Source organism: Nelumbo lutea, chromosome 4 (genome assembly GCF_056320005.1).
Source record: "Nelumbo lutea isolate HS-2025 chromosome 4, American lotus-T2T, whole genome shotgun sequence".
Lineage (NCBI taxonomy): Eukaryota > Viridiplantae > Streptophyta > Magnoliopsida > Proteales > Nelumbonaceae > Nelumbo > Nelumbo lutea.
In genome coordinates, this window is record NC_142687.1 from 97,675,940 (window position 1) to 97,820,118 (window position 144,179).

Here is a 144,179-nt window from a genome sequence, read left to right on the forward strand (position 1 = left end):
TGACAAATTTACCCCTGACAGTGATGGGAAACTAAAAAGCTCATTATTCATCGGGGAGAAGTTACCAAAAAGATTAAGGGCATTTTGAAGAAGCAAAAGATTGTGAAAATTTTCTATTTCGGACAGAGAGTAACAAACCCAACATGTATTTTGCTACTATGCGTCGAAGTAAACGTAAGCCTTGGGTGCATTTTAACCGGTTCTAAAATATACGCCAGCGGCTTATCGCTAACTAACGGTGCATGCTTATACAGTGAGAGATCAGAGATGGTCTAAATCGTCGAGTGTTGATTATTCTTACGAATCTGAAGAATTTTGACTGTTTATCTGGTTTTTCTTTGGATGTTGGAATTCTAAGCGCATATTAGAAATAAGATCAGATTAGGCTATAAGCAGGTTGTTAGGTTAAGGAGGTGACCTAGGTTGTCTCCGGTGAAGAAATTTCTTGAGAAACTCCACTTCTGCATGTCGGTTCCGAGCTCCCAGCCTGCATTTTCTCCGACAGTGTGATCAGTTGCAGAGACGCAACGGAACAAGATCAACAGGAGAACTATCACGAAGATTGCCTTTACAGCCCAAGCATGGCGAGATCGATCCATGTTCACTTCAGGTTCCAGGTCAGATACCTGCATGTGCAACCGAAAACAGAATCAGAAGATCAAGAACAGATAAGTTTTCTTGAACTTCAAATGACGCACGGTTTCCATGGAGCTTCTTCGGAGAAACACAGATCAAAACTCAAAGATACTAAAGCATGAAAACACAATGACTAACTTAGAACGTTATTACAAAGTATTGAATCATCATAAAAGATCACAGATTTATTACGATCTTGATGTATACTTCCATTTCTAACACGAAATCTGATACAATAAGTAAAGAACATCGTAATCAATTGATGAATTCGAGAAATTGAAGCTTTGGCTAGTAATAGAAATATTGAAGATCCTTCAAACAATCTCTTGCAAGAAATACTTCTCCAACTCCAGTCTTTAACATTAAAATAGCACGGAGAGAGAAAACTAAAGAGTAGAAAAATACTTCAAGAAAGAGAGATGAGCGTCGATAAGCTTTCTTTTTTCTCTTGAACTTCAGGATCAGTCACGATGCCAACAAGATTACTGAAAATACTGGAGATAGAGAGAGAGAGAGAGAGACAGAGAGAGCTCTGAAACTGTGTAGTTCGTACTCGTACCAGTTGAGAGGCCGGAGAATGCGATGTGAGCTTCTCTCGTCTCCTTACCGCCTTTTATGTAGATGAAGTGATGAACTGGATCGTGACTATTCGCGTTGTTCGCACGTGGGAAAATACATAACTAAGTGCCACTTGGGCGGGCTTGGGTCAGGGGAATTGTTAATTTGGCCCGGCCCACAAGCCCATGCTGGATGCAGTGTAAATTCTTCAAATCGGCTACACAGTGCACCGTAGGAGAGTCCTGCCATGTCTCATGTGGCTGTCGACCGTAGACAGCCAGTTTGGCCAAAAGACTGAAAGAGTTTGACATATGGATATCTTTAGACCTGATTTCATTTACCTCTCTCCAGTTTTGTTCTGTTAAAGATTTATGCAATAATAAAGCTCATATTGGTGGTTTTAGTAGGGGTGAGCATTATTCAGTTAAAGTCGAAATAGCGAATCGGAAATTTTGATTTCGGTTTTTTAGTTTAGTTTTTTTTTTTGGGTAATTTGGTTCAGTTAATTCAGTTTTTAAGAATTTTGATTTTGAGAGCCAAAAATTTGGTTAATAAAAAAAACCGAATTAACCAAAATTCATTATATAATTTATAATATATATTATAATATGCTATATATTTATATATTAATATATTATAATGAAATTCGATTTCATAATATATATTATAGGTTATAAGATATAATATTTTATATATTAATTAAATTCAGTTTTTAACCGAAATAATTGAAAACCGAATAAAAAAAATTGGTTTTGATGATTTTAATTTTCTTGTAATTTGGTTTTCATTTTTTTATTTCACTTTTTAAAATTTTAATTTATTTGATTCGATTTTTAACCAAATAAATTGCATGCTCACCCCTTAATACCCCTAGGTTTTAGTGATACACTTGGCCCCTAATATCTAATGCAACAATAAAGATCATATCTTTGGACCCAATATCTAATGCATCTTGGCCCCTAATAAAAACTTGAACCAAGTTGAATCCATTCTAATCCATCCCATGTATGGTGGGATGGGCTTGGGCTTATCTTAGCCCAACTGCGCCCTTGGCTTGTAACTGTCCTAGTCACCGAATCACTGCAGGTATTTTACAAGGTCAAATTCCAATACAAAAATGATCTTGGGTGCTAATTACCTTCGTTTGAATCCAGAGCAATGCCAACCAGAATTGTTGGGAGAGTGTTTTAGTGATGCACGACAAGAGACCTGTGCTACTGTACTACTGCAATGCCAAAAGATTTGCAGTGAACTAGAAAGAGTGCAAAACATGCCAAATTTTAAGTCTCTATCGAGTCTACCCTTTTAATACGTCAGATAGAGGTGGACGTCTGGTAAGAATTTACACAGAATTGGGCCTAGGCCCTCATGTTGGCCCATTCAAATTTTGCCAAATGTTCAGCTTGAGGCCTTGGCCCACTCAAAATTTAACAAATGCTCAATCAAGCCCACCCAAGTTGCAGCCCTAACCCTAGGACAGCCAGGACCATCATTGACTAATGGCCCTAATGTTATTCAATAGGATTTTGTCAAATTTCAATACCTGATTAATTCCATATATTTGGTAGGTCTTGGTGTAGAAACCCCTCTTGTCATATCTGGGCCCAAACCTGGGAAGAATTGGAAAGGATGCTTACATTAGGGTTAGGGTCTGGATATATGGACCAGGCCCAAACCTGACCCATTGGCACCTCTTACTGCAAAAAACTTACTTGAAAATCAAGGCATTCCCTAGCATCAAGTCAACAACTAGCCAAATGTTGAACCATAGCTATATGCGTTTTGCTATGGGTCTGTAGTGCAAATTGCTATTGGTTTGTCACCTAAGATGTGTTTGTCTATGCGTATGGTTTTGTTTTCGTTAGAAACAAAAAAAAAAACAGTTGCCAAATCAGCAAAAACAATATAATTTTGCTGAGGTGGTAGTTTTTGTATCATGATATCAAAACAAACAAAACCATTCACATTGGCGAACACCCGTTTGGTGGATAAAATAATTATATTATGTCGTGAAATATTTAAAGGTACAGTAGTTCACCTAGCATGCCATTCATTAATGAAATAATGGAGCTTATTAGGAGATTTTCGATAATGGCTGAGTTGACTAAATTGTATAATTTACTGTTTCTTTAGTAGAAAAAAAAGCCATATAATACAGGGCACTCTGGATTAGACTTGTTAATAGGCTGGGCTTCTAAATGTTTTGGGCTCAGGCTTTCGTCCAGACCCATTCAAATTTTGGCAAAGCCTGAGCCTCGCCCATGAACAGTTCTTTTTTGGATCTACTGATCATCTATGAATGGGATCCAGCAATAGGAACCTACCTATAAACTGCTCCATGAATACAATATGCAGTATGTATTTACAGAGTTTAAATAAGTTCCCCACAACCTCCCATCACATATCCGCCATGTATTGGGAACATCTCCCGATGATGACATCATCATTTTTGATATATCATCGGGAGATATTCCCAATACACGGCAGAGATGTGCTGTGGAACGTTGTGGGGTTGATTTGATCTCATATTTACACTCCCTACGGTACATTTTTATTGGGGACACCGCAATGGATCCTACTAACGTTTAACCAGAAGATTCCAACGCTATTTAGGGGTATAACAATCTATTCAATTTTTCATTCAGCCATTAAAGAGCCCCCGACCTACTTCATGAATCATGATCGCTTATTCAAAGATAAAAGCAGTAAGTTTTTAGTTCAACCACACTTCAACTGTAATATCAAACAAGCTCTTTAAAGAGAAATATACAGTAGAATGATGAATTCCACCATCTTTTGGGGCTTATTACTTGCTGTAATGGTAACATTTCAGGCTGGCAAGCGTGGGAGTGCAGATTCGAGTGGAGTTCAAATTGGTGGCCCACAGAATACACCCTACACATACCCCACAGCACATCTCAACCGTGTATTGAAATCATCTTTCCATGACAGGTATGAGAGATGTTCTCAATGCATGCTGAGATGCCCATGGGCCATCAATCGAACTCCTTCGAGTCTGAGGATGACTACTTTGCGAAAAACAAAAGGTTAGGATATACCTAATCTACCCCTCCGAATACCCCATATAGCTGGGACCAACAATGGGTAATGGCATTTCTTTTTTTAATATAAATCCCTTGTTTCAAGGAATGCCCATAACAGAGAAGCATCCACCCCATTGTGAATAAGAAAATGCAGGCCATAATAGTATGGTACCCTTAGAGACCAAGCAAGCAAGCCCAGTTGTCTAAATTTATGGGAAAAAAGATGATGAGTGTGCTGGTGGCTCAGTTGCTTTTTTGGTAAGGATCTCCATAGAATGCATGTCCGAGATGTTTCTTTTGAAGCTATAAAGCAGTGGCCAGCTCATGGTGTGCAGTCATCTTGGTGCAATCTGATATTTGTATCAAAAGCGCAACCTCTGAAGTCTGAACTGTAATCTATCAGGACCCATTCATGAAGCATGTAAATGGGGGTTTCTTTTAGTTTTGCTTTTTGTAAGGGATTCTCTTTAGGACAGCTTCTAAAGAGTGCAAGAAAGCCCTCCATTTTGCCAAGGAAAGGGATGAAAGTAATCAAAGAAAGCCCAAAAAGTATATTCTCTTCCACCACATCTTAAAGGTGAATGCTAAACCACCCTAACTCCGTATAACACCTGTACAAATTCCTTTCTTCTCTTTTGTTTTTCTTTTTTCTTTTTTCTGTTTTTTTTTTTACTTTTTTTTCTTTATTCTGAGGGCCGACCACATTAATCAATCTCCCCATCACTTCTCATAAATTTCCTTAAATTTACCCCGACTTTTGATACCTCATAGATTTTTCTACTTTTTCCTTCCTTTCCTTACTTTTTCCTTCGAACTAAACATACCCTAGATATAGCATATACCCTTTTGACAGACATTTTTCATTAAAAGTCTTAACAGTTTTTAATTTTACCATAATACCCCTTTATTCATCTTGCCTTTTTATCCAAAATGTTCGGTCTGAGAAGCAAGGGAGAAGATTGAACTAGGGCTATTCACAAATAAATCCAAACCAACCAACCCGAATTGGCCGGTTTTTTCACTACCAGTCGGTTTCGGTTTGCATATGTGAAAACCGAAACCGAACTGAACCAAAGCGAGTTATGTGAAAAACTGAAAACATATCTGTTAAATATAGATATTTTAGTTTTAAATAATAAATATATTTCAGAAATATATCAGATATATATTTGTAGAAATTAGAAAATATATATTTCGATATATTTGTATATATGTTTTGATTTTAAATATATATTTCCAGAAAATATATTCTAAAATATTATATATAATATTAGCACTTTGACTTCATATGCATTGTGCAATCTTGGAATTGGTTGAAACCGAAACCAATTCAAATCAACCAGGTCAATTTACTTAATAGAGGGTCGGTATCAATTTGATCTATAGGTAACCTGATCATATCGGATTGATTGAAAAAACATTACTAAACCAATCCAACCCAACCTGTGAATAGCCCTAAATTGAACCATTGGTGGGTTGTGAAATGAGTGAAAAACATAAGGGGACAGAAATGAACTAGAGGTGTTTTTGTCATACAAAGTGGTCAATAGCAGTTATGGCTTAATCAGGGTTAATTTTATCATTAGATAAATATTAATGTGATGCAAGTTTCAGATAGAAACCCTAATTTGGTACTAATAATACATGGGACCCTTTCCAAACTTTCGGTGTCCATATATCACAATACAATAAGTCTTGGGTTCAAATCTAGGGCTTTGAAAAGGCAACCATCTTAAGGGTATTTTTAGAATAATCTCTTCTTTTCTTTAATTTTCCATATTCTTGATTCCTTTTGCATTCCATGATTGAAATGCTTACAGCTGGTATTCAGTGATCAAGGCGTTCTGCACACTATATGGGTCGGCTACATGAATCCTTGTTTTGCAAATCCACTCTATAAAGACCCTAGAATTGTAGAAAGGAAATCTATTATTCCTCCTTAAATAGGTATCCACACAAATTTCATGTATTTATCTTTATATTTTGTTTTAATGTAATACAAAAAAAATTGCATTTAAGAAATAAGAAATAAACATTTAAGAAAGTGTATCTTTTATTTTATAATAATAACAATAATGGTTATTCATATTTTATTGGAATAATTATCATCATCATCACCATTATTATTATTATTATTATTATTATTGATGATGCATGATCTAGTAGCTCCTTGCTGGAGGATAGTTCGGATGTTGAGTTAGTGAGTTCCCTACTAGAAGGTGGCTTCGATGCCGAGCTAGCTAGTTCGCTAGGTCAACCTGTAAAGAGACAATGTCAAAGTGCCCGAATTGCATTACCTAGGGTGACCACTCCGAGATCTTTGGGAAGACATGATTGGCTGGTCCAGAGTCCTCGGAGGTAGTGGCCAACGTAGACCGAGCTTTGTGCCTTATTCGATTTCCTTCAAAACATTTGGTGTGAGAGCTGACTTCCGGAAGATCCCAGAGTGACGGGATGCACACATGGAGGAGGTCAGCAAGCACGTCTCGCAGGTAGCTACTTGGACCTCAATCGAGTTGACAAGTCCATGAGGGAGGTCGCTCCTCGTGTTGAGGTCCCTTGGACCGATAATGACGAGGTACCACAAGTCAGTCCTAGACGTGGTGCCCAAGTTGTGTATGAGGTCGCCAGCTGGGTCTTCAGTAGGTTGGTAGCTGGATTTCTATCATTTTGTCTAAGACAAGTCATCACCCTCGTACTGTCGGGGTGTCATCCAAGTGTTCAAAAAATATAACTATTCATTCAGGCCATTGATCGCATCCAACTGTTCAGAAATGCAGCCTACTCTTCAGCGAGTCATTTTTCATGCCTCCATTTTGGTAGATGTCCCTTCTCTTTGTCAATTCCCTCTAGCGGCCTCAATTGAAAAATCTTATCCCCATTGTCTTTGCCTAGAAACAAAAAACCAAAACTAAACGGTAATTGAGCAAATTGTCATGAAACAACCAATAGCAATTGTTGTCGTTCACGGATGGCTCAAATCAATTTGATTCGACAGCTTCTATGAGGGCGGTCCCATGACCTTCGAGGTTGAAATCGGTTGAGTGCGTGTGACATCTACAAAATTTATAATCCGAGTGATATCCACGCATCCCCGATACGCGATCTAGCTCTAAGGTTGAGCCAGTCGGGTCGTTTTGGTTTGACCCATAGACTGGACTTTGACCAAGATGAAGACCGGGCCAAATCCATCTAAACTTGTCATGAACTCCCACACCGAGTCAAGTACCCCTGGCACGGGAGTGGGGGGCAATTGATGAGGGGTAATTTGGCCCGACCTATCAACACCTAGACACATGGAAGCCACCTGCTGATTGGATGACGACTCGACATTCCCTGCCACCTTAGCAAGCTAGGTTAGCCCGGGTACCTTGAGCACCTCGGCCAAGACTGAGGTCCAAGCAGCTTGCAATAGCCCGACCTGCCGAGGTGACATGTAGCCAACTTCTAGAAGGTAGCCAGTTGTCTCCGACCTCTTCGGGATCACGCCACACATCTACAAGCCTTATCCTTATCCCGCTTAGATCAGACGGACTCAATAAGTCTTATCGACTAACACAAAATCTACCTCCTGGTGCAAAACGAATTCCAAGTAGCACAGACCGGGGATCTCAAAGGTGTTTCGTAAAGCCTACGATAGCTCACATATATAAGGGCACAAACCCCAACGACGCAAGGTATGCACAATTATTTGCTCACTAGCCTTCTAGCATACAAGTTTTAAGCTCATACACAAACTTAAACATCGGAGCACCCAAACTGATAAGCCACCCCGGGTCCTCTGAGCCTTTATTTTCTGCAATTCAACCAGCCAATAAAGCAAATCGACATCCGAACTGACATACAACTAATAACATCCAAATCTTGCACCATCAATTATTATTAAATGAATTTAATAAACAGTTGTACACGTGTCCGAACCTAAGTGAGCTCCAATTTTTCTAGTTCTTGTCTTTTGGGTTGTAAAGGACAGCTTTGCACAGTGTAATGGGCTTCTTATGCTTCTAAGGAATTATTATAAATCATTACAGCAAAAGTCCATCTTCAATCTAGCAAAAAAGTTATTACAAAAGTAAAAAAAGTCTAGTGAAAAGGAAAAAAAAAGGTGAGCATTAGGGATGATACTTTTTAACCTATTTGGTGGTATATCCATCCCTATTTGTTTCGTTGGGACGGTTTCTTTTGCTTAAAGGATGGATTTAGGTTAAACCCAATATTTCTCGATTTGCATATTGTTGAAAAACATATGAAGTATTAAGTGTTGAATATAATAATATTTTAAATTTTATATGAAGGATGATTAAGAGTTTGTACATATCTTAATCAAATAGTAAGAAATTTTACTATTTATTCATCTTATCTTACTTCTTTATTATTTGTATATAATAAGAAATAATAGTAATTTGCCCTTAAATACAACGAAAATAGGATTAGAGAGGATTTTGCATTCTTATGTGCAAAGAGGATTTGGATTTTCCAAATCCAATCCGTTACATGTTTTGAAGCGAGTACTGATTGGAAAATTTAGAGAGTAGATAAAATCTAAAATTTACAAAACCCTTTCTAAACCCGGTCTGTTGCCATTCCTACAAAACATCTACACCAGGAAGGATATTATCCTTCAAAACTGGCTACATATCCTAACTCCCAGTATTTACTATTTAGCATATTGGTGGGATCAATACGTGATACTATGAGCCTTATTCGATATTAATTAATTAATATAATAACAATTTAAGTTTAACTGACGACATTTACAAAAGAATAATGAAGAATTGAAGATAGACTAAACTTAGGGCTCTGTTATGCAAGGGCATCAGCGTTTCTGTTCCGTGTGTCTCGTAAAAATGGGCAACATATCGTTTGAGTTTGGGTACCAATCCATGGATCCATACTAATCAGATCGGGTATATCGGGTCGGGGATCTGAGTGACACAATTGATGGCACCATGTCACCTAAAACAAAAATAAACCCTGATAAAAGTCCTAATTAAATTGATAATATTTTCTGTTGCTAACAACTATAATTTCAGGTGTTATTGTAATTAAATAAACGCAAAGAAGCCAACTGGGCCATACTGTGGTGATGTCCTCAGATTCTCACAAGTCACAGTGCAGACTTGGCTCAAATTTTAGTATTAAAACTTCAGGTCATCCTCTAGTTTTGTTCAACTTTGACTGCCGGCGGTCACCCTTCTAAATGTGTCATCTACAAGCTGATGTGCCTATGTCAGCTTCCACGCTTCTTTCACTGTATTCTCGGATGGTTTGACTTTGTCACGTAAGCTACTGATTTGACGAATCCGGTTGAGACTTGAAATTCAGCCGTTATCATGAGAGTGGGCAAATTAGTAATTGCCTTTGAGTAAAAATAAAAGCAAATTGGTGAACGTGCTGTGAATGTGTCTAACCCATAAATTCTCTCAACAGGAAAAGTTCTTGGTTTCCACCTGTTGGATTTTAATCTCATAAGATATTAAATCCAATGGGTTTGATTGGTCAATTACATGAGAAATTGCACATGTACACTTGTTTGAAAAAATCGGTTTTTCTCTTATAAAAACCCAATTTTGAACTTGTCTCACATTGGAAAATTATAAGTTTTGTTTTCAATATTTCAATAGGAGCTGATTTACACTCCTTAGAATTAGTAGAGGAGAGTATGGGGATTCGATACCGCGCAACACGTGCGCGCGTGTTTGTGGCGCAATGAGGTTCTTTAGAGACGCACTTTGCTCACACCCGCGTGGCTTGCGATGGGCGGCTATGGTTTTGGTACGTTGATGACCGTTGATCACCATTAATGAGATCAACGGTCACGATTCGATCGGGTGTGATCAAGAGGCACAATTCAAAGTTAACAGTCACCAACTGTTAACAACTTTTTAAACAGTCACAATGGTTGAAATTGTGACTGTTCAAGGTGCCTTCTCTAAACCAACACCTACCTTTTCCTCATACGTCTTCACAAGTTATTTAAGGAGCATGAATCAGACTCCAAAAACACAATTTCAAAATTCACTATCTCTCTCTCTCTCAATCCGGTCTGCTACAGTCTCACAGAAGGTTTCTTTGGAGACTTTTCAACTTTGCTGGTTGCAGATTCTCGCCCAAGGCTCTATTGTATCCTGGGAACGAATTTGCCTATAACCCAATAGCAAACTCAGTAAAACTGAGTGGGGGCAAATAACGTTCTAAAGACAGTGTCTTCAGACGCGCCTCAAAGCTTCTCCTCCAAAGTTACAGTGACCCCATCTTCCCCAACAATTTTAGAACGTTATTCTGCAATGGAGGCGGAAGCAAGCATGACTTCGATCAAAATGATGAACCAAGATCTTGTTTGACTAGACCAGTTTGACGGAGCAAATTTCAGCCGATGGCAAGACAAGATGATCTTCTTTCTAACCACACTGAAGCTATACTATCTGTTGGATCCGAATCTGCAATCACTTCCTGAACCCACTGACAAAGACTCTGAGAAACTAAAGAAGGAAATAGCAAAACGGGAAGATGACTCACTTCTGTGCCGAGAACACATACTGAATGCCTTATTAGACTGGCTCTACAACTTCTACAAGGAACTTGCATCTCCAAAAGAAATCTGGAAGGCCCTGGAATTCAAATACAATGTGCAAAAAGTAGGTACGAATAAGTATCTTATTGCATAATACTTTGACTTCACCATGAACGACCATAAACCTATACTGTACCAAGTTCATGAACTACAGGTGATAGTCAATAAAATTCGATCCCTTAACATCATCCTTCCTGAATCTTTTCAAGTGGGAGCAATCATTGCCAAACTTCCACCCTCTTGAAAGGATTACAGGAAGAAGCTTCTGCACAAGGCTGAAGAATTTACCTTGGAGCAAATACAGCAACACCTTCGTATTGAAGAAGAGTCCCGAATTAGAGACAGTAGGGATAAGACCTTGACCAGTATGCTGAACTCTAAGGTAAATTTTGTGGAAAACGGATCGAAAAAGACTAACCCTGCATTACAAGTAAAAAAGATGGATGGGAACTTCAAAAATAGCAACAATAAGAAAGGATCCTGCTATGTTTGTGGAAAGAAGGGGCATTATGCCCGAATCTACCGACATCGGAAAGGCGGAACCAAGTCTGCAAACATGGTAGAAGACAATCTCGTGGCCATGATTACTGAAGTCAACATGGTAGAATCGTCTTTTGGATGGTGGTTTGATTCAGGCGCCACAGTCCATGTTTATAAGGACAAGTCCTTATTCAAGACATATGAAGAAGTGACTGATGGCCAGGAGGTATAGATGAGAAACCAAACATGTGCCAAAGTTGCTGGAAGATGCAACGTAGAGTTGAACTTCACCTCCGGAAAGACACTGGCTCTCCTGAATGTTCTCCATGTTCCTAACATTAGAAAGAACTTGGTCTCAGTAAATCTTGTTTGTAAGAGGGGATTCAAAGTTGTCTTTGAATCCGACAAACTAATCATATCCAAGAATGGGATGTTTGTTGGAAAGGGATATGGTTGTAATGGTATGTTCAAATTAAGTATTAATGAAGGAAAAATTTCTACTTATATTGTTGATTCTTTCTCTTTATGGCATGATTGATTAGCACACTTGAATTTTAAATCCATAAAGAACATGAGCAAACTAGGTATAATTGCTTACAGTAATGAATCAACTGGAAAATGTGAAATATGTGTAAAATCTAAAATGGCTAAGAAACATTTCCCTAGTGTTGAGAGAAATTCTCAACTTCTAGAACTAATCCATTCTGACATCTGTGAACTCAATGGTGTATTAACTAGAGGAGGCAAGAGATACTTCATAACATTTATAGATGATTTTTCTAGGTACACCTATGTCTACCTTATGAGAACTAAGGATGAAGCATTTGACATGTTTAAACTATATAAGACTGAAGTTGAAAATCAACTAGAAAAAAAAATTAAAATCTTTAGAAGTGATAGGGGTGCTGAATACTTTAAAAATGAGTTTAATTCTTTCTGTCAAGAATTTGGAATAATACATCAGTGTTATGCTCCCTATACCCCTCAATAGAATGGCCTGACTGAAAGGAAAAATAGAACACTTACAGAAATGATAAACTGCATGTTATTAAAAGCTAAAGCACCCTTAAACCTATGGGGGGAAGCACTCCTAATACCAACACTTACAGAAATGATAAACTGCATGTTGTTAAAAGCTAATGCACCCTTAAACCTATGGGGGAAAGCACTCCTAATACCCTGTCATTTACATAACAGAATTGTTTCTAGAGTTAATAACAAATGCCCATATGAATTATGAACATGAAGAAAACCTAATTTAGCATATCAAAAAGTGTGGGGCTACTTAGCATATTATAGAGTTCCAGATGCTAAAAGAACCAAATTAGGACTCAGAGCTAAGAAAAGTATGTTTGTTGGATATGCAGAACATAGCAAGGCCTATAGGCTTCTAGACTTAGAGTCCAACATAATAATTGAAACTAGAGATGTTGAATTCTTTGAAAATAAACTGTATTCTAAACCTGTAGAAAATGAATCTACAGGAAATGATAGAGAAACTCAGATCTCAATACCTGTTGATAATAATGAGACTGAAAGAAGAAATGATACAACTATAACACCTACAATAGGACTTAGAAGATGTCAAAGACAAAGAACAGAGAAACACTTAGTTTAGATTTTATCTCTACTCAGTCAATTGTATTTTTTGTTGAGGCTGATAGAGAGAAGATTTTAAATAAAATACCCATTATCCCAAACATTGAAAATGATCCAAAAACCTATAGTGAGGCCATGACCTCTAAAGATGTTGCCTTTTGGAAGGAACCTATAAATGATGAAATCGATTCAATAATGTCAAATAACACATGGGTACTAGTAGATCTGCCTCTAGGATCAAAACCAATAAAATGTAAATGGGTGTTTAGAAGAAAATACAACACTGATGGAACTGTGCAAACTTTTAAGGCTAGATTGGTAGCCAAAGGATTTAGTCAAAAGAAGGGATTGATAACTTTGACACCTATGCACCAGTGGCTAGAACAACTTCTATTAGAACGCTTATAGCATTAGCATCCATTTATCACTTATCTGTTCACCAAATGGATGTTAAAACTGCTTTCTTAAATGGTGATTTAAATGAAGAGGTTTACATGGAACAACCAGAAGGATTTGTTCTTCCCGGAAATGAGAAGAAAGTCTATAAACTGGTTAAATCACTATATGGATTAAAACAAGCACCTAAACAGTGGCATGAGAAATTTGATTCCTGCATTCTAGTTTTTTGTTTTAAACATAATAGTGCTGATAGATGCATCTACTCAAAATTCACTGAAAATTATGGAGTAATTGTGTGTCTTTATGTGGATGATATGCTTATTGTGGGTACAAATATGGTTGGCATAAATGAAACTAAAAACTACTTATCCTCTATTTTCAAGATGAAAGATTTAGGAGAAGTAGATACCATATTGGGAATAAAAGTTAAAAAGCATAGTAAGGGCTATGCACTAAGCCAATCACATTATATTGAGAAAATACTTGAGAAATTTAAGCATTTAGGGTTTAAAGAATATAGCACACCATATGATTCTAGTATAAAACTAGTAGAAAATACTGGTAGAGCAATTGCACAACTTGAGTATGCTAGTGCAATAGGAAGCATGATGTATGATATGCTTTGTACCAGACCTGATATTGCATTTGCAGTAAGTAAACTCAGTCGGTTTACAAGTAATCCCGGTGCAGAGCACTGGAAGGCAATTGGGAGAGTTCTTGAGTATCTCAAGAGAACCTTGGAACTTGGCTTGTTTTATTGTGATTATCCAGCTGTACTAGAAGGGTACACTGATGCAAGTTGGATTGCCGGTAATGGAGATAACAAGTCCACATCTGGATGGATTTTTGTCCTTGGTGGGGGTGCGATCTCTTGGGCATCCAAGAGACAAACTTGCATATCTCACTCGACCATGGAATCCGAATTCATAGCCTTAGCGGCTACTGGAAAAGAGGCTGAATGGATTAGGAATTTATTATTGGATATAAAACTTTGGCCTAGTCCTATGCCTCCAATTTCCATTTACTGTGATAGTAATGCAACTCTGTCAAGGGCCTACAGTGGTACCTACAATGGTAAGTCCAGACATATAAGTCTGAGACATGAATTTGTTAGGCAACTGATTCAAGATGGAGTCATCACTATAACCTATGTGAGGTCAAGTAAAAACTTGGCTGATCCTCTTACCAAGGGTTTAGCCAGAGAATTGGTAAGAATGAAAACCAAAGAGATCGGATTAAAACCCTTTACTTAGTCACTTGTAATGGTAACCCAACATAAATTGAAAAGCCATCAGTGTTGGGTTTAATGGGTAACAACAAGTTACAGCAATGTGACTGTTAGCACTGACATTGAGAAATTTCCCATCACAACATAAACAGTGTTGTCCGTTATGATGAGAGGTTGAGATAAACTCTTAATGAAGTTCTGAAATGTGTCAAATAACGGAGCACATAGTGGAACTTCACCTATGTGAACATAGAAGTGGTGCCACTTCTCATGAGGGTTTGGGTTTGCTCTCGGGATTGTTCATGAAACCAGGACAGAAGCACATGGCCATAACAGTGCTGAGCAAAATTTGAAACTCTTGCAGAGACTGAACATTTTTATGTGTATAGGTGTCTCTGGTCTATCTTGAGAGTAGTTGGTTTAATGTCTTACCACCAATAACTTTGACAAGGCTTTGAGATAACTATACTAACAAGAGGTTTAAGTTGATAAACACCTTTTGTATGCATAACTGTGTCATAGTAGTTTGGATTGAGAGATAACTATGTAATTGACCAATCCATGTGGAGGATTGTTGGATTTTAATCTCATAAGAGATTAAATCCAATGGGTTTGATTGGTCAATTACATGAGAAATTGCACCTGTACACTTGTTTGAAAAAAACAGTTTTTCTCTTACAAAAACCCAGTTTTGAACTTGTCCTACATTGGAAAATTATAAGTTTTGTTTTCAATATTTCAATAGGAGCTTATTTAGTAGAGGAGAGTATGGAGATTCGACACTGCGCAACGCGCGCACGCATGTGCGCGCGGTGTGTGGCGCAATGAGCGCTTTAGAGGCGCACTTTGCTTGCACCCGCGTGGCTTGCGATGGGCGGCTCTGGTTTTGGTACGTTGATGACCGTTGATCACAATTGATAAGATCAACGGTCACGATTCGACCGGGTGTGATCAAGAGGCACAATTCAAAGTTAACAGTCACCAACTGTTAACAACTTTTTAAACAGTCACAATGGTTGAAATTGTGACTGTTCAAGGTGCCTTCTCTAAACCAGCACCTACCTTTTCCTCATACCTCTTCACAAGTTATTTAAGGAGCATGAATCAGACTCCAAAACCACAATTTCGAAATTCACTATCTCTCTCTCTCACAGTCCGGTCTGCTATAGTCTCATAGAAGGTTTCTTTGGAGACTCTTCAACTTTGCTGGTTGCATATTCTCGCCCAAGGTTCTGTTGTATCCTGGGAACGCATTTGCCTGTAACCCAATAGCAAACTCAGTAAAATTGAGTGGGGGCAAATAACGTTCTAAAGACAGTGTCTTCAGACGCGCCTCAGAGCTTCTCCTCCAAAGTTACAGTGACCCCATCTTCCCCAACACCACCAACCAAAGTTAAACTTAGTAGGTGTTTGGCATTGATGTTGTTTTTGAGAAAATGGTGGCACATAGGTGCTATATCAGAGAAAGTAGTACTTCAAACTATTATTTTTGAATTGTTGTTGACCCGGACGGTCAGACTGTTTGGCCTGGGAACCGCCCAGGCAATTGGTTACGTTTTACCCCAAACCCGGTCACTAGCCAAAAACCATTAAATCAGTCAATGACCCATTGACTTGAGCGGTCAACCCGTTCAACTGTTTTGACCATTTTTTATTTTTAAATTTTTGTCAAAATGGGTCATCCTTACGAACCTAACGGTCGACCCATTCAACAGCTTTGATCGTTTTTTTATTTTTAATTAATTTTTTAATTTATTTGTTGGAACGGGCCATCATTTCTAACTGGACAGTCGAACCGTTGACCTGGAAACCGGTGGCTAGAACAGTTTCGTTTTCATGTTGTTTTTTAAAACCATGCTTCAAACAATGCCCTCTTGTTTGGTACCATTTTTTCAAAAAAAAAAAACGTTTCTCCAAACCACACCTTGGAAATCAGGAAAGTGTGGTCTAGAGCAATGCCAAATCTAATGTTTTCTAAGAAAACGTGCATTGCTGCCAATGGTGGAATTATGCGACATGAATGTGGCATCATCTTGGACGTTGGATAATATAGATCAATGCATATTGAAAACATTGTTGCTAGCATCGGTACCAAATAGAACTAGTGTTGTTTTCCTCAGAAAATGCTTATGTGACAGCACCAATTCCAAACAAAAAATAAGCATCATTTTCTAAGAAAACGATGCTTACAACTCTATATGCCCAACACCGTTTTTATGAGTGCGATGTTCCCAACACCGATGCCAAATACCTACATAATCACTTTGGTAGCAAGGTTCAAAGTATCGATACCGTCAGATGTATCTTTTAGTCCTCATTACATCTTTTTACAAGTGTTTTTGAGAATCTATTTTTTTAAATAAGATATATAAAAATATGTTTAAAACCAAAATTTGAAAAGAAAAATTTTTAAAAATAAAAGGTGTATGGTTTAAAATACAGATACACCTTTGTCGATCTACAAAGGTGTATTGATACTTTGAACCATGTTTGGTAGTCGGTCCACGAGTACGCTAAGGCTGAGGCTATTGGTGGTTCTCCTACTATACAAGTAGGGGTGGATTCGAGCTGAATACTTGGTTATTCGAGCTTGGCTCATAGGAATAGTATTATGCTCGAGCTCGAGCTAGAGACTTGAGCTTGAACTTGGCTCAGATCATAGCTTGCAAGTTTGAGCTCGGCCCGTCTTGAACTCGACTATAAACCAATTTTTTTTAAATAAAAATAATTATTATGCATAAAATTATTTACTATTATACATAAAAAATAAAATATTATTATATATAATAAAATTATTTATTATATATTTAGTTAATACAAGGTTTGCGAGCCTCATGAGCCAAGTTTCACTGGGATCAAGTTCAACTCGATTAGCAAACGACTATATACTGGGTTTGAATTCGGCTCGAAACTCGGTTTAAACTAAGCCAAGCCAAACTTTTCTTGAGTCAAGCTCGAATAACTTGTAAACTTAACAAATATGTATAGAAAACGTTCCTAATATATGGTTAGATGTCATATTCACAAAGATTTTACTTGTGAAGTATATGGGCTCCGTTTCATTGGGGATCAGTTAGTTAGGAGACTGGATCTCCTGCCCACGAGAATTTTGCCCACACCTATCCACAATACACTACCCCCCATGAATTGAAAATATCTCCCCCTACATAATATTATGGAGAGGATGAAATATTTTCCATATATGGTTACGATAAACATGAACAGAATTCTCGTGGACAGGAGATCCGGACTCGTTATCAGGATCGTTTACTTTACTGGATCCCCAATGGATCGGTTGCAATTACATATAATCGGATATATTGGGTCAGAGCCGATTGTCCAATTTTGTTTCCGTTTCTCAATATTTCTTGTTCGGTCAGTTCCGATTCTATATCGACCTAATTTGTTGACCACCCTAGGTGTGAGGTTGGTGTGGAGCCCGCTCTATGAGGTACAAATCCAATTCTCCAATATGCAAGTTTCCTCGTAACAACGAATGAGATGATCCCACGTCAAATGATGGCCTACGTAAGATGAAAGAGATTTTTTTTTTTTTAAATTAAAAACAGAGTCTCTGCAGTAAATAAGATAAAGAAAAGAAAAATAAAAAACGGAATCTCCAAATTATAGCAGATAACATTGGTTTTGACATCACCGTCAAAAATATTCTTGAGAGTTGGGAGGTGATGAGAGGACGGTGGACTCCCATTAATTTTTGTCAGGTTTATACACTAGGGCCACCAAACGGAGTCTTGGCTCTTGCAAAGTTGCACAGTTGCTTGAAGATAACGTTATAATTTACTGATCTATTGTTTGTTATTAGATTCGTGCTTCCACCCAAAACAAAAACAAAATATTTGTGGAATGCCGGTGTTGAATCCAGAAAAAACGCGCATATAAGAGAGATCGAATTTTTAGGCCAAAAGTCTCAGCACCCAATACACGTTTAGTTGGTTACTGGTTTTTGAATTCTACGGGTTTCTCCCAAATCATGGCTTTAGATGTCTTGACATTTTTTTTTTCTAATGAATAAATAAAATAAAAAATTAACAAGTAAGAAAATGCATAGATGGCTGTCTTTGTCTAACATGTTCAATGAGCAGTATATAGTGTAAACGGATCGAATTTGAATTGAATGGAATCTGGCAATATTCGAATTGAATTCAATCTGAAATTTTGATATCTGATGGATATTGGAAATTAATGTTTGGATTCAAATTTGATTAAGTATTCGAATATTTGATTCAATTTGAATTCGACCAATTAATTATTTTAGGTAATTAATAAATATATAAAATAAATATTATATATATATAAATTATTTATATAATTTAATTATTATATGTATAAATTATATAAAATATTTAAATATTTCATATATTATATATAAGAATTAAATAATCAGTCGAATTCAGATATTTATTGAATCGAATCAAGTCATGTCCGTATTTTATTCGCTTATATTGAATTTTGAATTCGAAATCAGATTTTAGAATACCATTGACACCCCTAATGAGCACTTCTATTCTAGGCTGGGATTGGGAATTTGGTAAATTTTCATTACATGACAAAGTTGTCTTCGCCAAAATTAAAGAGACAGTGATTTGGAAATTTTTTTAATATGGTTTAGTTTGGAAAGCATGTAAATACAAATAAATATGGTTCAATTTGGAAGGAGTACAAATACAATTTTGTAGAGTACAAAACCTTATATTTTTTATTATTTTGTATGCATTTGCACTGTATATATTTCGTGCAAAATCTTGTATTTGCACTATCTATGTTTATGTATTTATATTATTCTTAAACTGAGCCTAAATTTTTTCTTAGAGATGGCAAAATTTTCTATTTTTTTTTTTATTCTTATGGAGTCATAGAGATCCACCCTGAACGGGGTGCAGATGGGGATGACTTTCCTCATGGGGATGGAGATGGAGAAATTTTCATCTCCCTGAACGGGGTGGGGAGAACACCACCCGACCCCACCGAGATCATTACTTAGTAATTGATGATTGTGTTTATTACTTAGGATTTATGTTGAGTAGTTGTGTCAATTAGTTAAAGGGTCAGTTTGGGAAGAATGTGTATAGCAAATATAAATATGTACAGTGACAATACAAGATTTCACATTTATATAGTTGTATTTATTCTCTTTGCAAATCAAGTCTAATGTAAAAATATGGTTGAATATGTTGATAGGATTGTAAATTGTAACTAGTTTATTTTTAAATGTTTTTAGAACAAATTAGAAATAAAAAATAGTGAATATGGCATTAAAAAAGGGTTGGGGGTGACTCCCCCATCCCCACCCGTCCCATTGCCATTTCTATTTCTCTTAACAACTTTTAGATATTCTTATTACCTCTATGGTTCTACCTCCAATTTTAATTGGAAATTTGTACTATTGAATATTAGATGTTTTTCGCCTCCAACTAGGGCATCTAATGTCTAGTAGCTTAGATGGTCACTCAGTGTCTCTCTATATAGGCATGGGATCTAATATATAATTATAGACTTGGAACTGGAACTGTTCTGACTATTGATTTTTGGGTCGATGGTTCAACCATTTGATTCGAACGAATGGCCCATTCTAATAAAAAATAAAAAAAAAATTAAAAAGCAATAACTATGATTGCAACATATGTACCCCATGACAATGGGTCTCACATGCACCCTGTTATATTCCCACCCTTGGCCCCTGATTTTTGTCTTGATTTCTAAGTCCAAATGACCATATGAATAGATTTGTTTAATATTTTATTATATTATTTCTCCTCTTTCTTTCTCTCTCTTCTATACAAATATACAATACATTGGGTTGTCAACTGATTGGGTCTAGACCGAAACAGGGTGGTCTCATTCCTGAATCCATTCTTAATTGGAACAAAATCACAGACTTACAATTGTCTAGATAAATAATCCGGATACTCAAGTCTCACCCAATATAGACCTATTATACTAAAAACTATATTTATTTATTTAAATAACTGAAAACTTAAAATTTGATAATAAAAGCGATAGTGAAATATTAAATTATTTATATGTTAATAAAGTAAACATTTTTAATTAATATTTTCTTATATAATATCCATCAAATTTATCATTTCAATCATAAAATATAATAAAAATTATAAAAATATTAGGAAAACTTTAAATATATATTTAATAAAACAATTCACGATGATTTGGTTAACCGACAATTTTTCTTTTAAATTAACCAAAAATCAAACCGATACCACCGGTTTTTGCAAAACATCAAATTAATCGATTCAATTCGGTTCGTTTTTTCAGTTTTTCATTCTCTCCCCCATTCAACTGGTTCAGGTAAAAACAGGAAGGCCAGTTTTTCTAGAGCTCTAGGCATATAGTCACTCTTTTTTTTTTTTTTCCCACTTTCTCCAACCCTAATCCAAAAATTGGAATAGGATCATCTGTGTACCCAAATACTTCGTAGCCTCAGATATATATTCCCTTCTAGATTATGATGAAACCTTGACGAAGAAAACGCGGAAAAATCAACCACCCTTTGACCTCTACTGTCTAGACCAACGGGGCAAACAACACTTTCAGACCACTAGACACCTCGCTTTCATATCAAAATGACATAAATGCCCCTTACGAAGTCCCAGGAACTTTCAAAAAAAAAAAAAACAACGCTCCGCCAGCAACATGGAATTCGTGTGGGCGAAGGAATCGAAACTCTCTCCTCTCTCTGTCTATATCTGTTTCTCTCTGTTATAAAATCACTCGTGTCAAGTGTCAACAATATGAACAAACCCAACTCCAGTTGTGGAGTTTAGAAGGCAAGAAAAAACTTCTCACGCTCTCTGCCTCGGGTCCCTTTTGATGGGGATAAAACGCTGGCCTTTCAAGAAACTAGGCAAGTATTCATGGCCATGGAGGTTTCGCAGCTCTGGGTTTCGATGGAAGCGCTTGGATTTCCATCTCTCCTTCTTTGACGATGTCCTCTTCAAGATCCTCTCTGTCTTCGAAGCAATTTTTCTCGTATCTACTCTCTGTTTCTTCTACCTCTGCTGCGGTTGTCATTTTTGATCTGTAATTAGAACCATATTCACGAATATATAATTTTTCGTTTTTTTTTTCTGAAAAATTTGCTGTCTTTCGTATTTCCCAAACCCATGACCCCCAGCACTGCCCATGAGGGCTTGATTTGATTGGCATTGGAGTCATGGGTGGCGCCATGGCTTCTCGTTGTATCGGCAGGTTATGCGCTGAGAGTCTACGCTCCAAACCCGGAGTATGCCCTTTTTACGATTGCTGTCCACCTGTTTGATGTTGGACCTGTAGTTCTCGGTGTTCTAATCGCCTATCGGCCTGAACGAGGGTGTATTGGGTAGTTGACGCGCCTGTGTCTGGTGGTTATATCGTTACCGGAAAAGGGAAATAGGCCATGTTCGCTAGTGGGATTACGGTGTCGTAAGGTGGTTGGTTGTCGCCATTGTTTGAGGTCATGGGATGGGCAATGTATGTTGGTGGAGCTGGATGTGGCCAGAGCTGCAAGATTGAGAACCAGATGATGGTGGGTGCTAATTTGGTTGCGTTGAGCGAAGGAGTAGTGTTTGTGGGGCGATCGAGCTGGAACCTGGAATTGATTTGAGGCAGTTCTTGGATTCGATAGGGGGCAGAGATGCACGCTCTAAGGCGTTGGATTTGTTTTGGGAAGAGGATGACTGGAAGGGAATGGGTCTTGATGGGCCAACGGGGTGGTGGTTTTTCCCAGAGCAGCCTTCTCGCAGCATTTGTTCTCGAGTATGGTGGCTAATGGAAGATGGGAAACTTAGCAAGTTAGAAATCATGGTCTCATTACTGCCATTGAGAAGATAAATGCAGAGTGGAGAAAGCTTTGTCCCATGAAAAACTGATTGGGGGCTTTGAAGGTATGAGGAGGTTGTTGAAGCCTGATCTGGTACTTGTAGTTGGGTGGATTTCAGCTGGGTCTTGGGGGTGTCTGTAATTTTCTTCATTTGAATAGACTTGTCAGAGTTTCTTGTTGATATAATCCTGTAAAGCTTTTCAGGTTTTTGTTAAATTTGTAAGTGTTTTCTTCATTGTAATCATTTCTTCTTTTCTCCTTTCTTCATGTACTCGTAAATTTCCTCAAAAACTTGAGAATTTAACCCATTTTGTCGATTCAAGTAGAGAGTGACTTTCTTTCCTCAGATTTTTAACTTGTAAGATGGAGGTCTTTCAGTTTGTGAAATGCATTTATATAGATCACAGAGTAGGAAAAGACTTGAACAAAATGATGTCTAAACCCAAATAGTTTAAAGAATTTCATTTGGACCCGAATTAATTGTTCGATTGTGTGTTAAGACTGCAGAGAGAGACTTGATCAAGAATCACTGGTAAATCTAGTTTGCCCGCCCCAAGCAATACCAATTGCCACCAACACAATGCGCCCCGCAGAGGTTTCATACATGTGTTTGGGGTGTGAACTGTAGGGAGCCAATCCGAACTTGGCTGTAGTGTCGTATGGGTAGGGCCTGTAGGGGTGCAAGTCGGGCGGGTTGGGCCGGGTTTATGATTAACCTAGGCCCGGCCTAAAATTTGGGCTTAAGGCCCAAGCTCGGACTAAGCCTGATTTTTCTAACCCGAGCCCAACCCATACTATAATTTGATGAACTCGGGTTGGGGTTAGGCCCGAGTCGGGTTTAAGTTGGTTAATGAACCCATTCTAAAATTATACATATATACATATATATAAATATGTGTATAGTTGGGCCGGGTTCGGGTCAGGTTTAGGCTACTTAAGGGCGAAGCTTGGCCCTGGCCCGAAAAGTAAGAAAGCCTGATTTCTTGGATCCGAGCCCAGCCCGAGGACTGAAAATCTAAGCCCAGCTCATGTAAATTTCAGGCTGAACCGGTTAGGGCTTGGGTTGGGCCTACCCAAGTTGCACCCCTACGTATGGGTAGTAGATTTGGACGCAAAGAACCTGCCTTTTGCTTGTTTTTTTCTAAATATGAGAACTACACTACAGCTAAAAGGAAAAGCGACGCATGGTTTAATGGAGTGTACATTCGTCCTGCATATCTTCCTATATATCAAATCAAAGGATTAACATATATTTTAAATGCCCTTCACTCCTCCTATACCGTTTTTAATATATTAAAATTTATACTAAATTTTAAAACAAATAAAAAAACATGGGTTAATGGTTTCTTCTTCCTCTTTGTCAAATAAAAAAAGGGTTTAGAGTCCATTATGTTTGTCATCCACGGTGAACCAACTAAGTTATTAGCACTTGAAGAGTGGCAGGCACTGCACTTCTGCACCTTCCCGTCAAATGGAACCCTCTCTGTATGGCCAATTAAAGCTCACATTTAGCCAATACAAATTTAATTCCATGACCTCCTTGGCGATACTCCCTCTGATCCTGTTATGAGATAAGTCCAAATATTCTAGGCTCTTGGGAAGCTTCACCCTGAAAAGATTAAAGTCGAACTCATTCCATGGCAAGTCCAATCGCAACAATGTTCCGTTTGTTTTGAATAATGCCAACACATCTCCTATAAACTTGTTCTTACTAATTAAGAACCAGAAAGCTGGTTCTGTGAAAGGTCAAAATGAAGGAGGCAATTTTGTGATATCCAAAGTGAGTTAGTTGGGAATGCTTGTCAATTTATTACCTCCTAGGCCCCAGAAGTTCTAGTTTGGGAAGATTTGCTATGGAAGCTAGAATTGGACAAGAGAAATTGTTGTATGATAGATTAAGGAACCGGTGGTTTTGCAGTTGGTCAAGGAATTCCAGAAGTCAAAAATCTTATTAGTTGTTTTTCTGCTTATTAATATTCAACTAATTAAAGAGAAAATTCTTTTTTATTTGACAAAGAGGAAGAAGAACCCTTAACCCCCTTTTTTTGTTAGTTTTAAAATTTAGTATAAATTTCATATATTAAAAATGGGATAGAAGGAGTGGAGTACATTTGAAATGTCTGTTAATTTCATTCTCACATGTGAAATTTAGGCATGAGAGGGTATTGACATGACACCCTCTGATTTGATGTACATAAAGATCTGTAAGGACGAATGTGCATGAAATCTGGACTCCCTATAATGACCCCAAGCGTCAAAACAAATAAACTTCAGCTTAGCACCAACTAGATTTGGACTTAAAGTATTTTGATCATTACCCAACCCTAATGGTTCCAGCCAGTTTGCAGCAAAATTAGCTTCTCTGAATGCATAGACGTACAAGATATTTAGCCCTCTACTCTCCGCAATTCTCTTGCTCTCCTCTATGAGGTTACTCACATCCCAAGGGGGTCTATCCTTCCATTCAATCTATCGATGATGATACACTTCAAACGAGGGAATCTGGAGGCTAGGGAATGGGTTTCCAATGCCACCCAGTCTTCAGCTTCATTGATGGTACAAACACCTATATCTTTACAATTGATCCATTTCGTCCTTCCAAATTCATCTCTCATAATCACCCCAACTATACTATTGTCATTAGTTACAAGCATCTACAATCCATTTGTTGAAGGACTCAGAGAAGTTATTGTAAAAGTCCTCACTCTGGGCTCTTGGTCCAAAAGTAGACTTGAACCACAGTGTCGGGGGCACCCTTCTCAACCAGGCATGTGCATCATTGTTCAATGCATTCAATCTCTCCATGTACTAATTAAAATCAACAAGTGTGTAGACTCTAGCTGCCCTCCACAAACAGTCCGATAGATCTTTGCCCTTGAAAAGAAATTTAAAGTTGGTATACATATACCTCACACAAAATCGGTGCTTAGTCCTAGGCAACAACCTCTCAAAGGTTTTCACAAGCCCCTACATCACAACACACAAAACCAGTAAGTATGTAAATATACATACATATAGCAAATAAATCATATAATGGTATTAGCATACTACCTTATGTTTGTCAGAAATAAAGGTCCAACCCCACTCCTTTGGACCTTTAATTACTTCAAACAATAATGTCAAGAACCAAGCCCAAGAGTCTCTGCACTTAAATTCAACCACAACAAATGCAATTGAAAATTTGCAATTATTCCCATCCATACTAACAAAACAACTGAGAGGATATGGCCAAAGTTAGGTGGCTTTTAGTGGCAACCAACAAGCCCTATGAAGGGGTAACAACCCTCCAAAAAGACACTTTCATCACATTGAAACACACAGACATCCTCTCAAACTGTCTAGGGACCCCTTCTTTGAAACATATCTTCATAATGCTATTTGGATTTGAGTTCAGTATGACATGGCAATAATAAGCCAGCCTGTTGTACTATTCATTCCTATCCCCTAGATTTGGACAATTGCCCTTTTCTTGGCTCTATAGGTCAATCTCTTGCCAATATCAACTTTGAAATCCCTAAGAGTTTCATTGCACATGGTAAGGGCTTTCCAAGTAGGATCATCCATAAACTTGCTCTTGTACTTCTTGACTAGCCATGTAGATGACATTTTGTCATTCCGCATCACTCTTGCACACTCACACCTATCATTGAAAGTTTTGATTTGAAATGCCTTTCGGTCTTGCAAATTGCCCTAACCTTCTCTTTGTTATTCTTCAAATAATCATATTCTAACCCATGTATTATGGCAAAGTGAATTAATGCTTCCTTGAGGGTGTGTATCATTATAAAGGACTCAAACTATGCTACTCTCTCATCATCAGAGGCATGTGGACTGTGCAAATCTTCTGATTGTTCATAATTATCTAGATTTAGCAAATCTAGACCAATTACATATGTTGCTTCATCAAGTTGAGGGTGTGTATCATTATTACCATGTTGAGCCCCCAGTCTCATCATTCTGTGCTTCATTTTGACCACCAAGTGCATCAATCAACAATTCCTCACTATTGTGTGCCTTAGGCCTTGATGTGTATTTCATTACCCACACCACCCACCTCATGTATAACATAAAGGTTTATGTGTGGGTTGTTATCATGTGTGCATGACCAGCCCATCTTCAAAGTCATATATTGGCTTTCTATACCAAACTTGACACTGGCCTTTGTAGCCCATGTCTTTCAACATGCCATCTACCTCGGTGTATGAAAGCATGTCACCATCAATATTGTTGAATACAGTAACATCACCACCATAGTTAATTATGTGATGGTAAATTAAAGAATGTGACAACATGGTGAAAAAAAAAGTAAACATCTGCAAAAAATAAATACAAACATTAAATGATACAAAACACTACATCTAATAAATAGTTTATAAAAGATAGCAACTTATGATACAACCCTTGGATTTAGTTTTTTTTTTGTATTTTTTGGATGTTTGAGGTAAACACTCGGGAACATTATTGGGCGTGGCATACAGGGTCCAACAAATGGATAATGGGTGGGCATCTCATTGCACTAACTATACATTTTTCTATCTATACAGACAAATGCATGTCTGCCAGACAATGTGGGGAACCGCCTAAATAATGACAGATCACAGATATCCAGACATCCATTGGTCATTGTTTATGGTGTATACAATACAAGGGAATAATAAACCTAAAAAAAATTTGCATCAACATCAACTAAAGTCGATAAAACAAACCCTATATTAAATTACATAGCAAAAGAATAGGAACAATATAGAAAAAAAAAAACTTGATTTTTTTCTCCGGCACCGGCAACAAAATAGGCGTTTTCTTCTCCGACGACGTTGGGATTAGAAGCACTTATAATGGTGGAAAAAGCTCTTTGTTCCAACAATTTTTTCCCAATAAAATGGTGTAACTCTCTGTACGATTTGGCGATATTTTCCCCTTGACTTGAGCTTTTCCGACGGCGTATTCTAATCACTAGCACCGACGAGGAGAGCTCTGCTCAGGCTGCTATTAGCGAAGGTTAGAGTAGAACAATGTTCCCACTTGAATAGAAGGTTACTGTAATGGGGGTTATTTTCATCATTTCTAAAATGACTTACATTTGATTCGAAAATGAGATGGGTATTTGTGTCTTTTTATGCCCTAACTAAGGTGAATAAACGCTAGATAGCAAATTGTTGCAAATTGAAAGTTTAGATACCGGACTGTCGCATTTTAAAATTCAATGACCAAATTGTCACTTGAGCCAAATTACAAGGTATTGACTGACAATTTACCGTGAGGGTCTTTATTAATTTTTTTATTTAAAATATTTTTATCAATTGTTACTATTGGTTGTAGGTATTGGCAAGGTGAATAGCGATTGACGTGTCAAAGTTATAGTGGACTCGAAGAGAAAATCCCTTTGAGTCCCCTAGATCTAGGGTTATCATGGCCTTAGGAATTACCAAAATTGTTTTTTTTTTTTTCGATGCAAATCAAAATTGCTTATTAGTGTTTTTTCTTTCAGGAAAATTCCCGATTAATACTGTATACTTGGCTGTAGTGTCACTTTTAAAATAAACTTTCAAAATGTTACAATCTAATACCTACCATTAACTAGTTGTTAATCAATTGTTAAGTGATATTTTAAAAGACATAAATGTCTTTCGAGTGTTATCTAATTTATTTATCAACTATTCAAACATTAACAAAAAAATTAATGTCTTAGATCTTTACCTATTTCATTCAATAAAGTTGGAATCATTAGAATATTCACTTAAATGTATCCCCAATTTTTTTGAATGGAAGAAGTAAAGATTTAAGACTATTAAATTTTTATGAATATTTAGATGATTGATAAAAATTAAATAACACTGAAAAAGTTAGAAACGAAAATGTCACTTAACAATTGATTGGGTATTGAATTATGACATTTTAAAGTTAGAAACGAAAATGACATTGGACAGAAAGTACAGGTATTAATAGGGAATTTTTCCTTTTTCTTTCTCCACGATCGAATTTTTTGTACCTGTATATGTCATCGATACTGATGGCTTCGCTTTCCATTTCCTGAACCAGAATCCAGAGATATCTTTTGAGGGAACTCTTGGTTTCCTTTCTGTGTATTGAGTTATGGAGACTCCATATCCCAAACCCATAACTCCCAACCACACTCGTGTGGGCTGGATCGGAATCGGAGTCATGGGTGGTGCCATGGCTTCTCGAGTTCTGTCAGCAGGGTATACTCTGACAGTCTATGCTCGGAACCCAGAGAAAGCTCTTTGGCTGCAAGAGCGAGGTGCCCATATTGCCAGTTCGCCCGCCGAAGTTGCCCGGGTCAGCGACGTCGTGTTCACGATAGTTGGAAACCCATCGGATGTTCGTTCCGTCGTGCTTGGCAACGCAGGTGTCTTATCAGGCCTAAACGAAGGTGGGGTTTCTGTTGACATGACTACCAGCCACCCGATGCTTGCCAGAGACATTGCCGCGGTGGCGCGTGCAAGAGGGTGTTGGGCTGTCGACGCTCCAGTCTCCGGTGGTGATGTTGGTGCCAGAGAGGGGAAGTTGGCCATATTCTCCGGTGGGGATAATGGAGTGGTGAGTTGGTTATCCCCATTGCTTGAAATTATGGGGAGGCCAACGCATGTGGGCGAGCCTGGATGTGGGCAGAGCTGTAAGCTTGCAAACCAGATAAAGGTTAGCTCGATGTTACTGGGATTGAGCGAAGCAATGGTGTTCGCTGAACGAGCAGGGCTCGATTTGAGGCGGTTCTTGGAGTCAATCAGGGGTGGAGCAGCAGGGTCTAAGGTGTTGGAAATATTTGGGGAGAGGATGGTTGAGAGGGATTTCAATCCAGGTGCTTTTGCAGAGTATATGTTAAAAGATTTGGGAATAGCAGTAGATGGGGTTACAGAAAATGGGATGATGGTGTTAACTGGAGCAGCCTTGACCAACGGGGATGGAAAGCTCAGCATTCATGGCCTGATTACTGCCATTGAGAGGTTGAATGGCAAGTGATGAAATGAAATCTCTGAAACTAATTTGGGTTTTGAAGGTTTGAGAGGTTTGCTGTGAATAGGTTGGGGATGGTGGGAGGACTGATTTTGTTCTTATCCCCACTGCTACTTTCAATCGGGATGGTGGATTGGAGAAAGTAATTTACCTTGTTTGTTTAACATACTTGTTGAAACTAAGTGGATCTAAGCATAAGTAATTTCTGTTACTGAATTTCTTGGTGCATTTTATTTGGTTGTTATTAGGTCTCAGCTTCATTATGTCCTTCCCTATTTGGTTACAGCTCTGATGATTTGGCATTCGAATTCAGTAAAAGGAACAGATGAACTGTGTTTGAGTGTCTTCCAAATCCCAATTAATTGGTGAATGTAGAATGCCTGAAGTAATTCCTCAAGAAAAACAGAAAATTTGAACTCGAAACTCTGGTCAAACTGAATTGGTGAGCAGACACTGAAGCTAGTCTTTCACCATTTGGTTACAACTCTGATGATTTGAGTTTTAGTAAAAGGAAAAACAGAAATCCTGAGCTAGAAACTTTTCGTCGAACAAAATTTGTGAGAGAGACTCTGAACACCATTGGCAGTGAAAACGATCATTAATGCCAACCTTCCCATCAAGGATGATTTGTACTACTCCCAACATTTTCTCCCAAAACAACTCAATATTCACAGGCATGTAGAAATCAAATGTTGTTTTAAACAGTCCATGACAGCTCATCCACCAATTCACATGAAAGCATTGCTTGCAGTTCTCCCTTCTCAACCTAATTGTTCCATATTGCAAACAGGCTTCAACAGGGCTGGGGAGATAATTAAACTTCAGTAAAACTAGCTTATTTGTCCAATAAAATAATCCTCTCTTCAAATGAATTGTAGTTCTTTTTCACAAAGTTCAATGACATTAAAAGGAAGGTTAACATTGAAGAAACTAGCACAAGGATTTCTCTCTCTCTCTCTCTGATTATATGGGAATATTCTTATATCGACAACGCCTTATGTTAATCAGTCATTAGCTAAAAATTTGAAGAAGCTGATAATTCTTTTGTTGTCTGAAATTTCAACCAGTAAATGATAAAAACAATAGGGTTTTGATTTGTATATTTCTTACTTGGAACGAGGAGAGTCAGCCCTATATTATACAAGTTCCTTCCAAGTACATGTCAATCGACAGAATAGATGCAACAAGAATTACATCATGGAACTTAAAAGTACTTCAAAATGTTCAGAGCTTTCCCATAAATTAAACAAAATTAGAGTTTATGCAATATGATTTGAGCACCATATTGAGGTTGAAGAGTTATAACAGTGGACGGGGCATGAGCATAGGATGGTGAAAGCTCAAAAGAGAAACGTTGTAGAATCATAGCCAGAGCTATCTTTGCTTCTATCATGGCAAAGTTCTGCCCAATGCATATCCGGGGACCCCAACCAAACGGGAAGAAGGAGACTTGGTTCTTTGTTGCATTTGAAATCCCTTCTGAAAATCTTTCTGGTCTAAACTCTTCTGCATCTTCACCCCAAAGTCCACGGTCATGGTGGATGAGGATTGTTGGCAATGCTAATTGTACTCCAGGTGGCAAAGTGAAGTGTCCTAGTTTAACCTTCTTGTAAATCGACCTAAGAAGCAAAAATGCTGGTGGGTACAACCTGAGAACCTCATAAAATATCATCGTAACCTGCAATTGAGTTTTCACCAACTTTAGAAATCAAATGTAGAATGTCTGACTAGATTCTTCAAAGCAAAGGAAATTAAGAAAATTCTTACAATTTTGAGGTGATTTAACCCATCATGGTTTGGTTTGTTGTTACCAAAGACTTGCAAGACCTCTTCCCTTGCACGCATTTGCCAGTCTACATGCTTACTCAGCACAATCATGGTCCACACAAGCAAACTTGATGTTGTTTCCTGCCCTGCAAAGTAGAATAGCTTGCACTCCTCTATCACTTCCTCAATACTCATTCCCGCATTACTTATGTTGCCATGCTCTTGGATTTCACTTTGATTTGATTCTATTAGCAAGCTCAGTAAGTCATCCTTACTTGCTTCTCCTAATTTCAGAGCCTCTTCTCTCTTATTAATGATATTCCTTAACAGAGTTTGCAATTCTCTTTCCATTTCTTTTATCCTATTGTTCCTTGTTGTGGGTAGGAATCTGTGCAAAGATAATTTGGAGAAAGTGAATAAACTGAATAGCAAATAAACCCTTTATTATTGTAACTTGGATTAATGGAATCCTAAAATTATGTTTGTATTATGGGTATTTATATTTGTATATGCACTTCAAATTTTCTTCTTCAGGATGAAGGCAAATAAAGATGCTGAAATTTGTATTAGGAATTGGACTTGAGGCCAATTATATGGGGGCCCTAGGTCCAGTGGTTTTGACTCAGGACTGAGTTTTTTTTTTTTTTTTCTTTTCTGTAACTCTGATATTGTTTTTTTTTTTCAGCAACATATTGTGCCCTGAAACTGTTTGCTATTCTTCCCTGCCTGTGGTCTTGAACATGCCAGGGGTTCTCTTTCTTTGGTTGTGGTTATTACAATGGAAAACTTAAGGCTAACAACATATCCGATGCAGTAGTTCTTGGATCCATACACTTGGAGCCAAGACCAATACAACATTTTCGGTCATAATTGCAACTGAATCAAAAGAAATGGTGTTTTAGCTGCACTTTGATATTTATCATGCAAACAAATGCATTTATAAGTAGATAATCAATATAATTGTAAATTGAAAATTTGAATGATTTAAACTGTTATCTAGAAAGTGCGGAAGTCAGTTGTAACTTCTAAGTAACTCAGTACCTAACACCTGGGATGTATATGGATTGCAGATGCTGTAAAATAAGCTTAGCCTGTTCATTTTGCAGTTGGAATATTCGCTTCCCTTCTTCATAATTGCTACCAAATGCCGTTCGAGAGATGACATCACCAGTTAAATTCTGGAATTCAGGCCACACATCCAGTTCACAAGACCCCTTTGGTGTAGCCAATTCCTCCCATCTGCTGACCAATTCATGACAACTTGTATGAAATGCGGGTAACATTCGCTGTAATCAATACCAGAGAAGAAACCATAGAATGTCAACATGCATGGATAGCTATGATACATTATACGAGGGGGAAAATGGGGCAAGTACGGTGAAAACTACATATTCTTATTTTGTTCATTATACAAGCGAGATTCTATGGTTGATTGACCATCAAATGTGCTATTGAATCTAAATGAACTGTAAGGAAAAACCAAAATAGAGACAACCTTCAATTTTTCTTGATGGAATGCAGGATTGATAATCCTTCTGTGTTTCGCCCATTGCTCACCCTCATAATTTGCAAGTCCAGTTGTAAACAACTTGACAAGTGGGTTAAATTTAGGCTTTTCAAAGTGGCCAAGTTTGTTAGATAGAATGTCCCTTATGAGATTGGGTTCCACGATGGTCACCCTTGGAGATGCTCCAACCCAAAAAAACGATATCTTACCTACAATTGTATATCAATAAGATTTTAGTATCTAGACTCCTGATGAAAATAGCTCAGTAATAAAGTTCATATTTTTCTTAAGAAGACAATTCATCATATGAGAAGTATTCCAGTATTCCTCAATCAACAGGAGCCACTTAAAAAAAAAAAAAAAAGATATAAGATGAGATTCCATAGTCAAATAGAACATCCTCTGTCTTACGTGAAAAGATACAAACCTCAGATAACCACCATCCTTCTTTTAGTTTTCAAGCAATGCTAGCAAAAGGACACTGTTTAGCACTGGAGCCCAGAGCACAAATGGTTAACATAAAGGAGGGGGAGCAGCACTGCGTTTTTTTTATCCCTTAACCCATGTTAATTAAAGTCAAAACAGACCCAGTTTATGTTTCATTGTTTTATTTGGTAAAAATCTTTTTGATAAAGACCAGTAGAAGATTGGTTAGATTGCAAAAAAGCACCAGATTGTCAGAAATCTGGACATTCATGTACAACAAAGAACAACATCAAGCTGCCTATACCTGATAAATAAAAGAAAAAGTTGAATTACATTTCACCCCAGTCCCTGGCATTCCTCAACACAGATAATACATGTGCTCATTCCTCCACTGTTGCTCAGTTACTGAGTTTTATTTTTGTTTTTACTTTTCTATTTTTCATCACTAAAATGTTGCCAACCTTTTTTCTTCTTCAAAACCTTGAGCTTCTCCTTGTATTTAGCATTTTGCTTGTCACTTTCACACTTAGTACCTTGAGTTCTGACTTTTACCCAATTTCAGCTTCAAAGTTGCACATTAACCAATATTATTAATACTCAATTTCAGATATTTCTCTTCTAATGATCTAAAAGATATAATTGAATAAATATTTCTTTTACCTTCTAAAATACTAGGATCTACTGTTTGTGAAAATGAGTATCTGAATAATTGGAGCTACCCCATGAATTAATGCCAATACAGAGATTTGGAGGCAAGGTACCTCATTGAATCGAAATCCAGCGTCATGTCACAACAACACACTTTTTAATCTAGTGCAGTAAATATTGAAAATAATATGGTCCCCTTCTTCCAAAGTCCAAAGATACTTGTTATAGAAATAAATGTAAAAAAAAACCAAGTTATGCGACCATGTGATCGTCATTTTGGCATAAATTTTTAATTTCTCTTTGTCATTGTTTATGAATTAATACCCATATTGCACTCTCTCTGCTACTAAATATTTTATTCCTTGTTTCTCAATCCATTCATACATATTTCTTGAATGTGATGAAAGCAAAGTAATTTATTTCAAATTGCATAAACAAATTAACAAATTCATAGACTCAAAAGAAAAAAGAAAGTAAAAAAAATCAGTAAACTCTAAATAGAAGAGTTACAGAAACATATATAGATTACCGTAAGCCTTGACGAGTTGATGATAGATGGGAGCAACCTGTGGCACGATGTCATGAGAAAGATTCATGGGCTTTGATCGTGCTTCCATAACCAACCTCTGATTCTCCTTGAGGCTTCCGTAGAGAAACCTGTATGGGAGACCCTTTATTCCTTGTTCCCTGAGATGCTTCTCCAGCTTCTTGGGTCTCCACCACACCCAGTTCACAACCCTGCATGCCCATGACAGAACCAAACCGAAAAGCAGAACTGAAGAAATCAACAAGAGTTCTTCCATGGTTCTTACAAACGCTTCTTATACAGCAGGTGGATGGAATACTGGGCGTGAAATGAATGAACAGAAATCAGACAATCCAAGATTCCAAGTGCCAGTATTCAGGTTTTTCTTTTGGGCGCTGCGTGTCCTTGTGCCCGGTGGTGAGATATGGATAGAGAGAGCATTTATGACGTGGCGCATTATTATTAATCATACAGCCGAAAACACAGCCATTTAGTGCAGCTTATCGGGTATGTTTGTTAACTTCTTGAGCAATGGACGTATCGTAATTATATGTTTGTAAGCATTTACCTTGTTGCCCTCGACCTATCCTTGTAACACAGAAGCAAGGATCACGATTCACGACGACCACCTGACTATTATACAGTGCGTTTTTTCCTCTGCCTTCTCATCTTTGTTTTATTTGTATGTATTTTGCCAACCTGTTCTATGTATTTATTTCTGATAATTTTTTTTTTCGATTCAAAACAGAGGAGAGGTTTCACCCACCACCGGCCATCTCCGGCAACCACTGGCAATAGTATACATTGTAACAGGTGTGCAATTTTTGCTCTCTTCTATCTACTCTATTTTTTTATATTTGCATTTTTTGTCGAATTTTTCTTCTTACTGATCATCATATAAAACATGAAAATGTTGTTGTTGGTCGCCGGAAATGGTCGGCGGTGGGTGAAACCTCCCCTTCTCTGTCTTATCGGTTGTTTTTAACTTTTTTGTTTTAATTCCTTCCTCTTTTCTTATTACAACACAAGACAAACTAAAGTATCAATGTTTTAGTTTCTTCCTCTTCATTATTGTTATTACAACAACAGAATACAAACTAAATTAAGTTGCTTCATTTTACCCACCTAGCAGGCAATAACCGAGTAGACTGGTCGATCTAAACATGTTTGAAGGATGCCAGGTTCCTGTAATTCATCCAAAGCCTTCTCCCACACAACGGCCTCGTAGTTGTTGGTGACACCCTTGTCCGTTGCATCCGGTATAAACCGATAATTGAATCCGGCGACCACTTAATTGGGTCTCACCCCGCACCACCTTTTGGAACTGGAGGTGGTCTTGGCATCCTTGTTGTACTAGGCGACGACGAACTGCCCGATCTCTTGCACATGTGGGTCATTCACATCTTGAATGGGTTGCTAGCCACCGAGTAGTAGGACGGACACTCTGTTATTGAAGAGAATGAAGGAAACTAAGAGGAGAATCAGGAAGAGAAGAAGAGACTGGATTTTCATTCTCTGCTTTATGGGTTGGGGAAATACATAGAACAGGTTAGGAAAATGCAAATAAAAAAACTGAGAATGAAGAGGAAAAATGCACCTGTATAATGGTCGGGTGGTCATCGGTGATCCTTAATTGACACGTGGTACTCTTGCGGTATTCTTAAGTTTTTTGACAATTGTCCAAGTCCTCTCCTAGTGTTACTCGACTTTCAGGTCCCTTTTGCATGTGAAATCACGTGATTGATAATTTTATTCATAATTCTCAAATTACCCTTTTATGATAAAAAATACCCTTTTGATTTTAGTTCGGTCTCACTGACTCTATCAGCACTAGACCGATTGGACCGTTACTTGTCACTAGCATTGGAACTGCGATGTATGGCTCATCAGCGTCCTATTGCTAGTCATCAGCACTTGACCATTGTTTGTCAGCATCAGTATCGTCGGTGCAATGAATGTTTTGTTAGAGTAGGGCTCGTCACCGACGCCCTCTTACAGAACAGCAATGGTGTCGTTTTAACTTGCAGCGTTGGTGTTTTGGAACTGCGGTGTGGGAGAGGATAATGGCGGTGACCAATGCACTACGATGTGGGGGAGAAGAGAGGAGATCGACGGTGGGATTTTGAATAGATGCAATCATTGAGTGTCATCTGTTCGATGAAATGCCCAACCCCCCGCATGCATAGGCCCCCATGTCGCATGCATAGTGCCCCCCCATGCCACATGCCTAGCCCCCCACCCCGGCACACCCTGGCCCCCCACTCCTTCCACCCAATATGCTTAGTCACCCGTATGTGACGTTTAATTTGTTTTTCTAATGATTGCAAGTACACCAATTGTGATTCGTCACCATGAATGTGGTGTATCCATGAAGTGGAGAGTGTGCTATTGTCGTGTCTAGGCATGAAAAGTCTAAGAACGTTGACCGATAGTTCTATGGGCGCCACTACTATGTAGGTTATCAGTTAGGTAATTTTGTTGTAGTTTGCCCAAAATGTTCTACGTAGGTTAACATATTTTATGTTAAATAACATGTATTTGTTGTAGTTTGCCCCCAATAAATGATGCAATTTTTTCTTATGGAAAGATGAAGAAATGATGTGTCTTTGTGGCATTAGGCTATGTCGAGTGTTCATATCGAAAAAAGCCTAGTAGTCAAGGAAAACAGTCCTGGGTGTGCGCAAAGCCTCAGGTAAGAAAATAATATGTTATTCCATAATTGTTTTGGTTCAATGACTTATGGAAATTCAATTATTTTTGTAAGATGCAGGTGGTTGTAAATCATTTTCATGGGTAACATCGGTGGATAATGTAACCATGAAAACAGGTGATGGTTCAGGACCTTCCGGAATAAATAAAAGGTCATCTAGGGATACATTGGACGAAGTAGTAGTAGTTGTACAATCAGAGAATGATAGTTTGGATAGGATGCCCGAATTTTCTGATAAATTATTGAAGTGTATCAATGATTTATGCATAAAATAAGCATGATGTGGCTTTGTAATTTTGCATTAGTATTTGAAGGTGTCTGTTTAATAAGTAGGGATGACTCTCATAACTCTCTCTTTCTCATATGTTTTATCGAACAGTTGTGAACCTTTTTTTCATATATTGTTAAGTCTAATATTACAGTATGTTTATTGTCCAATTATCATTCTGAAACAAATATCACTGCTATCTTGGCCATTAAATAAGCTAAGCCATCATGCTTCTATGGCATGAATCTTTATTTTCTAAAGTTAATTTCAGATTAGAAGACATTTTGTTTGACTCACACACATAACAAGCTGTAATATATTTGACTCACACCCATAACCTTAAGAAAACAAGTTGCAATATATTTGAACCTAATAATCATTTTCTATACAGTAGGTAACATGATTTGGACCTATAAGAAAATAAGTTGTCTCTTGAATCCATATTTATGAGATGGAATGGAAGTAATTTAGAAAGCCCCTTCATCCAATCAAGTTGCTTCTTGAACAGCGAACAGAATAATAACACAACCCCTTGTGGAGACATAATGGATCAAAGGCGGCCTCTTGAGTAGTGATATAAATTGTTTATATTTCCACTATGTACATGTAAATTTTGATCTGTTGGATGCCTTATGGAGACATAATGGACCAAAGACCAACAAAGTATAAATTTAAATTCTGATATGTTGAATAGAATAATAACACAACCATCACAACTAAGTATACATTTAAATTCTGATCTATTGAATAGAATAATAAAACAACCATCACAACTATGTATAAGTTTAAATTCTATTCTGTTGAATAGAATAATAACCATCACAACTAAGTATAAGTTTAAATTCTGAAGGTTATATGTCTGAAATATATCACAACATGGGTGTATCAAAATATATCAAAATTCAAAATATACAAAAATTCAAAAAATAAAACAACTGAAAGTTATGTCTAAAATAACCCATGTCATCATATGGGCTCTCTCATGGTTGGGAGTATTTCAAATCCTAACTACTCTATTTCTCTGCCTATACACACCAATTGGAATGAATGTCAATACAAACTTCAGCTGAAATATTAAACTGTTATGATAACTAAAATGTCCTCACCTATCTTCCTAATGAAACAATGTTGCAAGTTCCCCATGTTAGCTTTAGATCTTGATGAATAGACTTGTGTTTGAAAATTTGAAACACATTGAAGGGTAAAAATGTCATTTTATGGATTTTGTCAAATATAATGGCATTTTAGATGGACCTTACTCGTTTGTATAACTTTAACGTTATACAAAAATTTGGCCAAAATAAATCCACCCAATATTTGTAATGCATCACACATATCAATTGAATTTTTTTTTTTTCTCTGCAAAATCTTTTGGCTAGAAGAATTAATTTCTAGTACCTATTCTTAAGTTAAAATATGCTTCCAAAAGGAAGTGAAGAGGATGTTCAAGCTTGCTGCAAATGAATCACAATTGGAAGAAATGAAGTTGATTGATGCAGTGGAACGTCTAGGTTTGGGTTATCATTTTGAAGAAGAGATTGAAGAAACATTGCTAAGGATGTATGAATCTCCAATCAAACCCAACTATGATAATGATGTCAATTTCGGTTATTGAGACAACATGGGTTCAATGCATCGCCCGGTAACTCCACTTCCAACCATTTATTACCACATTCATCACCTTATATAAAGTGGAAAACAACAAAAAAGGTAAATTGCTGAAACCTTTTCTCAAGTTTTTGGTTGTTCTGAATGAAATTTCTCTTGAAGTTTGGTAATTGTAATCACTTTTTTTGCATTTTTTGATACAGTTTCAAGACCCCCTTTATTAGAATCCTCTAAAAAAGGGCATAGAAATTTTCAAAATATCCATGTAATTACTTTTAACCAAAATATTTATTTTCTAAAATTTCTCTTTATATTCCAAATTTGTAAATCACATCAATCACTCAAAGGTAAATTCTAATTGTTAAAAATTTGGCATGATCGAATAGATGTATTTAGCAAGTTGAAGGATGATACTAGTAACTTCCAAGCTACCTTAATAAGTGATTGGCAAGGAATGCTGAGTTTATACCAGGCTGCTCACCTTAGTGTAGAGGGAGAAAGTATATTGGATGAAGCTATCACTTTCACCAAATTGAACTTGAATTCCATGATGGCCAATCTTAGTGCTTCTGATGCAAGACAAGTACAACATGCTTTAGATCTGCCTCTCCACAAAGGAATCCCAAGACTAGAGGCAAGACACTACATCTCTGTTTACGAGGAAGATAGAACTTGAAATGAAACAATTCTGGAGCTCGCAAAATTGGATTTCAACATGTTACAGAAATTGCACCGACAAGAAATCAAAGAGCTTTCAAGGCTAGTTTCCCTCTTTGAACGTTTAAATTTCAGCAATTTTTCTTTTGTTATTTCCTTTCATTCTTTTACTTTAAAATTGTTACTTACTTAATTTCTAGAAATTTAGTTAATTTAGGAGGGAGAGAATATCACACAACAAGTGGAAACTCCTACCTTATAAACATTCCTCTATATTCTTGGATATTCCCATATATCATCTTAGATATTGGTACAATATAATTAAATAAACTGTGTGTACCATATCACTACAAGAAAAATGATTTTTAACAGCAGTTTTACTGACAGTCAGCAAATTTTCCTAAACCAATTGTTGCAAAAGGTTTTAGTAGCAGTTTTAGCGACTGATGGTAAAACGCAAATAACTACCGCTATAAATGATCGTTAGCGGCAGCCATGGTTTTTTCTACCAAAACAACCTAGAATTTGTTACAAATAACATGTAATTTAATTCTAATTGGCTACAAATCTCAATTATTAAATAACATGTACTGTGCAGTACACTATTTTCATCAAACTCTTTTCCTCCTCTTGTTTTCTCATGTACATGGTGGTAACTAATGGTGTATGGCTTTATGCTTTTCTTTATCTTTTAAGGTCTAACCCAATTCTCATTCATTCACCTTTGAGTGATTTTGTAGAGGAAGAATAATGGAAAAAATACGACTATAAATAAAACAAGAAAGAAATTAAAAAAACAGAAAAAAAAAACCCATAAAATTTAAAGTTGTACACATGTACCTCAAATGTAAAACCCTTTTCATTTTGGTGTTCCAACTTTTGAATCAATTTTAGTTTGCACACAATGACAAGCTAACAATAAAAATTACAAAAAAAACTAACAAAACCACTCTTGAGTTCCTCAATTAAACAGTTATATAAAGAAAACTTTAAAAAATTGAAGCGATTCAAGAATCAAGATAGCACTTGGGTAACTGGTCCACTGTTTTACCATTGACAATCCAAAAAATATATAAAATATATATATATTTGGCCCCTTGGGTGCCCCCTAGCTCGATCCACCCCCATTGTATAGCCCCAAGGAGCGAAAAAAAAATGAGGGTCTTTTTTTTTTTTTTTTCTTGGTTAGTCTTATTGACTAAGATTTTTATTCTACTCATGTTTGTTCTTGTAGGTGGTGGAAAGATATTGATGTCGCATCCAAGTTCCCTTTTGCTAGAGATAGATTGGTAGAAAGTTACTATTGGGCACTTGGGGTGTATTTTGAGCCAATGTACTCTTTCGGGAGGCTATTAATAGCTAAGTTAATAGCAATTTTAACAATCGTCGATGACATTTATGATATTTATGGTACATTAGAAGAGCTCCATCTCTTTACTGAAGCAATAGAAAGGTTAGTTTCATAGTTAATTAACATGTCCACTTGGAAGTACCATTTCATATAAGACAATCATATCTGAAAATGAATGTTGTTAATTGTGGGCATTAATTTTTAGATGGGATAATGGAGCCATAGATCGATTGCCTGAATACATGAAACTGTGCTTTCAAGAAGTCATGAATATTTTCTTTGAAACTGAGGATTGGATGACTAGAGAAGGAAATCCCAATCATCTTTGCTACTTAATAAGGGAGGTATGTATGCAAGTCTTTTAATTTCTTCATGATGATGTTTGTTATTAATATTACATTAAGCTTTTAACAATGTCCTAATGTAAAATTTGTTCTACTTCGGTGCATCATAGGTGAAAGCATTGATTAAAACCTACTTTGTGGAAACAGGATGGTTTAATGAAAAATATTTTCCAAGACTAGAATAATATTTGTATAATTCATGGAGTGGTGGTTCAGTCTATCCTTTGCTTACTGTTGCCTCATTCATAAGCATGGGGGATGTTGCAACAAAGGAGGCTTTTGACTGGGTTTCTATTGGGCCCAAGCTGCTTACATCATCAAGTTTAATTGTTCGACTCACTAATGAAATCAGGTAAAAAAAGGTATGACCAACTGAGATAAACTCACTACAAAGTTTAAGTTTTTACTTTTATACTAAGACACCACAAAAGAAGCAGTCCCAAATACTTAGCTTTGTGATCCAACTTTCTCTTTTTAATTTGTTTTCTCAACATTCATTGGCACTTGGGAAAAAATTTCTTACTAAAAGCAAAAACTGGATCTGTATAGATAAACTATTTGGTCAAAAACACTTTGGAATTGTTCAATCAAATTCAAAAGGTTAGCTACACCACCTCAAGAATCCATAACAAAAAACTCCCATCATCAACAAGAGATGAATGGGATATGGAGGGGGTAGTGTTAGAAGTTTTAAAACCTTGAATAATATTGTTCTATTCAGTACAAAAAATGAGATGAGAAAAAATAAACCTTCGATAGAAATGATGAAGAGATAAAGGTAGAGTGGATCACCTTGCATAAGACCAAATGAAGGATTAAAATAACCTTTAGGGGACCCATTAATAAGGATGCACAAGGTGGTAGTTGAAATACATTCATAAATCATATCACACCTTTCTTTTGGTAAAAAAAAGTTGGGGGTTTTGGAGAAAATTTAGGTATATATACAATGTGGAAAATATGTTCTCCCCCCATAATTGAAACTGTTGGATTTGAAAATACAAAATGTACTGTTCTAATTTAATGTCATTAATTAGAACATCCACCATGGTGCTCAAACAGTTGGGGCACAATATATGCTTGTCTTTTAAAATATTAGCAGTTGCTATGTTATATATGTTTGGATCAATTCATTAAACTATGCTACAACTTATCTGCCTATCAGGTTTTAACTAGAGACCAGAGATTCATACTGATACATGAAAAGGTTCACTCTGGATCTGCTACCCACGGAACTTACATCTCCCTGGAAATTCCCGTGTTATCCACGAAATTCACATCTCCCAATGAATGAAAAGGGTGATATTCCTGATACACAGCTATTATGTCCGGTGGGATCCGAACTCGAAAAGGCCCGTTTGGCATTAAATAGGACTAAAACTTCTCATTATAATTTTATATGCCATGTTATCATCCATATGATAGGAGGTCAAGAGAGGACTCGACGCTTCTGCTGTTCAATGCTACATGAAGGAGAACAAAGCTTCAAAGGTGGAGGCATGCGAATACCTTGAAATTTTGATTAGACTAGCATGGAAGGACATAAACAAAGATGTTTTGAAGCCAGCAGCTCTACCCTTACCTTTCTTTATGCGGACTCTTAATCTTGCACGATTGGCAGAAGTCATTTACCATCACGGAGATGAATTTACTCATTCAGCTGGTCGAACCAAGGAAAACATTGCTAAGTTGCTTGTCCACCCTATTCTGCTTTGATAGTGTGTTGGTTTGATATGTTTTGCAAGGTTTGTTGTATGTACTTGAAATATGACATTGTTGTTGTTGTTGTTGGTGTTGGACGATTGTTGCATTTATCTTTATGTTACGTTGTGTCGGTTTGATTTATATAATCTTGGTTTGATGTCATAAGATGCAATAGTTTGTGTAATGGACATCGTGAAAGTTACATGCAGAGAGAACCTTCCAAATTGCAGAATGAGAGAATTCAAAATTTTTCCAAAAACTATAAATTGTAGTTTCTTGCGTAGCTAGAGAGAAATTTCTCTTAACCAAATAGGCTTGGGGATTTTACTACTCTGAGGCTTCGTTTGGCATTCCTTATTTTTGGGACTTATCTCCTTTCTGCATTAAAATGCCCAGAGACAAGTTGTCTTTAAAATAAAGAATGTCAAATGCAGCCTAAATCAGACTCAAAAATGTCAGGAATAAAAATTACCTGAAGGAGAGAAATTAACAACCACAACACAGTGGGCCTTCACAAAGAAATATACTTGTCTTCAGCTGTGGCTGATAAATATGGTATAAGCATACTTTGAGGCGAGGCAACAACCATGGCTTGTACATTATTAACGAGTTTAATGGGAGTTCATTGGTGTTTGGTAGTGTTATTGTTTCAGATAAAACTAATGCCACATACATGATTCAACTCCAAAGTTCAAATTTCATGTTTGCTATATCAATAGTGTTCAAGCCTCAGTTGTTTGAGTCCAGAACTGCTCCCAATAAAATAGGTTCAAAGTTCCAACATGCTTTCAACATGATCTGACACCACACATCTCATATTGGATATGTTGGAATGTATTCTGTTGGGAGGAGATCCTTAGCCCACTTGTCCTATGTGACACCTATGTGCTTAAATACTTGACAAAATGTCATCCTCTTTTGTGCTAAACTCTCTCTCTCTCTCTCTCTCTCTCTCTTCCCATTTTAGCAAAATAACAACTATAATCAAGTTAACTATATATTTATGCTTCCTTGGACTCAATCCCAAGTCTTCACTTTGTTGTCTTCATCTTAGATGTTTTCTCAAAGACACATTTTAAAACAGAAATATATATATATATATATATATATATATAGCTTATTTTTCACATGGTGGAAGGGTATTATAAATTTGCCACATGGAGCTTGAGCTCTTTCCCCCTCAGTTGGTCAGCAGTTCAATCATGCATCTTGGTCAATGGGAGTTCCTAATTAATCAATGCATAAATAAGATAGACCGAAACCATCCAAACTAATATGCCAATTTTATTTTGTTCTGATTCTTTCCTAAGATGATTCAGAATGTGGTGAACTTACAGGTATCAACATTACAGTGAAAAATATCATAACTTATGTAAGATGATTTGGGCACCATATTGAGGCTGAATAGTTATGACAGTGTAAGGGGCATGAGCATATGAGGGAGAGAGCTCAAACGAAAAATGTTGTAAAATCAAGGTCAATGCCATCTTTGCTTCCATCATAGCAAAGTTCTGGCCTATGCAAATCCGAGGACCCCAACCAAATGGGAAGAATGAGACTTGGTTCTTTGTTGCCTTTGAAACTCCTCCTGAAAATCTCTCTGGTTTGAATTCCTGTGCATCTTCACCCCAAAGTTGTTTACTATGATGGACAAGAATCGTGGGCAACAAGAGTTGTACTCCAGGAGGCAAATAGACATCTCCTAGTTTCATCTTCTTATAAGTATATCTGGTTATGATAAATATTGGTGGATATAACCTAAGAACTTCATACAAGACCATGGTTACCTGCATTAACAGAAAATTTTAATTAAGAGTTCTACTTATATTGCATCATATGAAATGAGTGATTCACATACTGAAGCGTATTTGCATTAATACTTTTTTAAGGCGAATCTAGAGAAATTACTTACAATTTTTAAGTGGTTCAGACCATCAAAATCCGGCTTATTTTTTCCAAAGGCTTGCAATACTTCTTCCCTTGCACGGATTTGCCACTCTGGATGCATACTCAGCACAACCATGGTCCACACAAGCAAATTTGCTGTTGTCTCTTGTCCTGCAAAGTAAAATAGCTTGCATTCCTCTATCACTTCTTCAATGCTCAATCCAAGGTTCTTACCACTGCCATGTTCATGAATCTCCTTAAAATTGGATTCTAGAAGCAAGCCTAGTAAATCATCATCACTGGCCTCCCCTAACCTTATAGCTTTTTCTCTCTTATTGATGATTCCTCTTAGGAGGCTTCGCACTTCTCTGTCAATTTCCTTCATTCTTTTATTCCTTTTTGTTGGTAATAACCTGCATAACAACATTATATTATTGCAGATATTTACTAAAGGGATCAAACTTGTGTTAAAGTAGTAATAAATTATTTAAGCACCCATAATTTAATAATGGATATGGCACTGAACAGAACAGAATGGTGAAAGAAACAGATTACATGTAACCGACCCCCTATAGTTGGGACAAGACTTAGATAATGATGATGATGATCTATATCAAACCTTGGAGCTGTAACATCCCCATTGTTTCCCATGGGCAAATGCACATCTGGTGCAATTATTCATTGTTCTAAGCACCAAGAATAATGGTCACTTTAAATCAGAGACGAATCCCTCAAAATTTAGTATAGAAACAGTCTGGAAAGCTGCTAATACATCTACAGTGTAATCAAACAAAACTATAGGGGCAAAATTATCCAACTTCTTCTATGATTACAATGTACTTGGAGAAAGACTACAATCAGTAGAGGAAGGAAAGCAATAATAATTAGAGAGACATTAAACCATTAAACATAGAGATCAATTAAAAAAAAAAATGAGTTTAGACTCTGTTTATTTGCACTGTGAATTTCATTTGCACAGGTGTAAATAACATGAATGCAAATGAGCTGAGTGTGAATCCTGGTTTACTTTTGCTTCAAATTTAACCTTGTTTTGTTTGTCTATAAGAAGTAAAAGGTTGTGGTCCCAATTTATATGAATGAAAATGGGGGGGTTGGAAGAAGCCTATTTATTTGGGAGGTTTAAAATGGAAAGAAATTGATTTAGTCCCACTTCATATGAGAGAGAATTGAAGTAGGAGGAAATTAAATGGTATCAATTTCTCAGATGAAAATTTTGAACTGCCAATGAATAAGAACAGAGCAAATTTTGCATCAAATAAAAATGCAAATCATTGCCACAAACAAGCAGATATACAAAACTAAACCAAGTGCAAATTGTGCATAAATTCAGATTTGCATTGCAAACCAACGGAGTTGTTGGATCATTGAAAGAACAAGGTGAAGACAATAGGAACACTTTCTTCCTACCTGTAACCTGGTATATATATGGACAACATAGACTGGATTACAAGGGCAGCTTGTTCATTTTGAAGTTGAAATATTCGCCTGCCTTCATCGTAGCTACTGCCAAATGCTGTCCTAGAGATGACATCTCCCGTTAAATTTTGGAGCTCAGGCCATACATCCAATTCACAGCAACCTTCCAAAGCAACCAGTTTCTCCCATCTTGTGATCATCTCAGAACAGCTTGTATAAAATGCTGGAAGCATCCTCTATTACATACAACAATCCAGAAAAAAAAATGTTATAATAAAGGGTTAGACTATGATACCGGAAAGACATGATACCAGAAAATTTTATTGCCAATCAACCTTTATCATGAAAGGGGTGATCAATCAGTTGGTATTCATCAATACTCATGGAGTGCTTTGATTGGCCAATGCTCTTCCATTACCATCCTGTATCATAAATTTTCCCTTAGGTTATGTTTGGTTTGAAGGAAAAGGTAGGGAAAAGAAGGGAAAGACAGGGAATTATATAGGTTTCCATGTCTTTCCCTTCCTTTCCCTACGACCCTACCTTTTCCTTCAAACTAAACATAGCTTTAGGGTTCGACCATGATACTGAAAAACATGATACAAGAAAAATTTAGTGGAAATCAACCACCATTTTGTAGTGCATTTCGTCCTTTATGCTGTGTTTGGTCGCAATGCAAATAGATTTGCATTGATGCAAAACCATGACAGTGCAAATGATTTGAGTGTAAATCCTGACCTAATTCTATTTCAAACATTAATTTATTTGTTTGATTGCAACATAAATAAAATAAATTAAGACATGAAGCAGAATAAAGTAAAACCCAAAACAAAATTAAATAAGAATGTACATTTTTTTTTTCATTTGTACTCCCATGCATTTGTACTAACTACTGCAGATAAAATTGCACTGTAACGAAGCGCAGCCTTATGTGTTTAACATCTATATTTATAAACTGCTAATTAATACCTGAAAGTCTGAAACCCTTGAATTCTAGATGAATCTGATTAAATAGGTTTAAAGGAAATTGAAAAGAGAACTAAGAAGACACCTTTAACTTCTCCATATGGAATGCAGGGTTGATGATCCTTCGGTGTTTGGCCCATTTCTCTCCTTCTTGCCTTGCAAGCCCTCTTGCTAACAAACTGGTCAGTGGGTTGAAATTGGGTTTCTCAAAATGTCCAAACTTGTTAGAAAGAATATCTTTTACTAGTTCTGGGTCCATAATATTTAGCCTGGGGGTTCTCCCATTCCATATTACTGACATGTTACCTGCATTTTAAAATCAATAATAGTTCAGTATCTCATGTAACTAACCAATAGAACTTATCAACCAAAAAACTTTATCTTGTGTGATAAAGAAATAAATACTGGATAAGTTATTTATCTAAGGGTCCATTTGTTTCGCTGTTAGAATTGGAATTGAAATGGTCCATTGCCATGGTATGTTTGGTTTAGACAGGAATGGAAATGGAAATTGAAATCAACAAGAATATGATTTCATTCCCAAAATAGAGGTAGGAAATGACCATTCCCTCGAATGAGAGGAATGTCATTCCAACAAGAATGGAAATAGGATTTAATTCCACTCAACCAAACAATTAGAATCAGAATAACCCATTCCAATTCCAATTTCAGATACTTGTTCCCACAAACCAAATGGGACCTAAGTACATAACGAACCACACTCACTCATGTAGGTATCCCCTGTCAAGCAAGGAAAGTGTAAATGGGTGAGTCTTGGACAGGGTCAGGCCAGACCCATTTCCGACCCGGTAATTTGACAATAGATGACCTGCAAAATGATAATTTTGGACATCTTATATGTAATTATTACTTGTACTCCATGAGAAACATGTATAGAATGTTAGGGTTAGCTTTGTAGTGGAGACTTGGGATTAATTCTGCCTTCACACAGGTTTTAGAAATTAAGAACTCAACGATTCAATACTGAACTCAACCAACTTGATTAGGCTGAGTTCTGTTAAGCTACGAGCCTAGGACATTAGGAATTTGAACTTAATTACCGTGCATTGGCCAAATAAGTCATGTTGATTCTGATTTTTTCTTTTAAAAGCAAAAGCATACATTTTGTCAAATACTCCCCTTCGAGGGTGTTTGGGACCAATGCATTTTTGTACTGTTAAATAACTTGCCACATCAGCCTTTTATATTAGTGTTTTTTTGTGAATTATGGGCATTTATTGGAAAAGCACCACCACATCAGCACCACATAGGTGTTCGCATTTATTGTGTATGAAACCACTGTTTGATTTCAATATTTATCAAATAAATACTAAAAAAATACTTTGATTTATGTGCATGAGGCGTTGGGTGAAACTTCAAGTTCTTGTTTCCAATCAATAAATTGAAATCAAATGCTTATGTGGGGAACTTTAAGCTGAGGTGGAAAATAACTTTAGGCTACATTTGTTTGGGGTGAAAAATAGAATAGGGGTAAACTTTATATCCCAGTTCGATTTTAATGGTGCTTGGTAAACATGTAATTTTACACCGAAAATCGGTGTAAATTTTCATTTTGAATTTTATTTCTAACAATCACTAAATCGGTTCATTTTTTCCATGTTGTAAATTTTGAATTTGCACCTCAAACAAATGCAGCCTTATGGGGTATTATTTGAAAGGCACATAAAACGTCCAACCAAACAATAAAAACAATAAACATTTACATTTATTTATTTGATAAACACCCCGCCAATAAATGCCCACGAAACCAGTGACATAATAACATAACACATGGCAAGATTTCTTTGCAAGAGTTGTGTTCACTTGAAGTTTCTAACAATTGGGGTTAGGGCTACAAGATCGGTGCAGTGCTCGTTTATTGCAGAATAGATTAGCTGAACTTAATGACTATTTTATGGGCTATACATCTGTGCCCCACATTAGGAACATCTTCCATACTTATTATTGGGAGATATTTTTCCTCCAGCACCAATGATAAGCCCAGACGAGCCATAAAATGCATTTAACCTACAGCCACTCAGTATTTCCAAGTCACTTGGGGCTTTATCATTGGTGCCACAGCCCGTAAAACAGTCATCAAATTCAGCCAATCTTTTCTCCTTTATTCAAGAAGTGAAAATAAGTCCACTTTTGTGGAAAGTTGTGCATGGCACTGGAAGCCACATTCACAGCTTGGGCTCTCAGCAGAGTTCCCCCTGCATGACATGTTACTTCACAATGACTATAACCAGGTCAGCGCTGGATGAACATGTCAGCAAGGAGAGACTTATTGACAGCCGAAGCTGTTGAGCATGAACAGCCAAAGTTTTCTCTAGCAAATAGCACCTGCTCCTAGGGCTGATCATTTATTATATATAACATTTTCTATTATAAAAAGTCCATCATTTATTTTATACACATATTGTATATAATATAATATATCTTTTATTTGTCTAAATATTTTAATCCTTAAATTTAAATATTGAGTCAAGACATTTAAGGTACAGTGAAAAATCAAAATTTAAAGTATTATCTTTTTCTTTATTCTAGGAAAAGGTGGAGACTTACACTCTTACCCTTAATTGTCTTTATTTGGACATATGGCATTTATAGTATATTAAAAGAGTTATAGGCCGCTAATTGTGCATGACTCAGTTGGTAGGTTAGCTGGTTTGTTTCATTCATATGCGGATTCGATTTCTGCTATCACCTACTTTGGGAGTATTTTCTTATTTGTATATTTTTATTTATTGGGATTCGGGTGCACGATTAAATACCAAAAGAAAAAGTCATAGGCCCAGAACTAGCTTCAACCACGGCCTGGGCTTATATTTTAATACTAGGTTCAAGCCCGGGACCAGACCAAAGCCCTTCTTAATATAGGTGCTAAGCCTGATTTCAGCCTGACTAGTTGGGATTTCTTGCTAATAAAACACGTTCTAACATTTTATTAACGTAATCTGAGACTGGAATCCACCATGTATGAGATAGATATATAGTATTCGATCATATTGGCAGGGGTTGGAAAGCGTTTTATTGGCAAGGGATCTGGATTCCAGTTATATTGCTCCTAATTGTTTTGATAAAAATCTACATTGACACCCCACAAAGTGTGCCCACAGCACATCTCTATCCTTTGTTGGAAACACCTTACAATGACAATTATAGAAAAGTTTACTAATGTTTGCAGATGTGCACGTATGACAACTGTGGGGCGGAAAGGAGTCAAAGCAGGAGAGACCAAATCAGCCCCCCACAAGACCAAATCACATCCTCGCCCCGTGTATTGAGAAATGCTACCTTACACAGGCATAAAAAAAAATAAGAAAAAATAAGAGAGAAAACAAAAGTAGATCTTATTCTGTGATTTCTGTCCCAGATGCAGTCATGCAGAGTAACTCTGCACGTCTCGTGATTTTTCTCAGGCTGAATGAAACGCAATATCCCTATCTGATCCGACTAATGAAGATTGCCGCTAGGGGTGCTAATCGATTAATCGCCGATTTTTTATATTGATTAGTCAAACCGAATCGATACCTTCAGTTTTTTTTTTTCTAAATACGGAACCAATCGATTCAATTAACCAATCGGATCCCGGACTGACTGACAGTTCACCAAATCAATACCTTCGGTTTTTACTCACCCCTAATTGCCACATAAATTATGCAAATGAATCACCCATTTCCTAGATAATCGGATCGGGTCCCGGACTGACAGCTCTAGATTTGATGTAAAAAGAGAAATTAAAAGCTACCGGAAGAAGGGATGCCGTGACCACAGCTTATACGGTATGTAAAGAAAGAAAATCTAGATGATCCATGCATTTTGTTCATCGGATTGGAATCTTTTGTGAAAGAGCAAAATCTAGTTTAAGATGTTAGAAGCAAAAGATTTCCATCCAACAAAGGTAAGAGTAGACCAAGCAAACATCTTCTGAAATCGTAACACTTACCATAGATTTCAACGGTTTGATGAACGAAAGGAACAACACGTGGCGCGATATCGTGAGAGAGATTCATGGGCTTGGACCAAGCTTCCTTCCTCATCCTCACCTCGTCTTTCAGGTTTCCATGAAGCCATATGTGTGGAGGGCCTTTGATTCCCTGTTCCCTCAACCACTTCTCCAGCTTCATGGGCCTCCACCATATTGAATACAGCACCCTCCAGCTCCATGGCAGTATCAAAACACAGAGCACCGAGATCACAGCAACGAAAAGCTCCGCCATGTGAAGCTATGAATCCGAAATACACACTCACACAGAGGAGAGAGAGAAAAGGAGAGAAAGAGAGAAAGAGGAGTAATAGTAATAAAGCAGTATCGGAGGCTTTAAAGAGAACAAATAATAAAAAGTATGCCTATTTTTTTAATAATTTACCACAGTTGCCACTATTTATTTTGGCAAATAGTTTCATAAACAGTCCAAGTGTCCATAGCTATTATTCGCCTTCCCAATATATACCACAAGCCCTGATTTTGTCGATTTACATGAAATAAAAACAATTAGAATAATATTGCGTTTGATGATTCCCATTAATTTGACAGGTGCCTTTGTCACAAAAATAAATTTCTTAAGGTATTTTAAGGTGCCGTTTGTTGCTTATTTATCCAGGTAAATGCATTTATCTCTTGCCTGGCCATTTTAATCATTAAAAGCTATTGTTAAAAGGGACAATTTTGTTCCATCTAAGTGTTGACAAATTTTCTCTCATGGAAAAATTATTTATCCACTAAGAAAATTGGGTATCACTTACGGGGGGAAAGTAATTTTTTCATGGATCCCTCATAAATTTGAAAAAACAAGATTAGTGTCTCTAAAATCCCATTAACCAATTTCCCCCCTCTCAAAATTCACAATATGAATGGACCCTAGGTGGTGTTGTTCACAAGAAACTTTTGAATTCTGTGATCTTCTGAAAGTTCTACTTAATGTTCACAAGAAATCTTAGCTCCAGCCTAGGGGGTGGAATGAATCATGACTTTGGATTGATGCCAAACCCATGTGCAGGATGTGGTTATAGGGAGGCTACTAGTAGACTTGGAGGTAGGGGTGCAAGTCGGGGCGGTTTGGCCCGACCCTAACATTTGGGTTTAAGCCCAAATCCGGCCCGAGCCTAAGGTCAAGTCCGATTTAACCAACCTAAGCCTAGTCTGCCCTGTAATTTGATGCACTCAGGTTGGTTGGGCCCAGCCCGGGCTCAAATTGGTTAATGAATCCATTCTAAAATTACACATATAAATGTATTTATACAAATATCATATATTTATATATGTATGCAAAATATCTATACAAATATGTATATATATATATATGTATAAACGTATATAATTGAGCCGGGTTCAGGCTACCTAAGAGCTAGGCCCGAAAAATAAAAACACCCGACTTCTTGAACCTAAGCCTAGCCTGTGTAAAATTCCGGGTTCAACAGATTCGAGCTCGGGCTGGGCCCAACCTGTGTAAAACACCCGACTTCTTCTCTTTAAGAGAGGGAATTAACTGTTTTAGAGACTGTTTGGCAGTTATGCATAAGTTTAATATTTTATGAAGATGACAATACTAAAGAAAAGGGACTCATATGAGTGGATTAAGCTTTCAAGAAAATCAAAGTTAGGTGGGTATGAGCCTTTGAGGTTATAGTTCTAGTGGTGGGGTTTAGTCTTTTTTACATTTTTTTTTTTGAATTTTCTACAAATGTTTCGATCATGAACAACAATTACTTTCCACTTCATGGTCTCATGTTCTATATGCATATATTTGACTCTAGATGTCCACTCTAGAAGAACAGATTGGATTATCTATGACGAGTGAATATGGCAGTACAGATGGGTCAGGATCCAAGCTTCTACATGCTGGATTTTGTCATCTTCAGATATTTCCACGTTTATTCTAAATTAAATGAGGTTAGATGTCTTAAAGTGAGTAGTGCACCTACAAGCATTTTGTGATTCAGATCAAGATTCAAAATATCGATACTTCTGATACACCACTAAGGGTATATTGGGCAAATCGATACTTTTTTTTAATTTTTTTTATTGTTTTTAAAACTAGTTCAAGATGGCTGGTTTAGAGCTCTTCTACCCCCTGATTCAGTCAAACTCTCAATACACCCACTGTAGGGATAATGAGAAAGGTCCCGGAATGATATGTATCGATATCGATTAATACAGACTGATATGTATTAATATTTTGAACTTTGTCTCGGATTGATTGTTGTTAATATAGATAAAGGGGGAGAATGGAACTTATGTGACCCTGTCCAAATCCATATAAAATGGATACGGAATAGAGCTTCTTAGAGGTTGGGTTGGATTTAAGAGTGGGGTTCTAGAACCCAACATCATTGGATGGATGTTTTACAACTAGACATGTTCATGGGTCGGGCTTTTACTATTATTAATAAATTTTTCTAAGGCCCGAGCCCTAGCCCGACCTGACCATCGGGTCTATAACTTGGGCCTGAGCCCGGCCCTCATAAAAAGCCCGAAGCCCGGGCTTGGGCCCAAACCCGAAATTTAGCCCATATTGTTACTACTGCTGAAGTGGCTGAATAGAGAGAGAGAGAGAGAGAGAGAGAGAGAGAGAGAGAAATTATAAAGAAAATAATAAAAAATGTATATATTAAATTATAAAATATATATTTCAATAAATATTATATTATTTATATATTTTATATAATATATAAAATACATATTATATATTTTATAAAATATATAATGTTGAGTCAGGCCGGGCCAAGCTCGAGTTGGGTTTTTTGACAAATTTTGAGTTTGGCCCAAAACACAGTCAAACTTACTGTATTAGGCCCGAGGTCAAGCCCATGGGCTTACATAACCAAGCCCAACCGAGATATGGGCCAGGCCGGGCTACCCGGCCCATGACCAGGTCTATTTATAACTAGGGCAGGGGTGTGAGTTGGGTTTCAGAATTTTGAATTCTTGAAAGAGGAGAAGAGGACTCGATCGTCACGTTCATTCTCATAAAAATGGAAGTTCACATTGGCACCCCACATAGACATCTCATGATGCGAAATTTTTCCCATTCTTATCTTAGGTGTTTCTAATACAAGGTTGGGATACACCATGGGGCAAGTCTGTGGGATGCCCATACAAATTGTGAAAATAAAAGAGGGTTTGGAGATAGGACTTCTGGAATAGATCAGGTCGGTTCATAGGGAGTGGGCCAAAATAGAATCTACTCTTAACAGAGCATATCTTACAGTAACCTCCCAGCCACATCCTACCCTAAATTGGTAACATCTTCTCATCTCATGAATAATAAATACAAATACTAAAAACGTTCCGGATGCGCGATTAGACGGGACATGCTATAAGGTCGGTGTGAGGCTGCTCTGTGAGGAATAATCCGGACTCGAGTGGGCCAGTATGAGTGTCAGGCTCGGTTGTTATTATCATTAGTGGCAACTAGCAATTCGTTGGAAGTGGACAGGGAGTGGCGAGTGGGCCAGGATGTCTAGTTGGGTGATGGGCTAGGAGGTGTTTTGGTAAGAAAGGACAAATGAATGATGTCCAAAAAGTCCAAAACCCGTGCTCTGGTACTTTCTTCTACCGTTTGGATAAGAAAGGACAAATATATGACTTGGCCCAATCCTTATACTTAAATATATGCATTTTATATAAATATTATAATATAACATTTATATTATAATATTTTGTATAATATGATATATAAAAAATGTATTTGCATATTATATAGCATTTAATATAAAAGATTTAGGTTTGGTCCAGCCCATAATCACTTCTATAAATATCCATTAAATAGAAAAAAATTATTTAAATATCAAAATGCATAAAATTTAAACAATAAAATAGATTAGGGAAAATTGGTGGACTCATGGACTTTTAAAAGTGAAGCCATGACCTCTAGAGATGTTGTCTTTTGGAAAAAATCTATAAATGATGAAATGGATTCAATAATGTCAAATAACACATGGGTACTAGTAGATCTGCCTCTAAGATTAAAACCAATAAAATGTAAATGGCTGTTTAGAAGAAAATACAACACTGATGGAACTGTACAAACTTTTAATGTTAGATTAGTAGCCAAAGGATTTAGCCAAAAGGAAGGGATAGATTACTTTGACACCTATGCATCAGTGACTAAAACAACTTCTATTAGAATGCTTATAGCATTAGCATTCATTTATCACTTATCTGTTCACCAAATGGATATTAAAACTGCTTTCTTAAATGATGATTTAAATGAAGAGGTTTACATGGAACAACCAGAAGGATTTGTTCTTTTTGGAAACGAGAAGAAAGTCTATAAACTGGTTAAATCACTATATGGATTAAAACAAGCACCTAAACAGTGGCATGAGGAATTTGATTCTTGCATTCTAGCTTTTGGTTTTAGACATAATAGAACTGATAGATGCATCTACTCAAAATTCACTGAAAATTATGGAGTAATTGTGTGTCTTTATGTAGATGATATGCTTATTGTGGGTACAAATATGGTTGGCATAAATGAAACTAAAAACTACTTATCCTTTGTTTTCAAGATGAAAGATTTAGGAGAAGTAAATACCATCTTGGGAATAAAAGTTAAAAAGCATAGTAAGGGCTATGCATTAAGCCAATCACATTATATTGAGAAAGTACTTGAGAAATTTAAGCATTTAAGGTTTAAAAAATATAGCACGTCATATGATTCTAGTATAAAACTAGTAGAAAATACTGGTAGAGCAATTGCACAACTTGAGTATGCTAGTGCAGTAGGAAGCATGATGTATGCTATGCTTTGTACCAGACCTGATATTGCATTTGCAGTAAGTAAACTCAGTCGGTTTACAAGTAATCCCGATGCAGAGCACTGGAAGGCAATTGGGAGAGTCCTTGGGTATCTCAAGAGAACCTTGGAACTTGGCTTGTTTTATTGTGATTATCTAACTGTACTAGAAGGGTATACTGATGCAAGTTGGATTACCGGTAATGGAGATAACAAGTCCACATCTTGATGGATTTTTGTCCTTGGTGGGGGTGCGATCTCTTGGGCATCCAAGAGACAAACTTGTATATCTCACTCGACCATGGAATCCGAATTCATAGCCTTAGCGACTGCTGGAAAAGAGGCTGAATGGATTAGAAATTTATTATTGGATATAAAACTTTGGCCTAGTCCTATGCCTCTAATTTCCATTTACTGTGATAGTGAGGCAACTCTGTCAAGGGCCTACAATGGTACCTACAATGGTAAGTCCAGACATATAAGTCTGAGACATGAATTTGTTAGGCAACTGATTCAAGATGGAGTCATCACTATAACCTATGTGAGGTCAAGTAAAAACTTGGTTGATCTTCTTACCAAGGGTTTAGCCAGAGAATTGGTAAGAATGACAACCAAAGAGATCGGATTAAAACCCTTTACTTAGTCACCTGTAATGGTAACCCAACTTGAACTGAAAAGCCATCAGTATTGGGTTTAATGGGTAACAACAAGTTACAACAATGTGACTGTTAGCACTGACATTGAGAAATTTCCCATCACAACATAAACAGTGTTATCCGTTATGATGAGAGGTTGAGATAAACTCTTAATGAAGTTCTGAAATATGTCAAATAACGGAACACATAATGGAACTTCACCTAGGTGAACATAGAAGTGGTGCCGCTTCTCATGAGAGTTTGGGTTTGCTCTCGGGATTGTTCATGAAACCAGGAAAGAAGCACATGGCCATAACAGTGCTTAGCAAAATTTGAAACTCTTGCAGAGACTGAACATTTTTATGTGTATAGGTGTCTTCGGTCTGTCTTGAGAGTAGTTGGTTTAAGGTCTTAGCACCAATAACTTTGACAAGGTTTTGGGATAACTATACTAACAAGAGGTTTAAGTTGATAAACACCTTTTGTATGCATAATTGTGTCATAGTAGTTTGGATTGAGAGAGAACTATGTAATTGATCAATCAATGTGGGGGATTGTTGGATTTTAATCTCATAAGAGATTAAATCCAATGGGTTTGATTGGTCAATTACATGAGAAATTGCACCTGCACACTTGGTTGAAAAATCAGTTTTTCTCTTACAAAAAAAAAAAAAAAAAAAAAAACAGTTTTGAACTTGTCCCACATTGGATAATTACAAGGTTTGTTTTCAGTATTTCAATAGGAGCTGATTTACACTCCTTAGAATTAGTAGAGGAGAGTATGGGGATTCGATACCACGCAACGCGTGCGCACGCATGTGCGCGCGTGTGTGTGGCACAATGAGGTGCTTTAGAGGCACACTTTGCTCGCGATGGGTGGCTCTGGTTTTGGTGCGTTGATGACCGTTGATCATCGTTGATGAGATCAACGGTCATGATTCGATCGGGTGTGATCAAGAGGCACAATTCAAAGTTAACAGTCACCAACTGTTAACAACTTTTTAAACAGTCACAATGGTTGAAATTATGACTATTCAAGGTGCCTTCTCTAAACCAGCACCTACCTTTTCCTCATACCTCTTCACAAATTATTTAAGGAGCATGAATCAGACTCCAAAATACACAATTTCGAAATTCACTATCTCTGTCTCTCAGTCTTATTTGCTACAGTCTCACAGAAGGTTTCTTTGGAGACTCTTCAACTTTGCTGGTTGCAGATTCTCGCCCAAGGCTCTATTGTATACTGGGACTCAGTAAAATTGAGTGGAGGCAAATAACGTTCTAAAGATAGTGTCTTCAGACGCGCCTCAGAGCTTCTCCTCCAAAGCTACAGTGACCCCATCTTCCCAACAACGAAGAATGGTTTGAGTGTAAAATTAATTTGAACTTAAGGAAAAAGAAAGTTATTTCTTTTATAAATGAATATAGGCTTTCACTTAGGTTATGTTTGTTTTAAAGAAAAAAGTAAGGGAAATGTAAGAAAACCTTTACAAACTTTGTATAGGTTTCCCTATCTTTTCCTTCCTTTCCCTACTTTTTCCTTCAAACCAAACACAATAAGTAAAAAGTTAAAAAGAAATATGTAAAATCTTGATCTTTGACATTGAGACAAGTGAAATTGAAATCAGCAAATATTATGATAAAAAAAAAGTTGGCCAATATTTCATTGTTTTTTGTCTAACTTTTAATGTTTCTCAAGTAAGTATTTAGTCAAGATTAATGACTAAATTAAAAAGGATAAATTATAGATAGACAGATGTATTTTAACTTAAACATTTTAGAAAACTTTAAAAGATAAAAACAGAGAAAAATATGTAACTAAAATTTCAAAAAAAAATGAATAAAGTATTAAAGTTATGAGAAAATTCATTTTCTTCGGTAGTAAAAGAAAATTCATTTCATTCAATCTGGATGAAATGCTGGACTTTCTCACAGTTAAAAACCTAGATATATATGATACAAAAAAAAAAAAAACAAAAACAAAAACAAAAACCTTGATATATACATGAACACATGTAAATTAGAATTTTCTTTAAATGACCATCACTATTTCTGCCATATAAGGGAAAAATGCTGCCAACTCAGACCATCTATTGGATGGTGAACCCTCTAAATATGCCAAATGTACACCCTCTTTGACCACATCGATATTATACCCCACATTGCATTGGACAAGTTTCTGCAATGTTGTATAAATTACTCCCTTAATATTTAACTAAATATTCTCAAGTTACTTAATTATATATTTGCAAAAAATACATAAAATTTACTAGGCTTTAGAAAAAGAAAAAGAAAAAGAAAAAGAGTTAATCTCTCATGACATAAAAGTGAATTACATTTAGGCATAATTGAACTTATTTCTTTTTTTTTTTTGGTAACTATTGAACTTATTTCTTTGAAATATGACTTTTAACTTTTTGGTTGCCCTATAGTAAACAACGCATAAAATAAAATCCTTTTCAGTTGTCCAAACGTGAACCCTACTTTTCGGCCCGGCATGAGCCCCTCCCTCCCCATTCAATCACAAAAATAGAAAACAGGATAAAAATAAAATAAATGATGCCACCTAATAATAATATTAAAAGAATATAAGACAATTAATTAATATTTTATTAATGTATTAATATTAATAACATATATTTATACTATGGGCGTTCTTCTTTTAGATTTAGAGAGGGGGAAAGTCACTCAATGAGATTATGCCCATACTGTTTTTTAGGATTTATATGTGGGATTCACAGAAAATTCATTCTCCCTACATTTATCAGGTGGGTAAATAACTTTCCCATTTGGAGAGAAAGTTGTCAACACTTGCATTGATAGCTAAAATGACATTTCTCATTTAGCAAGAAAATAAAAGGATATGAGTAAATTTACTTGCCTGGGTATGTGTTTAGGGTTGTTAATGGATCGGGTTTGGACCAGGACCAATTAGAACTGAAATTGACCTAACATGAAATATCGAGGACCTGGAAGCCCTCTTTGACCAGAACACGGATATTCAACTATAAAATAGGCATTCCTCACTCGAGGTAAGGGACGTCTTGGAGTTCTTCACTCATTACCTCTTCGCACTATCTCTTTGGCTCGAAAACAACATTGTCTCAACCTGCTCATCCCGATCAACCCTTTTTACCCTACTAACTTGAGCGTCGGAGTGCCTACCTGAGGAATAACTCCTCGGGCCTCTGACCCTTCCTGTGGTTATAGATCTTGGTATGCGATTTTGTCCTTCCACCCCAACATCGTCTAGATGGCAGGACTATTTAAAGATGTGGCTAATCAGAGCTTGGTTCCAGGTCATTGATTGATGATTGATAAAATCCGCCACTTTCAGAGGAGGGTTTCTTTGGGGCCGGACAGAAAGATCCACAACATTAGGGAGCCAGGGATCGGATAAGGCATCAACACTCCACCCATTACCAATAATCCAACGGCACCCTTTGCAAAGATGAGATCTACAAGCAAGAATACCTCGCTATATGTAGGATATCCCCGGTTTTGGTTTTAATTCCTAGAAGTTGGAGGACCTAAAGTATTTACCATGGAGGACTTTAACCCACAAAGCCGAAGGGAACTTAAGTAATCTCCAACCCAATTTCATGATATGGGCTTTATTGGCTAACTCAAAATCACGAAAGCCCAGCCCGCCAGAGGCTTTTGGTACAAAACAGTGACCACTTTCTAAGATGAAGGCCAACATTCTCAGAGTCAGACCACCAGAAATTTCTGCAGATATTATTCAGCTCCGAACATGTTTGCTTTGGAAGGAGATAGGTCTGCATGATATATTGAGGAGCAGCTTGAAGAGTGGACTTAATAAGAACAAATCTGCCAGCATGAGAGAGAGTACGCTTCTTCGATCCCGCCAGTTTAGACTTTAGTTTTTCGACTAAGAACTTCCATTCCAACACTTTAGCTCTATTCATAAACAAGGGCCCACCGAGATATTTATCATTCACCTTAAAAAAAAGGTAACACCAAAGGCTGAAAGAATGATGGAGTTGGCCCGGAATAGAGGGGATTGTTGTTAAAATAGAACATGAGGAGAGGTTTTTATATTTTACCCTTTTTCTTACGTCGAATCCCATCTAGCGGTGGTTACCCAACATGCGACCCACTCAAATTTCCAAATTTTTTTTTTTTTTTTTTTTTGTCTTTAAGGGGTGAAGGGAGAAATTATGCAAAAATCAAGGGCATAATTTCAATTCCATCCACTTCGTAGAAACAAGAGTCAAGTGAAACTGCCAAGGGGAAATGCCTAATCGACTTCGGCACGTGAAAATAAAGAATAAAAGAAAAGAGAGAGAGGGGACGGAACAGCGGAGTTTTGTTTCGAAACGTGGGTTTTCTTCCATAAGATCATAACGTGATCAACGTGCCATTTTACTCTATTAAATTTCTCCCGCCGATTCACATGTCCGCTTGTGACGTTTGAGTAATATTTGCCTTTGCCTTTGTGGAATTTAATCAAACATCTTACTTTTATAAATCGGATCACACTCTCCTCTCTCTTACAAGTTACAACCCTTCATCCTCTCTCCTTCTTCTTCTCCGAGCGGAGTTCCAGCTCTCCGTATTCCATTGGAGATGGCAAAGTCTACTCTGCCATTGGCTTTGAGGAGGAACTGCAATCTAGACCTCTGTCTTTTCCCTCTGGGTTCTCGTCCTTCATCCGATTCCGACAACTCTTCCCTGTAAGTTCACTCTTCTTCTTCTTATTCTGTTCTCAGCTGTACATCAGTTCAAAGGTTTTATTAACATTTCTTTCTTTTCTTTTCTTAATCGAAGGTCGGAAGCATCCATTAGAACCCAACGACAACAAGAACAAGCACAACAGCAGAAGCAGCAGCAACTAACCATATTTTACAACGGGCGGGTTTGCGTCTGCGATGTAACCGATCTTCAGGTATGCTCTAGTTCTTTCTTCTACATCCACTAATCTGTAACTGTAAGTCTCTAACCACCCAATTAGATCGAGTTGAGCTACCTCTTTGCCACACCGAACTCCGGTGAGTTGGGTCGAATAGTAGAAGGGCGCCCAGTTTTGACTCGTTCAAATGAGAAAAAACTCAGGAAAAAACAAAAGGAAAACGTTTTGATTTCTTTATTGGGTGGGTAAGAACGTTATTCAATTCAGTCAACCCAAAACCTACCACGTCTCTAGATTTGGATTCTTGATTGTTACAGATTCCAAATCACTTGCCTTTCATCACACCGACGTGGTGGTGTCGCAGGTAATGGTGACCCTTCATTCTAGTTAAGCCCAGATCAGGTTTTATTTAATCTGATTAGAACATAAGAACTACTGTTACTAAGTTGTGTTTTTCTTGTAACTAAATGCAGGCAAGAGCTATCATCTGCATCGCCAGGCGAGAAATGGAGGAAAGAATGACCACCCCTCGATCTCCTCTCTCTCCACCTCTGCAATCTCAGCTCCAGAGCCTACCGGGGCTGTCGATGAAGCGATCTCTGCAACGGTTCCTGCAGAAGAGGAAGAACAGAATGCAAGATGCATCGCCTTACAAGCATTAAACAGGTTAATTTGCATTTGGTGGTATCATCACAGAGGTGTTCGACTGAATCAGATTCTTGTAGTTTTTTGCTATGACTGCTTCATCGCAGTATAGTTTTGTAAATTATGTAGTGCCGAGAATGGATAAAGAGTAAAATACTATAATTTTTTGTCCTTTTATTTTCCCATTTTGGGCTTTTTTAACTTGATTAATATGGAATTCAATTCCAATCTACTTCAGTTGCGTTTGGATTAGGGTGGATTTCTTCTTCTAATTGATTAGTGTGGATTTGGAATATGGGCAGATTGGATTTGTTGGGGATCACTGGAATCTGTGTCTGAAAGTGAAAACTTTTTGATGTAAAGGAATTCAGAGAAATATAGAAAAGATTCCGCGAACTTCATGTGAGTGGAATTCAAATTTGTCCCAGGATTGGTCATTTGAATTCTAGGATTCAAAATCCAAATTCATTTTGCTTCTACAATCCAAAACTTTATTACGTTCGGCTGACTTTGGAAGGAGTACAAATCTCTCTCTCTACATTAAAATGAAGCCGTCAAGAAATTCTCATTTTTTATTTTTTTTTATTATATGCAAGTTTCAAAGTATCCTTAACCCATACGTATCGTTTCGGGACCCTTCCGATACGCCCCTACAGTGCGTGTATCGGGGGTCTGACCTGTTCAGGGAATAGAGGGGTCATAGACCAGCTCCCCTGAACTAGTTTTGAAAAAAAAAATAAAAATGAAAAAAAACGAATATCAAAACGTTCGATACGTCCCTATTGGCGTATCAGGTGTATCGATATTTTGAACCTTGATTCCATATAATTTTCAAAACAACCAATGAAATGCACTTTCCCGATAACCTAAATAATCGCTTCTCCTAAAATTTCTCCTAAACTACCTCCCTCACATTCTCCAAAATTATCTCTAATTCCTATTTATCTTCTATATTATTTTTAATTCTTATTTATCTCCAAAATCATCTCTAATTTAGTAGAGAGTTTCTCTCCTGAATTATCTTTAACTCCTATTTATCCCCTCCCCTACTTTTTATCTATCTATCTAAAGAAAGTTCGAATAAAAAAATTTAAGAATTATTTAAGTATTCTCAAAAAATTATATAATAACTTCTATTTATCCCCTCCGATATCACGACTCCTCGGCTGCATAAGAGGATGAGATTGGTGGAGGGCGACGTGGTTGACGTTAGCTCTGATGGGTCTCCATCACAATGTGTTCGACCATGGTCTATGCTCCGAGGAGGTCTTGAGGTCCCACACTCTTCGGGTCTAGCAGAAGAAGGGGCCAAAATGTACAAGCCGAATTGAAGTGTCTAACCGAAGGACACCTTGGAGGTTGAAGGTGTGCCCGAGCAGCTGGCCAAGGGCATTTTATTTCCTGAGATCCATAGAGAGACCAGTGTCCACACAAGCAGGGTGCTGGAGAGCACGATCATTCGGGAGTCTATCGCGGTAAGGCATCAACACCACCCTTTCTATTCGTTGGTTCGATTTGACGTACTCATTGATTTTGTGTTTTTAGGCTGCCCGCACAGTGATGATGTTGGTCGATAAGATGCATGCCCTTCGTCTGGTAGCTGAGGCTCAAGAGGACGAGTTCTCACATTTGCAGGCGACAACGACCAAAGATGAGGAGTTGCGGTGGTTAAAGAGCCACGTACGTGAGCTCAAGGAGAATTGTGACAAGGCACAGAAGGTGACCGAGGAGGAGGCAGTCTCCAAGTACAAGGAGTTCGAGGAGTTCCAAATTGCCCTCAATGATTTCACTACGGACTCTTGGCAAACCAGCTTTGCTCACTGCTAGAGGAGGGTCATGCGTGGGCACCCTGAGATCACCGCGGCCGTGGAGAAATACAGTCCCTTTGATGCTGAGGCACCGCCAGCTAAGCAGCCTACCCCAAATGACAACGCGACCACCCCTGAGGAGGTCAACCCTATAGATAGTACGGTTGGCCTGGACTGATGTTCTTCTTTTTTTTTGTTGTACACAGTTTGGGATGTCGGGCTTATAATCATTGTATCATCCTTTCGATTAATGAAAGTTTACTCTTCTTGCCGAGAATGTTCTGTGTTGTTTATCCTTTTATAAGTTGCTCCGCTTTATAATTAGGTTGGTCGGTAGGGTCCATGGGCCTACTTCTATACTTGTTGTTTGGCGGGTCAGTTGTTGAGGGGCTTTACCTCTTTAGTGTCAGTCTTCATGGTTGGGTGGCCCTTGGGTGGGGCAAGGTCTCGATCTTGGTGGGGGAGGCTGCGGTCCATGTTGACTTGTTCTTAGGCTAGTTGGGGTCTCGGATTTGATGCTATATGGCTGGGGTGAACGGCTTTGTGGCCTCATTCTGATGTTGGCCGAGGTCTTGGGCTTGACGCTAGATGGTCGAGGTCTTCGGCTTCATGGCCTAGGTCTCATGTTGGCCAAGGCCTTGGGCTTAACGCTAGATGGCTGGGGTCTTCGACTTTGTGGCCTTGACCTCATGTTGGCCAAGGTCTTGGGCTTGATGCTAGATGGTTGGGGCCTTCAGCTTCATGGCCTCAGTCTCATGTCGGCCGAGGTCCTTTCGAGCTCTCAATGTTGTCAGGGAGCTCGGCGGCACATGGTCTTAGAGAGCCTTACGCTCTTTGATTGGGGTAGCCGTGGTCCTCGACTAACTCTGCTCCAACTGTCAGTCGATTGGGTGTGCGAAGTTCGATGGCCATCCTCGTGCCATTGTGGTGGGGACGTCATTCTTTTGGCGCCCGTTGGGGGCTTGTCCTGGCCTCGACCGTTTATGGCCAGTTAGGTCTCTTGTGTGGTGATTGTCAGGCCTTGATAGTTTGATGTCGGTCGGGTCGTTGACAAGGTTGTTGCCTCTTCGTGGTTGGTCAGTGCGTGTGGTGTCCGCACATGGTGCCATGCGTGCACTAGGTCAGCAGCCTTGGCCGTTGGAGCTCGGTCTGGCTAGCATGTGTGTAATGGATCAGTGTTCTCAGGCCATTTAGAGTTTGGTCAAACTATGTGTTGGCATTTGCTCGTTCATGCTTCAAAGAAAAATGTTTTATTTATTTTTTGTACAATGCTATCTGGTCATCGTTAGAGCTTGGAGTGGGTTGTTTTCAACACTTTGTACAATGCTATTCTAAGTTCTCGACAGTCAAACTCCTCAATGTGGGCCCTCCATGCCTAGTTGTTCTCTACCCCGGAGGCCATCCCACCTGAGATGATGGCGGTGACCCTGAAGGGGAGAGCTCGGGTTGGGGGCACACCGGCGTGGCATGCCTCCTCTCTAGGCTTATGCTCTTTGATGTCCATCAAACCACGGAGGTATCCGTGTTAGATGAGGTCTTCTAGGTGGTGGTGAAGGTCGTGACGTGGTCATGGTCCCAGTGGAATTCGCAATACCTATCTTGATCTTTCTTGTTGCCTAAGGTTTTTATCTTTTCAGGCCACCTAATGAAGTTGTTATTACATATTTGCATCAATATCTCGGCTTGCAATGCATTGAGTGGAGTGAAGTTACGACATTGACGACAGGGTTCTCAGCCTGCAATCAACTCAATTGTCCTATCTCTTACTTTGTCGGTTTGGCTTTTGACCATTGTGGTCTCTCCACTTTTAGTCGTGCTGGTCCTCCTCGTCCCTGCACAGCGCTTGAACTTCTTCGGCGTTCATGTATTTTTTGTGCATGGTTCATGAGCGCGGCTAGAGTGGGTGGAGGATTCTTCCATAGAGAGATGATGAACATTGATGAGCATAGCCCATTCATGATGCGGCCATGGCCACCGATTGGTTTAGGGCTCAGACTTGAAGGGCTTCAACGTTGAATCTCGCCAAATAGTCCCGTAGAGTCTCTCCTCTCTTCTGGTGCACCTGCATGAGGCTGGCCAATGTTGGCCACATTGTGGTTCTGCTGGTCTAGTCGTTGGAGGAGCCACTCTATGGTCTGCTTGGCTGCGTTCCAGTTCAGTTAGTCTTTCTTGTAGGTCCTAGATCTTAGCTTCCTGGTCGATTGGGGCTGCATTCATGGTCTTCTCTACTTTCGGAGTTGCATGACGGTCTCGAACCAAGCTATATTTGGCTATCGAGATTAGGGACTACTGCAGGTGCTCACCAAGCTATTCTTGGGCTGGAATTGTGACGTCTTAGTGGTGAGATCTGCTGTGGGCATCGTGTGCATGATGCTGTGATGGGGAATCAGACTTCTAGGATGGCTGGTGGCACGCATAATTTGATTGGGTCCTTTGTCGGTCTGCATGGTGCCTTTTGGGGTCATCAGTTTGAGGATCGGTCATGGTAGGCACATGCATGACAAGGTGAGTGACTAGGGGAGCCTGCCGGCTGTCCTAGTGTTTCCATCATGGCTAGGATACGGTTGATCTTCTGTTGCTTGGCTTGAAACTAGGTAGGGTCGACCATTGTTTGAGGCTGAGGTTCTCAAGGTGGAGGCATACGGAACGAATGGGATCCTCAAGACAGTGAGCGATCTATAGAGCAGTCAGATGCGTTCCTTGGCATTGTTGAGTTTGGTGTACGATAAGAGGTTAGGGGACTCTGATGTTGTCTGATCCAGGGTGGCTGCACAAGAGATTCTCTCCTTGGCTCTCCCATTACATAGTAATGTCATGGAGGATCAACTTATTTGGTCTCTTACTCCCCATTGGCACTTCACCACCTCTTCAGCATATAGACTTCTGGCTTCGAACCTGCCTTGTTCCTCTAATGTGAACTTTCTATATGGTGAACGCGAATGGCCAACATTTTGGAAAATCAAATGGATCCGCCCCAAGATCATGATCTTTATCTGGAGGGCCTTAAATGATACGATCCCCACAAGGAATAAATTAAAGTTGTGGAGGCCCAAATTTGACTCTTGTTGCCCATTTTGCTTGTTTGAGGAGGAATCAGTCGATCACTTATTCATATTCTGCCCAATTGCACAAGCAGTCTAGTTTGGTTCTGATTTGGGTGTCCATTCTGATCTATTCAAGCATTTCCTTGAGATGATCTCTTTCTGGATTTTGCTGGGATCAACTTCTCTCTCCCCTCATCCCTCTTACCCACTGGCATTCTCAATCATTTGGCATCTTTGGTTGGCTCGCAATGCAGTTATTTTTCGCGGAGTTGTATGGCCTCCTGAACTAATTATCTGTAAAGCCTAGGTGTCCTCTGTTGGGTTTTTGGATGATGTCTGTCCAACTTCTCATAACCTTTTGAATATTCTTGCCCCAATCCCTCCTTGCAGATGGAGTAAGCCTCCGGCTGGTCTGGTGAAGATTAATTTTGATTGTGCAACCTCTCCTGTATGCGTAAGTGCTGACTGTATCATCAGGGACCATTGTGGAAACTTGATCTATGCTCGCGTGGTCCCTTCTTGCCCGTGTTCTGCTTTGGAATCTGAAGCCCGTGCTGTGCTGGAAAGTCTCCTTTTTGCTATATCCTATGGAATTTCCAAAGCTGTTTTTGAGGGTGATTGTGCTACTTTGATCAACTTTTTGTTGGAGGATAATGGTATCCCCCAAGGAGTGTGACTAAACTCTTTCTCAGTTGCAAGAATATCCTTAATCATCACCCGGAGTTCTCAGTAGCCTTCTCTCCTAGATTGACTAACAAGGCGGCTCATGCATTGGCACGGTTTGGTTTGCCATGTAATTCATCCTTTACCTGGTCCTCTGCTCCTTGTACTTGTTGATTCTGCTTAGTTCTCTAATGAACATTAGGCTTCTTTGCCTTTTATGAAAAAAAAAAAAAAAAAAAACAACAACAACAATCCCCTCTATAATATAATTTTGAAAAGGGTAAATTGATGAAACCTCTCCAAAGTTTCTGGTTGTTGCTGAAATCTTCCATAAAGTTTGTTAATTGCAATTATTTCTTCTGAATTTTTTTGACATAGTTGTAAGTAGACCCCTTTGTTATAGTCTCCCTCAAAATGTTCAAAATAGCCAAAATAGCCATACATTTACTATTGAGGCTGGTTTCTACATAAAAACAATAACACTAATAATGAAAGAGAATTTAAAGTTGCAGCTTTACCTTTAACCATTGATATGAAAGGTAAACTTAGAAAATAAATCAATTTCAGAAAAGAAATTGCAAGGGTTTGAGCTAACAATTCATACGAAGAGAAACTATAAAAGATAAGTATTTTGGTGAAGAGTAATTGTATGGGTATTTTGGACATTTTCATGCCTCTTTTTAGACGATTTTAACAAAAGGAGGCCTATTTGCAACCACATCACAAAGTTCAGGGGAGGTGATTGCAACTATCAAACTTCAAGAGAGGTTCCGGCAACAACCAAAAACTTGAGGGGGGGTTCTATTAATTTATCCTTTTGAAAAAAAAACCCTGCATTTTCCACTTACCTCCCTTCTATTATTGTCACCTCATTACCAAAAAAAACATTATTGTCTCCATTATAAAGACTTTAAAGATACAAATTTGTCCTTACTACTTGTTAGGGAATCTTTATCAAAATGCCAGATCTACCTTTAGACTTCACTCAATCATAACAATTTATAGAATGAAATTATTTTTCTCTTTTTAATCTAACCTAGGGAATTTCACACACACACATACACACAGGTTTCTACCACTTGGAGGGATTTTTTGGCTGATTAACACAAACCATTGGATTGATCTTTTTTTTTTCTTTTTTCTTTTTTTTTTTTTGGTGAAACATTGGATTGATCATATGCTTATACCAGTCTATATCAATGGGCTACACAACAAGGGTATCCCTCTCTCAACTCCCAATCCCTAGTGAAGGCAGGATTGAATCCACAAGTCTCCATTACAACCAGTCAAAAACCTTACAAGTAAACTAGCTGGAACCTTCAGATTTCCCAATTTTATTAGTGGTTTTAATTGCCAATATAAAAATTATTGGTGAAAATGGGCTTATTTTACAAACATGCAAGGTGTTTTAAGCCAAAGTATTTTTGACTAAAAATAGAGTGAGAAGAAAAATTAAGACTCCTTTTGCATCATTAGGATTGCAACTCGAATTTAATGTAGCTCAAGTAGGATTCGGAAATTTGTTTAACCATTTAATCAGATGGATTTAAAAATGTGATCCGTTTATTAATCAAATTGAAGGAGCCAGGCCCAAGTTCATATTCCATGACCTGTGGGTCAGATTGGAGCCCTGCCTTGGATATGCCCCCTTATCGTAGTAAAGAATGATAACACGTAGTGCGTAGATCTATTCATGGGCCAGGCTCAAAATTTGAACGGGAGCCCAATCCCAGAGTAGCGTAAAATATTTATGAACTGAGCCCAAAGCCCAGCCCTGAATGGGTGGGGTGGGGAGCTGTCAGCACATTGACATGTTTCACCTAATCCCACAGGGATTAGACCACCATGGTAAAGAAATAACCACACAAATAAGAGTTCGGATCTCCTACCTATACCTCATTATAGCTGTATATTAAGAACATCTCCCATGTTTGCATTCATGAAGAAATGTTCCCAATATATGATTTTAGTGTCATTGTCATGTGGGTAGTCTTGGATAGGAATCTTGTGGATAGGAGATCTGAATTCCAAAAATAAGGGGTTGCGTTGACATTTCATCCCTCCTTTCGTCTTACCTAAACTGGTTCAGAGTTCACAAGAACTGATTTCCAAAGGGTGGACTCATTTTGTTTGGATCCATAGAATTCCTTTAAAAGATTTCCCTCAATTTTATGTTTCTCTTTTATTTTCTTTTAAACCAAACATATAGACTATGCATGTGTCTTTGATTATAGGATATATTTTCGATGAAATCGCATTTTCCCTTACTTACCATTGATACCAAACTAAGCATCAAAGCCTAAAAGCATGGGAAATTTCACCTTTTTTTTGTGACAGAATGAGAAATTTCAATTGAACCATCATAGTTTTGTTTTTCTTCCTTTTTAGAGAGTGGTTTGGATTTATATTTAGCTCATATATTTAGTGAGTCAACATATATGGGATTCTTTTGAAAGATTGGATAAGGATAAGATAGAATCTGATATAAATTCAATGGATAAGATTCGATTTAAATCCAAATACAAATGATATCCAATTTTGGTTTATTTGTATTGGATAAAATCTTGTCCACTAAATTTATAGCAGATTCTAATTGAATTTGGATTGCAAATTAATATTTAATGATATTAAAAACTTGAACAAAAAATTATGAAAATATTATATATTATTAATAAAATGAATTAAAAACGACCAATATTATATATCATTAATAAAACATATTCGAAATAACTTTCACCTAACTTGAACCAGTGACTTTTCAGTAAAAAACACAGCATTCAAACTAGTATAAATTTCAAATATACAATCATATATTCGAACTAGTATAAATTTCAAATATATAATCATATATCTAATCGAATTTGTGTCACCCTTTAACTGGATCAAATTCGAATTCAGATAAACCAGTTATCATTTTGGGGGCGTTCTTTTTCTGGATTTTGAAAGGGGGAAAAGTTGGTTAATGGGATTTTGATTCCCATTGACCAAGAATTCCATTTTTTTTTTTTCAGATTTATGTGGGGACCAGGAAAAGTTTATTTTCTTGGGTAGGTGGGTAAATAACTTTCCCACCTGAGGAAAAATTGCCAACACTTGAATGGGACAAAAATGCCCTTTTAATAATAGATTTTTATGGCTAAAATGGCCATTGCCTTATTTACATGGGAAATCAAAAAACATGGGTAAATGCACTTACCCAGGTAAGTCTTTCCTAGGAAATACTTACCCGACTAAGTACATTTATCCGGATAAGTAACTTACCAAAAAACAAACGAGGGAAAAAATGATTTATTATGTTTGTGGGCTTTTGGTAAGATTTTTCTAGATGTTTTATACTAGTAATGTGTATTTTTCCACAAAAGAATATATGAAGCTATCGCTTCAATAGTTCTCTCCTTTTCTGTTACCGGAAATTCTGACCCACCATGAGTTTATTGAGCTATCTCATTTTGAAAGGCCTAGCTAGTTATACCATGGTTTTCAAAATTAGACCGAAAAAACCGGTAACCGGTCAAGCCCCTAGGTCCGGTTACACTAAAAACTGGAAATCTTTAAAAAATGTTAAAAAGTCAAAAAACCGTTCGACCCAAGTAGCGGTTCATGAGTTCTCTTTTTTATTTTCAATGTTTTAAATAAAATAAAATAAAATAACAAAAAATAAAATTCCTTTAATATCCTCATCCCAAATCAGTTAATCGAATCTAGGGTTAGAACCCCATTTTCGTCCTTCCCTCCTCTCAGCCCTCACACCCAACCAACCACCTACGGCGGCTAGCACCTCCGATGTTCGACGGCGATACACACCGACCGGCAGTGATTAACGACGACCGACGACGACAAGTTTGCAACGGCGGCCAACATTTTTTGCGATTTGCAGCATTTCCAGGCTTTGCAATAGGTGAGCAACGACGGCCATCCCTCACACCCAACCAACCACCTACGGTGACCAGCACCTCCGGTGTTCGACGATGACACACAATGACCGATCGTGACTAACGACGACTGGCGACAACAGGTTTGTAGCGGCGGCCAACGATTTTTGCGATTTGCATCACTTCTAGGCTTTGTAGTAGGCGAGTTTGCAGTGGTGGCCATCCCTCACACCCAACTGACCACTTGCAACGGCCAGCACCTCTGGTGTTCGACAGCGACTGGCAATGGCTAGCGTTTTTTATAATTTGCAGCACTTCCAGGCTTTACGGTAGGCAAATTTGCAGCACTTCCAAGTAAAAATTAGTGTAACTTTTTTTTTATCAATTAGGTAAAATTAATGTATATTGAAGTTTTTTACAGATCAATCTTGGTTAGCCGGTTGAATAGCAATCTAGAATTCTAGAGTGAATGCTCATATTTCTCTCCTTTTATTTTGGTGCCAGAGGAATCTATCTCTGTGAATCTTGATTTTAGGTCAAGGATTTTTGCATTTTAGGACTTAACATTCTAGAGTTTTTTTTTCTGTATTATTTGTTTTATTTTTCTGTTTTTTTTTCTGATTTTTTTTTTTAAATTTTATGTTTTTTTTTCTATATTTTTTAGATTTTTTTGTATTTTATTTTTAGATTTTTATGTATTTTGTATTGCATTATTTTTTATTTATATAGTTTTATTTTCTGTATTTTTTTGTTTTTTATTTAATTTTATGCTATTTTTTATTATTTATAAATATTTTTTTAATTTATTTACGACAGCACGGGTTAAACTGTTCGACCCTGATGGTTGAACCATTTAATCGGAAACCGGTTCCCTGACCAGTTCTGTTTCCGATTCATTTTTAAAGACCACGAGTTATACTGTATAAGCATCCAAATTTATGAAAATTTTCACGTTTGGTGGTGCCCAGGGAGGAAGAGAGTCCTTTTCAAATTTTGTGGTTTTTCTGAATCTTTCAAATGAAACCAAAAAAAATATCAAACATGATGATGATACTATTTAAAATTCAACAACAACAACAACAACAACAACAACAATAATAATAATAATAATAATAATAATAATAATAATAATAATACCCACTCACAGTCAATACAAATTCTCTTTTATATTAAATCCTACTCACATCTATCATACGACACTACAATTGTACATGGGGAGCATCTTAATATGAATGGTAACATACAAATATGGGAGATGTTTTCAATATGCGGCTGTAATGATCGATGGGTAGGAAATCCGATTACTTTATAGTTGGGTATCTTTCAACGTCAATCCGTACATTGCTTAGATTTCTTTTGATTACATAGGTCCATTGTTGTTTCTATTTAAAACGTTTTGGGTTGATCAATACACTGGTGAGAGATGCTTTTGTCACATGTAGACCTGTCATGAGCCGGATATCCCATTGCGCTTGCCTACAGGCTTGGGCCCAGGCTGTAAGTATTAGGCCTGCTTATTTTTCAAGTTGAGTTCGGGCTTTTTAAATAAGCCCAGTACGAACCTGGCCCAACAATATTGAAAATAATAAAAATAGATATTAGGTAATAATTTGTATTTAGTGTGTGATTTTTAATTTTGTTTGAACTTATGTGTATAATTGTATTTTGGGTGGTAATATGGAATTAGATAAAACTAAGATATTATATAACATATATTGGTTTGGGGCTTTGTATTAGGGCCAGGTTCAAGTCAATTTGTATTGTTTCAACTATAAAATGATCAATTTTTAAGGTATGCTATTGATACCAATGAATTCCTAAGGATGGGTCCATTTTGATTTCCAAGTGTAAGAGTGTAACAAATAGGCTATATGCTATTGCTATGTTTGGTTTGATAGAATAAATTCCTTTAAAACTTTACCAACTTTCTTTTTTGGTAACAGATGGGAGATTTCAATTGAACTATATTGGTTTTATTCTTCTTACATATGTTTCTTCCTTTTTAGGGGGTAATTGAGAGTATGTTTAGCTTAGGACTGTAATCAGATCCGATTCAAGTTAGGTTTAGCTACACTTGAATCCAATCCCAAATCCAAATGATCAGTCATGGATCTGATTCGAATTTAATTTGGCTCCACTTACATATCAAATCTAACTATTAAATCAATGTGAGTTTTAACATCCAAATCTAACATAATTGGATCCAAAGTCGAATTGGGTATCAGATTTTTTTGACCCAATTGACAGTCCTAATTTAGCTCATGTATTTATTATTTAGCGAACGTAAGGCTGCAAACATATTGGATCAAATTGGATAAAGTAGATCCCTATTTGATTCATTTATATTTAGATTTGAATGGAATCTTTTCCATCGAATGTATATCAGATTCTTGACTTTGGATAGTAAACATGATAATGAATAGCTTAAAAAGTAAACAAAAATGTTCAAAATATTATATATTATTAATAAAATAAACTAAAAATGATTTTGATATTGTACATCATAAATAAAATATATCATAAATAAATTCTAATTCTATTAGACATTAAACAATGATATAAACATTCAAACCAATTTCACTAATAGATAGAATATAAATTTTTATACATACTATACATTTAAATGAGATTATATTAGATGAGATAGGGGTCGATTCATATGCGACCCAATTATAAAGAATTGAATTTGTATCACCCTTATTAACCGGATCAAATTCGAATTGGGATAAATCGGATAACGTTTGCAGCCCTAGATGAACATTGTTTAGGTGTCTTCTATTGTGTGTATGCGCTTTGTTAAGATAGTTTATATAATTTTTATTTTCCAACATAGCACATAGGAAGGTATGAGTTCAGATTTAATTTCCTCCTCTTGCATCCACACATAGGGAATATCTCTGTATTTGAATGTTTTTATTTTTGGGGTGATGTTTCGATGCATGGCTATAAATGCTATGAAAGAAAATCCAGATTAACAAGGGAATTACTTTTTCAATGATCCCCAATGTGCGACTGCAAGTGATATGAGATGAGTGTGAAGACCATGAACCTGGTTTGGCTGAAAACAAAATCATTCACTCCAGGCTGGCTTACCTATCATGATTGAACACACCAGCGTTCAGTATAGATGGGGCCCACATTGGCATGTTCAATGGTGATAAGTAATGGAGACCGGATCTGCTCCTCACAAGCACATCCTACCATGTATTGGGAACATCTTCCGTACTTTTATGTTATTATTCATGGGAGATATTCCCAATGCATGTGAGGCGCCCGAGTGTGAGGAGCAGATCCCATCTGCTCCTTTTACATGGTTGTGTCGTTTTTCTTTTCCTTTTTATAGGAAATTTTGATCCACCATGTTTTAATTGAGATATTCCTTTTTAAAGGGCCTTGTAGTTATATTCAATAAGCATCCAAATTTAATGTGCAATAATAAACTTTTCAGAGAATTTGACAAAAAAAAAGATGAGAGAGAGAAGAAAATAAATGGATTAAAATTTTCACATGGATTGCCGGAAATGCAAGAGGGTCCCTTTCAAATTTTGTGGTTTTTCTTTAAGCCTTTGAAAAATAGATAAACATCAAACATGATGATAATATTTTTTAAATTCATCCAAAACTTGCAGTGAAATAATAATAATAATAATAATAATAATAATAATAAAATCCACCTAAAACCAATTCAGTTTCCCTTTTATAACATGGGCATCTTTCCCACTCGACTACAATGCGAAAGCTAAGGTTTTTCTCACAAGTAAATAATGTGGTAAAGAACACATGAATAAACAAGAAGGGTGTTTCCGTCTTTGGCCTAGCTGTGTTTTATGGCTGTTTGTGTTTTTCAAACATGTATATATGGAAAAAAAAAAAATCACATGGTGTTTATTGAAACACCTTTTTGATATTTCCACAAACAAGTGCACACTGATGTGGTGTGCAGAAAAGTGAGCTGTCTGACCGCTTTTCTGATAGGGCAGGAAAAGTGAGCTGTCAAAACTCATTTCTGAGTTGTCACGTGCAAAATTTTTGAATAATAGAAATAGAGCACTTTAACAACACGTCAGCATTTTGTTTTGCATGCATGTTTCTACCATAAACATCACATGGCATGTATGATGTTACATTGCTGATTGGGCAAATTAGAAACACAATAAAAGACAGCAATTCTAATTTTGATAGACGATCAAAATTAGCCACACAATTGCTTACATGCTTGAAAGAAAGAAGATTCATATAAATATGATATTGTTTGAGCTGAGTAGGATGAGTAGTAGATGAAGCGTCTTTGATGAGTTGTGAACTTGTAAAGGATTCAATGACCTATGTAGAAACTCCATGTTTTATAAACTTTAAGTATACTTCAGCTAATCTCTCAGTTGAATAGGAAGTATTTTTGGCATTTCACAAAAGTTTGAACTTCAAATTTTAACATATAAGGTACGTAGAGCCAAAATATTCAAATCTGACAATACTAAAATCATCCAAACTTAACACCACTTACCCCTTCATCTTAAGACACAATGTCAACCGATTTCGACCATCTAGTCGGAGTCATTTTGATTTTGAACATTAACTCACGTCAAATCAGAAATCTGAGACTTTTCTAATTGCTTCTATAAATATTTATAGAAGGGGGGTATTTAGGACACATCTTAACTCACGTCAAATTACCCAAACCTAACACCACTTACCCCTTTATGAGGTATGATAGTTTCTTTTTTTACCATTCAGCCAATTTAGTTCATCTTTTTATTTCATTTTCATCTCATTTTTATATTTAATTATTTATTTATTTATTTATTTATAAGTAGTGTAGGATTGGTTCATCAGCCTTCCAACGATGAATAGCATGTCTTTCATATTGTTTACATCGGAGTAGATTCATCTTTCGTTCAAGTATTTATTTATTTCTCTCCCTTCCTCTCTTACAATTAGATTCGATCATCATGTAGTTAGCTTCTTGCATCATGCATAATTAAGCTAGCTAAATTCATGTCTTTGAATAGGATAGACACATGCCATTTTTCTTAAATAAATTTCAGACCTGTTAAGCATTTAGGTAGGTCATTAGCCAAAAATAAATAAACATTTAGGTAGGTCCTTTTTGTACTCTTTAAAAAGTGGTCAGCTCACACCGTTGCACCTTTTATGCTTGATTTCAATTAAGAGTGGTTTTATTAGATCATTATTTTCACTTTATTGTAGTGTTAATTAGATTTTTTAGTATAGCTATTCTACTGTAATTACATTAGAATATAAGACATCATCTTCCACTTTTCTTTTGTTAATTACCCAAGTCAAGTAATGGTTCAATTTTATTAAATCAGAATTCATTAGGTTAGGAAATGGTCATGTTTTCCATTTTTTTGTAAGTAGAGCATCTAATTCCTTTAGTAGACTATAGACTCTAAACTCCATTTTTTTCTGTTTTTAGCAATGACCCGTTTCATTTTTTTTTTCTTGCCTTAATTTATTTTTTTAAAATAAAATGCATTTTTCTTCTTTCTCTCAATTAACTTTTTTTTTTTAAGGTGTTGGTTAATTAGGCCCTATGTTGCACCGTTCAAATCAGTAGCTATTTGTTTTCTTATTCCACACATTAATATTAAGTTTAGTTAGGAATTCTATGCTCATTTAAAGTAATCATATTGTTCTATAAAACATTAACATCTTTATGTCATCAATTATGGCATCGCATCTTAGGCGCACTCATGTTATTTGTCATTAGGAGCTCCTTTAATTTCTAACTATTTTTTAGCTAGTTCTTAATCTTATTCTTTAATCTTTTGTTCATCAATTTTGATAGTCATAATTTACTTTTTTTATCTCTTAGTTTAATGTTTTATTTTTCTATTAATGATTAGATTATAGCTAGTTTTTTGTTAATTTAATAGTGTGATGTTTGTTACTTATTCAAGCCCAAAATTATTAAATATTTCTTAGAACATTGGTGAAGTAGAGGCCTGTTTAATTGGACATGTATGGGGTGCCTAACACCTTCCCACGGTGTACCTTGGTCCCCGGACCCTAAAAATCACTATATCATTGGGAAACAGGATACTAATAAAACAAATTGTTTTTTCTTGAAAAATCCTGGGTTTTCCTCAATTCCCATTTCCTAAATATTTAGGTGACGACTCCATATTCTCTCGTCTCCTTCTAGGTCATCTAGCCACAACCTGCACACACAAAGAGACAAAGGCCTTGAGGTGGATCCTTGGGGAGGAGCACTTCGACATTCAAATCAGTGAAAGGATGAGAGGTCAACTAGGTTGAACTAGGCTAGTGTTACGAGTTAAAGAGCTTAAGAAAGCAAGTGGGGTAGGAGTGGGCTAGCAATACAAGTGAAAGAGCTTAAGAAAGCAAGTGCAGTAGGAGTGTTATGGTAACAAGAGTGCAAAAAAACCCTCACCTTGGGTAATGTGCCCTTATATAGGTGCCAAGGAGTGCCATTGTGCTCCTCGTTCATGGGACATATGTCAACATGGTCCACCAAGAGTGGGATGAAGGGTTTGGGGAGGTATGCATCGACCTTGGTGGTTGATTGGCCTTGGCTAACATTCACCGCATGTCCCACCTTGCACTGGACTTGTGGTGTGCATTAACATTGGTCCATTGGTCATATGGATGGATAGCACATCAAGCTCCTCAGCTCATTTGATATTTTCTCTACATGCATGGCAATCCTCAACTTGGACAACTAGGGTGAGCATGGGTTGGTTCCAGGTTTTTGGAAGTAGAACCTACCATGTAGGGGTTGGTTCCATGTTTTTGGAACCATAAACTATCCTATGAAGGTTAGTTCCAAGGTCAGTTCTAGCCTTGGTGGTTCCAGACTCTACCTGTGGAATCTATTCTTTCTTTACACCCCCCACCCTTCATAAAAAAAATGAAGCATGTCCTTTAAAAACTTGATTTTCAATAATGATAATATATAGTTTAAAACTTATATTGATTAAATTAAGTGATTTGATATGTAGATTATCATAATATATTAATATATGGTTCAAAATTTGTGATTATAATTTAAATTTTTTAAATACTACCTTTTACATTATTTATTATACACATTCAAATATTAAAATGAAAACAAATGATTAAATCATTTTAACTCAATGATTAAGTGAGACCATGGCTTTTGTAACCATAAGTGCTTGGGTTCAAATCTTCACCAAGGTTATTTTGAGGTTTATTTTAAGACAAGTTCGGTTCCAAGGCCAAGCAAGACCGGTTCATTAGGTTGGTTTACTAGACCCTAGAACCAACCTGGGTGGTTGTTGGTTTTAAGAATTTGGAACCATGCCTTAACCTGTAACAAATTGGGTATGGTCAGTTCAAAGCTGGTTTATGGTTGATTCCCTAGAACCTACCCATTTTCTCACCCCTATGGACAACTATAGCTTTCCAATTGGTCAACATAGTGATCTAACCTGAGCCAGATTTACAACCACATCACTTGTGCCTAAAGCCATAGTTTCAAGGATAAGGTATGGGGGTGCCCGGTCGTTCAATGAGAAGGATGAGCTCTTCCTCAACTTAGTTGACGGAGTACTAATCGTTACTAGGTTAGGTTGGCTGGCTGTTTTCCGATTTAGTCCATGCATTAATTACTAATGAATGGTGTGCATGTGCAAGAAATGAGATTTGGATTGGAAATTTAAACTTTGGGTCTTTCAAGTCATGGCATTTTTATTTCAAGCTAACCATTAGGCACTGACATGTGGCTAAGTGTAGGAAAGAAAAGACAAAGGAACATAATCCAGACTATCAAATCATGTTCAATTTAAGTTGTTGGTCATCCCTATAAAAGCAAAACACCATAGAAAGGTGCATTCACCATTTAAGTGAAAGTGTCTAGTGGTGTTAGGTCAAAGTCTTCATCTAGGGTTCTTGGCTATGGATTTAAGGTCTTCTATGTAGTAAGTTCTTGTCTTTCTGCTTAAAGTTATGTCTTAGCCTTCCTATTCATCTTCTTCATCTTTTGGGGAGAGCAATTCTGGTTCCAATAACAAGTTGGATAGTTTATCCTCCCAACACAAGGTGGTTAGGGTAAATGCTCCCGAAACCAACACCAATGGGGACAAAGTTGAAGTAGACATTTTGGGGTCGAGTCCAAGGAGGGTGAGGTCCAAGTGAAAGTCAATGAGGCTAGTGCCCCTCCAATTGAAGTCAAGGTCTGCAAGGGTTATGAGAAGAAGATGTCAAGGATGATCTTCTAGCCTTGTCTAAGTGGAGTTTGGTGATGTTCCATGCACCTTGTCTAAGGAGGACATATTAGAATTAGGGCATAGTACCACATTTATTTAGAGTTTAGGATTAGGTGTCTAGAAAGGGGGGATTAAGCCTGTCCACCTTGCCTAGGCAAGCTCTCTGTGTGTGACGACAACATTATGGATGGCCTCATGCTACCCTTGGATTAACAAGTAGCTGAGGTATTGAAGTTCCATAGAGTGCTCCTTGCTCAATTGGTATCAAACTCCTTCAGGTACCATGGTCAAGTTGCTGTACTTTGCAACCCTTCAAAGGATTAACCTAACCTTTTGTTGTTCCACACCTTGCTCTTTCTGAAAAAGAATTCAAAACAAAGGGAGGACAACTATTTCTCAACTCGTTCAAACTTAAAAATCATATATGGGCCTTGTCCTCAATCCATGAATAGAAGGAGATATTCTTATTCATCTCCTCTGGGGATTAGTGGCCCTTCCATACTGATCTCACTATCCCAAGGACCAAAGTGAAAACATCAGTGTTAGACACCTTGTCCAACAAGGAGAAGAGTGACTTAGAAAAGAGGGCCATGATCAAGGTCAATGTCAAGGAGTACACCTTTGATTTGTTTAAGTACTAACTTTCATTGATCTTGTAGATTTTAACATGGCTTCCAAAGAGGAAAGAATGAGAAGGTTCACAAAGGTGGCAATGATGAAGAAGAAGACTACCTCTGGTCCTAAAGGAGGCATGAGCAATGGGAGCTTGGCTACAATCCCACCACGGCCCAAGAAGAAGGCCCACACCAAAGAAAGCAACATAGTGCTAGTTGTTGGTCCTATGTGTCTTTTTGATAATAAACTCATTGAATGAATTAATGACTGATGCTAATTGTGTAGCTATACCAAGCTAGAATGAAATTTTTTGGGAAGCTATTACTCAACTTGTGATTCTCTAAAGAAGAATTGCTCCCAAGAGCTAGAAGCATCAAATTTCAGTGTTCTACACTATGTATCATGTTTTTAGTACTTGATATAAATCATTTGCATGAAATGCACTCTATGGGTTTAAACTTGACCAAATTTGGTTGACCTAACCTTAGAGATCAAGCTAAATTTGTGACCACATCAAAATCAATTCAAACTTTAGCATGGTCCTACCCAAGGTTCAAAGTCTCAAGACACCCGATATGCATGAACATGTGTATTGGGTGTTTCATACCCGAATAATTTTTTCATTTTAATTTAAAAAAATGGTCAAGGGTCAATCTTAGGCATTGGGCTAAAATAGAATGACCTAAGAGATCAAGTTGGTTTCAATTTGATTATATGTAAACTGACCAAAAATCGAACTGACCCACCATATTAATAATAATAAATTCCAGCTATATTTAGCTCTTAACTATTGCCTAAAATAGTTAGTCTTTTAATGCAATGGAAGAAATGGAAACATCCTTCACCTCCTCATTTTAATGAAAAATTTTTCTCTCTCTCTCCCTCTCTCATGCCACATGTCCTAATTCCATATTCCCAATATCTCATTAATCAATTATAGTATTTTGACAATAGACTTTCCTACTTTTTCCTAGTTTCCAAAATAGTGACACAACCTATAATGCTCTAGTCTAGATAGAAGAGTTTATTCCTCTCCAACACTTCAATAGGAATAAGGAATAAAAAGACAAATTAAAAGAAGAAAGAACTATATATTTTCTATGGTTGATCACTAGACCAAACTAAACCAAACCAACCAAAACCGGTTTGTCATGTTTGGGTTGGTTTCCAAGAATGTTTAGTCAGTTTCTGGTGGTATAATCATTGATCCAAGTACGTCGGTTCAGCTGGGTACATTGAATGTAACTGAACTAAACCCATTGAAAATGGGATAAACCCCAAAAGGCCTTTATTTGTAATATTAGAAACCTGATGATACAATAGGATACACCTAATATGGGTTATATCGTGTTGAAACTTTGAACCTTGGTCCTACCATAATTTCTCATTTTTTGTATTCTTTTTGCTTTATTTTATTTTTAATTTAAAACTTTGAATTACTAATTTTGTTTTCCATTTGATAGAAAATAAGAGAGAAACAAAATGAACCTGATGAATAATTGGAAGCTTGTCTCTTGTTGGTTCAATCATTTTAAGTTTCTCTTTCACCTCTTCCTGGGTTAGTGCTAGCTAGTAGCTATCTAATTTTGTAATGAATCAAATCAATCTAATAGTCCACCATAAAATCAAAGGGAAAAAAGACTTGGGAAACAAAAAAAAAAAAAAACTTACCCAATAAAATTGTATTTGATAAATGCTTGTACCTCCAAGGATAGTTTGTCATATACTGCTAATATTAATCTTTTGTTGTGATTAGTTCTCTAGTGAACTCAAGAAGAATCTGAGGTATATGAAAATGGTGAGCAAAAGATGTTGATTAGGGAAGAAGAAGAGTTTGAAATGTTAGGAAAATTGGTGATAGTGATTGGTTTTCATGGAAGAAGAAGAAGAAGAATCTAAAATGAAAACTCTTAAATTTCTGAAGAGATTTAAGAAAATGGATAGCAAAGAAGAATGGTTTCACACCAACAAAAGGTTGAGTGTGAGTGAGCTCTGAAACTATAAGCAAGTTGCTTAGGGTTAAAGGTTAGTCTTAATCGAATGCTAGGAGGAGATGGAGAAAGGCATTGCATATTTACCCTATTAGCCTTAATCGAATATATGTTTATATTTTCATAATCATTGATGTTATAACCCAATCATTGGATTAGGTTGAGCTACAATCGAGTTCAATCCAATTTTTAATCAGATTTCATTTGCCCCATCCATTTCTAATCCCACTAGATAATTGGTACATCCAACTTTGATATTATCAATTTGATTTTTGGATCGACCTACGATTTTTAGGTATTGTACATTGACAAGCCCACGCCCGAACAAGTATTTAAGGGCATGTCACCCTAGATACAACTACTTTCACACTTTTTCAAAGCATTGGGAATTCTTCCGGGTTCTTGCATTTTTGCTCATCTACTCGACTACGACTAGGGGAATTACCTCAGGACTTCTAACCTTTTCTTCTGTCATGTCGCTGAATCCAGCTCACAAAGATAATTTATTTGTTGTTTGCCTACCTCAGTTCAAACAGATTAGCACCACCAGGCACCAAACCAACCTTGGCACCAACTACACTAGTAGCACCCTATGATGCCTCAATATTACAACCACTGCATGATTAAAGAGAAACCAGAACCGTGCACCTAAGCTATCCTCACATACATGGAAATCTCCAAGACGAGGAGAGCATGCTTAGTCAGTTTGGTTGGGACATCTAAGCTTGAATTTTGAAGGGATATTCTATTTTAATTGGATCTTCTACATATCACTCTCCTTCAAGGTGAACTTCTCATCTCCTGCACTGACTAAGGGCATAACACCCTCTTCAAGGTTTGACTCATTCTCAACGGTCACCCTGATCTCCTCATCCTCATCAGCCCCTCTGATGACACCTCACTTCAACTATGGATTAAGTCCCAATTTCATCAACTTCGTCATCGAGGACATCAACCTTAACCTTAGTACCAATACCCCTACTAACTTTTGTAACCTTAGACCTGTTCGACCTCTATCGAGGGTGGCAAACTACCCAACTCACTATTTGAGCCAAAGACACTAGGCCTAGAAAAGGAATTCAGATCAAAAGACATCGAACTAAAATAAGGGAAGTTACCAAACTAATATACTAAAAGTCAAGGATGAAGGTTCTAGACGAGGATGAAGACCCTAGCTGTTTTCAATTGAAGACACAACGATGAATTGGAAAATCTCATCCTTGCAAACCGTTTTTGTTTAATAGGGTGTGTTGATTGTGGTGTAAGAGACCTAAAAAAGTCGGACCTTGATGGTGGAAGCATGGAATTTCAATATTTTTTCAAATCCAAATAAGATAGAATCAAATTACCAAGGAGAAAATAGTTTTCTCTTGGATCAATTTAGGATAATCAACCAATTTGATTAACAAAACATGGGGAAAATGTTACTAGATATGAATGCTATAAATGCAACTTCCAAGATGGTGTAGCATGCCCAAGGAATCACCCAAACTTGAGCTCTAAGCTGAAGATAGTGCAACTCAATTCAAGAACTCGATGTAGGTCTACTATGTGGGTATCAAACCTTGTTGAATTGCACTCTATAGAGAATATGGGTCAAATGGCTTATAGCCCACGGTTCTACTTTTAATTTTATGTTTATATTCTATTTTGTTAATGGACTTGTTAACTTTAGTTTCTCTTATGTTTAATTTACTTGTAATTTCTGATTATTAGTGATTATTCTTTAATGAAAAAGATTAGGAAAATGAAGATATGTGTGAACAACTCTTCCTTTTCACCATTTCTTCTCAATCATTCCCTTCCTCTTCTTCTCTTCTTCCTATCTTATTTTATTCCTCCTTTTTAATCTAATTTCTTATTTCTTTTGGGACTATTTTTCTTCTTGGTACCAGAGCATGCCCCTCTTTTCTTTGTCTTCCTTTTTTTTATAATCCCCTACACATTGTGTATGGAGAATTGAATCAATAATTGATTGAAGAAGATATTCAGCCCAATTGGTAGTGGTTTCTTGGAGAAAAGAAAATAATATGTTACCTTTCAAACAATTTTTGGAATTTTGCCCAAAAACCCTAATCAATTGGAGATTTTTGATTGTGGGTCCCATAAGAGGTTTTACCTTGAAACTTAGTTGTTGAAGGAGTCCTTATTGATTACCTTAAATATCGATCCAAGCATAGCTCAGTTCTGTGAAGCCTACAAGGAGTGAGTACTATTTCTCTATTTCTCCTAGGTACCAGGTAAGGCGTAGTTGTGCTGATAGGGAACTGTGAAGGTTGATACTTGGTGTTTGTATTTTCTATCGTCCTTATTTGTCATTTGAAAATTGTTTTGGGATTTTTTGTGGAAGATGGATGTTTCTAAAGTTGAAAATAAGTTGGTCTTAGGGTTCGAACAAGTTTCAGAAGAACCTGTAGACTCTTTATCGATTGTGACCATGGTCAAACTTGATGGGATTAACTATCTAGCATGGTCGCAATTAGTAAAGGTACATGTTTGTAGTAGAGGCAAGTAGGGATATATTTCCAATAGCAAGAAAGCACAAAAGGAAGATTATCCTTCTTATGAGAAATTGTTGCAAGATAATTACATTGTTATTGGGTGATTGGTGAATTCAATGCAACCCCAAATTAGTCAACACTATCTATGGATGAATTTTTCTAAAGAAATATGGGATAGTATTGTTGAAACCTACTCACAAAAATTGAATTTGGCTAGGGCATATAAGTTAAGAAGAGATGTGAACAATCTGAGGCAAGGGGATAGACCTAAGTAGTATATTTCTCAACGCTGAAATCCTTATGGCAAGAGATAGATCTCATGGAAGCTGTTGTCTAGGAAAGTACAAACAATACAAAAACATATAGGAAATTAGTTAAGAGGAATAGAGTCTTTGAATTCCTGATAGGGTTTAATCCAGAAATTTAACATTACTAGGCAAAATATCCTATTTAAAGACAATGTATCTTTGTCTCAGGCTTATGCCATGATGAGCAGTGAGGAGAGTAGGAAATTGATTCATGTTCAAGGGGCTAATCCAGTTGACCATTTTGCTAATATGGGGGTAAAACCTAAGGTTATTGCAGGGAAGGAGATTATATGTGAATATTGCAAGCAAGGTTCAAAGTATCGATACAATATGCATTTTGGTCGTATCATATTGGTACTTAGAAATGGCCGAAACACCTTTTTTTTAGTTTTTTTTCAAAGTTTGGTTTTTTGGGAAGCTTAAAACGTGCTTTTTATTATTAAAAAAAAGTTGGGGGTCCAAAAACCTAGAAACAAGCATTTCGGACCGTATCTTTTTCAAAAGATACGATACGATACGCCCAACACGGGGTACGGGTGTATCGTATCGATACTTTAAACCATGATTGCAAGAAATCAAGACATACTAAGGATACATGTTGGAGGCTACATGTAGACCTTCTTCCATCTCACTTTAAAAAGAAAGTTGAAAATGGGAAGACTATTAAAGTCAATGTAGCCATAATTTCATCATAGTTTTAGATAATGACAGGAGTGCAACTGATGAGAAAGCCGCTAATGAGTAGTTAGCTGTTATGAAGGTAGAGTATGAGAAATATGGAAGGATTATCAGTCATCTTGAGAGTGCAACCACCTCCTTCAACTCTTCAGGCAATCCAACTACTTCTACATTTTCTCATTTAGGTTTACGTGCTACTGCCAACCATGCAGACATTTCAGTTAATCGTAGGATCCCTTTAATTATAGATTCTAGTACTTCTGATCAAATGGCAAACATTTCTACCATATTTAGTTCTTATGACTTACTTTTCAGCCATGATAAGATTACCTTAGTCGATGGATCTCTTGTTCCTATCTCTAGCAAGGGAGTCATCAAGGTCATTGACTCCCTTTCCCTTCTTTCCTTCATATTCCTAAGTTGCATATGAATTTGATGTCAGTGACTAGCCTAACTAAATCCTTAAATTTGAGTATAACATTTTTCCATCTTATTATGTTTTTTAGAACTTGAAATCTCAAAAAGTGATTGGGAGTGGCCATAAGGTGAATGGAATATATCTGCTAGATACTCTTGGACAAAGCCAATGACAGATTGAGAGAGTTGTTTTTGGGTCTATTTCCTTACAGTCCTTTAGTGATGTCATGTTATGTTATTTCCATTTGGGTCATTTACTATTTTTTGCTTTTAGTCATTTATTCCAAAAGTTGTTTAAGGGAATTAGATTGTCTAGTCTTCATTGTGAGTCATGTGAATTATCAAAACATTGTAAAAACACTTATCATTGAGTAATAAGATATTCACTTTTCCTTTTGATATTATGCATTCTGATGTGTGGGGTTCGTACCACTTGCCTTCTAAGGGTGGCTTTTGATACTTTATCTTGTTCATTGACGATTTTTCTTAGTATACTTGGTTATTTTTTATGAGATATTGCAATGAAATTCCCAAACTTGTGAGACAATTCCGTGAATTTGTTCTTATCTAGTTTGATACAAGAACCAAGATATTTTGGTCCGACAATGCAAAAGAATATTTTAAGAAAAACCTTACTTCTTATTTCACTAATTTTGTGGTTATCCACCAGAGCTCATGTGTTCGTACTCTGGAACAAAATGGAGTAGCCGAGAGGAAGAATTATCACTCCTAATCAATCGTATGCCATCCAGAGTTTTGGGATTTAAGTCTCCTTTTAATCTTTTTATCCAAATAAGGAGCTTTTTTCTCTTCCCCTTTTGGTCTTTGGCTGCACCTATAATGTACAAATTTCTAGTACCTAGATGCATAAGTTTGAACCAAAGGCCCATAAGTGCACTTTCCTTGTTTATGCTTCTACACAGACATGTTGTTGTTTTGATCTTAGTAGTGGGATGTTTCAATGGATGTCACTTTTGATGAGTCTACTCCTTTTTATGGTTCTTCTCAAGGGAGCATCATTCATAGGGAGAGTGTTTGTCATAGTTGTTTGCACTTTCCTTTTTGGTTTTTGTTGAGTTTTCTTCACTCGAGTCTTCTTCTATTGAGTCCAAAAGGGAACAATCATCTCCTAGTTCCTCCACTATTCATGTTTCTCCACCATTGCCACCTCGCCATCCTCCTATTCATAGGTGGTACTAAGGCAAAAGACTAGGAGTGAGCATATTGTTTCTTTTACACCACATGAGCCTCCTACACTTCCAATTGCTGAAGAAACAATAGGTGCTGAGGTCACACCTATGCAGCCTCCCTTCCCAAATCTTGATGTCCCTATTATCATAAGAAAAGGTAAACAAAAATGTACTACACATTTCATTTCTAAACATCTTTCTTATGGTCTTATTTCTCTTTCATAGTAGTCCTTTCTTACATCTGTTTCTTCTCACCCTATACCCAGGTCTGTATCAAAAGAACTCTCTACTCTAAAATGGAGGGATGCTATGAGAACTGAGATAGAGGCATTGTACAAGAATGCCACATAGGAAGTGGTTGATTTTCTTGAAGGAGCCAATGGACTGTAAGTGGGTGTATACCATCAAATATCATGTTGATGGCTCTATTGAGAGGTATAAAGACTGATTAGTTGCAAAAGACTACTCAAAAGTATGGGATTGACTACCTGAAGACCTTTGCCCTTGTTGCAAAGATGACCTCTATGAGGGTCCTACTATCTTTGGCAGCTCATTCAAATTGACCCCTCTATCAGCTAGATGTGAAAAATGCCTTCTTGAGGAGGTGTATATATCTTTCCCACTAGGGATGTATGGCTCATACATGGGGGGTAAGGTGTGCAAGCTGAATAAGTTTCTCTATTGGCTCAGACAGTCTCCTAGAGTCTAGTTTGAGAAGTTTAGGGTTGCTCTTGTTAACATTGGTTACACATAGACTCAGTCTAATCATATACTCTTTGTGAAGAGGAGAGGTTCATTGGTGGTATATCTTATAGTCTATGTGGATGACATTGTAGTGATTGGCAAGACTAGCACTGATGTGACAAGGATTGATGAATTTAAAGCCTTCCTCCATGCAGAGTTTGAGATCAAAGATTTAGGAGAATTGAAGTATTTTTTAGGTATTGAAGTGGCTTGGTCTGAAGATGGAATCTTCATATCCCAACGCAAGTATGTGCTAGAGCTGTTCATTGAAACAGGTAAAATGGGTGCAAGACCGGTGGCTACCCCTATTGATACGAGTCACAAGCTTTCTACTTCTGATGGAGAACTGTTGAAGGATAGGGAGTGTTCCAAGGGTTATTAGGGAAACTCCTATATCTATGTATACTCACCATGACATTGCATATGTTGTTAGTTGCATTTAGACCTGTTCATGGGTCGGGCTGGGCCGGGCTTTCACTCTGCATTAACAGAATTTTCTAAGGCCCGAGCCTGAGCCTGGGCCCGAGCCCGAAATTTAGCCCATACTATTAGCGGCTGAATAAAGAGAGAGAGATTATAAAGAAAAGAATAAAAAATGTATATATTAAATTATAAATATATATATTTTAATAAATATTATATTATTTATATATTTTATATAATATGTAAAATACATATTATATTAAAGCTCCTAATCAAACTAGGTAAGTTGCTTGTCAAACTTGTCTTATTGGGATATTATCAAAGCTTTCAAGCAAATGTTTATTCTCACATGACCGTCCAACCACCTTAACTTCTTCCTTATATGGTGTGGGACCCATCAAGCTCCCAAATTTGTCCGACATTGGTTCGGCCCATGTGTTGAAACACATGGGCCGAATTCACCAAGTGATACTTAGTGAACCACCCTCAATCTAATTGAACTTCAACCCAACACTTTATTTCAAGAGAGATTTGAGTTTCAGCCACCCTATGAACCTAGATCCAATGGTTTAACCTGTCAAGAAGATACAGTGTCACACCCTTAGGAAGTCTGATTGTTGAAGGTTTTCCGGTATCATACACGTCTGACATCATTTATTAATTGTCCTTCTATGAGTAACTTGTTAACAAAGTCATGTACTTATAAGATTCCATCAAGACTATGTATGTTATAGATCTATGGATGATCTTTTACATTCATAGAGTAATTGGAATTTCTTTTTCAAAAATTATTTTTTTTTTATATTTTAGAATTAAAAATAAATAAATAACAATTAATTATATTTTATGATCTAATCACAAGGATTGAATATATTGTAGATCTATTGATGACTTATTGTATCCATAGAGTAATTCAAATTTCTTCTTCAATAATTATTTTTTGAATGTATTATACAATTTTTTATTTTTTGTATTTTTGGAATTAAAAAATATATAGTAATTATTTATATAAAAAATTAATTATTAATTATATTTTTACTTAGAAGTTATGGCAATGCATGTCTTATGGTTGGATAGGAAAGTTAGAACTCAAGAATTATAATTTATAAATTATAGTTAAGCATAGGGTTCCATATGTCTTTTAGCAATATGTGAGTCAGGTTTAGGCTAATACCATTCCCTACCCATACTCTTATGGGACTGTAAAATCCCAAAACCTATATTAAACCAAAAAACCTTTCCCATTGGGGCGGGTAAAGCAATTACCCGCCCAATGGGGTATTAATTGTCATCCCCAGTAGAATATCAATTGTCCCAAGATGTTGTTTAATTAGCTTTAATAGTTTCTGGTCTGGTTGGGGAGGGGTTGTTTTCTCTTTTATTTCTCGTGGTTGTGAAATGGACTTCTAATTCTTGTTTGGGATTAGCCTCTTATATCATTTGGATTCCCTATATGTAGAGGTGTAAATCGGGCTGTGTTGGGCTACCATGGGTGGCCCGTGCTTTTGACAAGTCGGACCAATCCATGAGAAATATATTTAAAAAAAAAAACTTGAAAAAAAATAAAATAAATTAACAAAATAGACAAAAAATTTGAAAAAATCTTAAATTTTATTTTATATGAATTTTGATGTATACAATTGTTTATATGTAAAATAATAAAATGAAATTAAAAAAATTACGATTGAAATAAAATAGTGTAATAAAATTGAAAATATATATATATAATATAATATATATAAGTCAGGCTAGGCCATGCCGGGTCACAGGTCCATGCCAACATGGCCCGCACTATCGTGCCAGCCAGTGGGCTTGAATAAGTCAAACCCAATACAGCCCTTACCTTCATGCCATGCTTAGCATGGCCCAATTTACAGTTATATGGAGAACATCGTGGAGATGTTTCCAATGTATAACTGTAGTATCATGTGAGTAGGGTTATCTGAACTGGATCTGAGTTGGTTGAAGAGAATTGGGATTTGCCCTCACTGAGCGATCCTCACACTAACTTTACGGCCACATCCCACACTGTATGGGAAACATCTCAGTCGGTGTGAGGAGCGCTTCGTGAGGACTCGATCGAAGACCCCTAAATAGTTAAAATAACTTTAACGGTCACCCAGACGGACGGATTACCGAAACTGTTTACCCGCCAAAATTCTTGAATGAAAAGGGCAACGTGGCATGGGCTTTCGTCGGGAATTCCTGCGGAGAATGGGCAGCCAAAATTTTCTCGTCAGTTAGATTCTTGGAGTTGACCAACCACTATAGAGCAGGGACTCAGAGAGTCGTCGACTCGTCGACAGTAGGAGGGATTGGGGAAGCAAATTTTGTAAATTGCAGGTTGGTAAGGAATTAGTTACATGGGATCCCTTTCCTCCGGCCGTCAACGCTTGCTTTCTTACACCAAGCTGTTGGCCTCTCACGTAAACCAAGGCCGCTACGAGCAAGCCCTCGCCCTTTTTCATGTCATGCACACCTCCCCTCATCTCGCTCTCGACGCTTTTGTCTTTCCCCTTGCTCTCAAGTCTTGCGCTGCCCTCCACCGCCCACAACTCGGCGCCACCATCCATGCGCACACTACCAAGGCCTCCTTCGTCTCCAATCCCTTCATAGTCTGTGCCCTGGTCGACATGTACGGGAAGTGCGTCTCAATCTCTGCCGCTCGCCATTTGTTCGATGAAGCTCCTCAACGGAATGTTGTCGTTTGGAACGCAATCATTTCACTCTACTCCGGCTCCAAGGATGTCGCCTCCGCACTCAAGTTGTTTGATCTTATGGATATTACACCCAATGCGTCAACTTTCAATTCGATCATTGCCGCATTGTCTGAATTGAGAAGTGGTTCTCCTGAAGCACTTGCCTTTTATAGGAGAATGCAGGTGTCAGGTGTAAAACCAAATTTAATAACAGTTCTTGCTCTCCTACCCGCTTGCGTTGGTGTGGCCGCTTTGAACCTTGTTAAAGAGATTCATGGCTACTCGATTAGGAATGGCATTGACCCACATCCCCAGTTAAGCAGTGGTTTTGTCGAAGCCTATGGCCGATGTGGGTGTCTTGTCAGCGCATGTTGGGTTTTTGAACGGATGTACGAAAGAGATGTAGTTGCATGGAGCGCCATGGTCTCTGCTTATGCACTACACGGGAAGGCTGAAGCTGCGCTGGCAACCTTCAAAAAAATGGAATTGGCAAAAGTAGAGCCCGATGGAATTGCATTTCTTGGAGTGCTGAAAGCTTGTAGTCACGCAGGATTGGCCGATGAGGCCTTGGGGTACTTCACACGAATGCGCACGCACTATAATGTTAAAGCTGATAGCAACCACTATGCATGTTTGGTGGATGTTTTGAGTCGGGCAGGGAGGCTTCACGAAGCTTACAAGGTCATATGTGCAATGCCAATGGAGGCGACAGCCAAAGCCTGGGGAGCTCTTCTTGGGGCATGCCGGACTTATGGAGAAGTGGAACTTGCGGAAATTGCTGCGCGGGTTTTGTTCGATATAGAGCCAGATAATGCTTCAAATTTCATACTCTTGGCAAACATCTATGCAAGTGTAGGCAGATTAGACGAAGCAGAGAGACTGAAGAGGGAGATGAATGAAAGGGGTGTGAAGACAATGCCTGGTAGTAGCTGGGTTATTTGTCATGACTAACTCAATCAGGGATTGCTCTATGTCTGCATTGCTCAAATTTGATCTTTTGGGGTATATATCTTTCAAATCCATCCCATTCTTTTTGGTGGTTGAAGCTCTTGCCATCTTAACCATCTGAACAATGGACCAAGAAGGATGTCTCAACAACACCATGATAATCACAGGTTGGTATTATTTATAAAAAAAAAGCACAGGTTGGTAGGCCGGATGTAGGCTGGGCTTAAGACAAATACTCATGAATCTGAAAGTTTAGAACACCCATATTTGTTTCTTTTTCTTAAACTTAAGTCTCAAATTTATCAAACAAATTCCTCTAATGTTCTAGATGGTTTGTATTCAGGACCTATTGATCAAGGTGACCCAGTGAGAGCTGAATTTGATGGCTTCTATTTCTGGGGTGCAAAAAGATAAGGATATGGGAATTACTAGGCTGATTGTTGAAGGGGACTCAAATATAGTGGTTGGCTGGTTGAAGGAAAAGGAGAAAGGGTTCTATGGAAATTCAGATATGATATCAAGAAATATGCAAATCCAAGTAAGATGGATTAGGAGGTGTGTGGGCGGGTGGATTAGCTAAGCAAAGAATTCATAGGCAGCATTTGTTCTGGGCTCAATGTTAATTGTGTGGCGGGATTTTTGATGTAAAGGGTCTGTGCCCTAACAACTTCTTGTTGTACCCTTTTGTTTTTTAAGTTGCTGATGAAAAACAAAATGAGTATTGACATAGTTTTAATTAAAAGGGCATGAAATTTTTTAACCAAGTTTGTTCAAACTTATAGAATTGACAGTCTAATAATGGAGAAAGAGAGATTGGTAATGGCAATGGGGGAACATTTGAATGGATCAGTAATTTGTCAGATGGCATTCTTCAATGCACCTTTTTTCTGATCAGTACATTCTTCAATACATCCTCTCTGAGTTGTTGACCAAAGCTTCTGCAAGTGCATTTATGAAGTGACATGGAGACCATAAGATGAAGAGTTTCTTGGGTTACTTCTCTCCTGATGAAAAGTATTTCCTCTATCCATCAAATGGATATAAGTTGCTGTTATGAAAGGTATGCAAAAGATTGATCTTGTCTTGAATACAGAATCTAAGTGTGACTTGATCCACCTAACGAAGGGACCATTTGATAACAGTTGAGGTGGCTGAACTGAAAAACTTATTGCTTTGTCTTTTAGTGAATAAGTTTTTAGGAGATTGTGGGCTTCTTAATGGCTGAATCTGAGGTTGGATAGATTACTATATCCTTGAATATTTTATGTAATTGTTTTTATCCATTAAAAGACAGTGGTAAGTCATTCAGTTCAGCAACTTAAGCCATTATGAAATGGCCCCTTTGTCATTCAATATGGCTCAATTTTGGTGATGCTCGAGTTTCAAGGTCATACTCCCTTTAAACTCATCTTAATGTCATATAATGGATGGTTTACTCTCTTGTTTACTTTTTGAATACCAGTATCCTTTGATCTTATACCTGATAGACCATCATCAATTGAAGCATTTGAACATTTCTGATCCAGTCCATTATAGTATGATGGTGTTGGATGGTTCATTCTTTATATACACCACATGGGACAAGTGAAGCAGTAACACTTTCTGGATTCAAGAATCCAACTGCCCCAGGAACACAGTATTTCTCTCTACCAAACATGACTTTTTGAACATTAAAATTCAACCACCTATGCAGGGCCTACATGGAATAGAAATGGGAAGTCACATCGTAGTACCAATCACTCTCTTAGTAGCATGGCAAAAGACGTCTAAGCAACAGAAGATGTATGGTGTAGAGCTACCTCAAGACTTGTGTAGCCGAATTTTCTCTTATTAATGGCTCTCTACTCCACCTGCCCAATCAAAGCAACATCTCTCCTTCTTTCTTGATCGTGGAAAACGACTCAGTTATTAGACCATTTGCAAGTATTCCTCTTAGATATATAATTTTTTCTAGAGACTAAAAACCTATTCAAGGACCTCACCTAACAGTTTAAGCTTTTAGGTTGAATGGTTTCTTGAGATGATATCAGAGCCTGTTTGACCAAGTGGTCTAGTGTTTGATCCCCACAGCCCCCATTATAATTAATTTAATTTCAGCACAAGGTATGGGTTGAACTGTGCTTATCCATGCTTCAAGCCCAATAGGATTTCGCTTGAGGGGGTGTGTTAGAGACTAGGAACCTATTCAAGGATCTCGCCTAACAGAGTAACAGATTAAGCTTTTAGCTTGAAAATTCCTTGATAATTTCATTCTTTTTCTCATCTTCTGTAATCTCTTTGAATTATAACACCACACTTGACTAAGGCGAGAAACTTCTCTGCACCTGGCACTTAAGAGAAGAGTTGTCATCATCACCCTAAAAGCATGCCAGACATTAAATCTTCTTATTTTGGTAAGTTAGACACTAAATCTTTTTAAGAGCAACATTTAGTGAATGAAAGAGGCATTTCAATGATCCACCATGATGAAAAAGATGGAAAAAAAAAAGACTGACAACAAAACCCCATTGTTCATGAATCAACACCTAGAGCCATTTCAGAGGAAATAACAGTCACAAGAATTTCATTCCAATTATCTTCAGGGATAATGCAATTTGTAGGATTGTCAAGGACACAGTAGACTTAAAAGAATTCGAAATTAAGTCAAGCTAATATCTTAATAGGAAACATGAAGATGTTTGAATCCAAGAACAGCAAAAATATCTTTTTGTCACTTCATTTTCTGTCCCCGTAAGATATTACTATTGGAAGTAGATGAAAAGTTACAGATCTTACAAAATGAAACCCAATGAGTAATTGATAACAATGTCTCTATGCCCACGGCCATTGAGCATCTCTCCAAACACACCAACGATCCTTGATGCTACTCTGATTCATAATACTAGAGTAACTGCTATCAAAGTTCAGATGACTGTTATCATCCTGTCCACTAATCTGACAGAATTGAAGTTTCCGGTTTCTGATGGAAGCTTCCTCTCTATATGATGGATTGGTATATCGTGGATGTTGTATGAATGGAACATTTTTCCACCAGAGCTTGAGAGCCTACATAAAATCATAGTGAAGAATAAAAAGATTAGTTCAATGATAAACACTCAGACCATATCCCAGGACCCAGAAACAAACATCTGAACTCTGAGTTTGACTAGGTAAGCCATCAAAAGACATCAGTGGTACCAAAAAATGATCCAAACAAATCATTCACTGTGCTCTATTTTCACAAAATCAGGGTCAAGAGAGTGATTCACTGAGTTTAAAGTCAATCACTAAGTTCTCTAACATTAGTTTACTCTTTAACAAGACCACTAGTAGGATAACAGGACTCATTAAGTTTTATGAACTCAGAACATGACTACAATTGGTCAAAATAAATCATGCACTATGCTCTTTTTTCACAAAACCAGGGTCAAGAGAGTTTTTCACTGAGTTCAAAGTTAATCAATATGTTCTCCAACAGCAAACGATGAACCTCCGTGGATACTCTGATTCTTAGCAACAGAAGCTGAATATCTAGAAAGCTACCTGAATTACTCGTTCAGGTTGATGCCTAGGTCTGTAAATGGGCTGGCAGATTCCTTAGCAAAAGCAGGGGCAACAAGGCAAGAACTTGAATGGGGTTTACCAGGGCTGGGGAATGATTTGTAATATGTATTAGTCTGTCAGCTGAATGTTGTTGTATTGCCTACAGTCTGTCTTGGGAAAGTGTGGTTCATTATTTATTCTTCAGTCCTGTTGACTATCAAAATAAAACATTAGTTTACCCCTAAGGAGATCACTAGTAGGATACAAGGATTTCATAAAGTGTTATGAACTAAAACTCGACTAAAGTTAAATTAAAACCCAACTCTAAATCAACTTCAAAACCAAGCCATCAGGGTTTCTAAATTCAGACAGCTTATCCTGCAGATTAATTTTTCAAGCTTTTACTTGCTTGGTTCAATCAAGTATCTATGGTTGTGAAGGAATTCTCTTAATTTGTTATTTCACCAAAATAAAATGGAAAAAAAAATAATTTGCTGACTTCACGACTTGAACATCTCGACTTTGGAAAGGGAGAATTTTGAAAACTGATATCATCAAGGCTGTTGAATATAGCCCCCAAGAGGGGGCAAAAGCCCAGTTAAGCCCCCTAGCTCCCCAGATTCTTCAGCTCCATCATCTATCTAATTCTGATAATTTGGTCTCTTGAACATATGACCAAGTCTGGCCTTTCTTTCCTAATGACACTCCTTATAATTCACACTTCTTAAACCTCTCACTAAGGTTTAAAATGTCGATGCTGGTGGAAATGTCAATCGTCCAAATATAAGAAACATGTCAGACATGTCAAAAATATCTTATGGAAATATATTAAAAATTATAGTCATGGTGGAATCATTGTAAAATATGCAAAATATAGAATGATATTTTATGAAATGATAAAAGAAGCATAGATACACCTTTTTAAATTTTTATTTTGTTCCAAATGATTAAACAAAGCCAAGAAACTATGGTTGTAGACAAAAGAATGTTTCAAAGTTGCCATGCAAACCTTAAGATTCAAAGCTTCATGATAGAATGAGTTAAAGCAAAATTTAAACTCAGAGAAAATATAAGTGGTTGTAATAGATAAACCAAACAATATATTACACAAAAAAAAACTAATATTTAATTTCATGTTTGAAATTAATATTGAGCTAGCTCAAAGTGGTAATCATGTAAGTTTGGTGGGCAATAACACTGTTATTCCACATATCTACAATATTGTCACTAACTTATGTCATAATACTATCTCTTGTACTCCACATAGTGCCAGTAATGCTCACTGGGGAATGTCAATTGCAGTAAAATTTATGTCACTACCCATGGAAGTGGGAATGGAAATATGTCGTGGGAACTATCTCTTATACTCCACAAAGTGTTGATAGTGTTCATTGAGGAATATGTCAATTTTGGTAAAATTTCATGTCGCTACCCATGGAAATGGAAATGTCGTCAAAATATTAGGGAAATTAGGGGGATTTTAAATCATCCCCTCACATTCCAACTTAGGATCTTCATTGAGTCAAACTAAAAGGCCCTGAAAATTTCCTTTAATTTTAGCAATCCCTTTTCCTTCTTTCCTTTCTTCTACTTTCCTCCTTTTCATAGGCTATTCCACATTTAAGTTTTTCGATCTCAGCCTCTCCCTTTTACTCTGATTTCCTCCTTAACTCGAGTACACTTATGTTTCCCCTAAATTCTTTTCAACTTTCTTTCCTGCCCTTTTCTCTTGACACCCTTCTTGTTCAATTGGATCAGCTCTCTACATAACAAGAGAAATTGCTCAACTGGTGTTCTGCACTTGTAGAACAAACAAGGTGACTTACCCCAACCCCTTCTAATTTCTTCTCAACAACCAAGGTTGATAAGCTTTCTAAGATTAGATTCATTATTTTGCCCTTTCTTTCTCTAGGTCCTCAAAATCATACTTTTTTCCCACCCCAATCAAAGTGGCTCTTGAATTGAGAGCATTCTGGATTGTCTTCACTGCTACCATCAAAGTTGAGTTTAATGATGCTACTAGAGTTTAATAAAGTTGATAAGCTTTCTAAGATTAGATTCATTATTTTGCCCTCTTTCTTTCTCTAGGTCCTCAAAATCATACTTTTTCCCACCCCAATCAAAGTGGCACTTGAATTGAGAGAATTTTGGATTGTCTTCACTGGTACTATCAAAGTTGAGTTTAATGATGCTACTAGAGGGTGGGAACCAAACAGGCCTAACCATCTCCTTATCTGGAGCAAAATCAGCTATCCCTCTCCATTTTTTCATCACCTCAATGCTATGAACATCTTTAAAAATATCCAATGACTTAACCCACTAAATCACCTTGGTGGTGATAGATTCAACGACAACTTCTCTGTTTCTTGCCTTTTCAAGTCTTTGGTTCCTCTCCTCCCAAATTGTCGAACACAGCACTGCCCTTGTGCATCTCCATAGTAGTCTTCCCCTCTTCTTTGACCAGCTTAGAAAAGTAGAAGCAAATAAGCTTTGTACATTAGGGGGGGTCCACCTACACCGAAACAAAGAAAAGAACCATTTGCAAATGGAAGAAGAAAAAAGGCAGGAAATTAACAAGTGATAGCAATTCTCACCATTACCTTTGCATAGGGAACACCAGTGAGGGGAAAGGCACCAACTAGGTCTTTTTCTTTGCAGTAACTCACAAGTATTAATTCTTTCCAAACAAATTTCCTAGCACAAATCACCCACCCTAGGTGGAATAGGTTTACTCCAAATCTCATTAGAAGGAAAGGAAGACCCCTAGCTTTCACTCGGTCAAATAAAGGCTGAAGAAAAAAAGACCGAGAAGAGAAGGTACCTAAAGGTGATGGGGTCATATTCCTCTTACCCACTTCCAAACACACCCCATCCAATTTTTGCAGGAGGCTAATGACATTGTTCATTTCACAATCATGAAGCCCTCTTCTAAAACCCAAATCCCAATTACACCTTTTTTTTTTTTTGGATCAATAGCAGAAACTTTTATTAATAAAGGAGAAGGAAGAAGATACAACAGGAGAGGGGTAAAAACTCTTACCCCACCCTAAAAGAAAAACATCAAATTACAATACAGCCCAAAAGAAACTAGCTCTTCCCACCCCTTGTTTAGCTAAACAGTCTGCAAAAGAATTGGCACTCCTCTTTAACCACTGAAACTGAATTTGCATGTCTTGAAAGAGCTTGTAGATTTTCTTTTTTTCATTCGAGAATTTCCACATACTAACATCTTCCTTTTGCAGCCAATTAATAGTCAATTTAGAGTCCCCCTCCACCAGCGACTTCCTAATATTCATCTGTTTGGCTCTTTTTATTCCTTCTAATAGGTAGGGGTGAGCAAAAAAACCAATCCGACTGAAAAAACCTACCGAAACCGAACCGAATAATCGGTTAACCGAACCGGTCGGTTCGGTTTCAGTTCGGTTTCAGTTCGGTGTTTTTAAAAAACTGAAGGTACCGGTTTGGTTTCAGTTAACCAATTTAAAAAACCGATGGTTAACCGAACCGACCGGTATACATGTTTTTCTATATATTTATGTATATATATATATATTTTTTATATATTATCAATTAATAAATATACATTATATATATAAATATATATTTATAATATATTATTTATTATTTAAAATATAATATTATATATATTTTTATAATTTTTTATAATATTTATATATGTTTTTATAATAAATATTATAAAGTCAAAAACCGAAAAACCGACGAACCGAACCGTCAGTTAACCGACTGGTTTTAGTTCGATTCCGATTACTAGTTTTCTGAAAACCAGTACTACCAGTTCGGTTCACAAAAAAGACCCACGGTTTGGTTACCCGAACCGTGAGCACCCCTACCTATAGGTCCTGAAAACATGGCCAAAACTCGACCACCTTCATCCCTAAACACTCCACCTATACCTGAAGGGCCTGGATTTTATTCACTACTGCCATCAAAGTTCAATTTTGTGAACCCCAAAGTTGGAGGAGACCAAGTTGGAGCTAGGAAATTAATCAACTGAGCGGACCAGGCAACTTCTTTCCAACTTCTAATGATATCTCTTGCTGAGAATCATTCAAATTGCTTCATAGACTTGACCCAATGAATCATCCTAACATAGATTAAGTCAATGATGGCTTCTTTGTTCTTTTCTTTATCATGGAAAGTACGTTGGTTCCTTTCCTTCAAGACTGTCCAGCATACAGCTGCTCTTACACATCTCCACAAGATTTTACCTCTCTTTTTTAAACCCTTCACTGAAGTAAAAATAAGCAAACTTTACACACTTCGAGGAGTGGGCCACTTGCAACCAAAGAGAGAAAAACCAACACCAGATTTCTGAAACAAAAGGACAGGAGACCAATAAGTGATAACAGCTCTCACCTACTATTTGGATTAAACAAAGCCAAAAGGCAAGAAATAGGTGCTTCCCTACAGTTAGAAACCATATAAAGAGAAGGGAATTGTGTTTGTAGTGATTCAATGCCCACCCAAACATGCTCCCGGAATTAAACAAAATTTCAAAGACTAGGGATATACCTGATATGGACTTCCAAGGTGAAGCTCTTGTAGCCCTAATAGAAATTCCGAAATCCCACCCATCCACCGCAAGACCATAAATGCTAACCATTGCTCTTGTCCACAACTTATCTCCATCCATCAGCAATCTCCAAAGCCATTTTCCCAAAAGTGCCATGTTCCTTTCTTGAATGTTCCCTAGTACTAAGCTTCCATATTCCTTGCTTCTACAAACTATCTTCAGCTAACCCCGTGGTCATTCTTTTCCTCCCCTGGTTTCCACAAAAATCTCTCATCAACTTCTCTATGCTTCTACTTACCCCAATCGGGATTCCACGAGGCCAACATCTTAGTGAACCATTCTACCACAAGATCCCGAAACCTACATTCTTGGATTATACCCTAATGGTAAACCCAAATAAGTCATAGGCCATTAGGAGACAGTAAATCCCAAAATTTCTACACTTTTCGAAATCTCACTCTCCTCTATTCACTCTTACCAAGCAACTCTTCTCCAAATTGATTTTCAAATTGGACATTCTGTCAAAAGTTTGCACCACCAATCTAAAGTTCCTTACTTTGCTAATTTCATCCTTCTCACAAAATAAGATACTACCATCAACAAACTACAACTGAGCTATTTGTACGTGTTTTCTTCCCACTCTCCAACCCTTTATTAAATTTCTCAAATCTGCCCTTTCTACAAGTCTCCCAAATATGTCAGCAATCAATGTGAAAAGGAAAGGAGAGAGTGGGTCCCCTTGCCTAATTCCTCTAAGGGCTGGAAAATGATTTATCACTGTCCCATTAACCAGTATAGAGTAATAATGTCAAGTCTTAAAGCAACCCAAAATCCACCTACACCACCTGCCCCAATCCACTAAATCATACACCTTCTCCAATTCCAACTTACAAACAAAACCTTCCTTCCCATATCTCTTCATATCCTCCACACTTCCATTAATAATCAGAATCCGATCAATTATTTGTCTCTCCCTAACAAAATCCCCTTGTTTTTGTAAAATTATGGAGGGAAGTACAACCCCAATCCTTCGAAAAAAACACCTTAGTAATGATCGTGTAGAGGCTATGCACCAATCTAATTGGTCTAAAATCCTTAGGATGCATTTCCTCCACTTTCTTTGTATCAAAACAATGAAAGTTGAATTTAGACCTAGATTAATCACCCCTCTCAAGAAATTCCTCAAAACTTTCAAAATGTCATCTTTTAAGATCCGCCAACAATCTTGGTATAAAGCCATGGTGAACCTGTCAAGATAACCCAAATCCCAAGTATAGACACCTCCGAGGTATATGCCTCAAGTGCAAGAGGTGTTCGTCTCTGTTTAGTATTAAAAATATATAATGTAAAGAAAAAAGGTTTGAGGGGCCGGATTTGACAGCTGGCTCACTTCACGTTAATTAAAATTTAATTTATTATGAGGGGAGTTAAGCAACCACCCCACGTATGAAGAGTGGGGAGGTTGCTCTAACCTCCCTAACCATAACTGTCTCATCTATGTAAGGGAGAGGAGAAGAAAAAATGGGCGGCAAGTAGAGAAAAGGGAGAAGAGAAAGAGAAAAAGAAGATAAGAGAAAGGAAGAGAAGAAATAGAGGGAACTTTAGTTCTGCTGATGGAGGTGATTTAGGATAAATGTACACAGGTATAGATCTTATCTTTTTCTTCTATCCCTTTAAATTTTATCTATTTCAATCCTTACCTCTCTCTCTCTCTCTCTCTCTCTCTAGAGTTCTGTTAGAACTCAAAATCTTATTTCAATTATATATATATATATATATATATATATATATATATATATATATATATATATATATATATGGTGGATTCTATCCACCACAAAAATGTGATAAAAACAGATAAAAAGAAAAGAGATTAGTACTTGGGGACTAACTATTGTTATGTTCGGTGGATCCTATCCACCTCAAAAGAACTTTCAATGGATTAATCCAATATTATAATAGATAAAAAAATCAATTGATAAATATTTGGGTCCCACTGTCAGGATCTTATCCACTTAAAAAGGGGACAAATGTACTACTGATTTGCCACTTGTAAATGGCAAACCTTTGGGACCCAGTATCAGCGGATCTTACCCACCTGAAAAGGGGACAGATGTGCTGGTTGGCCACCTGTAACAACATATGTTGCCACTTGTTACTGATAAATTTTTGGGACCCACTGTTTTCAGTTAGCTGCCAACTATTACAAAGGGACCCACTATCATATGATGTGAATCTTATCCACCTTTACCACCTGAATAAAAACTAAAATAGTTAAGACTCAATTGGTGGATCCTATCAGCCTCAGTTATAATATATATATATATATATATGTGGATAAATAAAATATAATATGCTGTGAATTATCATGAGTTAGTGGCTCCCACTTATCAGTGGGGCCCACTGTTACAACATTTAAGTTTAAAGTAAGTCATGCTCACTATTTAAACATCATATATCAGTGGGGCCCACTATTTAAATATTCTAGTTCAGCATAATGGGTCCCACTTGTCAACGGGTCCACTGTTAAACTATTCAGTATAAAACATTAAAGTGGACCATGCCCACTATCAAACAAACCTAGTGGGTCCCACCTGTCAGCGGGGCCCACTGTTAAAATATTCAATATAAAACATTAAAGTGGGCCACACCCACTACCAAATCAACCTGATGGGTCTCACTTGTTATGGGGCCCACTATTAAAATATTTAGTATAAAACATTAAAGTGGGCTACGCCCACTACCAAATAAACCTAGCGGGTCCCACTTGTTATAGGGGCTCACTGTTAACCCACTATCAAATCAACCTAGTGGGCCCCACCTGTCAACGGGGACCACCATTAAAATATTCAAGTTTAAAATATTAAAGTGGACCATGCCCATTATCAAATCAACCTAATGGGTCCCACCTGTTAGTGGGGCCCACTATTAAAATATTCAGTATTAAATATTAAAATAGGCCACACCCACTATCAAATCAACCTAGTGGGTCCCACCTGTCAAAAGTGGGCTATACCCACTATTAAGTCATCATAGTGGCCCCACCAATCAGCGGGGCCCACTATTAAAATATTCAAGTTTAAAAAATTAAGGTGGGCCACACACACCAGCATGTCAGCAGTGGGTCCCACCCATCAGTGGTGGCCACTGTTAAAATAATTAAATGTCAAATGTCAAATTAGGTCACGTTCACCATCATATTAGTATAGTGGGTTCCATTTATTTGTGGGGCCGACTATTAAAATATTAAAGTGGACCATGCCCACTACCAAATCAGTATGGTGGGTCCCACTTTTTACCAATTAATGGGACTCCCTATTAAGATGTATAAGTTTAAAATACACAAGTACACAATGGTGTATGGGTCCTATGACCTATCTACCAATTGTGGTCTCGCTCATGGGTATAACCCACTAAGAATCCAAGCTGATGGGATTGCTTATACCTGCTATTGGGTTTAACACTTACAAAGTAGCTCTTTCACATAAAATCAAAATCAAAGGGTATTTCATCTAAGGAATATAATTAAGGGGTTTTAGCAGATATATCGTATACTCATACACCCTAATTCCACTCAAGTTCTTTTTTTTTTTTGTGAATTATGATCAAAACAGCCTCATGTGCCAATTTGTTTCTTTTTTCTTTTTATGTGTTTGTGTATGTGTGTTAAGGGGGTTCTTGTAAAAGATTTCTATTTAAAATAAAGAAAAATGAGATTCTCCTTCCTTGTTTTCCTCCTCCCCCTCCTCTTGAGGAGGCTTATGCTTCTTACGTTCTAAGCTACGCCTCACACCTCTAAGTAGTATAATGCCTCATGTCACACCTCCACATTTTAAGACATTGAATAGAAATTCCATCCGCAAAGGCTCATCATCCAACATCTTACAAGCTTTGGTGGAGTCAAGACTACATATACTAGAAGGCTGATTCACCTCAAGATCTTCTTCCAAATGCAAATCCTCTCAATCACTCTCTACGTCTAAGTCTTCTCGTACATCTCTAAAGAACTTTGGATTAGGTTTATTCGGTATCATATTATTTTCTCTCCCCATAGGCTTCCAAGCTAACGTACAACTGGATTTTCCCCAAGAACATTTCTTCCAGGCTTTTGCAAGGGCATCTTTGAGCTCTGCTTCTCCATAGCACCAGAATGGGAGAGTTCCAGGGGTCATGCTGGACAATGATAGACCGACTAAATCATCCCCTAGTGGTCAAGTCCCACCAACTATCTGACAACTTAAAAGGTCATGTGACCTATTGGTTTTAGCTTTAGAAAGCACATCAGTTTTCCTTGTCTCAACCAGCAGTTTAGTAATTGCTGCCTTTTCGGAAAACTTGTTACACCATTTCCTTCTGATACCACCTTAGTAAAACTCTTGAAAGTAACCCTACAATGCACATTTAACAGTTCGGATATCACCACCTCTTTGGAAACCTGCCCAAGTGCTTTCAGAGGAGGGAATGGTTGGGTTTCCTTCTCTAAATTCAAAATTCATTTTTTCCTCTTGAACCAAGCCATCATGAGTGATGGCCAGCTTCCACGTCATCGCCATCTTCTTCCTTCAACACCCCCTTCTAGAGATGAGCTTCCATCGACAACAACAGCCAAACCTTGTGAATGACATTTTCAGCATTCAACTCCACCATCCTAGGAATGGATTCATGCCAAACTCCTAACAATCTGAAGGTTGCCACTCTGATATTTGATGCATCCAAATCTTCTAAAACACCCCCACCAAGACTCACAGATTTCTTGAAGGTTTCTTCTAACCAGAGATGGAAAGGAAGCCCCACCACTTTCACCAAGTCCAACAGAGCTTTCCCATCTCAAATGGAGTTATAGTTAGGGATCCTTCCGGGCAAAGTCTTCTTTAGTCTCCTCTGCTATCTGATTCTAGTTTTTTTTTTTTATTTGCATAAATAGCTTATTTCTTATTCCAGGTACTTTTCAACCCTCCCACCACAGCCTTAACGATGTGGGATCAGTAGAACATGGAAGGGTTTTCTTTCTCATGGTGCTTCTGGTTGGATTCCCTATTTTCCTCAATCTCTCTTATCTATGTGTAAGTTTTGACTAGCCTGCAAGCCTTTGTTTGGCTTCATCCTTCAACTCCCAATTGGAAGTCCTGTAAAGTTTTGATTTCAAAAAAAGCAGTCCAGCCCTTCCTCTGTTTCCCTATCGGGATGCAAATAATCTGTTTTCTTCCTTTTCCAAACCATTCTGTCAAAATAATGAACTAGCCCTTGAGATTCTTTCTCATCTTCACCATAAAAATCTTTCCATTTCTATGTACAATATTTCTCCAGTTTAGTATCCTCACCGATCCCGTTGCTACATCAAGATAACCTTCAAACCATGTTGTCGCCTCTCCCACTAGGTAGATCGTCGCCTTATTCTCTTCTCTGATCTTTACATTTTCTTGACCTCTTAGCTTCATCTCTTCAAACAAGAATTTCTTTGCTTCCACTCTGACCTCCTTCCACCATCTACTTGCTTGTTTAAACTCTCCTTCCACCATTTCTCTTCCATAATCCCATGACAATGCCATAGATGTATTTTGTTGTGCAACAGATGAAGCCAATGCAATCTCCCAACCAGACACGAACTTAGCCGATGCAATCTCTCTTTCAGCTTCCCGTAATCCTTCACTACTACCCCCATTGAACTCATCAACTTCATGATGTTTCTAGATTAATTCATGCTTAGATATAGTCATGTGGTGTATTTGCACTATCTTCATAGGGCTTCAAAGACTGAAAATGATGTCTCATCAATGGGACTTCAAAGACTGAAAATGATGTCTCTTCAATCAATGGGGCTTCAAAGACTGAAAAGGATTATTAATGAAATATGTTCTATATATATGCACATACACACTAATATGATCACACTAATACGATCCTAATTGGATTTAGGTGTATCCATGTCCAATCCAATTATAAACAGGCCTGCTTTTTGAAATCCAAATCTGGTTTAAGCAGATCGTATTTGTTGAATAAGGTAGTCTTACTATAGTTTAGTGCCACAAGGGAACATACATAATTTTACATTATTTTATTATTTGAGCGGTTGCCCTAATATAAATATCAAAAACGATGGTGCCGCCAGTTGATGTTCTCTCCAAAACCTTTTTTCTCTTTTCTCTCTTCTCTCCTCTCTTTTCCCTCTTCTCTCACTATTCTGAGATCCTGCTGCATGTTTACCAAGAAAACATGGCATCAGAGCGACAGATCAAGTTTTAGGAGCAATGCAATCAGTCCTTTTCTTTCTCCAACTGCTTTCTTTGTCCATTGGTGATTGAATCAAAGAAAAGGGACTTCTGGTTGACGTGAGGAGGCTTGCTGTGTGATTCTTCCTCTCCCCTCTTGGTCGTGGGCCCAGAAAACACCAAGGGGAGGGAAGCCGAATGCTATGAAAGGTTTCTCTTTTCTCCTCAACTTTGTGAATCAAATTGATCCTTCTATACCCAGGTGAGTGGGTTATGTGGGTCTAATGACCTGTGGCTGTTGTGAGAGTGTTTCTTCTCAGCCTATGTGGATCGAGTGATCCTTCTTGTGCCCTAAAAGGTGGGCTGTTCAGGTCTGCATGTTCTGTAACTGCTATGATAGCAGTTTTTCTTTCCTTAGTTCCTATTGAAACTTCAGTGGTCATATGAAAAATTGATGAATTATTGTTTTGAGGGACTGGTAAGACCTGATTTTTTTATATGTTTTGTACATTTGAACTGGTTCAGTAGGGTTGTAATATGAGAACAAGTGATGTTGTGTGATCAGATTTGATTATGCTGTGTGAGAACAAGATTTTTTTCTGGTGCCTAGAACCGTGACTGGACTAAGGTTTTAAATTTTTTGACTGAACTGTGAGTCTGAACTGAACTGAAAACATCTCACCCTCTTTTCGTGCTTTCCTTTCTTCCATTGACAGTGTCTCTATCTCTAAAAATGTGGCAGAAGCTCTTTTAGCACCTGAATGGACAGATGCAATGAAATAAGAGATAAATGCCTTACATAAAAATGGTACATGGGAGTTAGTGGATCTTCCTAAGGGTAAGGAACCGGTAGGGTACAAGTTTGTGTTCACAGTGAAGCACAAGACTGATGGCACAGTAGAAAGGTACAAGGCCAGGTTGGTGGCAAAAGGGTTTACCTAGGTATATGGAGTAAATTATGCAGAGACGTTTGCTCCAATAGCTAAGATGAACTCCATTAGAGTTCTTTTCTCTCTTGCTACAAATCTTGATTGGCATCTTCATTAGCTAGACATTAAAACCACATTCCTGAATGGAGACTTTGAGGAAGAGGTGTACATGGTACAACCTCCTAGTTTTAGTGCCCAAGGCAAAGAGTAGAAAGTGTGTAGGTTAAAGAAGTCCTTGTATGGTCTAAAACAATCACCAACAGCTTAGTTCAACAAGCTTGTTTCATTTGACTATGCAACAGATTGGCTACAAAAAGTGTCAAACTGACCATACACTATTTGTGAAAAGGGGGGAAGGAAATATTACAGCCTTGATAGTGTTTGATGACATAGTCATCACGAGTGACTAGAAAGTTGAAATTCAGAGGCTAAAGGATCTCTTAGCCATTCAATTTGAGGTGAAGGATCTAGGGCCCCTACAGTACTTCCTTGGAATTGAAGTGGCCCGCTCACAAAAGGGGATCTTCATTTCTCAAAGGAAATACATCCTAGATCTATTATAGGATTCTAGAAAACTAAGGGTTAAGCCAGCTGACTCACCCATTGATCCAAATCAAAAACCGAGTAACTATTGTGTTAAGGTTATCAAGGATGTAAAGCAATTCTAGAGACTTGTGGGAAGGCTCCTGTATTTGTCCATGACCTGACTAGACATTGCTTATGCCATAGGTGTTCTTAGTCAATTCATGCATCCTCCTAAGACCACACACTTAGAGGTAGCCAAGAGAATCCTCAGATATCTAAAGAAATTTCCAAGAGCTGGTTTGCTATTCCATAAGAATGGGCAATTGAAGATTTAGTGTATACAAATGCTGATTGGGCTAGATCAGTTGATGACAGAAAGTTCACTAGTGGGTATCGTTCTTTTGTGGGAGGAAACCTAGTCACATGGAGAAGCAAGAAACAAAGTGTGGTGGCTAGGTCTAGTGCTGAAGCTAAGTATAGAGCATTGTCCCATGGAGTGGCTAAAGCCATGTGGATAAAGAATTTGTTGAGCGAACTGGGTTTTCCAATTGATAGCCCCATGTCCTTGTATTGTGATAACAAGGCTAAGATCAACATTGCATCCAACCCAGTTCTTCATGATAGAACTAAACATATTGAAGTTGGCAAACACTTTATCAAGGAGAAAATTGCTAATGGGGAAGTGTGCACCCCATATGTTAGTTCTAAGGAGCAACTTGCAGATATATTTACAAAAGGCTTACATCATTCGCAACATGATGACTTATGCGACAAGTTGGGCATGATTGATATCTATGTCCCAACTTGAGGGAGAGTGTTGAATAAGCTAGTCTTACTTTAGTTTAGACAAGGGCACATATGTAATTTTACATTGTTTTATTATTTGAGTGGTTACCCTAATATAAATATCAAAAAGGTTGGCACCACCAACTGATGTTTTTTCTCTCCAAAACCTTTTTTCTCTTTTCTCTCTTCTCTCCTCTCCCTCATCTTCTCTCACTATTCTGAGATCCTACTATGTGTTTACCAAGAAAACAATATCCGAACCTAGACTCAAATAATCACATACCAATGATATCCCTAGTCTTTACCACGACAAGAACCCATAGATGGAATGATAACCACCAACTCTATCACCTCCCATCTAATTTCCATCAAGAAGGTTGCTTCTTCCCAATGTTAGAAAAATAATGAACAAAGAAAATGAAAGGATTGAAGTAATTTATTTGATAAATAAGATGAGATTTTAATTGACTTTAAGATAAGACTTTACAAGAATCCCTTAGAGAGGTACAAGATGCTACCTCTCTATAAAAAGCAAAGAGCAAAGAAAATTACAATGGAGCCCAAAACAATACATCCCTATTCACCCCTTGCTTAGCCAAATCATCAGCCATCCCATTTGCAAATCTCCTCACTCATTGTATCCTAAGATTCATATTCCTAGTAAGCCATTTAAACCTCTTCATTTCATTTCTGTAGCACCAGGTTATAGAGTCTGGGTCCTTTAGCCAGCCCACCACCACTTTTGAATCCCCTTCTATCACCAAATTTGCTAAATGTAACTCATTGGCAATCTACACCCCTTGTATTGTTGCCAGCAACTTTGCTTTGAGAGAGTCACCCAAGCCCGCGGGGCTGGAAAACAAGGCTATAAGTTTACCTTCTGAATCTCTCAATACCCCTCCTATACCTGAGGGGCCTGGATTTCCTTGGCTGCTCGCGTCGAAATTCAGTTTAACAAAGCCTTCCATTGGAGGTGACCATTGCATCCCAATTCCTCCAAACATCATCAATGGAGAATTGGGAGAACAACTCCAAAGTCATCACCCAATGGACCACCTTGACCATAGTACAATCCCTAATAGCTTCTTTGCTTCTCTCTTTTCCTAAGAAGATCCTAGCATTCCTTTCTTCCCATAGAGTCCACACCACAACTGCTCTAACACATCTCCACATTATTCTTCCCCTTCTTTTGGGCCACGAAAACAAAGAAGGTTTGAATAGCATATTGACCTCCGGTGGTGAATGTTGATTCGGCTGTCTTAATTTGTATGTTTATCTTTGTTGGGTCTTAAGTCATTAGTTATTGGACCTTAGTTACTAGGCCTAATCTTTTTTAATGTTTATTTTGACCAAGTGTCCCATCACTAATCAGGGGCATTCTTGTCTATTTATGTAACATTATGTAATGTTCTTATATATAATAGATTAAAGCTGGTTGAGGATTATTCTGCCGCCCATCTCATATCTTCTTCTTCTTCTTCCTCTTCTCTCATTCGACAGCCCTATTTCAGCAAACATGGTATCAGAGCACTAATCTTTCGACTGGTTACAGTAGCCGCCTCTTCTTCTACTCGCAGTTAACTCTCTCATCTTTTTTTTTTGGTTACTGCAAAGAAACCCTAGGGTTGGTCGTAGAACACAGCTAGACCTACATCTAGGGTTTCCCTTGGTTGTAGGGCCCAAGGGGAGTTAGACCCAGAGGCTGATGCCCTAATAGACGCAGTACAGCAGACTGTAGCCATTTGGCTAAGATAGATCTGTGTAGAACAGATCTAGGCGGAAGGACTAATCTCAGCAGTCCTAGAACTGTTCGTGGGTGAGGTTATAACCTGCGATAGCAGTGCTTAGCACACAGTAGAAGCCAACACAACAAGTTGCAGGCTGCGGCAGCAGTGATTAGAACACAGCAGAAGGTAGCACAACAGAGTATAATCTGTGACAACAGTAATTAGGGCACAGTGTGCAGTGTAGTACTTGGTGTTTCAACTCTGTGTCGGGTTCTCAAGACTGAGTTTACAGTGCAACAAGTTCCGTAAGTGTGAAACAGTTCACTATATATTGCGTTTACAGTCTTGACATTTACGAGTAAGTGAAGATGTCTTCCATATCCGGGGAAGTGTCTTCTAGAGATGTTAGGGCTTGTGGGAGGTCTCCTATTCTGGAGAATCCAAATCTGCATAGCCTACAGATCATAAGTGTGTTGTTGGATGAGTACAACTTCAGAGAATGGTCTGTCTCAGCCATGCTTTTCATCACATCCCGGGAACTCACTGGTTACTTGGACGGGCAAAAAAAGGAACCAAAAGTAGGGAGTGTTGAATATGCGGCTTGGCGCAAGGAGAATGCTACAGTTATATCCTAGCTACTTGCCTCAATGACTCCAAAAGTAACTAGGACTGTTCAACATTTCTCCACGGCTGCCAAGATATGGGAAAAAGTTTCTAAAACCTATGGGCAGAAAAAGAATAATGCCAGAATTTATAGACTGAATCAAGACATTGCTGCCTTGAGGCAAGGAAATATGAGTGTTGCAACATATTTTGTTACACTAGAAGGACTATGGGAAGAGTTAGATCACCACCTTATTATTGATTGGGAGAATGCCGGAGACAAGGCTGGCCTAGATCTATATATGAGAGCATAAGGTCCCAAATTCTAGGAAGGGATCAAATGCCAGACTTACATCATGTTTACGACCTTGTGAGGAATGAAGAGGTGAGAAGAAAAGAGATGCAGGTTGATACTCAAACAAAACTAGCTGAACAGTCTGTGGAACATTCGACCCTAATCTCTACAAATCAAAGGGGAAACAAGCACTCTGACAAGAGACATCTGAAGTGCACCCATTGTGAAGGGGAAAGGCATGTGAAAGAGACCTGTTGGGTTCTCCATCCGCATCTGAAGCCAGCTACATTGAGGAAAGATAAGAAGCATCTGAAGGGTCAATCTGCAAGTGTGAATCTGGCTACGGGTCAAAGTGATGATGGTTCAAAACACTCATCTACAGCTACTTCCTCTTCCATGGGACAGACTACTAATTCCCCTCGAACCGGGTCCTTGGGTTTTACTGCCGATGAGGTAGAGGTACTTAGTCGGGCCCTAGCCCGTCTAAGGACCAATTCTCTTCCATCCACCTCCCTTGCCAAATCAGGTATTGTCTCTGCCTTTAGTGCAACTAGTACTATTGATCTTGCCTCTTGGATTATTGATTCTGGTGCAACTGACCACATGACACACATGTTTTCTCTATTTTCTTCCTATTATTTAATGTCTGGTCAAAGATAAAATGAGGGTTGCTGATGGTTCTCTCTCTACCATCTCTGGGAAAGGAGTGGTTGACCTAAGCAAGGACCTCTCACTCAAATCTGTCTTGCATGTTCCCAACCTTTCTTCAAATCTCTTATCTGTTTCAAAGCTTACCAAAAATTTGAATTGTAGCATAACCTTTTTTCCTACTCATTGTGTGTTTCAGGACAGATTGACGAAGAAAACGATTGGGAGCGGTCATGAGTGTGGAGGTCTCTACTACCTTGATGCAGACATCAGTTCAGCCTTGCAAACATCTGCTACTTGTAGTCCGTCCAATGTGGAGTCAATAGCTAGGTTACATCTGTGGCATGCTAGGCTAGGTCATTTACCTTTTTCATCATTGGAAGTGTTGTTTCCAGAATTATTCAAAGGTGTTTCAAGTCAAGAGTTAGTTTGTGAAGTCTGTCAACTATCACAGCAATGTAGAACTATTTATTCAACTTCGAGTAATGAAATTCGAGCTTCTTTTGACTTAGTCCACTCTGATGTTTGGGGCCCCTCTCCCATTATTTCTGTTGATGGCTTTCGATACTTTATTAGTTTTATTGATCACTATTCTCGATGCACATGGATCTACTTATTAAAAGCACAAGAAGAAGTGTCGCGGGTAACCATGACATTTTGCAAAACGATTGAAACACAATTTGGTAAGAAGGTCAAACAATTCAGGTCAGATAATGCTGCATAATACTTTGAAAGGTCCTTGAATCTGTTTATGGAGGATGCTGTAATGATTCATCAGTCATCTTGTGCTAGTACCCCCCAACAGAATGGGGTTGCTGAGCGCAAGAATAGGCACCTATTGGAGACTGCTCGAGCCTTACTATTTCACCACAAAGTTCCAAAAAACTATTGGTCTCAAGCAATCCTTACTGCATCATATCTGATAAATCAAATGCCATCCAAGGTATTGGGAATGAAAACTCCTTTCTTTGTTCTTTGCCCTCATCTTCCTGACCTTTCTCTTCCACCGAGAGTCTTTGGTTGTGTATGCTTTATACATGTCAAGGATCTGAAGAAGACCAAATTGGATCCTAGGGCTACAAAGGGAATCTTTTTGGGGTACTCCCCTACTCAGAAGGGATACAAGTGTTATGATCCAGTCACCAAATTGGATCCTCGTTATTGTTCTTTTGTGTCTGCTCTCTCTTCTGTGCATATTCCTACCAGGTATTCTGAGGTAGTATCTGACCCAAAATGGAAAGAGGCTATGGACGAAGAAATGAAGGCCTTAATGAAAGCAAGGACTTGGGAATTAGTGGATCTACCAGAAGGGAAAGGCACTGTTGGATGCAAGTGGGTGTTCACTGTGAAGCATAGGGAGGATGGGTCCATTGAGAGGTACAAGGCTAGACCGGTAGCAAAAGGGTTTACTCAAAAAGAAGGGATTGACTACAAAGAAACCTTTGCTCTGGTAGCAAAACTCAACACAATCCGAGTTCTATTATCATTAGCTGCAAATTTCTCATGGGAGCTACATCAGTTGGACGTGAAGAATGCTTTCTTGAATGGCGACCTGCATGAAGAGGTGTTCATGGATCCTTCACCAGGTTATGGTTTTGGCAAGAAGGTATGTAGACTGAGAAAAGCCCTATACGGCCTTAAGCAGTCCCCTCGAGCTTGGTTTGAGAAGCTATGTGGGGTCATGAAGAAAGGGAGTTACACTCAAGGTGGGGTAGATCATACCCTATTCATAAGGAAGAGAAATGGCAAACTTACGGCACTAATTGTCTATGTGGATGATATGGTAATTACAGGGGATGATCAGGAAGAGATTAAAAGACTAAAGGAGGTTTTGGTTGCTGAATTTGAGATCAAAGACCTAGGCCAACTGAGATACTTTCTTGGGATTGAAATTGCAAGGTCCAAAGAAGGCATCTATATATGTCAGCGGAAATACATCCTTGATCTTCTTCAAGAGACAGGCATGATGGGGTGTAGGCCAGCAGATACTCCAATAGAACAGAATCATGGTCTACAGGAGTCAGTAGGAGAGGACTACCTTGATAAGGAAAGATACCAAAAGCTGGTGGGGAAGTTGATTTACCTGTCCCTCACTCGCCCTGACATTGCTTATGCTGTACATGTTGTCAGCCAGTTCATGCACACTCCTAAAATCCCTCACATGAAAGTTGTGGAAAGGATCCTCAGATATTTGAAGTCTTGCCTGGGGAAAGGGATTCTATTCAGGAAAAACAGTAAAATTGAAGTTGAATGATATACTGATGCAGATTGGGCTAGATCTGTTGGGGACAGGAAGTCTACTTCTGGGTACTACACCTTTGTTGGAGGAAATTTAGTTACATGGAGGAGTAAAAAACAGAATGTGGTTGCTAGATCTAGTGCAGAGGTCGAATACCGAGCTATGGCTCATGGTGTTGCTGAACTTTTATGGCTTAAGATCCTGCTTGGTGAACTTGGAATAAAGATTGAGTGTCCTCTCAGGTTGTACTGTGACAACAAGGCTGCGATCAACATTGCAAATAACCCAGTGCAACATGATAGAACGAAACATATTGAGATAGACCGTCACTTTGTTAGAGAAAGAATTGTCTTAAGAGAACTCTACATTCCTTATACTCCCTCTGAGATGCAGATTGCAGATGTTCTGACTAAAGGGCTAGTTACAGTGAAATTCGTGGACTTACTTGGCAAGCTAAACATGATTGACATCCATGCTTAGCTTGAGGGGGAGTGTTGGTTCGGCTGTCTTAATTTGTATGTTTATCTTTGTTGGGTCTTAAGTCATTAGTTATTGGGCCTTAGTCACTGGGCCTAATCTTATTTAGTGTTTATTTTGACTAGGTGTCCCATCACTAATCAGGGGCATTCTTGTTTATTTATGTAACATTATGTAATGTTCTTATATATAATAGATTAGGGCTGGCTAAGGATTATTCAGCCGCCCATCTCCTATCTTCTTCTTCTTCCTCTTCTTCTCTCATTCGACAGCCCTATTTCAGCAAACAGTGAAGTCCACCTACACCCAAACAAATCCAAATCTCTACTGCAAAAGAACAAGAGATCAGTAGGTGATAGCAACTCTCATTATTGGATTTACACAGTATGCACCAATTAGGAGAGAGACAAGAATTAGGCCTTCTCTTTTGTAATATATCTAGAGTATTAATCTTCCCATGCACTACTTCCCAACAAAAAGCTCTTACTTTGTAAGGAATGGGTTTACACCAGAATTCTGTAAAGGGAAAGGACAGAGGGTCTAAAGATATGCACAAAGTCTTAGACAAAGAGACACAAGAGAACAAACCCTTAGGGTGGGGGGCCCAAATACGCTTATTAGATTTATCAAGGTCTAAACTGACATTTTGAAGTAATTGTAAAAGGTACAAACAAGTTGAAACTTCACTCTCTTGGACCTATCTAAAAGCCAAAGTCCCAATTGGGGCCCACAGGGAGTAAGGGAGGAACAATAAATTTAGACACATTCATTTTTATACAGGGATACCAAATATAAGGTAGAAAAGAGATCCTTCAGCGGACTACAGCCAACCCAAGTATCCTCCCAAAATTTAACAGAAGCCCCAGAGCAAACATCATACCTGAAAACCGAAGTTGAAAAGGCAAAGTGCGATGAATGACTTTCCATGAAGAGGCCAATGTGGCCCTGTTAGATACTCCTGCATTCCTCCAACCTCCCATTTATGCTTGTTATTATTTTTATGCCACAAACTATTTCTTTCCTTTAACCATCTCCAAATCCATTTTCCTAATAGAGCTGAGTTCTTTTTATCTATATTTCCAATGCCTAAGCCACCCTCTTGTAGACTTCTACACAGAACCTCCCATTTGATCAAATGATCTTCTTTCCATCACCCGGCTCCCATAGGAAATCTCCCATTACCTTCTCAATTTTTTTAGCCTCCTCTTGGGGAATCCTGACAGAAAATAAATTGGTAGATTGGCAAGAGTGGATTTAACCAAAGTAATACTTCCTCCCAAAGACAACTTTTCTTCCAAGCTGCCAACAGTTTTGCACACCTCTCAATAATTGAATTCCAAAACCTGTTTTCTCTAGGGTTTGCTCCTAAAGGGAGGCCAAGGTTGGTCAAGGGCCAGCTAACTATGGGACGAAGCTCCTCAATCTCTCACTTATTATAAATTAATGAACCAAGGTACAAGAAAAGGTCAAATTGCATTATCTGTTGGTCTCCAATCCTAAGTGTATCCTGATTTGCACTCCTACAATTATTTCATTTTGTTGAGTTGGGCCTAGTTGTTTTTATTCTTATTTTAAGCTATTTAGTTAGGAAGTTGTTGGGCTTTAGGCCCATTAGTTTATGTTTTTAAGTTGTGACTGTTCAGCTACTTTAGTAGCCGCCCTACTAAGGGCATTCTTGTAATATCTCATCCTTTAAGTTAAGTATAAATTATAATGAGGGGTTGGCGGCTAGGGTTAATCTAAGAATCCTGGTTGACTTCCTACTCTTTTCTTCTCCTCTTTTCTTCTCTACTGCTGAAATCCCCATCTTCTTCTTCTTTCCCTTCACAAGGAATTCAACTAAATCTGCAATCAGTGATTTCTACTTGGTATCAGATCAGGCTGAAGGTTCCTTGAGTTGTTTTCTCATGCAGCCCTAGATCGGCCGACTGCATGGTGATTTAAGAGGCTGATCGAAGATCTCAGGTAAGCCCAGTTTTTGGATTTTTTGGTGGATCTGTTTGCCCTATAGCTGGTCTAGGGTTTCTCATCAAAATCAGGAAAAACTGGAGAAAGGGGAAGAGTCTTGTTTCTGTTGGACTCTTCAATTTTGACCTAGGAAGTGGTGCCCTAAATTTTTAGGGTTCCTTGGAGTTTTTTGTAGGGGGAAGGGGGGGTGGGGGGGTTCAAGTCCTGCCTGATTTGGAGGCTTCTAGAGAGAGCAGCTATCTCTTCTCTCTCTTCTCCCATCCTGCAAAAAAATGAATCCTTTGTGGGAAGACAGTCTAGGACACCAGAAAGGTGGTGTTGGTTCCAGAAGTATTTTGTTTGATCTTCTTGCATATTTCAATTATTTTCTTTACACTTTTTGAGAAGCATGGAGGGTCACGGAGTTGAAAATAAGCCCGGGAGTGAAACGGGACCAGTGGGAAGAGGTATTGGAGACCTTTTTGGGACTGGGACCATTACTACAGTTAGATTGGATGGTGCAAATTACTTAGAATGGTCACAATCTACAAAGATGACCATTCGTGCTCGTGGGAAATTAGGGTATATCACTGGTGAATAAGTGAAACCCGAAACTAGCAACTCCCAATGGGTACAGGAGAATTATATGGTGATGACTTGGTTGTGTAACTCCATGTTGCCCCATATAAGTAAAAACTTTTTATGGACAAATACAACTAAGGAAATATGAGACGGGGTTGTAGAAACCTATTCATAGAGGGAGAATGTTGCTAGGGCTTATCAGTTGAGAAATCAGATTATTTCTACAATGTAGTGAGATAGACCTATTGCAGCCTATTTTTCAGCCGTTAAAACCCTATGGCAGGAGATTGACCATTTAAAGACATTTGCTTGGGAAACCACTAAGGATGCAGCTACCTATTAGAAACATCTAGAGAAGTATAGGGTGTTTGAATTTCTTGTTGGCCTTAATCCTGAGTATGATATTGCAAGACAGCATCTTCTTTCCAGGGACAGTGTTACTCTCTCCCAGGCATATGCCTTTGTGTCAGGGGAGGAGAGTAGGAGAGATGTGATGATGAAAAATCTTGTTTTTAATCAGTCTGCCATGGTGAGTACTGTGAAACCTAAACAAAGTGGAGATCGGGGAGGCAATGAAATCAAGAAGGAAGATAAAAGAGATTTGATCTATGACTACTGTAAGAAGCCTAAATGCACAAGAGATACTTGTTGGAAGCTTCACCCGCATCTTGGGCCGAATAGACTAAAAAATAAAAAGGGAAATGCTCACATGGAAGTTACTGGTGACATTCCGGCCCCTCCTACTATAGCTGCTCTGGAGTCTGTTGCAATTGCTGCAGTAAGGGTCGAACTTTAGAGGTATGGGCAACTTCTGAACCAGCGGGATACAACCAGTTCCAATTCAGCAGCAAGCAGACAGCAAGGTACAGGTGGTGCTGGTGGAGTCTACTCTACTTCCTTTGCTCATACAGGTAGTTCGCATGTCACTGCAAATTATGTTTCTACTTCAAGTAAGGAGGGTCCTCCTTGGATTACAGATTCCGAAGCCTCAAAGCACATAACCCATAGCTCTACTATTTTTTTCCTCTTACCAGCTCTGTTCTAGCAGAGATAAGGTCTCCACAGCTGATAGATCCCATGTTCCCATTCCTGGGAAGGGATCCGTCAAGATTAGTGATTCTATTTCCCTTCCCTTTGTCCTTCATGTTCCTAGATTGAGCACCACTTTGTTATTTGTTAGTAGTTTGATTAAGAACTTGAACTGTTCAGTAATTTTTTCTCCTAGTCATTGTTTTTTGCAGGATCTGGATTCAAAGAGAACGATTGGAAGTGGTCATGAAGTGAATGGAATCTACCTCCTGGATGTGCTTCCTCCTCATCAGAGTCATCATGTCAGCAAGGATAGTGAATCAGGGTCTGTGGATCAAATTATGCTTTGGCATAATCGTTTGGGCTATTTACCTTTTTCTTCTTTGAGTCTTTTGTTTCCAAACTTTTTGAGTATGATAGTTTGTCAAGTCTGGAGTGTGAAGGTTGTCAACTTGGAAAGCATTGTAGACATTCATTTAAACCTAGTAATAAAAGGTGTTCTTTTTCTTTTGATGTTATTCATTCTGATGTATGAGGACCTTACCATGTTCCTTCTATGGGAGGCTATCGATATTTTCTCTTATTTGTGGATGATTTCTCACGATACTCTTGGATTTACCTGATGAGATCCCACAATGAAGTACCATCCTTGGTGAAGCAATTTCATCAGATGGTGCTAACACAGTTTGGAACACGAATAAAGGTGTTTAGATCAAACAATGCCAGAGAATATTTTGGAAAACACCTTGCCTCATATTTGTTAGAATATGTTGTCCATCAGAGCAGTTGTTCCTATAGTCCACAACAGAATGGTGTTGTAGAAAGGAAGAACAGGCACATTGTCGAGATTGCAAGAAGCATGATGATCACATCTATAGTTTCACTTCGGTTTTGGGGTGATGCAATCCTCACAGCAGTGTATTTGATTAATAGGGTGCCCTCTCGTATACTTGGATTCAACACCCCATTCAGTCTCCTTTTTCCTGAGAGTGAGATGTTTCATATTCCTCTCAAGGTGTTTGGGTGTGTCTTCTTTGCACATATCCTTGGTCCTCATCGCTCAAAGCTTGATCCCAAGGCAAAGAAGTGTGTCTTCCTTGGATATGCAAAAAATCAAAAAGGGTATTGCTGCTATGATCCAGTCTCTGGGAGCCGGTATGTTACCATGGATATCACCTTTTTTGAATCCACATACTTCTCAAAGAATCCTTCTCAGGGGGAGTGTTTTGGGGAAGTGAGTCAGCAACCTATTCCTCTCCCAGTTCCAGTGCCTGTGTCTACTCCTGTGCTTGACCCTCCTATGTCACCTACCTTACCACCTCCTTTGTGTCCTGCTTCTCAGCATTACTCACGACAAAGACTTCACAGGGAGGTTGGTTCCACTACAGTAGAACTCACATCACTTCCTGTTGGTTCCTTGGAGACTCCAGATTCAGCTGACATGAATTCAGGTATTCCCCTTGATCCCCCTACTATTTTAGTTCCCATTGATTCTACTAACCCTGTTACAGATAACCTCAATCTTCCTATTGCTCTCAAAAAAGGGAAGAGAAAGTATACTGCTCATTGTATTTCACAGTACTTATCCTACAATGGACTTTCTCCTTCATACCGTGCTTTTCTTTCCTCTCTTGACTTTGTGTCTATACCCAAGAGTGTTACTGAGGCTCTCTCCAAACCTGAGTGGAAGACAGCTATGCAGGAAGAGATGAAAGCTTTGATTAAGAATCAGACATGGGACATTGTAGATCTACCAGAGGGCAAGGAGACAGTTGGATGCAGATGGGTTTACACGGTAAAATATAAGGTAGATAGAAGTATAGAAAGGTACAAGGCCAGACTTGTTGCAAAAGGGTACACACAGACCTATGGCATTGATTACTTAGAGACCTTTGCACTAATTGCAAAGATGACCTCTGTTCGGATACTTCTTTCTCTTGCTGCCACATACTCTTGGCCCTTGTTTCAACTTGATGTGAAGAATGCCTTTCTAAATGGGGATCTGCAAGAGGAAGTGTATATGGATCTTCCTGGTGGGTTCTATAGTGATGCTGAAAAGGGAAAGGTATTCAGGCTTAAGAAGTCACTTTATGGCTTGAAACAATCTCCCAAAGCATGGTTTGACAGATTCAGAAAGGCCTTCATTGCTTTTGGCTACACTCAGACTCAATCCGATCATACCTTGTTTGTGAAGCGAAGGGATCTTTGGTGTCAATCCTAATTGTTTATGTGGATGATATTGTTGTTCATTAACCACAAAATTTAGTGAGCGGTGCCAAATCTTTCTATAGATTGCTTCTTTTGCCTCTTTCGCTGTTACAGGGAATGACCTAAGTGAGATTGATTGTCTGAAAATGAATCTACATAAAGAATTTGAAATTAAGGATCTTAGAGAACTGAGATACTTCTAAGGCATTGAAGTTGCAAGATCAAAATATGGAATTTTTATCTCTCAAAGGATGTTTCGGATCTTCTTCAAGAAATAGGGAAGCTTGGAATGAAGGCAATTAGTACCCCTATTGATCAGAACCATAGAATCAATGCATCAGAAGGTGAGCCAGTAAAGGACACTGGGAGATATCAGAGACTTGTGGTCGGCCGTATACTTGTGTATGACAAGACCAGACATTTCCTATACAGTAAGTGTGGTAAGTCAATACATGCATGCTCCACGAGTCTAGCATTGGAAGGCAGTTGAAAAGATTCTTGCTTATCTGAAGGGACAACCAGGTAGAGGCATATTGTTTACTAATCATGGACAGTTGAAACAGTAGAAGTTCAAGACTGTTATCAGTCTTGAACCCTAATGGATTTCAGGTTCGAAAATAAGAAGAAAGGTAAAGAGAAAAGAGGAAGAGGGAGGAGAAGCGATAGAACACAAGAGTTGAAAATGAGGAGCAGAAGCTTAATGTTCTGCCGCCGCCACTTTAATTAATATTTATAGGTTATGCTCATTACATGGAAAGGACAGATCTGCCCTCAGTCTTTACATAACAAATAGAGCAACATAAGACTAAAATAAATAACAACTGAAACAACTAAATGACCAATAGCTAACCCTAGGAAGAGTAGAACACCTTCTACCCTACGGACACAGTGGGACCGTAGTTGTGGGGCCCACATCAGTGTTCTCTACAAAAACTAGAGGCTTACACAAGTGTAGATTGGGCAAGATGCCTTGATGACAGGAGATCAACTTCAGGAGTATGCACCCTTTTTGGGGGTAACATTGTCTTGTAGAAGAGTAAGAAACAAACAGCGGTGGCAAGATCAAGTGTTGAAGTTGAATACAGGGCCATGGCACATGGAGTTTCAGAACTTCTCTAGATCCGCTCCCTATTAGAAGAAATTGGTGTACAGGCAGAAGAACCTATGATGTACTGTGATAACCAGGCAACAATTAACATTGTCCATAACCCAGTCCAGCATGACTGAACTAAGCACATTGAAGCGGATAGACATTTTATCAGAGAAAGAGTGACTTCTAGAGAATTTGTCTTCCATACATTGCTTCTGATCTGTAGCTTGCTGATGTTCTCACAAAAGGTATTGCAAAGAACAAGCTAGAGCATGATCTATGCAAGTTGGGAATGTGTGACATTTACTCCCAACTTGAGGGGGAGTGTTGAGTTGGGCCTAATCGTTTTTATTCTTATTTCAAGTTATTTAGTTAGAAAGTTGTCGGGCTTTAGGCCCATTAGTTTATGTTTTTAAGTTGTGACTGTTCAGCTACTTTAGTAGCCGCCCTACTAAGGGCATTCTTGTAATATCTCATCCTTTAAGTATAAATTATAATGAGGGGTTGGCAGCTAGGGTTAATCTAAGAATCCTGGTTGACTTCTTACTCTTTTCTTCTCTACTGCTGAAATCTTCATCTTCTTCTTCTTTCCCTTCACAAGGAATTCAACTAAATCTGCAATCAGTGATTTCTATTCATTTACATAGCATATATTATGTTTTAATCCTACTAATTATAAAACCTCTTGCTTCTAAGGTATTTGTCCACAGTTAATTTTACATTTAATCTTTCATTAGTTTCATCAATTAAAACAATGAAATCAACAAACAGCATGCACCTCCTCCTAAAAAAGGTCCAAGTGCTGAACCTTAGTAAAGACCCATTGTAACCATCAAATCTGATCTCTCCTACAGCTGTTCTAACTTCCAACATTGGTTTTAATTATCTTTCATGCAGTACAATTCTATCTACTTCTGCTCACTAGGTTCTATTTAAAGAAAAGGGCATGAAACCTCAATACCACTTACGTGCCAGTATATCCACAGAGCAACTTTTTGAGGCATCAACCAGAAGAACATTTCCAGATCATTCACCATAGAAGAAGAGATGCGCTGGGCTGTTAAAGTAGCTGTGAAATAGTCACCAAGATTGGGATGTTGAACTGAAATTGTTATGAAGATATTATCCCCAGGTTCATTTGCTTTCATTTTCCAGTTTCCAAGCATATCCTGCATTTATTCCCCATGGTTTTCGTTCCAAAAATATCTCAGTAAGAGTGCATATGCAGCAACAAGAAGCAAATGATGGAATAAAAAACAATAAATGGCATAAAGCCATGCATACAAAAAAAAAAAAAAACCTTTTTGATCAGTAAAGGAAACTAATGTGAAAAAACTATATATGCAGTAAGAGTGCATATGCAGCAACAAGAAGCAAATGATGGAATAAAAAACAATAAATGCCATAAAGCCATGCATACAAAAAAAAAAAAAAACCTTTTTGATCAGTAAAGGAAACTAATGTGAAAAAACTATATATCCCAAAGAAGAAAGATCCTTCGTTTGACTATCCTCTGTTTCAGGTGGTTCCTGGGGAAAACTGAGGTTTTCAAACATGGGGACTTACGAGGCTCTTGCAGTTCCAACTGACTAGACAATCTTAAGAGGAGATTCTAATTAACAAATTGATGTTATTGAGGATTGATTGGATAAGTAATTTAAAAATGAAGAAACGTAGGGATCCTAGTAAATCTCTTGTTTGAAAGGGGGGGCTGATTGGAACTGGTCCTTCAAACAAATATAAGAGGGTGTATAGAAGAAGAGGGCTGAACAAGAAAGCTATTAACCGGAAGAATTTTTGTGGGGATGACGATGACAGTCCAAATGTTTCTGCAGAGCAGGTGCTTGAAGGGGAGTTCAAGAAGTTGGGAGATTCTAAGGAAACAGGAAAAGAAGAGGAAGAATGCAAAGTCTTAAGGAGAGATGAAAAGAATTCTGCAGTTCTGGAGAAAGATTTTGGTGGTGGAATGGATGTGAAGAGGCTTGCGGATAGAGACATTAAAATTGTTTAAGATTTGGGATTTTTTTTTTTTTTTTTGGGGGGGGGGGGGAAGAGAGGCTTTTACTAGAAGAGCTTTCAAAGAATTTCAAGAAAGGAGTACGGAGGAGGAGAGGCGCAAGAAGACCGCTTTGTAGGAAGAAGGGGAGGCATGGGATGAGGGAGAAGATCTGGATGAGGATTTTGTTGGGGAGGAATAATGTTGGTTTTGAGAGGAATTCTTCTTTTGTTTGGGATTCAGGTTGGACACAAGTGTATTGATTTTGCTGTTTGGGATTTTCTTTCTCTCTCAAGTGATTCCTTATGATCTTCCTCTTTTAATTTTTTAAAGAAAAAGTCATTTGAAAGTACATAGTTTCCAAGTTTTTCTGGATCTGGAAAGGTGTTTAATTAATTTTACAACACCACCCCCCCCCCCAAAAAAAAATAAAAAAAAATTGAGAAGAATTGGGTGACTCACCCAATGGCAAGCAAATGATGTATAAAATTTGCAAAATGGCAAGACATGTAAAGAAGAGGCTGAAATACAAAAGTCAAAATGGCAAAAAATAATATGCATAAAGAAGACAATATGGCTAAAAGACCAAAACTGTAAAAGGGAGACACATAAAAACACCTATTTAAGCCTTAATCTTCTCTTATTTGATTTATATAGTTGTTTGCTATTGTTTTTTAGCCTAAAATGTGCAATTATACTTCTAAAGATTCCTTGAAAGTTTATTAACTAACTCCATATTTTTTAAAAACTTTCCTATTTTTTTTCAATTTCCTCAATACCTTAACAAAATATCCCCACCTCTACATGGAAAAGTGTCCAATGATATCAAAATTACAAACCATGCTCTTGTTAATTATTATTCTCTTCTACTCTCTGAGATCTTTCCTCTTACTATTAGTTTTATCTTTCCTTCTATTCTACAACGAAAATTTTCTAATTGTTTCTCTTAATTACCAATCTTTCTACGCTCTCTACGTTCAGAAATTTCTACAGCCAAAAATCTAATATACATCAGCTTTTCTTCTAACTTCCAGACCTGAAATCTCTATCTAAATTCATCCTTTGGCCCTATCTATCCATATCTTAAATCTTTTTCTGATCACTCCTAGCTCACTGCTGCTAAATCTATACGATTCTTCCCTTCATATCCAAAAACACATTTTCTAACTCAAATGCATACTTCTAAGAAGCTTCATATCTCTCTCTCTCTCTCTCTCTCTCTCTCTCTCTCTAATTACCCTTAGCTAAAGAATCAGCCAATGCATTGGCCTCCCTCCCCACCCATTGGACAACCAGATTCATATGTTGTGTTAACCATTCGTACTTCTTCATTTCATCCCTGTAACACCATATCACTGAATCCAGATCTTTTAGCCAGCCCACCACCTTGGAGTCCTCCCCTTCAACCACTAGATTGTCCAAGATCAGTTCTTTTGCAATCTTAACACCTTGTAGGACTGCATAAGTTCAGCCCTTTAAAGAGTCTCCACTACCCACCAGTCCTGAGTAAAGTGCTACTACATTCCCTTCCTTAATCTCTAATGGCCCCTCCAATTCCAGATGAGCCTGGTTTGCTTTCACTGCTCCCATCAAAATTTAATTTCAGAAAACCTTCAATGGGAGGTGCCCAATTCACGTGTATCTTATCCTTCTATACTGAACTAGAAGCCACTGAATACCAGTTCCTCCAAATATCATCAAAGGCTGTCGAAACAAATCCAAGATTAATAGCCAATGTATAACCATGGTCATTACAGTCATAATTTGTTGTTTGCTTCTCTCTCTTGGAAGATTCTAGCATTTCTTTCTTCCCATAAAGTCCAAATCACTGCTGCTCTAGTACACCTTCACATTATACACACACACACACTTATGGAGATCCCTTTTTTTTTGAAGCCTGATAGGCAAATTTCATTATAAATGCTCATATTACAAAGTAAAAACAATCAGCAAGAAAAGTGAAAATACAACACTGGAAAAGTGCACTAAACTTGCCTAGCAAAGGAGGTAACCATGAGCACCGGGAGAGGACAGCTTGAGAAAACCTCTACAAATTATTTATGTTCACTTATGCAGGATGCATTAGCTATGTGATTTAGAGATTAAAACTTGAATTTTCTTCTGTTGGAACAATGATAGAAAAGGACATGAGACATATAACCTAAATAGAGACTATCCCATCAAAATGCATCTAGAGATGAATTACAATGCAAATAGTGATCAATGCTTAAAAAAAAAAAAAGTGAAGCTTTTGAATAAATTAAAAGTTCTACAAATAATATTAAACATTAAAAGAAATAGTATGTAGTGAAGATGGGCCAAATGGCCCATAGCCCACAGTTATGCTTTATATCTTGTCTGTTAGTTAATGGGCCTTTTTTCTTATGGACCTATAGAGGTGTAAAGTGGGCCGTGTCGAGCCAACATGGCTCGGCCCGTGGGCGGCCCGCACAAAGTGTGTCATGCCGTGCTGCCCTCCCCGGTGAAAATTTTGGGGGTGGGCCTAGCACGGCCCACAGCCCGGGCCTGTGTCGTGTTGTGTCATGCCGCGGGCCGGGCTGGCCTGTAGGCTGAGCCTTGGGCCAGGTTGGGCCGTGTATCGGGCCAAAGCTACTTATTTAAAAAAAATAGACAAAAAACTTAAAATTTTAATTTTATATGAATTTTGTGTATAAAATTGCTTATATATGCAATAATTAAATAAATTAGTATAATAAAATTAAAAAAATATTTATTTTATTATATATCATATACTATATGTTATTATATAATTATTATTTATATAATATTATATAACTATATATAAAATATATATGGGCCATGTCGAGCCGTGCAGGCCCGTGGACCTAAAACCCCAAGCTCAGCAGGGCCCGTGGACCGTCGTGCTGGGCCGCGCCAGGCTGCAGGCAGCACGACCCAATTTACACCTCTATGGACTTGTTTAGTATTAGCTTTATTTTGTCTTATTTTAATCAATCAACCGCCCCACTAAGGGCTTACTTGTAATTTACTGTTATTTAGTGATTAACTAAATTAATTAAAAGATTAGGGAAGGGAGAGAGTACGAACAACTCATCTCTTTCATCCCTTTTTCTTCCATCGCCTTCTTCTCTTCTCTCTTGTTGTCTTCTCTTCTCTTCTCTCTTGCTGTCTTCTCTTCTCTTTTCTCTTCTCCTCTCTTTATTAGTTTTGTTTATTTTGGGGGCTGTTTTCTTCTTGGTATCAAAGTGGGCTCCTCTTTTCTTCTTTTTTCTTTTTCTTTTAATCCCATACACAATGTGTATAGAGAAAAGAAGATTTCTTGAAGAGAACTGAATCATTGATTGATTGATTGATTGAAGAAGATATTCAGCCCAGTTGGAAGTGGTTTCGAGGAGAAAAGAAGATATTCTATTTACTCTTCAAAACAGGTAATTGAAATTTTGCCTAAAACCCTAGACAACTGGAGATTTTTGATTGTAGGTCCCACAAGAAGTTTCACCTTGGTGCTCAGTGGTTGAAGGGGTCCTTTGTAGTTTTCTTGAAGAGCAATCCAAGCAAAGATTGATTCTGTGAAGTCTACAAGGAGCAGTTGCCAATTCTCAGTTTCTGGTTGTGATAAGATTACGTTGGCCAATGGCTCTCTTGCTCCTATCTTTGGCAAGGGAGTCATCAAGGCCACCGACTCCCTTTCACTTACTTAAGTCCTTCATGTCCCTAAGTTGCACACTAATTTGATGTCAGTGAGCAACCTAACCAAATCATTAAACTGCAGTATAGCATTTTTTTCCCTTCTTATTGTGTTTTTCAGGACCTAAAGTCTCAGAAAGTAATTGGGAGTGGCCATGAGGCGAATGGAATATATCTACTAGATACTCCTAAACAAAGCCAATGACAGCTTGAGAGAGTTGCTTGTCATTTAGTCATATTATGTTATGTCATTTACATTTGGGTCATTTATCCTTTTCTGCTTTGAGTCATGTATTTCCAGAATTGTTCAAAGGAATAAATATGTCCTGTCTTCATTGTGAGTCGTGTGAGTTATCAATACATTGTAGAAATACTTATTCCTTAAGTAATAAAAGATCCAATTTTCCTTTTCCATATTGTGCAATCCGATGTGTGGGAGTCGTAGCACTTACCTTCTATGTGTGGCTATTTATATTTTATCTTGTTCATTGACGACTTTTCTCGACATACCTGGTTATTTTTTATGAGATCTTGTAATGAGGTTCCCAAACTTGTGAAACAATTCCATGAATTTGTTCTTATCCAGTTTGATATAAGAATCAAGATATTTCGATCCGACAATGCAAAATAATATTTTGAAAAAAAACCTCACTTCATATCTCACTGACTTTGGAGTTATTCACCAAAGCTCTTGTGTTCATACTCTGGAATAAAATGGAGTAGCTAAGAGGAAGAATCATCATGTAATTGAAGTTGCAAGGAGCATTTTGTTTGCTTCACATGTTCCTACAAAGTTTTGGGGGATGTTGTTCTCACAGCAACATACCTAATCAATCATATGCCATCTAGAGTCATGGGTTTTAAGTCTCCTTTTAATCCTATTTATCCAAATAAGGAGATATTTTCTCTTCCCCTTCAAGTCTTTGGCTGTACCTGCTATGTACAAATTTCTAGTACACAAAGACATAAGTTTGAACCAAAGGCATGTAAATGCATCTTTCTTGGTTATGCTTCCACACAAAAGGGTTATTGCTGCTTTGATCCTAGTAGTGGTACTTGTTTTGCCTCAATGGATGTCACTTTTGCTGATTCTACTCCCTTCTATGGTTCATCTCCGGGGGAGCATCATTCACAAGGGGAGTATTCTTCACAGTTGTTTGCACTCCCCCTTCCGGTTCCTATTGAGTCTTCTTCTGTTGAGTTCAGAGGGGAACACTCATCCTCTAGTCCCTCCACTATTCTTCTTCCTCCACCATTACCTCCTCATCCTCCTACTATTCACAGGTGGTACCAACGACAAAGGGCCAGGAGTGAGCAAATTGTTTCTCCTACATCACATGAGTCTCCTACACTTCTAGTTGCTGAAGAGATAACAAGTGCTGAGGTCACACCCTTGCAGCTTCCCTTTCCAAACCTAGATGTCCCTATTGCCATAAGCAAAGGTAAACGGAAATGTACTGCACATTGCATTTCTAAACATCTTTCTTATAGTCTCATTTCTTTTATTTTTTGTTAATTGAAAGAAATTTATTAATCAGCAATGATATATAGTACAATGTCCCCAAGGAGAGGCACGAGATGCAACCTCTCTAAGATAGTTAAGTACAACTTTCCAATATAATAGAACAAGTTACAATGTAGCACAAAAAAGATCCTCCCCGAAAACCCCCTGTTTGGCCAAAGAATCAGCCATAGTATTAGCTGACATGCTTACTCATTTTACCTCAACTCTCATATTACTAGTTAACCACTTTTCTTTTTTGATGAGGTCTTTGTAGCCCCAAATGGTAGCATCCAGGTTTAGAAGCCACATTGTTACTATTAAGTCCTTAAGTTTGTTGGACTGGGAGCAGGTTATTAAGATACTCCCAAACACAGATTAATAATAATAATAAAGAAAAAGGGCTTTCTTATAAGCCCAGACAGTCTTATTGATGGGCTTGCAATCTGGTTTAGTGAACAACAGGCCTCATGTTAATTGGGCTTGTTTGTAATTCAATAAGCATTTAATGGGCCTACAGTAGAGCCCATTTAATGGAACAGCAGGCTCTAAAAGAATAAATCCATATTAATTAATTTATTGTGAAGTGTCCCACTTATTTACAAGGGGATGCCACTTGTCTTATTCTAACAAGAAGGTTATTTTCCCTCCTTTAACCACTTGGAATGGGGGACACATGTCACCCTAGGGGAGAGAGTTATTTTCCCTCCTCTAACCACTTTAAGTGGGGGGACACATGTCATCCTAGGGGAGAGAGTTTTCTTCTCCCTCCTTAACCCACTTTAAGTGGGGGGACACTTGTCATCTTAAGAAGGAAGAGTTTTCTTTTCCCTCCTTAACCATTTTAAGTGGAGTGACACTTGACACTCTAAGAAGAGGAGTGGGGAGTTACTTAACCACCTCCCTCCTCTATATAAACCATTTTCCTACAGGGAGAAGGGGCTAATGCCATTTTTGTTGGCTAATTCTATTCAGTTGATAAAATTTACAACAACAAGAGATAAACCAAAGGAGAAAGAAGAGAAGATTGTGGTGTGGAAGAAAAGGGAGAAGAGGAGAAAGAAGAAGGTAGGGATTGCAGTATTCCTCCTCCACCTCTTCATTATGATACTCCTACAACTTCCTCTATTAGACTTATGTCTTTCCTTATACTCCTTTTACACACTTTCCTTCTTTGTTGTTATTATTTCCTTTTTCTTCTTCTCCTTGTCTCATTTTAATCATATGTGAGGGAGACAACCATCTACAACCTTGTTCATGAAACTTGGTTGATTATGGTTCCTCATACCATGATAAATGCACATAACCACAATTTAAAGGCCATTTGCAACATTATTGATGAAATATGACTTTTTATGATACCTATTTACTTGTTATGTATAAAAAGTTTGTTTATTTATTTGCTTGTTTTCTCTCAAACAAAGAGGGAATATATACCAGAATTTTCAAAGGAAAATCTTGTAGAAAAATGATATTTAGTTTAGTCTCTATTCATTGGTACTTCTGAATCAGAATCAAAAGGTTTTCTCTGCCCCTAGCAGAGATGTAATTAAGGGAATATTTACGTGATTTCTCGAATGGGGCTTACCCAAATAACAAAAAAACCTAGTTATTAGTCTAATTGGGTGAATTATGCTCCACCCCAAGCTGGTTAGCGATCTGAATTCCTTGTACAACAACTAGTTTTTCCACCCTTGTAGAGTCCCCCATTCCCACCTGTCCTGAGAGGAGATGATGTTGCTATCCTTATTCCTCAAGACACCCCCCATACCTGAAGGCCCAGGGTTACCTTGGTTGCTCCCATCAAAATTTAACTTGATGACACCTTCTAGAGGCGGATCCCATTCTAACAAACTTCTATTTTTCTTAGTAGAAGTATTAGCTATTACTAACCAATTTTTCCTTCATATTATTCCTTTCTTTCCTTTGTTTCTTCTCACCCTATACCCAGGTCTGTATCAGAAGCACTCTCTACCCCATAATGAATGTATGCTATGAGAACCGAGATAGAGGCACCACACAAGAATGATACATGGAAAGTTGTTGATTTGCCTAAAGGGAGGGAGCTAGTGGGTTGTAAATGGGTTTATACCATCAAATATCATGTTAATGGTTCCATTGAGATGTACAAAACCCGGTTGGTTGCAAAAGGTTATAAATAGACATATGGGATTGACTACTTGGACACCTTTGCCCCTGTTGCAAAAGGTACAAAACCCCTATTGCAAAAGCTCATACAGATTGGCCCCTCCATCAGCTAGACATGAAAAATACCTTCTTGAATGGAGAATTACATGAGGAGGAGGCTTATATGTCTCTCCCACTAGGGATGTATGGGCCAAATATGCAGGGTAAGGTGTGTAAGTTGAAGAAGTCTCTCTATGGGCTCAAACAGTCACTTAGAGTCTGGTTTGAGAAGTTTATAGTTGCCCTTGTTACATTTAGTTATCAACAAACACAGTCTAATCATATCCTCTTTATGAAGAGGAGAGGTTCATTAGTGATACACCTTATAGTCTATGTGGATGACATTGTGGTGACTGGCACTAATGTGACAGGGATTGATAACCTTAAAGCATTCCTCAATGCAAAGTTTGAGATCAATGATCTAGGGGAATTGAGGTCTTTCTTGGGAATCAAAGTGGCTCAGTCTAATGAGGGCATTTTCATATCTCAACACAAGTATGTACTAGACTTTGTTCACTGAAACAAGTAAACTGGGAGCAAGACCGGCTACCCCTATTGATACAAGTCACAAGCTTTCTGCTTCTAATGGAGAATTGTTGAAGGATAGGGGAGTGTTTCAGAGGTTGCTAGGGAAACTGCTATGTTTATGTATGACTCGCCCTAACATTTCATATGTTGTAAGTAGCATTAGCCAGTTCATGCATGCACTTAGAGATACATATGGCAGTAGCAGAGAGGATTTTATGTTATTTGAAGAGTACTCCAGGGAAAGATATTCTTTTTGCTAAGCATGAACTGAAAGCCTATACAAATGCTGATTAGGCATGTAACATTGATGATAGGAGGTCAACTTCGGGGTATTGTAGTATGGTTGTAGGTAATATTGTTTCTTGGAGGAGCAAGAAACAACCAGTGGTTGCTAGATCTTCAGCTAAGGTAAAATACAAAGTTATGGCCCATAGAATTTCTAAATTGCTATGGCTACGGTCCTTGATGGAGGAATTGGGTGTTGAGTATGACAAGACACTGATGTTGTACTGTGACAATCAGGCCGCCATCAACATTGCTCACAACCCTGTACAACATGATAAAACGAAGCATATTGAAATTGATAGGCATTTCATCAAAGAAAGAGTGGCTTCTAGAGAAGTTTGTCTACCTTTCATTGCATCTGAAAAACAGTTAGCTGATGTTCTTACTAAAGGAGTCTCTAAGGCAAAGCTACAACATGATACAAGCAAAGTGGGCATGATTGACATCTATGCTCAGCTTGAGGAGGGGTGCAGTGAAGATGGGCCAAATGGCCCATAATCCACAGTTGGGATTTATATTTTGTCGGCTAGTTAATGGGCATGTTTAGTATTAGCTTTATTTTGTCTTTTTTTAATCAGTCAGCCACCCCACTAAGGGCTCACTTGTAATTTAATGTTATTTAGTGATTAACCAAATTAATTAAAAGATTAGGGAAGGGAGAGAGTACGAACAACTCATCTCTTTCATCCCTTTCTCTTCTATTGTCTTCTTCTTCTTCTCTTCTCTCTTTACTAGTTTTGTTTATTTTGGGGGCTGTTTTCTTCTCAATAGAAAATAACTAATATTACAGGACCACAGAAAACCAAGGTAACAAAATTCTGAATAAGTGTAAACTATAAGTACGAAATGAATGACAGCACTTTAGGACAATGAAACCAACCAAAGACCCAAGATTACCTGAACCAAAGAAAAAAAAATGAAAGTAAATAAACGTACCATAAAAGGACTGACATGTAATGGCTTTGCCACTAAATCTGAGTCTGGGTTCAAAATAAATGACACCCTTTCACCCCATGGTGTATTTGTTACCTAAAAGTAAAACAGAAATAATCAGTGAGTAAATATTACTAACTTTACAGAACAAAGTCTTATTAAATAGAAATTGTCAGTAAGTGAAAAAACATTATTAATAGTAATTATAAACAGTTCCTTTCATCAGTAAAATAATGCTTATACAAGAAAACTTATTCTCCTTTTACATTATATGATTGAGTACACGTGTACCAACATAAAGAGATAAATGACGCTCCTATACCTTATACCAACTCCTCTCCCAGAATTTAAACAAAATCTAAAAGAAAAACCACTCAAACATTGAACTGCCCATTGAAGGAAAAATAACCAAATTATGTAGCAAACCTAAACCTACTAGATAGCCCAAGTTATGAAATAAATCTAAACCACAGCTAGAAAAGGAAAGATATTAGCAGTCAGGGAAAAATAACTACTCATAACAAGCAGATAAAACAGTTGGTAAGAAATTTTAGTTGCACCAAAAACATGTGCCCAGTTAACGAGTCCAGGCATCAACTAACATAGTACTCCTAAATTTCACCCACCCTGCTACATCTCCAGATCTCTATGTTTTGGTCACTTAGATCCAGATTGATGAGAATATGAGCAATAGGGATGCTCAAGAAAAACCAAAAAACTGAGCAAAAAAGTGTGGATAGCCAAACCAATCAATTCAGTTTCGGTTTGATTTTTGTAGAGATACATCTATTTAGTGTGTGTGGTCCTACTAACACTGTTTATTTTTTCTGTTACTGTTTATTATTATTTGTTCTTTTATCAGTTTTATATAGACAGCAGGGGTATTCCTGTCTTTGTACTCTTTTATTTGATTAATATAAATACCAATTTATTGGGGCAGCAGGTCCATTAGAACCTGCACCCCTTTTTCTCCATTCTCTCTATCTCTTCTCTCTTTCTTACTCTCCCTTAAAACTCTTCTTTTTCTTTTCTTTTCTGCTGTTTCCCTTACAGAATACAAATCTGGCATCATTGGTTACTGTCAACTTGGTAGCAGAGCCAAGTCTAAAATTGATTTGGATCCTCATGTAGTCCTGATCCAGCCGGTTACATTAGAATTCTCTAGGGCTGGAGTTTTTGGCTTCTATTGCCTGATGCTTGAAGGTCATTGGAGTTTACAGGAGGTGCCCAAGGTGTGAGATCTTGGAGATTGCCCGGTGACCAGGAAGAGTCAAAGAAAACAGGTCAGCTTCAGGTTTAGGGTTTAAACAATTGATTAGGGTGGTGTTCAGTTTTTTTTCTGGGTAGTTTTTACCAGTGTTTTAAAACGCGGAGGCGTGGCGCGAGGCGTTCCACTACCTAGAGGTGTGAGGCATAAGCCTCCTTAAGAGGAGGGGGTTATGAGGAGGATGAATAGGAAGGGGGGATCTCATTTTTTCTTTATTTTTAATAAAAATCTTTTATATTAAGAATCCAAATGAGAGAGCAGATATCTGTTTTACACTTTCTCCAAGGCTGATTCTAGGGTTTTGTCTGGGACTTCTTCTCTTGGACTGTTTCTTGTGGATCCTTTTTTTGTTTTGGGACTGCTGGACAGTTCTTGGAGAGGCTGGTTTGTGTAGAAGAGGAGATTTGTGAAGTTACTCTCGACTTGTGGATCAATTGAGGTTTTTCCAACATGGAGACAACTAGGAATGAATCCAAATCACATGGGAAAGGACTTATGGGGAATAGAAGTGTTAATGACAACAATTCTTTTCAAATTACCATAGTAAAATTTGATGGAACAAATTATTTGGAGTGGGCTCGATCAGCCATGATGGCCATTGGAGGAAGAGGAAAACTAGGATATGAGACAGGATATGCTAAGAAACCAGCAAAAGAACATGCTAAGTGGGTGCAAGAAAACTATCATTTTATGGCTCGGTTATGTAATTCCATGCAGTCTCATATTAGTAGAAACCACCTTTGGGCAGCAAAGGATATTTGGAAGAATATCAAGAAGACCTATTCTCAGCCCCTCAATGTTGCTAAAGCTTATGAGCTGAAAAGTGAGGTGAACAACCTCAAACAAGAGGAGAAACCTGTATCAATTTTTCTCCATTCTGAAATCTTTATGGCATGGGATTGATCACTCGGAGACAATGGAGTGGGAGAGCCAAAAGGATGCAACAACATATAGGAAGCTTGTTGAGACAAATAGGATGTTTGAATTCTTAACTGGACTGAATTCAAACCATGATATTCTGAGACAACTTATTAGAGATAGTGCCACCTTATCTCAGGCCTACTTACTAGTACGCAGTGAGAAAGTGGGAGGAAGGTTATTTTGCAATTTTCACCTATGGAATCAGTGTTAGCAGCTCTAAAGCAATAGTGTAGAGATGATAAGGAGGAGGTGAAGGAGGAAAGAGAGGTGATTTGTGACTATTGTAAGAAGAAAATACATACCAAGGACTACTGTTGGAAGCTTAATTCTCATCTTCTTCCAACAAGGCTCAAGAATGAGAAAGGGAATGCCAATGCAGCTGCTACTACAGAGCTTCAATCCACGACCAACACTAGAGCTAGTACCCTAGATGCCTTGGCTGTAGTCAAAGCTGCTTTAAATCAGTTGGAGAGTGATGTTGGCATTATTGGACAGTTTCAGACAGCTTTTTTTTTATCAATAACACCAGCTTCATTAAATTAAGAGAAAAGAGGGAGTATGTATACAAGAGGGGAGATAAAATATCTTAGCTCCCCAAATACAGAATACAAAGAGAATACAGAGAGAAAAAATTAAAAACTAGCCCAAAATACAAACTCCCTATTCACCCCTTGCTTGGCCAACCCATCCGCAAATGAGTTGGCACTCCTCTTCACCCAGTTGTATAGGATCTCAATGTCCCTACACATCCATAAGAACTGCTTCTTTTCATTGTTAAAGTTCCACAAACCACTGTCCTCTTTCTTCAACCAGTTAACCACCACCTTCGAATCACCTTCCAAGATCAATCGGCTGACATTTAATTCCTTTGCTCTTCGAATTCCTTCAAGCGCTGCAAAGATCTCATCCCTAAGAGAGTCACCTTCTCCAATAGGGCTAGAAAATAGAGCAATAACAACCCCTTCCTCATTCCTGAAAACTCCTCCAATCCCAAAGGGTCCTGGATTCCTTACACTGCTGCCATCAAAGTTCAACTTAATGAAACCCGAGGGGGGAGGGTACCAAGAGGGACAAAGAGTCCTCTTGCATCTAGCAGTGGAAGCAATCTCTTTCCAGTTTCTTAGCAAGTCATCCATAGGAAAGTCTAAAAACAAGTCCAAAGATTTCAGCCAATGGGCAGCCCTTAAAAGGAGTCTAATAGTTCTTCCAATGTTCTTTCCTTGTCTAAAAAAATACATGAATTTCTTTCTTCCCACAATGACCAGCACACTACTGCCCTAATATTCCTCCACATAGTCTTCCCTTGCTTCTTATGCCATCTAAAAAAAGGAGAGAACAACCTTTGGACACTCTCCGGAGGAAACCAAGAACACCCAAAGTAGGAGAAAACCCACTCCCAAACAGTTTCAGCAACCTTACAAGAGACCATGAGGTGATAGTCGGATTCCCCATCGGCTTTACAAAGAGTACATCTATTAGGAAGTAGACAATAGTTGGGTCTCTTTCTTTGAAGTAAGTCAAATGTGTTAATTCTTTCCATGAAAATTTTCCAACAAAAAAAGCCAACCCGAGGAGGAATAGGCCTGCTCCAAATTTCTTTAACCGGAAAGGACAACCCAAAGGGACAGGAGGTTGAGTTAAGGTTTCAAAAAACGAGGCACTAGAAAAAGTACCAGACCTAGGAGTCCAAAATCTGGTGTCTTCCTTAGCAGGATTTAGGAAAACATTCTCAAGGGAGGCAAGCAAAGATACCAAGCTATAGTCTATATCCCTAATTGCCCTACGTAGGCTTAGGTTCCACCCACAGCTAGAAGTAGAGTCTGAAGGAACCAAGAAAGAAGAGATAGGTTCACTTTTCAAATCTGATGAAGCATACAAGGAAGGAAACTGGTCCTCCAAAGGAGAATCCCCAACCCAAAGTTGTTCCCAGAATTTTATTCGGTTACCAGAGTTTAGGCCATAGGAGAAGACGAGAAGCAGATTGTGAATGGATTTCCAAGGAGAAGCAGTTGTAGCCCTTGCCATGATTCCAGTTTCAGACAGCTTTTGTACCTTCATCATTTCCACACTTTGGTAGAAGGGATATTGCCTATCATGCCCCAGCCCCAAGCAACACTAGCTTTTTTTGGATTGTAGATTTGGGTGCCTCTAACTATACAACCAATTTGTCTTCTTTATTCACCTCTTATTAATTGTCCTCTAGTAGAGACAAAGTATCCATTGTCGATGGCTCACTTGATCCTATTTTTGGCAAGGGACACATCAAAGTGTCTAATGCCATTTCTTTGTCCTCAAACTTGCATGCTCTTAAGCCTAGTACTAACCCACTTTCAATCAATAGTATTACTAAAAGTCATAATTGTTTAGTGACATTTTTCCCAATCATTGTGTCTTCCAAGATTTTTTTATCAATAATAGAAATCAATTTATTGATGGATAATAAAGTTACAAATCCGGGTAGAAGTAAAGAGGCTTAGCTCTCCCAAAAAAGAAAAAAATCAAAGAGGATTACAATAAAGCCTAAAACATATGTTCCCTTCCCACTCCTTGTTTTGCCAATGTATCCGCAAAAGCATTTGCAGTCCACTTCACCCATTGAAATTGAACCTCCATCCCCCTAATTAACCATTTAGCTTCTCATCTTTCATTTGCATATTTCCGCAATCCATTGTCCTTCTGTAACGAGCTTTAAGTCTCCTTCAACAATTAGCTTATTAATACTCATCTCGTTTGTTTTTTGTAAACCTTCCATTAAAGCACATATGCCAGCTCTGAGAGAGTCACCATTCTAAACGAGGCCTGGAAACAAAGCAATCACCTTTCCATTCTCATCTCTGAACACCCCACCAACACCCGAGGGCCTAGGATTGCCTTCACTACTTCCATCAAAATTTAATTTTACACACCCTGGGCCTGGTGGAGACCATAAGGGAGAGGTAACTGATGAAAGAGGAGCAGAATTCGCCACTTCCATCCAGCTATTCAATTGCATAACTGTAGAGACATCAACAAACATATCCAAAGACTTCAGCCAATGCATCACCCTAACCAATGTTACCTCAATGATACCTTCTTTGTTCCTTTCCTTATTAGAAAATGTCCTAGAGTTCCTCTCTTCCCATACAGTCCAGCAAATGGAAGCCCTCACACACCTCCACATAATCCTACCCCTTTTCTTAGGCCATCTAAGGAAAGAGGTGGTAAACAAGCTTCATATATCCGGTGGAAAGGTCCACCTACAACCAAATAAAGAAATAAACCATTCCCATATATCAAAAACAAAAGGACAGAAAATTAGTAAGTGGTAGGAGCTTTTGGGGACAAACACCAATTTGGCCTTTTCTTCTGGAGTAAATCACATGTGTTACATCTTTCCAGGAATGCCTCTCAACAAAAAACTTCAATCCTTGGAGGGATCAACTTACCCCATATTTCCTTAATTGGGATATACGAGATAGAATTGTTGGTTTGTTGTGCCAAGGACTTAAAGAAAGAAGCACAAGAAAAAGCCCTAGAGGGGGACAAAGTCCAAATTCTACTATCCCTTTTTGAAGGGTCCAAAACCACCCCATTCAAAGTTTGAATTAAATCCACAACAATACACAATTCTGACTCCCTAAGGCCTCTCCTAATGTAAAGAGACTGGGCCGAATGGGCCTTAACAGCCTTTCGTGTGATATCCTTTATTTTATCTTTTATTTTATGTTGATGGGCCTCACTTAATGGGCCTGTTATTTGTTCTTATTTTATTTTCTTTATGTAATTGCCAAGCTGGCCGCCCACTTAAGGGTATACTTGTCATCATCAATTTTTTAGAGATTAATAAAATAGGGTTAGAGGAGAAGGGTGATTAATTTGACTTCTTCTTCTCTTACCTCTTCTCTTCACCATCTTCCTCTCTTATACAATTATTCAGATCTGTTTTATTCTACCAATCACTAAGTTTAATCTAGATATTAGAGGACTGATTTACATCTTGGTATCAGAGCAGGTTCAGTTCCTCTTCCTTCTTTTTTACTTGTTCCTGTACACTCTAAAATCAAGAGAGTGTATGGAGAGATAGGTTCTCTATAGTATAGAGAATCACTTGCCTAGTTGGTAGAAGGGTTTGGAGAGTTTAGTTATGGCCAGATTTTGCCAAAGTGTGATGTTGTTTTGTTGCTGCCCAAAACCCTAGCCGACTAGAGATTTTCAAGGTTACCAGGAAAGGTGAAGCTTGGGTGTGGCGCTCTATGCTTGGAAGGTGTCTTGTGACTGCTAAAGGAGGGCGGTTCAGGTTTGGAAGAGTTTGGGTTAGTCTGGTGGGTGCGGCAGTGTCTTCTCTCTTCCTCCCATCTGCTGGACGGAGCAAAACCCTAGTTTTTCTAGCACCCAAGTTCTGGTTTGACTTCAAGTAAGTTTACATAGTCAAAACTTTCTGTTCTTTGATTTCCATTTGATTAATGGAGGCATACGGAAGTGAGTTCAAGCAGGTGCCAGTTTCTGGACCTGCTTCAATAGATTCCGTCTTGACTGGTGTTACCACAATTAAGCTAGATGGGACAAACTATCTTACTTGGGCACAGTCTATAAAAATCTATGTTTGTAGTAGAGGAAAACTCGAGTATCTCACAGGCAGCAAGGTGAAACCCGAAGAGGCAGACCCTGAATTTGAAAGATGGATGCAAGAGAACTATATTGTTATAGGATGGTTAGTCAACTCTGTGCAACCCCATATAAGCCAGCATTATCTCTGGATGTCTTCGGCTAAGGAGATATGGGACAGTGTAACTGAGACCTATTCATAGAAATTGAATGTAGCTAGAGCATACAAATTGAAAAGTGATGTGAAGAACCTGAGACAGGGGGAGAAGAGTGTGGCAATCTACTACTCTATACTAAAATCCCTATGGCAAGAAATTGATGTTATGGAGACAGTGGTATGGGAGAGTAAAAATGATGCTGAAATGTATAGAAAACTAGTGGAGAGAAATAGGGTGTTTTAGTTTCTCACTGGACTCAACCCTGAGTTTGATATTATCAGACAAAACATTTTGGCCAGGGATGAGGTTACTCTTTCACAGGCATACGCTATGATAAGTAGTGAGGAGAGTAGGCGATAGGTGCAGTTGCAGAGTCCATCTACAGAACATTTTGCACATGCGGGAATGAAACCGAAGGGCCCTATTGAGAAAAGAGAGCAAATGTGTGAATATTGCAAGAAACCACAGCATACAAAGGACACCTGCTGGAAGATTCATCCTGAACTTCTTCCTAATAGGTTTAAGAACAATAATAACCCTAAGAAGGGCAGTCAGGTGGGAAAATCCAAGACTGCTAATGCTACTACAATGCCTAAAGGGGGAAGGAAAGCGAAGAAAAATCAACTATTGAGCAGTTGGCTGCAATGAAGCTAGATTTTGAGAAGTATGGGAGGCTCCTAAATCACCTGGAAGCTACGGTTTCTTCAACTCACCCTTCCAACAGTACATCATCTTCATCGGCTTTTGCTCACTCAGGTACTCGTGCTTCTACGAATCATGCTTCAGCTTTAGGTAATCATAAAATCCCTTGGATTATTGATTCCGGTGCATCGAACCATATGACCAGCCTATCTAACCTGTTTTGCTCATATCACCTCCTTTCTGGGAAAGAGAAAATATCCCTTGCCCCCATCTCTGGTAAAGGTGATATAAAGACCTCTGACACCCTGTTCTTATCTTCTGTTCTTCATGTCCCTAAGCTTAACACAAACCTCTTATCTATTAGTAGCTTAACAAAGTCAATGAATTGCAACATAACTTTCTTTCCCACTCATTGTGTTTTTCAGGACCTGCAGTCTCGGAGGATGATGGGGAGTGGCCATGAGGCGAACGGAATATACTTGCTGGACACACCAGATCAAGCTTTGGGACCACCTCATGGAGTTGCCTTAGAGTCAGACGTGTCAGAGTCTGTTAACAAAATTTTATTATGTCATTTTCGGTTTGATCACTTGTCATTTTCTACTTTGAGTCATATGTTCCTAGATATGTTTAAAGGAGTGTCTTTATCGAGTCTTCATTGTAAATCATGTGAGTTGGCAAAGCATTATAGACATTCCTATTCAATTAGCAATAAAATATCATTTTCTCCTTTCCATATTGTTCACTCTGATGTGTGGGGGCCATATCACATGCCAACCATGGGGGGTTATAGGCACTTTATCCTTTTTATTGATGATTATTCACGTTACACTTGGATTTATCTCATGAAATCTAGGGATGAAGTACCAGCTATTGTGAAAATTTTTCATGAACTCATCCTCACCCAATTTAATACCCGTATCAAAATATTCCGCTCTGACAATGCTAAGGAGTATTTTGAGAGAACCCTCTCCACCTATCTTGAAACTTTTGGGGTTATTCATCAAAGTTCTTGTTCCTACACTCCGCAACAAAACGGGGTGGCGGAAAGAAAGAACAGGCATGTGGTTGAGGTTGCCAGATCCCTCTTATTTGCATCCCATGTTCCTATAAAGTTTTGGGGAGATATTGTTCTTACTGCTACCTTTCTGATCAACCGTATGCCCTCCCGGGTCCTTGGCTTTAAAACCCCTTTTAGTCTTCTCTTCCCGGATGAGGATCTCTTTTCTCTTCCTCTCCATGTGTTTGGGTGTACTTGCTATGTGCATATTCATAGTCACCAAAGGCACAAGTTTGAACCTAAGGCTCATAAGTGCGCGTTTTTGGGATATGCTTCCACATAGAAGGGTTATTGCTGTTTTGATCCAGTTCGTGGCACCTGCTTTGTTTCTCGGGATGTCACCTTTGTAGAGTTGACTCCCTTTTTTAGTATTCCTCTTGAGGGGGAGAAATCTGATGAGTACTTTGCTATGTCTCCAACTGTTCCTCTTCCCATCCCTTGTGAGTTCGATTATGGGGTGTCCACCTCTTCCACTGAACCTACCCCTGATGTCCCTGCTCCCCCTCCTGCTTCTGCTCCTGCTCTCCAAAGGTGGTACCAAAGGCAAAGATTCAGACATGTGCAGGTTGTTTCCACTCCTTCAGAAGAGCATCTTGCCACTCCCATCATTCCTGAGGAAACAGGTCAGCCCTCTACTGACCCATCTCAGACTGTTCCAGACCTTGACCTTCCTATTGCTCTTCACAAGGGCAAGCGGAAGTGTACAACCCATTGTATCTCCAAACACTTATCTTACAGCCTTCTCTCCCTTTCCTACTACTCTTTTCTTGCCTCTGTTTATTCCCATGTGACACCCAGGTCTGTACCGAAAGCTTTATCTCAAGTTGAATGGAGGGAAGCTATGATGACCGAACTTGATGCATTGCATAAGAATCATACCTGGGATATTGTGGACTTGCCGGAAGGGAAGGAACCAGCGGGTTGTAAATGGGTGTTTACTATTAAATATCACTCTGATGGCTCTATTGAGAGGTTTAAGGCTCGGTTGGTTGCTAAGGGTTACACCCAAATGTATGGCATTGACTATCTTGAGACATTTGCTCCTGTAGCTAAGATGACTTCAGTCAGGGTTTTACTATCTCTAGCAGCTACTTTTGATTGGCCCCTACACCAGTTCGATGTTAAAAATGCCTTCTTGAATGGAGAACTGCATGAAGATGTCTATATGTCTCTACCTCCAGGAGTGTATGGGAAAGAAATGAAAGGCAAGGTGTGTAAACTACACAAATCTATTTATGGTCTCAAACAATCTCCTCGGGCTTGGTTTGAGAGATTTCGGGCTGTTCTTGTCTCTTTTGGCTGCATTCAAACACAATCTGATCATACACTGTTCTTGAAGAGAAATGACTCTCTGGTGACCTTCTTGATTGTTTATGTTGATGATATTGTGGTCACGAGTGATGACATTGAAGAGGCCAGTAAACTAAAAGCATTTCTTAACTCTGAATTTGAAATCAAAGATTTGGGAGATCTTCAGTATTTCCTAGGCATTGAAGTTGCTCGATCTAAGGATGGTATATTCATATCTCAGCGCAAATATGTCCTTGATCTTCCTGCCGAAACTGGTAAACTTGGAGTTAAACCCATCTCCACTCCCATTGATCCTAATCATAAGCTTTCTGCCACAGATGGTGAACTTTTGTCTTATAAGGGAGTATTTCAGAGACTGCTTGGGAAGCTGTTATACCTTTGCATGACTCGACCAAATATTTCCTATGCAGTCAGTGTTATTAGTTAGTTTATGCATTCTCCCAGAGATACTCATCTAGCTGCCACAGAAAAGATTTTGTGCTACTTGAAAGGTACTCCAGGGAAAGGTATTCTATTTGCTAAGCATGGTCACATGAAACCGGAAGCCTTTACTGATGCAGATTGGGCAGGATGTATTGATGACAGAAGGTCCACCTCTGGTTATTGTGCTCAGCTGAAGCAGAATATAGGGCAATGGCTCATGGTGTGTCAGAATTACTATGGCTACGATCCCTTCTAGAGGAATTGGGGGTGGACTACGAGAAACCAATGATGCTCTATTGTGACAACCAAGTTGCTATCAACATTGCACATAATCCTGTTCGACATGGCAAAACTAAGCACATTGAGGTTGATAGGCATTTCATAAGGGAAAGAGTCTCTTCAGGAGAAGTTTGTTTACCATTTATCACATCAGAAGAGCAACTGGTTGATATCTTGACCAAGGGAGTTCCCAGGGGGAAATTGACACACTATATAAGCAAGCTAGGCATGATTGACATCTATGCTCAGCTTGAGGGGGAGTGTAAAGAGACTGGGCCGAATGGGCCCTAACAGCCTTTCGTGTGATATCCTTTATTTTATCTTTTATTTTATGTTGATGGGCCTCACTTAATGGGCCTATTATTTGTTCTTATTTTATTTTCTTTATGTAACTGCCAAGCTGGCCGCCCACTTAAGGGTATACTTGTCATCATCAATTTTTTAGAGATTAATAAAATAGGCTTAGAGGAGAAGGGTGATTAATTTGACTTCTTCTCTTACCTCTTCTCTTCGCCATCTTCCTCTCTTATACAATTATTCAGATCTGTTCTATTCTGCTAATCACTAAGTTTAATCTTGATATTAGATGACTGATTTACATCTGAACCAAATCCCAATCATACCCAAAATTTGACCTAAAAGGGACCAAAAGATCAGACAGAAACTGGCTTTGAAACGGGAGAGGGAGAATAAAGAGGGAAATTGGTCTTTCAAGGGTACCTCCCCCACCCACAAATGTTCGCAAAATTTAACCTAATTACCAGAGCAAAAATCATACATGATGTATTGTAGAAACGAGGGAAGAATGACATGTATGCATTTCCAATGAGAGACCATGTTAGTCCTTGCCACAAGCCCAGAGTCCCAGTCATCATCTGCCTATCCATGAATACTCAATATTTCCTTAGTCCACAGCTTATCGCTATCCCCTCCAAACCTCCACA

At 38.0% G+C, this 144,179-nt stretch overlaps 7 protein-coding genes, 1 long non-coding RNA gene and 1 pseudogene across 9 annotated transcripts in view; 6 read left to right on the top strand and 3 right to left on the bottom strand.

The window, feature by feature from the left end:
* The first annotated feature begins 21,218 nt into the window (after nucleotides 1-21,218).
* Nucleotides 21,219-22,677, top strand: LOC148862090 (uncharacterized). The gene has a single exon (XM_088941234.1). The coding sequence runs from the start codon at nucleotides 21,365-21,367 to the stop codon at nucleotides 21,569-21,571; it is 207 nt and encodes a 68-aa protein (XP_088797360.1). The 5' UTR covers nucleotides 21,219-21,364; the 3' UTR covers nucleotides 21,572-22,677.
* Nucleotides 22,678-28,326: 5,649 nt separating this feature from the next.
* Nucleotides 28,327-29,540, top strand: LOC148862091 (putative 3-hydroxyisobutyrate dehydrogenase-like 3, mitochondrial). Its single transcript, XM_088985390.1, has one exon. The coding sequence runs from the start codon at nucleotides 28,446-28,448 to the stop codon at nucleotides 29,328-29,330; it is 885 nt and encodes a 294-aa protein (XP_088841516.1). The 5' UTR covers nucleotides 28,327-28,445; the 3' UTR covers nucleotides 29,331-29,540.
* Nucleotides 29,541-30,395: 855 nt separating this feature from the next.
* Nucleotides 30,396-34,623, bottom strand: LOC148862092 (cytochrome P450 CYP72A219-like). The gene is made up of 5 exons (XM_088985389.1): nucleotides 34,202-34,623; nucleotides 32,587-32,807; nucleotides 32,133-32,377; nucleotides 31,092-31,479; nucleotides 30,396-31,002 (listed from the first exon to the last, which is right to left on the bottom strand). The coding sequence occupies exons 1-5, from the start codon at nucleotides 34,473-34,475 to the stop codon at nucleotides 30,577-30,579; spliced, it is 1,554 nt and encodes a 517-aa protein (XP_088841515.1). The 5' UTR covers nucleotides 34,476-34,623; the 3' UTR covers nucleotides 30,396-30,576.
* A 97-nt stretch (nucleotides 34,624-34,720) lies between these two features.
* LOC148862093 (uncharacterized) lies at nucleotides 34,721-37,293 on the top strand. Its single transcript, XR_016113092.1, has 4 exons — nucleotides 34,721-34,841; nucleotides 34,947-35,011; nucleotides 36,817-36,890; nucleotides 36,969-37,293. It is a non-coding gene; the product is annotated as an uncharacterized LOC148862093 (long non-coding RNA).
* Nucleotides 37,294-38,536: 1,243 nt separating this feature from the next.
* On the top strand, nucleotides 38,537-42,926 carry LOC148862094 ((-)-germacrene D synthase-like; annotated as a pseudogene). Its single transcript, XR_016113021.1, has 8 exons — nucleotides 38,537-38,783; nucleotides 39,171-39,543; nucleotides 40,676-40,894; nucleotides 40,998-41,136; nucleotides 41,247-41,287; nucleotides 41,342-41,488; nucleotides 42,344-42,467; nucleotides 42,562-42,926. The product of XR_016113021.1 is annotated as a (-)-germacrene D synthase-like (transcript).
* Nucleotides 42,927-44,104: 1,178 nt separating this feature from the next.
* Nucleotides 44,105-51,488, bottom strand: LOC148862095 (cytochrome P450 CYP72A616-like). Its single transcript, XM_088985391.1, has 5 exons — nucleotides 51,083-51,488; nucleotides 47,216-47,436; nucleotides 46,156-46,400; nucleotides 44,753-45,140; nucleotides 44,105-44,627 (listed from the first exon to the last, which is right to left on the bottom strand). Exons 1-5 carry the CDS (start codon nucleotides 51,354-51,356, stop codon nucleotides 44,202-44,204), a joined length of 1,554 nt encoding a protein of 517 aa, XP_088841517.1. The 5' UTR covers nucleotides 51,357-51,488; the 3' UTR covers nucleotides 44,105-44,201.
* Nucleotides 51,489-60,833: 9,345 nt separating this feature from the next.
* JAZ8 (jasmonate-zim-domain protein 8) lies at nucleotides 60,834-62,457 on the top strand. The gene is made up of 3 exons (XM_088982515.1): nucleotides 60,834-61,209; nucleotides 61,304-61,421; nucleotides 61,859-62,457. The coding sequence occupies exons 1-3, from the start codon at nucleotides 61,103-61,105 to the stop codon at nucleotides 62,045-62,047; spliced, it is 414 nt and encodes a 137-aa protein (XP_088838641.1). The 5' UTR covers nucleotides 60,834-61,102; the 3' UTR covers nucleotides 62,048-62,457.
* Nucleotides 62,458-90,669: 28,212 nt separating this feature from the next.
* LOC148862097 (Tetratricopeptide repeat (TPR)-like superfamily protein) lies at nucleotides 90,670-93,238 on the top strand. The gene is made up of 2 exons (XM_088986556.1): nucleotides 90,670-92,308; nucleotides 92,485-93,238. Exon 1 carries the CDS (start codon nucleotides 90,858-90,860, stop codon nucleotides 92,142-92,144), a length of 1,287 nt encoding a protein of 428 aa, XP_088842682.1. The 5' UTR covers nucleotides 90,670-90,857; the 3' UTR covers nucleotides 92,145-92,308; nucleotides 92,485-93,238.
* A 1,437-nt stretch (nucleotides 93,239-94,675) lies between these two features.
* Nucleotides 94,676-144,179, bottom strand: part of LOC148862098 (DUF1365 family protein) — a 52,486-nt gene continuing 2,982 nt past the window's right edge. Inside the window, exons 3-5 of the mRNA XM_088985152.1 lie at nucleotides 132,594-132,686; nucleotides 122,460-122,660; nucleotides 94,676-95,186 (exon numbers count right to left, since the gene is read on the bottom strand). Of these exons, the coding sequence (XP_088841278.1) occupies nucleotides 94,953-95,186; nucleotides 122,460-122,660; nucleotides 132,594-132,686 (528 nt within the window). The 3' untranslated portion in view covers nucleotides 94,676-94,952. The remainder of the gene's footprint in view (nucleotides 95,187-122,459; nucleotides 122,661-132,593; nucleotides 132,687-144,179) is intronic.

Coding starts and splice junctions, on each gene's coding strand:
- JAZ8 (XM_088982515.1), top strand. CDS start 61,103: ATGGCAAAGTCTACTCTGCCATTGGCTTTGAGGAGGAACTGCAATCTA. Junction 61,210..61,303: donor GATTCCGACAACTCTTCCCT/GTAAGTTCACTC, acceptor TCTTAATCGAAG/GTCGGAAGCATCCATTAGAA. Junction 61,422..61,858: donor GCGATGTAACCGATCTTCAG/GTATGCTCTAGT, acceptor AACTAAATGCAG/GCAAGAGCTATCATCTGCAT.
- LOC148862090 (XM_088941234.1), top strand. CDS start 21,365: ATGGGGATAAAACGCTGGCCTTTCAAGAAACTAGGCAAGTATTCATGG.
- LOC148862095 (XM_088985391.1), bottom strand. CDS start 51,356: ATGGCGGAGCTTTTCGTTGCTGTGATCTCGGTGCTCTGTGTTTTGATA. Junction 47,437..51,082: donor TCAAACCGTTGAAATCTATG/GTAAGTGTTACG, acceptor TTTAAAATGCAG/GTAACATGTCAGTAATATGG. Junction 45,141..46,155: donor ATATATATACCAGGTTACAG/GTAGGAAGAAAG, acceptor GTTGTTATGCAG/GTTATTACCAACAAAAAGGA.
- LOC148862091 (XM_088985390.1), top strand. CDS start 28,446: ATGGAGACTCCATATCCCAAACCCATAACTCCCAACCACACTCGTGTG.
- LOC148862097 (XM_088986556.1), top strand. CDS start 90,858: ATGGGATCCCTTTCCTCCGGCCGTCAACGCTTGCTTTCTTACACCAAG.
- LOC148862092 (XM_088985389.1), bottom strand. CDS start 34,475: ATGGAAGAACTCTTGTTGATTTCTTCAGTTCTGCTTTTCGGTTTGGTT. Junction 32,808..34,201: donor TCAACTCGTCAAGGCTTACG/GTAATCTATATA, acceptor ATACAATTGTAG/GTAAGATATCGTTTTTTTGG. Junction 31,480..32,132: donor ATATACATCCCAGGTGTTAG/GTACTGAGTTAC, acceptor ATCTTTGCACAG/ATTCCTACCCACAACAAGGA.